General features: G+C 42.3%; 5 protein-coding genes across 7 annotated transcripts; 4 read left to right on the forward strand and 1 right to left on the reverse strand.

The window, feature by feature from the left end:
• Positions 1-4291: 4291 nt before the first annotated feature.
• dnai1.2 (dynein, axonemal, intermediate chain 1, paralog 2) lies at positions 4292-28151 on the reverse strand. Its single transcript, XM_030421063.1, has 20 exons — positions 27953-28151; positions 27696-27755; positions 27418-27516; positions 27111-27191; positions 26670-26796; positions 26407-26462; positions 26105-26260; positions 25862-25921; positions 25611-25739; positions 24865-24958; positions 24570-24687; positions 24339-24382; positions 23939-24186; positions 23586-23675; positions 23212-23299; positions 22940-23019; positions 17183-17331; positions 14332-14431; positions 9841-10026; positions 4292-5074 (listed from the first exon to the last, which is right to left on the reverse strand). The coding sequence occupies exons 1-20, from the start codon at positions 27992-27994 to the stop codon at positions 4973-4975; spliced, it is 2109 nt and encodes a 702-aa protein (XP_030276923.1). The 5' UTR covers positions 27995-28151; the 3' UTR covers positions 4292-4972.
• Positions 28152-28639: 488 nt separating this feature from the next.
• Positions 28640-42139, forward strand: fam219aa (family with sequence similarity 219 member Aa). 2 transcript variants are annotated; one of them, XM_030420727.1, is made up of 6 exons: positions 28640-28906; positions 34378-34474; positions 35391-35484; positions 36161-36241; positions 38203-38278; positions 38716-42139. In XM_030420727.1, the coding sequence occupies exons 1-6, from the start codon at positions 28847-28849 to the stop codon at positions 38872-38874; spliced, it is 567 nt and encodes a 188-aa protein (XP_030276587.1). In that variant the 5' UTR covers positions 28640-28846; the 3' UTR covers positions 38875-42139. The 2 variants fall into 2 exon arrangements, with proteins under 2 accessions (XP_030276587.1, XP_030276588.1); XM_030420728.1 differs by having other exon boundaries at positions 28641-28906; positions 38203-38257.
• Positions 42140-42763: 624 nt separating this feature from the next.
• On the forward strand, positions 42764-49392 carry LOC115582884 (nicalin-1). Its single transcript, XM_030419109.1, has 16 exons — positions 42764-43002; positions 43094-43279; positions 44702-44892; positions 45102-45246; positions 45340-45437; positions 45519-45596; positions 46326-46429; positions 46761-46849; positions 46933-47072; positions 47157-47335; positions 47914-48001; positions 48138-48176; positions 48481-48653; positions 48744-48797; positions 48879-48957; positions 49099-49392. Exons 2-16 carry the CDS (start codon positions 43132-43134, stop codon positions 49153-49155), a joined length of 1662 nt encoding a protein of 553 aa, XP_030274969.1. The 5' UTR covers positions 42764-43002; positions 43094-43131; the 3' UTR covers positions 49156-49392.
• A 1021-nt stretch (positions 49393-50413) lies between these two features.
• LOC115583855 (uncharacterized) lies at positions 50414-54393 on the forward strand. Its single transcript, XM_030421060.1, has 5 exons — positions 50414-50542; positions 52158-52471; positions 52552-52599; positions 52740-52850; positions 52941-54393. Exons 1-5 carry the CDS (start codon positions 50423-50425, stop codon positions 53029-53031), a joined length of 684 nt encoding a protein of 227 aa, XP_030276920.1. The 5' UTR covers positions 50414-50422; the 3' UTR covers positions 53032-54393.
• Positions 54394-55765: 1372 nt separating this feature from the next.
• Positions 55766-64292, forward strand: myorg (myogenesis regulating glycosidase). 2 transcript variants are annotated; one of them, XM_030421145.1, is made up of 3 exons: positions 55766-55860; positions 59129-59490; positions 59655-64292. In XM_030421145.1, the coding sequence occupies exons 2-3, from the start codon at positions 59228-59230 to the stop codon at positions 61444-61446; spliced, it is 2055 nt and encodes a 684-aa protein (XP_030277005.1). In that variant the 5' UTR covers positions 55766-55860; positions 59129-59227; the 3' UTR covers positions 61447-64292. The 2 variants fall into 2 exon arrangements, with proteins under 2 accessions (XP_030277005.1, XP_030277006.1); XM_030421146.1 differs by having other exon boundaries at positions 55774-55864.
• Positions 64293-144179: the final 79887 nt, after the last annotated feature.

Below are 144179 nucleotides of genomic sequence, written 5' to 3' on the forward strand. Positions count from 1 at the left end.
TTTCATTCTAGTTCCTGATATTGTGCTCCCTCATTAGCATGTGGGCCATCTGCAGATGTTAATTTGAGGGATTATGAAGAAAGACGAGCACGTGGAGGTTGTGCGTGGAGCCGTGCGAGGGCGCATGTGGAACAAAGGCAAGGCAGCACCTGATCTGAAACAGAGTTTGAGCTCATTTAGGTGAATCAAATCACACAGTGCACAGCACAGTTGCATTTTCTGGTGTGTAGTTGAAAGGCTTGCAGTGCGCCAGCAGTGCACGTTGGGACGGAATTAAGAGGAATCCATCACCGCACCTTATCAGTGGGTTCCTTACGAATTGGTTTGATCTCGTAACAATCACAGACGTTGATATCATCGCTCTAAAAGCAGTGCATACGGACAGCTGAGGTAGTGGAGTGGAGAGCCAAGATAGGCAACTTTAAAGAGGGATATGCATCCTTGTGTGTGTGTGGCGTGCAGAGTTGTACAGCCTTTGAGTACTGAGTGGCTATTTAACAGCAGCTTAATGTAAAATGTACTGAATCTAACCACATGGGATCTGGTGCCCGGTGTTATCCAGTTATTACTTTTTTTCTGGTGATTCTCTCCAAGCAAAATCTAAAGTGTACTAAGTAAGTGAAGTAAGTGATACCGAAGCGAGCTAATTGATTGCTGTGTCTCATTCCCAAAAGGTCAAGGCATCAGCGGTCTGTCTCAATTGTTTTGATGCTCGGTAAACACAGATAACACTGGGCCGGAATTTCTCCAGTGTTTGGGGACATTGAAATCTTCCAGGACACGTGGATGGGCGCCAATTCTTTCAAACCAAAAAAACTCTGTCTGCTGCACATAGTTGTGCTTTGAAAACAGACATCAGTTCAATCACAAGCGCGCATGTATGGCTGTATAGCCTACTGGAAGGGGAGGCCGTCACGTTGCCTGTAGTGGAATGATGCTTGATTTGTGTTTGCGTGTGGTAATTGTACTCGAGACAGCTTAATTGGGAATTTACAGCATTTGAGGACAATACGAACTTAAATAATGAAGCTTCTAAACCTAGACTGTGACAAGAAACGGCCGTCTGCGGTACTTGTTTCTAATTTCATGCCTGTCAACGTTCCCATCTTTCACTGGAGTCTCCATATTTAACTCTGGTAATTGGTAAGAAGACTGGTAATTCATCCTGTTAATCTCCTGATTTAATAGTGATACTATTTAAATAGGTGGCTCAGAAATGTGTGGGATATAAGTACCTGGCAACCCAAGCCAGAGGCCCTCCGCTCAGTTGGCCGCTGAAAATGGATAAAACGTGTCCCGAGAAGATTTTTCACAGCCTTATTTCCGCATGTATACTAATCCCTCACAAAACAAACTCATCTAATTTCCAAAACCAAATGAGACAAATACTTGAAAAACAGCTTCCGATCACCGGGTCACACCAGCCCAGATGCAGCCATGTGAAAAGTTCAACGATGCAGCTATCTGTCGGTGCACTGGATGAATGCTAATACGTTTACTGACTGACACAAAGCTTTTTCATCCGTTGCTCCACGCACTCTGTCTTCCTAATTGTCCTATCTGTTCTTCTCTTGCAGGCGCTGGCAGTCATTTCCTGGAACCGCAAGCTGTGTTTTGACCGTCTACCTTGATGACTGTGAAATCCGCATTTCCAGAAAATGCTGCGAGGCTCATCTGTCTGGCGGAGTGGTGGCCTGTCACCTGAAAGCAGCTAAAAAAGAAAAACAGAGCCTTGAGCAGCTGACATTCCTATCTGCAGCGAGAGGTGCAGACAGGCTTCCCTGTTCTCGTCTGACATAAATATTCAGCGAAACACAATGTGCGTCGCGCCAAGGAACACTCCCTTTTTTACAGTCACAACGCATACTGATATTTTTGCCTCACAGCACCTGAGACTATGTGATGGGAGTAAAGTAAATTACACCTGCAGGAATGAGTAATAATAATCCCAATCTTCAATCAAGACTCGGACGATGCTCAGTGTCAAACATTCCCTACTAATGAACGAAGGACGTCGGGGAACCAACTTAAATTCTCTGGACACTGCAGTCCAGTTTAATGATGGAATCTGAAGAGAGCATGACAGGACTGTCCACAGCTGCACTGGTGGCCATCGCCTGCAACACGTTCGTCGCCATCCTCCTGCTCCTCCTCTGTCTGATCCTCTACCGAGCCTGCATGGTCCCCTCCAGCCCGGAGAGGCTGCCGGTGCTGGCAGCTCCGAGTGGAGGAGAAACCCAGCAGACGAACGAGCACAAGTACCTGTTGACCTCGTGACTGCAGAAGGATGAGTCAAATGTAGCAACGAGCGACGGGCTCCTCCACGGGAGAGGGACCGACTGCCAACAATAATCAGGCTCGCCCCTTCATAGTTTTTAAAGTCGGCTGCCGATCTGATGGCACAAATGGCTTTGCCTCAAAAAGACGGCAAGGATAAATGGCGTCGGGCACACGGAACTACATTTAAGCAGACGCCAATTGTCGGATCTCGCTCTTGGTTTGACAAAGCGCATGGAGGGATGCAGACACACGCGCAGCATGATGAAAAAGGACCTCACGGATGGATTCAGGTTGCACAGAGACCGAAGAGAAAGAGAGAATGGAGCGTTCAGTACACAAAGAGCGGTTGCTCTTGTTGGAGGTTTCTAAATATATCCTCTTATTTCATACTCTCTCCTGAAAAAAAAAAAGAGAAAAAAAAACAGAGAGTCTATTGCTCAGAACGGGGACTTGAGCCTGTGTGGAGTGTGTGTGTCACTGTCACTCATAAATACCAGCGATCTGTGAGGCATAACGCCTTGCTGAGAGTGTTATATAAGGACGAGAGAGGCTTAGTTGAGATTTGTGTCCTCTTCAACACGGCCGCTCAGTATGACATCTGACATCTGCTTGTGTCCGTCCACGATGGCCCACTCACTTTGGACCGAATCACAGGACGCTTTGCATACAGAGGGATTTTGCCGTATGGAATTCTACAGGTCACCTTTCCCCTCAAATTAGTAAAGTATTTAACCTGTATCACTGGTGACTCAACAGGGCATGTTGTAGAGTCACAATATTTTATGATGTGTATTTAAAACGTCATGATGCATTCAAGGCTTTAGGCTGACAGATAGGAAGCACAATGAATTAATTTAAATTTTTTGTGTTTAAAAAAGAAGTTCCTAACTTGATGCAGAAAGCAAAGTTGGATGATTTAATATTCCACAGCTCTAACAAGATGTGTTGTGTTCAAACTCGTATACCTTTTCCCTTCTCTCAGAGCCCTCAGAACACGCTTGTCAAACGTGTGCTCCTAAACCGTGAAAAATATTCTCACAGGCGACGACATTTTTGGTTCTCTTGTCTACGCTGAGTGACTCTACCCAGGTGGGGCAGTTTGGCGTCATGACAATGACAACACCTTGCTGCGCTCTCCTCCTTCCTTCCATGTTTATTGTCAGAACTGCAAAACAACCTTAAAGATGCACATTGCCACCGACTGTTTTCAGAGTGTGCAGATGCTGCGCTTGCTAAGGCAGTGAAAGCACTGTGGCTTGGTATCATCGTCTCCATTCAACAGCTGTAATTTCATCATCAGCTGATAACGGTAAATATAAGTTTTGCAGTATCGGGCCAAAGATTTTTCCCTACACAGCACCAGTTTACATCCCCATCGGCTAATTTTTCTAGGGACAAAAACCTAGGCCATCAGGATAATTCAAAAAAAGTGCTGCAATCACAAAAATATTCTATGGGACAAGCGATGGCTTGAGAGACCGAGAACAGAGACCGAGAACATTAAGACAAACTGTTGAAAATGAATGCCAGGATCGATGAACAAGGGAAACCCATAGAAAAAGACACATAAACACCTATTCAATGCAGTCAGTGCAGCACTGAGCCTAAGAAAAAATTCCCTAAGGGGACAATAAAATATATTGTCTTGTATTGTATTTCTTCACGGGCAATATTACAGTTGTGTCCTTTGCCATGCCCCTAACCAGCCACCAAACCCTGAACCCATAAATGCTGCAACAGCAATCTGCAAAAATACAACACAAACAAATGTGAGAAACAGCAGAACAAACAGTTATTTGACCAACCCTGCAGTATGCTCCCCATTACCGCAGTAATGAACTAACTGTCGCAGCTGCATTCTCATTACCGCCCCGCGGCCACAATCATTTGTTACGCATTGTCTGTAAAAATGAGGTGATTGAGCGGCCCTCTCTCGCTAAACCTTGCGGAGATGAAGCAATGAATCACACTTAAGGCAGAGACCGCTGCATGTGTTTTTTTTCGCAGGAAGATGAGAAGAGAGAGAAAGGCAGAGAGCCTGGGACACCGAGGCAGCGTCTGAGTCCAGCTGAGCATCAGAGCACTGGGTGGTACTTCTCTGAAGGACAAGATCATTAAGACAGGGAGGGGCGGAGAGAAAGGAAAAGTAAGGATGGACACCGCTACGAGTTAAATCAAAGTTCTCCCCGTACACGGGATATTAACAGGCTCCTGTCTCATCCCTGGACGGGTGCCCAGGACGGCATGTGCCAGCCAAGATAAGTCATCTGGACGTGGTCCATAAATGTTCAATCTATTACGCTAATTTATCTCCCCGTTCACCGCAGAACCTCTCCCCTTCACTTTTCAGCTTAATCAACTTGTACAATACGTACAGAAAGGGTTGGATAAATCCCTGCAGAAGAGGTCACTTGAGTCAACGGAGTTCTAATGTTGCCTGTTTAATATGTATAAAGTACTGCAGTATTAAAACATGCATTATTGATTAAAAGTGAATAATTTATTAACAGCTTAAGAGGGATCTGAAGACAACATTTGTAATAAACATATACAAACGGTTTTCTTGTTATGTCGATGTCGTTTGCTGGTGCACGCAGTGAGCAAAAAAGTTTTTTCTTTTTTTCTTTTCCTGAATGAGAATCAAGGATTGTACCATGTTGGTGCGTTGGGGAGAGAAGCCACAGTGGCCGCCCTAAACTGTGCTTTGCTCGGGTTCCCTCAGCAGGCTGAGGAGCTTCTCCATCTTGGCTACTTCCACCTCTGGACCCTTGGGCAGCTCCTGTCCCTTCTTGGCCTATACACGCGCACGCACACACACACACACACACACACACACACACACACACACACACACACACACACACACACACACACACACACAAAGACGGAGAAAAAAGACTTAGACAGAAGAAGAATCAGACAGAAATTCAAAGAGACGTAGGGTCAATAGTTACAAAGTGGTTATAATACTAAATTATATAATAACTTCTTTCCACCCTGTTGTTGGATGTCCTTTGAAGACATGTAGCTGCTGCCTGTGGGTGCCACTGCAAAGGGCAAATTCAAAGATATCTTTCAAAGTTTGTGGTGTGTTGTAATTACTACTGGCACATTAAGTACTCCTGTGAGTAGAAAAGCACAGACACTTCAGAGCCACATATGGCTGAATGTTTGTCTTGTCTTGCTGCAGGAGCTCGTTACCTCTGTTAAAGGATATTTAACAGGCCTATCGTTTTCCAGGCTCATTTACCATTGCCACAGGTTTTCCTCAACTGAACTGGACTTTGATTAAAGGAGCTTGATAGAATCTTATAATTCAACAAAGCTTCACGTGATTTTTACAGAGGGTTTCAAGTGCTTAATGAGACGAAGAAATATTTACCCGTTAATACATTTAGTTTCAGCCCTTCAACCCACAGATTTTAACCATTTTAATCAGGAATTAACAATTTGGGGAATTTAAGTGGCAACATATTTAAAAGTTTGAATCACTGTAATAATGCAACTGTTAACATAAGGGGACTATAAGTTATTGAATATGCTAGATATGCTGATGGACTTTCAATTTCAGGTACAAATAGGTCATATGTATTTCTATGTGTAGTGCGTTTGATGAGAGGCCTGTTACTAATAAAAACAAGCATGATTGAAGTTTATCGGATTCTCAGGTTTAAGAAAAAGGTAGAGTGTCATGCAAAAGCCTAAATCAATCTGAGATTGCGTGAAATTCAGATAGCACCGTAGAAAAAACAAACAATTCTATTTATTTGAATATAATTGACTGTTCTGCTCTCATAAACATTCAACGAACTGACTCAAGAATGGAAAATGGAAGCAGTCTACAATTTACTTGTGCTTATAATACAGACCGCCGGAGAAATGTGTCGAAACGCTTCCTGTGTTGTCTTCGATTGTCACGCCAAGAAAAACACAGGTGTGACTTCTAACTTTAAAGAATGCTGTTACATTCAAGAGCAGTATGTTCACACTGGACACATGTCAACAAAAAGGATAAATACACCAGTTTGAGTGTGGTGTTAAAGGAGTCATCACCTGGTTTTTTACATATCCAGTCCCTCTTGGATCGCTTTGGATCAATTCTTAAAACTTATTAGAAAAAAATAAATAAAAAAAAAATCAAACATAGAGCTTGTTCTGACACTTTTTCATACCGCGACTTTCTCACACGAGATTATGCGCGAGGTTTTGACCGGTCCGGATGTGCATTGTATTAATATGTAATGAGGCGTGCGTTGATTGGCCGCAGGAAGGACAGAGCTGGAATGGGGGGCGAGCCTGCATGCACATAGACTCCAAAACATAGACAGCCCCCTGTCATGGCGCACACACTAAATGACGATGATTTTGTTCTGAAGGGAAAGGCAGAAATAAAGTGTCTCAGCAGTTTACTACCCAATCAAAATTGCTGAAATTGTAAACACTGCTTTGTCTGAATGAGGGATTTATCCTTTTTTCCGGGTTGTATGTGCCCCCTTACAAAAAAGCCGGCCCCAACCTGGCCCCCCTATTAAAACTGGTCTAGAAACGCCACTGGGTCACGATGTATGGCGTGAAAATGACAGAGAAATAGGCAGATTCGGCGTGCTCACTCAAAGTCTGGCTGAGGACGGCTGTGAGCTGATGCTTATGCAAGTAGCCTCCTGTGGTAACGTCACCAGGAGCTTTAGGAATGCGCACTATTGTGCGCTATCCCTGTTCGGAAAAAGAGCCAAAGCGAAAAAAATGAACCACTTTCAAACTCCAGCTTTTCAGGCAAGTTTCAACAGAGGTCCAACACCAATATGCATGATTTAACGAGAGAAATTGCGATTTCCGGGTGATGACTCCTTTAATGGATATGGTCATCATGTAATGCAACAAACAATGGAATACACAGCTAAAAAGTACATGGTGGTTGCTGCAATTTCTCTGGTACTAATATACACAAAGTGCAAAATTAGCACATAATGTACATTATGTTTTTTTCTTTTTATTGTACTCGTATGAAAACAATGAAGGAATGAGGGGTGGGTCTTGCTGACTCCTCCTTTGAGACTTGGAACATTTATATCTATATTTTGGTGTAGCTATTTTGAACTGTGAAATGGATACAGCGAGCGGGGCTGATCCAGACAGACAGCTGCGTTCCCTAAACATATGAGCATCAAAACTCTATGCAACATAATATCTCTGTCATGATGAATGGCCTGATAAAGCACATGCGAAAAAAGGCTGACTGGACACACAGTGGTGCTGAAAAATTAATCTTCTTAATACAATAAACATTCCTTATCTCTCAACATGTGTTCTCATATATTTCTAATTCCATTTTTCCTCACTGGTTTGCTGAAAGCAGCAGTAAACTCCCACTCTTGTTCTGCATACAGACACCTGCGTTGTATACTCCCCAGAATTTTGTTATTGGCACTCAGCATTAATACAAAAGCAAATGTCTTTATATATGTAATATTCTGGGATTAATAGACAATAACAAAATATTACATAAGGCTGCTTTTGTAACGCAACGGCCACTTGTGATTTGCGGGCAACACGGAATGAGGGCAGTGGAAAGAGAACATATGAGATGAACACATAGATGCTGCACACACAGCTGAACAGAACAGTGTGTTGAGCTGAACACAGACAGGGTTCATTTAATGTTAGTGGTTATCCAGAGATGATGAGCATTTGGAGTGTTACGTGCACTTTCAGACCAGATTCAACTAGCAACACAGACCCTACACGATATCATCACATACCCACAGGCCCGTACATTTCTGTGAGTACAGCATAACAGCACGCACACCTGACGTTACCTCATTAGTGTCTGTGGCCCTCGGGCTTACGGCTGGGAACTAACTGCTCACTTCAGCAAAATAAAGGCCCTTTTAGAACACCCTTTGGAAGGTAAATCCTAAATCAAATTTCTTTTATCTTTTTCTGATAATTAAAAAGTATTTAAGGGGAACACCACAGGAAGCGAGAGGTCAAGCGAACTGAACTAGTTTAGTGAGAGTCAACGAGCCAAGGAGTTCTCTCATGAGCTTTACCCAACGCTCTTCAAATAAGTGAGTACAGCACACCTCTATTGTTACAGTGCGCTGTGCCGCTGTGCCAGTGCTTTGGGTATATTCATGAGCCACCATGCCCATTGTAGTCTTCTTGGAGGGTTGCTGTGCCAATTTTCTAAGACATATTATTGAAAATATTTGCAGTGGGTCTTTGCGCCTGATGCTTATTTGCCACACTGGGTTTCCAAAATGCTCTGAGCGCTGTCAGTGGTGCTGAACTGTGCAATTATTTCCCAATTGTACACTTTAGGGCTACAGTCTGAGGTCGCTAATGAGGTAGCACTGAATGTGCGTGTACGTTTTGTTTTGCTGCACCCATCTAAACTGTATTTATGCGTGCGGTTGAAGGAAAACTATTGACTTGTGTAGCACCCAGATGTGGCAACGTATAATGCACAAAAACATGTCCTGAGAATAAACACGTATTAGTCGAGTTGTTAGCATGTCTTCTAGTTTACATGTATCAATTATTGTGAGGAACACAAAGGAGGCTGGAGAGGCTGCAGAGCTGACTGTAAATGGGCCCTGATTAAAGTGTTGTGACTCAGTGCGCCATTTGGTTTCCTCCTGTGTTTAGTAGGACCGCTGTGATTACTCCGCAGCTCATTAACTATTGTCATGAGTGGCAACAGAGCCTTCAGTGACTCATCAATTGTGAAAGGAGCTAAAGTCGGATACAACTAACATACTGCATTATTTTAGCCTTGCTTGAAGATTTTGGTCCCCATTTTGTCTTAACATTAACTGGCAGTTTGACAGTATGAGTGACAGGATGTTTACATAGAAACCGACAGGGTACCCGTGAGACCAGGGTGGTCACAGTTATGCGATTTTCAGCAAAAGTTCCGATACATAATTCAAATTCTGCTTCTCCTTTGAGTTATCTTTTGTAACAAGCTTATTCAATTACAAACAACACTGCTTCTCTGCGGCTAATTGCTAACTGGCCTAAATGAGCAAGGGAGAAAGAAATACAGGGCGATTAGTGATGCTGATAATGAGCTACTGGGGTGGGGTGGGGGGCTGTTTCTGGCCTCCATTCAATTGTAATTTGGTGAAATTAGCTTGAGGTCAGCACTCTGCGAAGAATGAATCATCTAATCTGCTTTCATTGATGTGGAACAAGTGGCAGTCGTAAATAATGCAAAAGGCTGTACATGTATCCAGACTGTTTACGGATAAGATGGTATATAAGGTGAAAGAACACAACAGGCCATTCAAGTGCAATGATAGCACTGCAGAACACACATTTGCTTGGTGCTGAAAGTGCTGTTGTGGAAGAGGTCCATTCGTATGTGACATTACAGCCTGATTATAAAGACAAAGCAGCAAGAGCAGAAACATTAAATGGTGAAGCTGCATTTGTAAAGGCAGCTTCTTTATCTTCTTGTCACCAGGCTCAACATGGGCATTAGCTTTGGACTAAATTAACTGAAACAAATTTAATGTAGTTGAACGTTGCCCTCTAGCAACTTGATAAGACTCTTACCTTAGGTTTCTTGCGGAGGTTAGGGGAGAGCTTGAGGCTGGTGACATATCCTCGGTCATCCCCCACTATGATGATCGGGTGGATGGGATTAAACTCAATGTGAGTCAGCTTGGTCTTCTTTTTGCCCACCGCTAGCTGCTGGCAGATGGCCTCATATTTGTTGATGTCGAGGTCAAAAACGTGAACCTGAAAAGGGTGAGTGATTTAAAAAGATTGAATGTTTTGTTTATGATGTGTTGTACAGCTCTGACTCTGTAATGGAACTGACAATTCACAACTCTGCTGAGGTTTTAAAGGTCCAATAATGTGGAAAGTGAGATTTTGCTTAATTGTAAAGCAGGCATAGATGCTATATCATTACCATGAAAGCGTCAAAACAGAAGTGCACACAGCTTTTGCTTCAAATATGCAGTAAGGACTTCTGTAAAGTTGTGATGTCACAACTGCACAATCCCCTCCCTCAGCCACGCCCCCAGCACAGCCATGGTTGCAAAACACAGACAATGCTGATTCTGAAACACAGTGGGTGGTGCATGCTCAGGCTTGTGAGAGCTGACCAGTCAGAGCAGACTGGGCTCTCTTGGAGGGGGGCCTTAAAGAGACAGGCCCTGAAATAGAGTGATGTTTTTTGAACATTGAAGCATGTAAACACTATAGTACACACCCAAAATAAAAGTTTTAACCTGAAAATGACCATAAATAGAAAAACTGATCCATCTTTTTGACCAACATACTTGCAGGATGTACATTTGAAGAGCGTGAGTAAGTAAAGACAATATCCATTGTCTTTTCATATCTCATGGTTGTGTCTTCTTTAATGTGAGCGGGAGAATAGTGGAGCACAAGCCTCTGCAGGGATGCAAGCCGGGCCATCTGCTGCAAGGAAGCGCATTCCCAGTATTTCAATGAGTGTGCACTTCTGTCCCTCTGTGCGAGAACGTGTGTGGTTGCGTGTGTTTGGCAGCCCCAATACAAAATCATGGACATCTTCATCCAGAGGGAACCAGATCACAGATATTCTTCTGTCAGCCTAAGTGCATTTGGACAATCTGTCGACAACAAATGAGCCCACTTCAAAGCACAGCCCACTCCTTTTACCAGAGATGACTGTGATCAGGTCGCCAGGGTTCACACTGTCTGTGTGTACCATCACCACACAAAGCATCGCAGTCATCACTTGCGACGAATCATCATATTCTACCAGGGTATGACTTTCTGTGACCTCCATCACGACAGGCATTACCTGTAGTGTTTTCGCTTTTGATATATAAGCACTAATGTAACATGAGTCATGACTGATTGCAGTACACACTGACAATTTGTAATTCATGCATGAACTTGAGCACGGAGACATATTACTGTGTTAAAATGATTGCCTATGATTTATCAAACTTCAAATGTATTACGTATTTTAATCAAATTTATTTATGTATATTTAACTGGAAATAGATAACTAAGACATGTTTTGCTTTCACTTGTCATTCTGGATTAAAAACTGATTGCAGTGTAATGGCTGTAGAAATTGACACCATCCACCTCCACAGATTGGTGCAACCAAATCAGGAAGCTGCACTGTTTTCCCTTGTCGCAACCCCCAAGTACCAGTGGAACAACTGCAATAACTGTGGAAACTCAACACTGCTCAAGATAAAGAACCCTGCTCAGGCGAAAAAGGTGAAGAAAGAGAGTTAACTAATGGGCATTCACTCAATGGAGAGCGCTCCGGTGTTGTTTCGAGGTCGGTCCCCCGGTGGATATGTGCTCCCTCTTGCCGGTCATCAACTCCGTAAGCGGACGGACGGACGCTCATCGCCGTCAACCGGGGGACGGACGGACGGACGCTCCTCACTGTCACGCGCGGAGTATAGCGGTGCTGACCTAGCGGTATAGCGGCGCAGCGCCGCTGTTCCACCGTCTGGGGAGAACCCTGCAGTCTATTAGCTAACTCTTTGTGTCAGGGGAATGCTAAGGGGCATGAATTTGAAAAGTTGCCTGTTAATGTTTTAAATAAGTTAAACTAGTCAGTTTTTATTGCTTCCGGTTCATGTCGTTAACGTTTCAGATGTAATAATCTAGCACTAGCTGATGCAGTTATACTACCTGCGATATGTGGCATCCATGTGCAGAAGGTTAAGGGAGCTGCGCGTGGGCAAATATGGATTTGGAGACAAGTCACGGGGGGATAAGCCTGGACTCATTATTTCATCCTGACACTTTATTTCTTCAACAGTCGGCTCAGATGGAGAGGCAAGGACAGAGAGAACCAAGAGATATTTGTTTGCAGTGGCACAGCTCAGTGTCATTCTTACACCTCAGCCGGCCAGGCAAGTCATTATCCTTATGAAAACGCGCACACATGCACGTACGCGTGTGCACACACACACACACACACACACACACACACACACACACACACACACACACACACACACACACACACACACACACACACACACACACGAACACACGTGAGCAATTGTGTCTATGACATTTTGCAGTCTGGCAGCAGCAGCAGCAGGCCAGGTTGTCATCAACAGTAAATACACGTCATGCAGCGCACAACTCATGCTGAGTCACTGAAGCTCTATCAGACACTTGTCAACAGAAAATGACAAATGTACTGCGAAGAATCTGTTATCCTGTGGGAAGATTATGGCGATTAATATCATGTACTGCGATAGAACCAGTGAATTCTGACAATATTCTGCCATTCTTCAATACAACCAAATGCCAAGGAGAGTGAAGCCTGGCCTTGGACTCAAGATAGTACGGTTTTTCAACGGACCCCGTCAATTCTGCACACAATTCTGACAGTCACCTACCTTAAATTTTGACAGAATAGAAAATTCTAGTATACCTATATATGATGACTAGCTCCCGTCAACAAAATCTAAGCTATTTTTGCCTCAGCGCCTCCTTTAAAACCTTACTGGGATGATGGTTCAATTTTGAGATCTGCAGACTGACAAAAAAAATGGACCAGGCACACTGACCTCGATCGACTTCAATTTAATATTCTTGTTGCTCCTGCCGCTTAGAAAGGAGAGGATTTAGTGCTTGTAAAATGTATGCCAACTGATGAGATTTTAATGAGTTTTTTAATAGCTTCTGAAAACTGCTTTTGATCCAGTTTGAGAGAATAAATTACCATCGTTTACAGAAAGGACTGAGACTTGATATGCTTTCTAACAAAGTCATTTAATTAAATGTTTTATTTCTGCAGATGATGTTTACAGTTGAACAAACCGCTGGTTCTATTCTGGGTTTAAACATCAGCGGTAAACATTGTAGGTTATTTATCTGCAATTTACGGTAAAAGAGACATTTGGTTTGTGAATTTCTGACGTCTGACTGATATGCTTGGTTGTGACATAATTTACATAACCTTGGATATGCTACAGTACTTATTGTGCCTGTGGTGACTGAATCCTGGCGTCGGAGAAGACGGGACACACTTGCACACACTATCACATAAGGTGTCTTTCAAATTGCTCAGCTCTCATTTCCTCTTTGTCACTCTCACTGGAATTCACTTGGCACACTGGACAGGAAATGTGTCAGACACAACACATTGGACTTTGGAGCGATGGCACAGACTGGTGCGAAGACAAACAGATGGGGACAGCTTGCAGCCATATTAAGAAAATATGTGGCGATAAGCAACAAGGCATCCACTGAAATTACTTCTGGCTGGAATCAATAACCACTGGCAGGGCAGGAAGCCACCTTTGTGATGAGAAACTGTGTTTGATCAAACTCTATTGCCCAAGGTTCCAGTGCACTAATCTGGGGATGGATCAATAGCAAGGGTTAAGTCAGCTGGGTTTGTAACTATGTTATAAGGATCATAATGAAGAGGATTGCAGGTGGTAGATGGCACAGCTGTTTGTGATTATTATCTTAGGCACACGGCAGATGTGAGGTGGAGGTAATCCTAGACAAAGCATCCTCGAGTATATGAAGTCACATAGGTATGAGACTAGTGGTATAGTTGGTTTATATAGCTTAGGAAAAAAAACGTTTAAGTTAATTATGTACACCTCGCTTAAACTAATGCAGTTTGATACAACAGCCCTGTAATAAATCCTACCATCATGAATGTTATATGGTTCAGTATTTGTTGAGAATGTCTCTGAGAGGTGTTGATTCAGCTGGATTGGCATTTTGGAGGCTGTACTTTGTTGCGTTATTGACTTGTGTTGAATTATATCCTCTGTGTTCTTTCTACTATTTTTCCCAACCCATTTATCTTAATTATATTGCCCAGCTCTACATTCTGTATCAGATGTAGTCAGCGCAAAATCTGCTTTCCTCAACTATAAATATAAAACACTTGAATGTACAATCAATAATGTGAGATTCTTAATTACACCAAGCATAAACCATGCACTGTAGATTGATCCGGAGTCTCTTAAAGACCAAAACAAGCAAAAAAAAACAAAAACATGATGAAGTTCACTTCAAGCTGTGGATTGCAAAATGTACACTTACTGTTCCATCTGTTGTGACAGCTGCAAATACAGTGGAGGAGTATGGAGACCAGGCAACGTCACCAACAGCTGCATTCAGGTCAAAGGTGAACATCGGAGTGCTGGAAAAACGCACATACAGCCAAGGTCAGACAGGAAATCTGCATTTTTCATTATATTGCATAAAACGCTATGTGCCTCTGCGATAGAGTCATCCAGAGTGAAAAGGAACCGCTACTCATCAGCTTAAGTTGGTGCTCTCTACAGAGTCTGGAGTCAGAGAAATTACTTCAGTATAACTATCATATTCTGCATTGTACATAAAAAACCAGCAGATTTTGTATCTATAGTCAAGGTACATCTGCGGTTTCCTCTGACAAGTTTCAAGCAGTAGAAAACCATCTTTAGACTGTCATCCAAGGTAATCAGTTACAATCTGTCCAGTCACTGATGCCTCATCAAAGCCTGGCAGAGGAAATGGGTGAAGATGAAACACAAGCCACCTGCACACTACTTCGATTGTTTACGTGGACTGGAGGCACAACGGGGAATGAAAAAGAGCTGAAACCAGGCACAAAAAGGTAATCCTCAAAAAAAAGAACAAAAATGACACAAAAATTTAGGACGATTTATGGGGACCTATTTGCAAAAATCAGAATGCAATATTCACAATTATGTTTCATTAGTGTACAGTGACCTGATACTAAGAATTTTCTTTGGTCCTCTTTCATGGAGTCAACTATGTTACACAGCCATGTGTCCACAATAGCCTGCAACAGACAAAACACTGCCTCTAGAGAGGCCCTTGTGTGTTTTTTACTTTTTTAGTGGCCATTATAGGAGTGGTGAAACAAGAGGTATTCAGTTGGTTGCAATGTGTAACCTGACCACTATAAGCCACTAAATCCAACACACACGTACATGAAAGCAATTTGCACTTGCACTCTCTGAGTAATAGTAAAGTGTTTGACTAACTAAGGGAGGAACTAATCAACACCCGAGGCCTTCTGGGCACATTCTGCAAGTGAATTAGAGCTCACAAGGTGGTAGAAGATGTTTACTACCAGCAAGCTCCAAAAAACTAATTAAAAAGTAATAATGTTGGAATGTGTTATCAAGAATGCATTAAAGAGATGTTGAGTATTTACTCTGCAAAACTGACCCTCACAATTTGCATGAACCTTAGTTAACAAATCAAAATGCACAATCATCCACACTTAACACTCCTCTCATTTTTTTGCAACGGCCTGACTTACTGATTTTGTGCAAGATGTTCCCTAGATGACAGACAAACAAATGTGCTGCCATGATGCTGTGCCTGTTTGATAGATAACATAGATTGATGCAGGCATAGAATATATCAGAAATTAGGTGCCAAAGGCAAATAAATCTGGCCCAGAGTCTTTAAGAGGGGGCTTTTTACAGCAGACTGACACTGCAAATACTGTAAATTTGAGAGTCTGAGCTATTAGGATTTATAAATTATGTCCAAGTTTATCACCAGGCTGAGGCGCAAATTTATAAAGCTAACTGACTGATTAATAGACTTGATGCAAGTCTTGACTTTAAAGCTACAAACCCTTCAGTTAATTCAGAAATGGCTAACATCATCCGATAGTTTTACAGAATATACTAGCCTCAGCTTAAAGTTTTTCAGTGTAAAGCTTTCACACACTTCTGAACAGTGTGACAAAGTGAAAAGTTGCTCGATCCAGTCATCAGCCTCTCCCCGAGACAATATGTCTTGTAATGGATCACTTTTGAAAACCCTGTCTCCCATAATGGGGGGATGATTACTATCATTATTCAGTCAAGCTGCCTGTGCTGACAAGAAGTGGGAGGCACTCCATGTTAGTCAAATCATTCCGGGTTCATGATGAGAATCAGACGGTAATAAATAATAAAGACAAACTGTAACACTAATGAAATATTACAGGAGTAATGATTATCTAGTCCCCTCTTCACTGAATGTACACATTTGATCACAGAACACAAATGATGTTACTACCTATGAAAATATAAATACAGTACATAATTGCAGTTGCTATTCTGTAGCTAAACAGAAATGCATTTATCTTTCATTTCCTTCAAACTCGAGAAAGGAGTGATGATATCAACACTAAAATATTAACTACACTTAACCATCAGCTGAATAAACCAATTTTGCAATCACAATTTTCCTATGTATTTGTCTTTACATTCATTATCCTTTTAATCCCATGGTCAGTTACATATGCACTGGAGTTCTTGTCACCTATTTACTCCCACTGCCTTCCAAGTGTCAACTCTAACACATGGAGTCATAAGCTCCTTTTCACTCAGCACTGAAGAGCTTCACAGGGAGACTGTGGCACTGAGTATTTCAAGCATTTCCCTAGAGATGTCACCCTCCTCTTCAGATGCACTCAAGCCAACCAGGAGGAGTCACTAGTGCAGCAACAAGCGAACAGTCCCGCAACAGCTTCACACCAGCCAACACTGCCAGTTGTGTTTGATGGGATGCCAGCAATGTCGAAGGTGGTACCCTAGTTGCTGTGACAGTAGGCAAGTGCTGACAATCAATAAAAATAATATCCCCATTACATCTAAATGCTACAATAGTTTCCCGACACGTACCAAAATAGTTAAATTAGGTCTACAACCTAATGTTAGTGAAAAAGTTGTTGCATCTTGAATGTATGCACTTTGCCTAACAACATGACAAAAGAAAATGTACTTATAGGTTTTAAGCTACAGGGTTTTTTCTGTTGTGAACTGCCATTGAGTTTTTTTCTGTAGACAAAATGGAATTAGAATTTTGATAGCTGTGATGCAATATACAGTACAGTGTCTAGAGTATTGTCATTATCTACAGTAGCTTCAAGTCGTCTTACTTGATGGTATGGTCCCAGATCTTGACGGTCCAGTCAGAACTGCAAGAGATGAAGACCTTCGGGTGGAAGTGGTTCCACTTAACAGCATCCACTGCCATGCTGTGGGCAACATAGGTCTCCAGAAACTGGCTTGAGTAGGTCTTGGAGCACTGGGGAGTAAAAGCAAAGTCTTGACTTGGACCAAAATGATGATCTCTAAACGCAGGATTTTCTCCAAAAGGTGCAATATGTAAGATATTTCAGTTAAAGCCATTAAACAAAAATGTAAATTCAATGACAAAAATCTGAAGTAACAATTTAGAAATTATGACATCTATGTAATGCTTTGCAGAGATATCTACTGCCGTTAGCATCATAACCAGCTAGCCCTGTTCTGTCCCAGTCTATAGCTCCTGTGCTAGCAGTGGAAACAAAAACACTTCCTTGGTGCCCAAAGCTCCAAGTGTATACCCCTAGTTCCAGCGGTTACTTTAGCGACTTAGTGTCCCCTAATTGTTTTGAGTATGACAGGTGGCCAATTCTTCCAAGGCAAATTTCTCTTAAGCAAACTTTTCACTAGAGGGCTTTAAAAACATCTCAAAAAGATTTCTAAAATATTAAGTGATAATTCAGCAGTCCAGGAGGTACACATTAAAGTGCCAATGGCAACAGCATTCCTGCTCAGCTAAATCAAATCTTGACTGTAATCCAAACTGTTATTGTTGTTGGTGAGTAGGTCTGGTTAGTAAGACTGCTGTGTCAAAATCAAACTAAAAACTAGCCCGAACTAAACTCACTATGACTTGACTTAATGTCTCTCTTGCACCTCAGAAGACATTCTTTTTTTTGTGTGTATATTTGTAAACACATTTTTTCATGCAAGTCTTAGCAGAACAAAAAATACAATATTTTCTTGAGAGTGCTTTATGTATCTGGGCACATTTCATTTTGCATTGGCAGCTGAAAGGGTCTTGTTGCGACATTGCTGATTACAGAGAGGCTAGAAGTCTAATATGTGCGACAGTTTCGGACCCAAAAAGAGTATTCTAATCCTCTGTAAATCAATGTTGAATAACCCTGTACATTTCCACTTTGTTTGCAATCGACAGAAGAGGCTTAAAAGTACCACCATAGCAGCAGAGTTAGATTTAAGTACTAAATTAACTGGACAAGCCAGGATAAAACAGCATGGCTTGTGGGGACAGCTGTTGCACTTCTAAGCACTGACAGTTTGATTGTTGCCCCTGCAGCTGAGTGAAAGATTCTTAATCTGTCCTCTCCTGGGGTTTCTGTGCTGCTAAACCTTGAGGTGACAGACAGAACGTATTTCACCTCACAGACTGGGTGGGTGTCTGCCTGCATGTCCGCAAGGAGGGTGATGTGTGTCCCTATACACCCAGCATTCATCTAAGACACAACCATCATAGGAAGCAGATTCAGTCTGCTGCTTCATTTGCGATCTCAATCGTGTTGCAAGGTAAAAAGCCAAAAAGATGCAATCAGCCGTGTTTCAGTAGTGTCTCCTCACGATCAACTCCAATGAGTAAGCTAATCAGGGATAAGCAAAGAGGTGCATTTCACAGTGAGGAATTGGAAGGTAGCAAACATGATTCTTGTCTGAAGTGAAGGGAAACTGTGACAGTGGTTTCACTGACAACACAACAAGACAAGTGAATCTAATGAGCATCTTGAATTGACTACTGAATTGATGCACCATATCAAAAAGTGCTTTTTCTCCATCTAGTGTCCTCTTTCGAATTAAATGGAACTAAATGGCTTGACTCGGCTTGTGTTGCTAAAAGCACCAAAATAAATAAATAAATAACTTTGAAAAAGTGAACAGCCATGTTTCTTTTCAGAAATCATGGCCTGGTTACTTGATTAAATCCACAGACTTGCAGTTTCATTTAGGAGCTATTGTCTTTCTGTATCACTGCACATTAGGAGGTGTGCATCTGGTCATGGAGGCTAGCTAACTAAGCTAACTAAGCTAGCTAACATTGCAGCTCATCCGAGGAGTACGCTATTAATTAGGGCTACCCAAATTTTCATTGTCATCGCAATATGAACATGTGCGATAAACACATCGCAAAAGACTGCCTGACGGGCGATGAATAAGAAAAATCATTTTGTTTACATGCGCAATGCATGCACCTTGAGCATGCCAACATCAGACAGAGCCCTGGATACAAGGGCCAATTACATGACGCCCCAGCTAGCCATTAGTTACCCTGACAAAATTAATTGGTATCAGTTTTGTGGTGATTGTCAGGTTATGATGGCTGAGGGAGGAGAGAAAAGCCATGAAAATGTGGTCGACGAAGACCTTGTGGTGAAAAGAAACAACACTTCTGCTATATGGACTTATTTTGGATTCAGGAGAGACGACGTGTTACAAACGAAGGTACTGTTAGAGGAAACACAACCAACCACTTGCGATACAACCATAAAGACCTACACAAACAATTCAAACCTAACGTTAGCATCATTAACTGTATAGTTAATAATATGCAAACTTCAATATTTGTTTATTTATGGCAAGTTATATTGACATTGCAATACTGAACAGTGTTATCGCACATCGCAGTTTTTCCTCATATCGTGCAGGCCTACTATTAATGTTAACATCCTGAAGAAGAACGAGGGCGAGCCTCTTATTCATGACTAGATGCATGCATGCTTACTTCTGAGCGGTAATGCAGTGTAGTTTGGCAGAAAAAGTTGATAAATGAAACTGTTCACAACAAGGTCTGTTGATTACCTTGACAAACTGGGTCATGATTTCTGGAAAATGACATTTCTGTTTAAGATTTCAAATGCATTTTTTGGCACTTTGAGCACCACAAGCTGAGTGCCATCTCATTCGAGGCATACATCTCTACGGCCAACATCTCCACAATGCGACAGCTCACACTAGAACAATCTAGATAGATAGCACTACAGCTAAAAGAGAAAAATATGTTTTTTAAAATTGTTTTTGGATGACAGTGAAGTTCTTAAGCACTGGAGTTCAGACTGTATTGGGACAATACCGGCTTGTGGTTTAAATCAGTTGAGATGTTGAGAATATTAAAAAGATAACATAAAGCAGCCTTGTCCTTTAACTTTACAATATCGTTGTCTCCTTAATCTCAACTCTCATCATCTCACTACCAAGCGCTACATTCTCTTTATGTTCACATAAGAAAGTCTTCCCTGAGGCAGTGGGTTTAATATTATAAACATATGCCGATTTAAATAAAGTGGGCATTTGTCAGTGAGCTGCACTTTTATTAAATCAATAGAATAACGGCTGGAAACTACAAATAAATGAGATGTTCATGAGTGTCTTCCTGCCTACGGTAACAAGAACATGAGGAGAAAAAGTGGGAGGCCAACCAAAAACTACCAGCTGTCTGATGTGGACAGAGAGAGCCTCTGCTTAAGAAGACTCATTAAACCCTTAACGTCAAGCCTGAAGGGCTCCCAATAGGCCAAACAGACACACACAAGTGCACACACACAAATCTACAACCGCACACATACACCAGCAAACACATGCACATACTATTAATGGAAGCTCTCTCGCTTCTGTACCCTTCAGAGTGCAAGCCCAGCAGGATATCTGAGTGCAGCACAAACAAAATGAGCTTACATTTTTCAGGGAGACAGTGTAAATCCCCAAGATGGTCCTAATGTCATTTAGAGGTGGTACAGAAAGAAAACACAATAATGGGATGGGGCTTCGCTGAACAGCAGCAGCAGAATTTTTGTGACAATTTTTTTCTTAAGCTGACGAACTTTGGAAAACCAGACATATCTGTGAAAAGCCTATGGTATCTGTGAGTCGTGAAAGCTTGTTAGTTTTGCCAGTTAGTGGTTTCTAGTTACTCTAACGTTCAGTCATCAAAAGTAAAGAAGTCAGGAGTTTGATATGAGAAGATGATAAGAAGAAGGGACTTTGAAAATGGACATTGAAGTGGATGCAGGAGCAACTTGTTCAGCACCGCCTGCAACAGGGATGTGGGGAATTAATTAAGAGAAAGGTACGACAGCTATTGAGTCAGCAACACAGCCACTAATAGATACTCCCTTGCTTTTGAGATGGAAGTAGCTGCGCAAGGGAGGAGAGACCCAGCTTGCAGCCTACCCTTTTAAGTATGCCTATATTTGGATTAAACTGTGCGTCGAGAGCTCTTTTGTTTTGCGCAAATGAAACATCCATTGTGTGTGTGCATTACGGCCATTCAGGCACTAAGTCCGAAACGAGTAAATCTAGCCGACCCAGGTATGCTGGTATTGGGGTTGGACAACACAACCATTCACATGAAGTTACAGAGCCAACAGCTGTATTGTAGCCTAAGCAGATACAATGTTTATATTAAAGCCGGGTCAAGCCGCAGCGTATCTGCTCTAGGATTTAAAGGCAGCTTAAAGGTACATTATGTCAGATCTAGGAAATGGTGTCGTCTGTCAGAGGGCCCAGTAGACTTATGATGTCACAGCTTGCTACCCACTGCCGGGCCTAATGATGGGTAAAAAATAATCATAATTCAACATAATCGCTGGGCTTTTGGCACATTTCACTGTGTATTGAATATGTTTACATTTCCAGACTTGCTTTCTCTGTCTGACTTTTTCCTAGCTCCGTTGTCAGTGCTCATTCATATGCCCGATGGGAAGCAACACTGTTGTGATGCATAGCTGAAATCAAGTACTGCATTTGATTTCACACTGGCTCAGTTTTGAACTGATTCCTATAGCATTGCCAAGCAGGACAAGTCAACAGAGAATATGGAATACCGAATTCCATCAAAAATGTATACAGTATATCGGCACTGAGGATACAAGCTATGAATGAGGACGACAGCAAGTGAGGATACCTTTGTTCATTTGCCTAAAAAAATATATTCACGTGATAGTATAGTGGACTGACAACATTAATACACGGTGTATGTACATAGTATGAAACTGGGACACATCTGGCTCATTATAGGATTACAAGTGTGAAGTCCACCTAAATGATATTATACCAATTGCTGCCTGTGTGTTTAAAGACCAATCTAAAAATTGATATAATAATGCTAATTATACACTATTTGCACTGAATGAAAGGGTCCGCTAAAGATTGTAAACGAGGTGAATAATACAGTGCCTTATTTACATAACCCAATAAAATACATTTAATAGGGTTATTTCTTAATCAGTTACACATACAATATATATATATATATGTATATATATATATATATATATATATATATATATATACACATAAACATATATATATATATATATATACACATATACATATATATATACACATATACATATATATATATATACACATATACATATATATATATATACACATATACATATATATATATATACACATATATATATATATATATATATATATATACATATACATATATATATACATATATATATATATTTTTTTTTATTATACTATTTTCAATCCTAAATTGGGAAATTATTTTTTCCACTCACATTACACACAGGTGCGCGCACACACACACACACACGCAATGTGGAGGAGATGAGCGAAGGGGCTGCCACACATGCCACGGCGCCCAACGAGCAGTGTTAGGGGTCGGTGCCTTGCTCAAGGGCACCTCTCCAATGAATGTATTACTCATGCCAGTGTGCAATAGCTTGATGTTATTGTATCACAAGTTATGCTGTGATTCGCTTCCCCGCCGGACATTTGGCTGCCTAAGTGCTGCTTAATTAATGTAACTGTAAAACTAGTGTAGTGGAATCATTGATACATACCTTGTGTATTTTCCCCTCCTCTGTGCCAACTAAGAAGAGATAGTCGATCTGTTTATGGAAGTCAAACGATGTTCCACTGGCTGTGGAAAGCAGGGATTGAACACATTAATTAGACACACACTGTTATGGACACTGACCTGATGTACTGGACTGAGGCAAATCTGATCTGATATCAGATGATATTCAAAGTGATAGGAGTTTAAAAATTAAAAACATACAGTACATTTTCATATACATGTGCACAATGGCATGCAGTGGAATGAAGCCCTTACCGATGCTGGGCTGCTGTGCATCCTCTGGCCCCTCAGAGACAGCACCATTCACTGACAGTCTGATAATGTCTGTAAAGACCAGCTCATTCTACAAGCAGGCAAACACAGTGATGAAGTCATAGATGCTACTAGATAAAAGACATGTAAATGAAAACAACCAAATAAATTGAAGATAATAAATGCACATGTGAAGAAACACACTAACAAACTTATCCAGAGGGAAAAAAAAGAGCAACTAATTAGTGTCTTCCAAGTTGCATCATATTTTCTTTTTGCTGAGAGAACATGAAAAGAGGAAAAACTGCCTCTAATTAGACCACATAAGAGTTACAGAGAAATAAATCGATGTAAATAAATAGTATTCTTTAGCTAACCTTGACGAGTGTCCAGGACACAACTCGGCCATCAGATGACACAGAATAGAAATTGTGGTTACTGTCCAAGTCATCGTTCTGCCAGCACACCTGAATGAAAAAAATACATTCATGTGACATTTCCTTTATTGTCGTATACATTTAATTCTCTGTTGGGTTAGGTGAGTAGCATAACTGGTGTTAAAGTTTATTAGCCCACTTCTATTCCTAATAAACTGATTTGGGATGGCTCCCATTGCAGAAGCCAGAAGAGCTTCCATGTAAATTAAGACAAAGTAACAGTGGAAGGATGTAGTGACAGGAACTAGAGGGCCTGAACTCCCACCACCTCTACCACTGTCCCCTACTCTCACCTGCCAGACGGGGTCAGTGTGCTTGCCAGTCTTGGCTGTGCTCTTATACACAGGCTCCAGTCCCTCCTCCTGCAAGTTGTAGACAGCCACACAGCCGTCATAGAAGCCGACCGCTACCAGGTAGGAATGCTGCTCATGTATGTCAAGGCACAAGACGCCAGAGGGGGTGGGGTAGGTGTACTCTGGGAAGGCAGACTTCTTCAGTGAGTAGAAGACAAGCATGCCACGCCCCTGTTTACTGAAGTCATCTGACAGGGAGGGAGAGAGAGAGAGAGAGAGAGGAGAGTGGACGATCAGGTCAAATACCATATATGCTTTATAGACAGCAGCAATTAAAAATTGGCTTAAATTGGATTAACATACAAATTTATGGATCCTCATTGTTATCAGGAGTACTTACAGGATCCCATTCCAACAGCAAATAGGTCCTGATATTTCTTATTCCTGTAGAGGTGAGGTGCATCAATCAGTCATTCCCAAAATAAACATTGAAAAACAAACACAGATAGTTGAAGCAAACAGTTGAAGATAGTATTTTTAAAACACTTGATAGAATGACAGTTGCATAGTTTTCCCCGGAATAAAAATATAATTTGAAAGGAATATCAGCAGACTTGATAATGAAACCTACCAGCAGAGGGCAGTGACAGATAGTCTTTTGGCTTTGTCATAATGGAACTTCCACAAAGGGAGAAGGGTGCCCTCCTTGTCCCTGAACTCATCAGACCCATCCTCAAAGTATTTGAAATCTTAAGAAGCATGAAAGGAGGGCAAGAAAGAGAGAGAGAAAAGAAGAGAAGAGAAGAGAAAAGAAGAGAAGAGAAGAGAGGAGAAGAGAAGAGAAGGGAAGAGAAAGTGTTGCAACTTTGACATCAAATGGGATTGTGGTTTATTATTGTGTCACTTAACATGTTACGGGAGCATACCTTGTGCTACGTCATCAAATGTATTCTGATTGACCATTCGTTCTAGGATCGTTGACTTCTTCGACAACTTGCCCATTTTGCTCATGTCATCCATCTATGACAAACATTGTTACAGACATAACAGAGAACTAGGAATGAGACAATATGAACATTTCATGTCAGAATTCTCCTGTCCAACAAAAATGTGATTGACGATATGACTAAACAAACTGGAATCACTTTAATAAATAAATTGTAACCGCAGCTCTCGGTCATTCTTTAGTTTGAATCTGTAGTATTTATAACCATCAAATTTAACTTTTTGGGAGGGATACAATGTGCAAGCTATGCCTTTAGCCATGATGACAGGTTTTGGCAATTCAATATAAATCAGAAACAATGATGTAGGACTGTATGGGCTAGACAGCTTTTCAAATCAACCATTTTGGATGGGTATTCAAGGTTATCTCGATTCACAATTATCCCCATAATGAAAATTCACCACAATTAACTTATTGTGAGCGTTTTATCATCCAATCCCTAATAACAACACGAGTATGATGATCAAGTATCACCATGTGTGCTGGGTAGCCGTATTGTTAACTTTAAAGATACTATGATTTAACAGCCATTAATAATGTATGTAGAGCAATGAATGTGTGGTTTGTATGGCAACAAGATTAATATGAGCTGTAACTGTGCTAAGATCACAGTAAATACATAGAAACATGTTGTATCTAGGCGGGATAGTTCAAGTCTCAATTTACCTGAGCCTCCGTCAGCATTGTCTTCTTCTTGCTTTTGTCACTATCTTTCTTTGATGGTGCGGCTTTCTGCTTCTCTTTATTCTTTTCTTGCTTCTGCAGCTCCTCCACGTACGCATCATAGATCTCCCACTGCAAAGAGAATTGAGTTATTCCAGTCAGCCCATGTGGGCATATATATTCACCGATGCTCAACTGTGTGAAAATAAGCCTTCCTTAAACATCTCTTTTAAACACATCAGGTAATCCAGTACCTGACTAGCGGTGGCAGAGAAGACGTTGCGTGGGGGAGGTTCAGTCTGGCAGCTTCTTTCCTACAGGAAAATAAACTCTTGAGGCTATGCATATTTTATTACACAAACAGCAATACTGTGTTTTTCATACCCTCCAATATTAAAACTTTGCCTATTTCTGAATGTAATTAACTCAGCTACTATGTCAGCTGTGATAACTACAGTTGTGTTGACAGGTGAAAGACTGGTTATCTTTCTTCCTACCCTTAGTGGGTTATTGAGAGTCTGGGAGGCCCTCTCACTGAAGTTGAACTGGTTAGTAATTTTTGGCTCCTTCTTGTCAGTTTTGGAGGCAGCACTGTCTGGTCTGTCCTCTTCTCCAGCTTCCTCCACTTCCCCTCCATCCTCTACAGGAGTTGCCTGTGGAAAACCAACAAGGGGAAGTGTTAACTTATTGACCTTGTGAGGACACAGGATCCTGTTCAGAATGGAATATACTGTCCATCACAAAGTATTGCTCTGATTTTAGTTCAACATATAAAATGTCATATAAAACATATTTTTACTGGGGTTTCTGGTTTCTCCTCATCAGGCTCTGCTCCAGCGTCGACTGTTGCAGTCTCTGAACACATGAGAAATATTACATCATGATTTGACTGTGTAGAAAATGAACTTGAATCTTGAATATGATGGTACATGTTGCAAGTGACACCCTGTGGCAACAAGTATGCACTACACCAGCAAACACTTCATGTAACAACAACACAATATGGAACACTATGAGCTTGTATGTATAGACACATAATATTACTGCAGTGTGTTTTAGTACCCTCAGAGAGACCCTCCTTTGCCCTCAGTCTACGAGCTTCATCGGAGTCTTGATGCAGGAGGCTGCCCTCCAACACAAAGTGAACAGCCATCTGATCCACGACACTTGTAGACTTGAAGGAACGTTCCTGGGAAACACAAAAAGCTATGATGTGAGGAACAGCGAGCAGAGAAACATATTTTGTTTAAAGTTATTAGTAAATTGCAAATGTATGTTAATCAACTAGCTACATGGTCTCAAACACATTTGACACAAAAAGGCACAAAAACATTGGCTTGGAATAGCGTATCCTCATCCTTTAAAAGTGAATACATATAAGGCAGGAAAGAATCTCTGCCTTTTTCATGAAAAAAATTTTCAGTACAAGGCGACTTCAGCACTGCACTGATGCCTGCATCTACAGTGAGTCATGTGAATGTATAAGCCTTGATATAACTTTACCTTGAAGCTGTAGCGCACAATATTTTGGGGGGCATGTGGGTTGTTTGCAGTCAGGATCCTGGTGATTTCCTCTTTCAGCTCCTAATGGCAACATTATAGATAAAGCAGAGATCATAACAGTACAGGTAAAGGCCTGTATAATTTTGCAGAGGTATTATTTGCAAAAACAATGACCAAAAGGAGGATAATGAACTTTTCTAGTTGGTAAAGAAGAATTATGCAACAGCAGCACAGTCTGAGCCAATTCCCTCGACAAGCCCATATGGATGTCTCAAACTTGAGCAATGAAGATCTGCCATCTGCTTACAGTTTCAGTGAGCTCCAGTTGATCTTGAGGCTTAATAAGTGCTTTCCCATGAGTCCAGTCATCCCATCCATCTCCCCCATCGACACCCTCTTCCTCATCCTGCAACGTTACATACAAAGAGAGATTTATATCTTGGTTCAATTAAAAAAAGTACATCAATTTGTAAAAGCACATGTGATTCTCTTAGCCCTTCCTACTGGAGCCAGGTGCCAAAATTCCGAACCGTGTCCCTGAATTTTTTAATTTCAAATAGGTTTGTGAGTTGGAGGTGCACCCACCTTTTTCTTGTTTGCAGCTTTGGTTGGCTTCGCACCAGGTGCCTTCTGAACAACCGAGCCCTGTGTGAAAACGATTGACAACCAACTTAATGGTAAATCCTGACATTAGCATGATGGAAACACTGCCAGTGAACTCAACGTCAACTGGTAGCTATTGTTTTTACTAAATGCAGTTGTTGTAGCTAGCCTTATGACTTTGCTAACGTAAGCCCGGTTAACGTTTAGGCTAACCTAGCTAAATTATGTTGACCCTTTACCTTTCTCCCAATTGCTGCAACGTTATTGTTAGGCGGTGGCATTGTGAAAATAGTTTGCCAACAATTTCGGTATTTAGTCCTGTCAAAAACAGCACAGCAACATTAAGTGACAAATAAACTTTTGAATCGTCAAACGCATAGAGGACTCGCTCCTCAGCAGCTGCCTGCTGCTGTATATGGGTTGCCAAGACAACCAGCCGTCTCTGTCGGTCACTGAAGAGAGCAAAGATCATAATCAAGTCAAGATAGTTCCCAACACACGGTGCTCACATAGGTTAGGCTCACGTCAGTTTATTCCAGTTTGTCATTACTATATATTAACAAATACACTATAATTGAATCATATCACGAGGACATTTTATATGTTTTGATAGCCACCGACATTGTTGTTAACTTTTGAACGGCAGCTTTCGTGCGGTTAAAATGGAAAGCTAGAAGGGAAAACGTTATGCTACATTGCATTGTTGAAAGCAGCAAGGGTGGCCATGTTTTTCCAGAAAGTATTAAGGCATAAACAAATGAGGGCGAACACGAATATATGGAATCTAGGGTGGGGAAAAAAATAACGTTAAAGTTTTTAAGTACATGCTTGGATAAATATGTCAATCAAATATGTAAATTCACCGTCACTAAATGAATGTGCTTCACTACGCATTTTAATATGATCTCCTCTGTGATTGGACGGACTTGTCATGAATATTTTATATACCCGGAAGTGGGGCGGTACTGCTGTTTTGCTGTCGAGTCACCTCTGTCAGGATGGAGGAAAACGAACTGCTATCATGCTGAAAAACGAAGGATCCCGACAATCGAGCATCATAAACCGGGACAGTTGAGCTCAAGTCATCGTTTAGTCTTCGCTCTGCTGCGTCGTTTCTGTAACGCTTCGCCAAAATGATGGAAGAGATCGACCGGTTCCAAGTACCTCCAGTCAACGGAGAGACACAGCCTTTGGTAAGAGAGGACAGACAAAAACACATATTATGCAAACGGTTCTGTTGAATGCAAACGACACCACCGTTTTATTTTGTTTTTTTCCTAACTCATGTGTGCGGGTTATCGCGACAGCTGTGTCACATAATCTGCGCGTGAGAGCTAGCCGATAGCAATCTACAGCTGCGGCACAGACCGGAGCTTTGGGATGGGGTGTAAATTGATTTTCTATAGATGAAAGGACAGGCAACCAGCAGTGGATTCTCCCTCTATAGAATGCTTCCATTAATAATACATATCATAAGTAAATAATTAAACGAGACTACACTTTCTCCCATCAGAGGAATACAAATACGCACTTGAATGGAATCACGATTTCTTTTTTTTCTTTTTTCGTTTTAAATCCACGTCTGTATACGCTTGTTTACATCGATAGCTGACACGGCCCACTGTTTTTACATCTCGTCATTGGGTGACGTGTTATCTGGGTCTGAATGGCTGCGTTAGCCTAAATGTGAATAGGGGCTCTGTCCCAACCGACACTGCAGACTGCAACCCTGATGAGGACTAGCCCGAGCAGGCCCATAGTAATAGTCTCTCCTCTTCCTCCTCCTCCTCCTCCTCCTCTTCCTCCCATGATTTATCACAGTTTCAGATCTGCTAGTGAAATTGGAAGACAGTAGCCCAATCATCATACTGTTTATGGCACACATCTCTCTGTGCTATAATGCCATTATAATACAGGCCCAACCTGCACATGGGAGGAGATCCAAAATGATAAGTCATGGCCACCAATAAGCAACTGATCGGCCGCTCCTGTTCCATACATTTCCTCTGGAGTTGGTTGACACAGCTCATGACTATTGGATCTGATTTGCCGGCTTTATTCCCTACACTTCAAACAAAGCAGTCTCAAACAGCTGTCCCTTTTTTTTAAAGTGCTTGCCTCTGGGGATTTTTTAGGCAAAAGCACAGCTCCAACTTCTTATGTTCATTATCACACCCGAGCTTCCCCGGGCCTGCTACCCCTGAGGCTAAACTCCAGCAGAAATCACAGAAAGAACATACTTTCTCTGGTACAGAAAGTCTGCTTTATTATGCAGGCAGCGAATGCCTCTCCCTATGAAGATTTGATGCTCTCGTTTTTCTTCCAGTGAGATTTTTTTTCATACTTCTGGATCAGAGATACTTGGGTTGTGGCTGCGGTGGTCAGCTTCGATTCTAAAATGGTATATTTTATTCTTTACCACCTTGTGTAATTATCATGGCCCTCCTATCGTTTGCAGTTCCGGCCTCCCTCGCTTTGTATTTATACCATACCTGATTGTGTCAGGATCACAGTCGCTGTGGCACACATGGCTGTGCATTTTAATGCTAATAACTTCATTGTGATTCATAAAACCGCATGAATGCATTCGGCACCTGCGTACTTGTCCAGAATGAATTTCACACAAATTAAGCAGCTTTATGTAGACGTGTTTGTCTCTTATCATGTTTCAGGCTCTTGTTGAAATATTACCATGTCAGTTCTTTCTAATTAACCTTCATATGAAGTTTGGGGGCTTTGAAGATGATTACTTTTATGATAGATTGCCTTACAACATATTTAAACTGCAGTCCAGCCCAGTTGCCATTGTCATAAGCATAGCATGCAACTGTTTTAATGGTCACCTGATGTATCAGTCCACACCGCTATTGGCCAGTGGGAGGCCATGATGTATAATCCCACCAATCGCTTGGTGTCTGTGCTGTGTCAGCAACCTTGAGGCTCTTCATCATCAGAGGCAGTAAAGGAGTCACTAACAGGAGGACAGGCTGATGAAACTAAGAGGTCATTTCATTTATATATGTTTGTGTGTGTGTGTGTGTGTGTGTGTGTGTGTGTGTGTGTGTGAGACCATGGGTGAGTGTAGGTGTATGTGAATGCATGTTGAAGGTCAGGGCCATTTGACATGTTTTACTTTAATACATCAAAATCAATGTGTCACCACCAAGTGTCACAGGTCAGGTCTAGTCGTTTGTTAGTCGCTGTCAGCACTTGTATGGTTTTACATGGATCTATAGGCCCACTTTAGAAAGCTGTTTTTAACTAATGACTGTTTTTATTATCAACTAATCTGCAGATTTTTTTTTTATGATTGATGAGTTAATCGTCTATGTGAAAAATGCTAGAGCGTTGTCCTCAGATTTGTACAACCAACAGTCCAAAACCCAAAGCTCTCATTTACTGTCATGCGTGACTAAGAAAATCAGCAGATACTTACGTTTCAAAGGTTGAAAAAGGATTTAAACGATTAATTATTAACGTAGTTGGCAATTTTAACGACTTAACAGCTAATGGACTGATTGTTGAAGCTCTAGTTGTGACTGACTAATAATCAAAGTAAGGGAATAATAATCTAGCAGGCCATATATAAATTTTTTTGTAATGTATTTAGGTTTGGGAAGTTTTGCCAGAATTTCTTGGGGCCAAACTTTACACTGATAATAAAATGTCCCATTCGTTATGAGGAGATTTAGCTTGTTTATTGCGGGCTCCCTGCTACTTGCCATCAGTGAATATGCTGTCTTATGTTTGAAAAGTGGCAGTGGATTCTGTCATAGACAGCTTAATACCAAATCCCTTTCATTATTCGCAGCCAGCGCTGCTGAAAAATGTTCAAAGGGATGTCTCTGACAGACAATATGTCCCTGCTTCATCAGAGTATCTTCCTGTAGCGGATGGGAAGTGTGAAAAACAAGAATGATAAAAAAGAAAAAAAATCCAACGGGTTAGCCTAGTGATCCAAGGGACGGGCCTGTCGCAGAACAGAAAGAGCTCATGTCTGCGTCTGTTACAGCGGGAATACCTCATCTGCACACTGTGCTGTCATTGCTCCTGCTAGTGTTCGTAATGAATTCACTGTTGCAGCTGTCATTAATTATTCCAGCTGAGTGAACAGTGCTTCATCACCAGATGAGGATGAGACTATTGGTTCCATTGAATGTGTGTTCTGCCATAATGGACCAAAGACATAAATGAAAAATTCCTGTTGAGGAGTGGCGAAATGGAAGGTGGTAACTTGTCTATCACAAGACAGAGTTAGCCTTGCATTCGGATGGAAATAATAAATCAGGGCTAGGCGATCGAAATAAACTTGAAATAGTATTGCATTATTTTTAGGCTGTATCACGATACACGATATACAGTATCTATATAAATGTATCCTGATATTTTAACATGTTGTCACAGTACGACTGGTTGACAAAATCCTATATCACAATGTTTTTGGCCAAATACCTCGATATCGCTATTGCGACATTACTGTAGGGTTGACTGATGATACTTTCACAAAATATTAATACAAGGAGATTTTTGATAGATGATCATCGGTCAAGTATGAAAACAAGTAGACCAGTCTATTAAGTTCAGAAAATCCCCTCACTGTACTGTAATTGACCCTATTCACACAGCAGCCATTTTCCTAGCAGCGGGAAGTTTGAATTCTAGGATAATGTTATGCTGCTGTGTTGCAGGTTGTTCCAACATATGAATCTGACAAAACTTTATGATTTCATCACTTACCGGTTGAGTAGAAACTAAAACATTATTGGACAATAAAAATCTGGAGGGAAAATGGGCCATATTTTATTTTACTACATATTTAATAACCCATTAGCTAACATTAGCATTTACCCCCCCACTTTCTAGCTAACGTCACCTTTGGATTACACCCAGTGTGTTTCACTTTCAGGTGTAAATGAATGTGTACAAGATATATGGGTTGATATATTAGAGCTAATTTATACATTTCCTATCATATAGTGTAACAGACAGTAATGTTAGCTTGGGAGTGGTTAAATGCTAACATTAGCTTTCGTCTAACAGAACCTGTTTAACATTGAATAATGTCCCGATGTCCCTCTGGATTTTCACTATCTATGGTCTTTTCAGTTGCTGATCAATCTGGAAGCAGTGAAATGATAAAGATCTGTCAGATTCTCTACGTTTATACGGCTTGCAGTCTGCAACATAGCAGTACTACGGTTGAACTTCCCACCTCGAGCGGGATGTCAAAAGAAAATGGCCGCTGGGTGAATACGGTTAATGGAGCCTTTAAAACCTAAATCTAAGACGGTGTTAAGGTATGTACATCGATAATGATATTATAATAATAATAATAATAATAATAATAATAATAATAATAATAATAATAATAATATATTGTGCAGCCCCAGGTCTTGCTTGTAACTAGACATGCATGTAAACATGTTGTGCCTCGCTCTGCTATTTTACCAAATAGTGTTGTTGGCAGCTTGTTTTTTTAAATGTGTGACATGAAAACGATATGCAAAATAAGCTCGGCACTGTCCCCGCTACATGCTCATGAATTTTTCATAAGCTCCTGTGAGATTGGATAAGCTCAATTGGTTTCCTGGAATTGGCCCAAATTCTTAAAGTATTTCACAATAATGCCATGAGAGTGGTCAATGAAAACAGATTCAGGCATTTCTGTGTCTAGACCAATTTATTTAGTCACCCCTTTACGCAGACTTTTATCATGTTTTTATGAAGTATAAACACGCCTAGGCCTGTTATGTCTCATAGATATTCCACACTTTGATTCTAGGCATAATTTCATGTTATTAAAAGATATTATTAAAGGTAGCATCCTGCATCTCAGTGAAAAAGCAGTGGCTTATTTGAATTTTCAGCCTTAGCTGTAATGCTCCATGTTTCAGCTCCAGTTATTTAACTCCTTGGAGGATCCATTTAAACGTAGCAGCCACTTCTCCAGAGAGAACACAGAGTTATTGGAAGCCAAACTCCTGGTGGTCTCCTTCGTCCACATGTGGCCCTGTGGAGTCCCTCAGAGTGCAACAAGGGGAGGCCTGTGGGATCAACATAATGTGGAGCTCTGTCAGCAGAAGCAGGCCAAGTGCGGGCCCAGCTCCCCGCTCTCAATCTGGGGGAAACCGTGGCTCCAACAGCAACCCCCTCTGTTCTCCCACGGCCTCCTCCCCATGCCGTCACCGCTCACGCATAAAAGAGACAGAGCCGGTGACATAGGCAGCCTATTGATGCTGCAAAACCAGGCAGCTATAGTCGCACATACAGGCTTGGGAAATCTCGCCAGGGTATTGGGACACAAGCAGGTTGTGAAAAGGAGCAGATTTTCCGGCCTGTGTTCGCCTGGTGATAGCTCAGTGGGTCACTCTTGGTGCTGAGTTGATTGTGCCCTCAGGACTGCTTTTTTTTTTTTTTTCAGGTTCCCAATTGCAGTATAGCACAAGTTAATTTGGAAGTGTATTACCAGAAAACAGCTTGGGTCCAAGTTTAATCCCTGTCAGCGAGTGAATTTGCAAACACTGCAGCAGTGACACAAAAAAGGATTATGAAGAGACAGAGATTGTACTATGAGATTGTACTAAAGTAATATTGCATGCTGTGAATGTTGATATACGGTAATGTCCAAGCTAAAACTCTCTACACTGTGGCATTGTTTTCCTAGGACCCAGCAGCTTCCTCCACCTCCGAGGCGGACCCTGACACCAAGGGGGAGACCGTGGCCATGAACTACAAGCCCTCACCCCTGCAAGTCCAAATAGGTATCGACAATCGACACACTGCAAATCAAAAAATGTGACATAACTTCACTTCACCTTCTATTATTAAGGTTTAACAGTAAGCTGAGGCAAATAATGGAAGGCCCCTATGCATTTAATGCATTTAGCACATGCAATAAACGTGTCACAGGCGACCACAGTGGGCAGTGTTTACTGAACTCTACCATACAAGGTCAAGATAAGCAGAGTCTGTTCAACATCAGTTCATATCCAGCACGGTATGATATTCACTAGGAGCGCTGTACGTCAGTGAAATAATATTCTCCAGCATCGCAATTTATCTCTCCTGTCAGAGGTGTCGGAACATTTTCCAAGCTGCCTCTGTTATTGTACCGCCACAGCACTGTGAAAGCCTTTGTCGCGCTCAGGATTCCTCCTTTTTATTTAGTCCCAACGGTTCCGTTTTAAAAAGCCTGCCGGAAAACTTTTGTTTCCTGAAACTCACCAGTCAACATATAAATAATGTTCAGTTTTTTTTTTAAAGAATTCCTTCCTCAAAAGCATATTTAGATAGAAACTGCGGACATAGTGTCGATTATATACACTGACTCTGCAGACAACAGCCAGATGTTAGCGGGTATTAATGGTTTTTTGTCCAGTGTGAAAGGGGTAAGAGATTAGCATTCAACTATATAATCCCTATTGTGGGAAAACACCATATTTTCATGGTTTTTATCCATACATATATGTGCTAAGAATTTCCAACCATCGCCACCACCATCAGACACTATGTTTAAGTCACTTTGACTTCTATGCTGGCTGTATACTGTAAAGCACTGTGATATAACGGAAAACTAAAAGTCCTTTTTCAAGAAACAAAAGCATATAAATCTACGATAAGCGGTCATAACGTTGACATTTATTGATGACCTCCTGTCCTGATCCTGTGTTTTCCCAGAGAAACAGAGGGACCTTGCCAGGAAGGGATCAGTGAAGAATGGCACCGTGGGAAGTCCTGTCAATCAACAACCCAAGAAGAATGCCAGGACAAGGTGACCGCTTCCACTGCCTGTTTGTTTCTCAGTTGTGATGTCCAGCACAAGCACAGATGTTAAACTCTCCATCGATTAGCATCTCGCGCAGTATGTCTCTGTAACCTCTACTCAACTTTCAATGTCGTCCTGCTACTGAATGCGTTCTCCGCTGCCAGCCTGCTCGGGACGCCATCAGACTTCCTAATGCTACAGCCACACAGACAACAAGGCTTTTTTTTTTTTTTTTAGGGAAGGGGGAATTGGATGTTTTTGTGAGTGCGAATGTTGATAAAAGAGTCAGCGTGTTAAAAACATAAACCCAACGCAACCCACAGTATTGACAACTGGCTCATCTGTCTAATCCCACTCCCCAGTGGATTAGTGGAAATGTAAGAAAGCCTGCCGACTGGTCCGGACCCCGAGTCTCTGAGGGGGGAAGATAATCTGGGAACGCCTGCAGTCTGACTGCTACAGATTAGCCCCAATTTTTGTTTTCTTTGTGGCCTGTAGGGAGAGTGTCACACCCGGGACAATTATCCTGTTTTGTGTGTGGCTGTCTTACATCTCATTATTTCACTTCCTCCATGACTTAAAATGTTCTGAATAATGTTTGTGGGTGCTGAACACTTTTTCTCGTTTTTGTCTCCCGTGTGTTTTCCTCGCGTTTCGTCTCGTTTTCTGCGCTCATCTTTAGGTTGGTGGTGCCAAACAAAGGCTACTCCTCTTTAGACCAGAGCCCAGATGAGAAGCCCCTTGTGGCACTGGACACTGACAGGTATGTACATTCTTGAGTTTCTTCATGTGAAGTTCTATAACACTAAAATACGACGCAGCCAGAGGAGCCAAACATGACAGGCTGACCTAAAAGGACTGAAAAAAAAAAAAAAAAAAAAATGCTAACTTTTAGTCTTGTAGGTCTCACTCTGTCATGATGGTACATTAATCCATAGAGTGACTTGAGAGAGTTCTTAACAGAAGGGATCCTAAAAAGGGGCAAAGCCTCTCCCAGGGCGCAGGATTAGAGGATGGGAGGGTGAGGATTTGGACAGGGAAAAGCGGCTCAGAGGGAGTACACGCTTCCACCCCGTACCAGCAGGTCTGTATGTGACACAGATGAGTCCCCAGCCTTTGTGCCCTCCGTACGCCGCTACATGGGGGGGGAAAAACACTCTCATATGAAATGAGCACACTGGAAGCCAGCCCGCGCTCATAAGCATGTATTGCATCATACACACCCTCTGACGAGCTTTCTGACTCAAGACTACACATGACAGTCTTTGTTCACTGTCCACATTTTAGATTCACGTGCGCAGCTTTCGGCACACTGTCGCTCTGTTCTGTCTGTGTACAGTGTGTGAATAAGGCAGATGACTCATTTGGAGGGGAAAAAAACCCTGTTAGCTTGCTAGCGTTAGCATGATATTACCACGCCTTGGGTCCAATTGTGTGTGGAGAAGGCTTTAAGCGTCCCGTTTGTTGTTTTATATGCGCCACAGTATGTCTGTTCATCCAGCCTCATCGTTGAAGGGCAGTCGCAGCAGATTGTCTCTGTGGGTTAGAATGTGAAATCAAATCCTCGGAAATGTCACCACTTCACACTGCTGGAAAACACAGCATAGACCAGCACCAAAACACAACCGCTGGTCTCGCTAGTGACTGGTCACCAAGAAGACCAGCATATGTTGTGTTTTGGTGCTGGTTTTGGTGCTAGTCTATGCTGGTTTTTCCAGCAGGGCATGTTTACTAATTCAAATAAGAGACACAACCTCTGATACTGGAACTTATACTAACTATGTAAGAACTGACTGCTGCTAACTGTATCTGCCATTAGCTTATAAACTCAGTCACCCATTCATCCTGTTGTCCCATTAGCTGACTCTGCTTGTACTGGGGGCTCAGGGAGAAGAACAGGAGAAGTCTAGATGTTGTTTGCTGTCGATAATCACCTCTGAAGGCAGCCTACAAAATTGCAAGGGGCTAGCCGGTTAGCATGCTAACTTCAGTAGCTTTCTCGGCAACACAGTACATATATGTATAGCATCAGAACTGTAATTTCTTCAACTTCTTTTTAATAATTTTACTTGATTGTTGAATGTGTTAAACTATATGTCCTTCATATTGCACCTTTACCTCGATACCTTTTGCACACTGGGACCGTAGAGATCAAAAGATGTGGGTGTTTAGCAGGCAGGGATCGTAGCGCCAAAAACATTAGATTTGCATTATGGGCAATGTAGGATCCAGCTTTTAATTAATTTATTTTTTTTTAACATTTTGACTGATTCTTGGTCTGAAAGTCAGGATATTTCAGTTTTTGAATGTGCGCGATTAGTACTTAGTTGGTTAAGCGTTTATAGCCTCGCCAGTCTGCACCTGAAATAGCAGTCAGTCAAACTTATTAGGATTATTATGTTGTCTTATACATTTGCATATTTAGATTACTTATTGACTCAACGAGCACTGAAATGTCATGTCCTCCTGATCAAACATTGCTTTATAAATGATGAGCATCCGTTGCCAACTACATGGTGCACCTTTAAACTTCTGTTTGAACATCTGGGATAAGGGTCGTTCGGAGCATTTCTACACAAACTCTGACTCTGCTGCTTCAGTTTTAACCATTTTTAAAAGTCTGCAGACGACAGCACATCGCTCGTCCACCATGTGTTACTTTTCACTTGGACCCTCCCCGTTTGAGTCTGCCGTGTCTAACTGCTGATGTCTTCTGTCTTTCAGTGACGACGACTTCGACATGTCCAGATACTCCTCATCAGGATACTCCTCAGCCGAGGTGAGATGTCTGAGGGACCAGGTATCTATACACACATTATACTGTTTCACAGCGTCATTTGGTGAATCCACAATCATCACCACCCGAACACCCAGTTCCATTGTCACACCACCCACACCAGGTATATGTGCACCCTGTCACAGTCACAGTCTTGTGTAAATATTTATCCATGATTCTCATCCAGACTCCTCCTCCTTTCTTCCTCTTAGAGTTTGTTTTTGCTTCTTACTTCACTCCACTTCCACCAGTAACCTGACTGTACTCCATTTTCCTGTTTTTTTGTTTCTGTAAAATTTGATTGATTTGGATCACCATGTTCTTGAAACACTCTCAATAATCTTTTTAGATCCAGCGTAGTGACTAGTTTAACTAACAAGGTCGTTTTTTAGCTTAAGAGTTTGTCAAGATTGCCCAGAAGCTCCTGCTGATGCTGCATCTCCTCTCTTTTGCTCCTACAGCAGATCAACCAGGACCTGAACATCCAGCTCCTAAAGGACGGGTACCGGCTCGATGAGATCCCGGATGACGAGGACCTGGATCTGATCCCCCCAAAAGCGGTCAACCCCACCTGCATGTGCTGCCAGGCTGCTCCCTCCACGGCCTGTCAAATCCAGTAGCACCATTTACCCCTCCCTCCCCCCCAAAAAATAAGATCTCCTGCCTGCCACCTGCACTGAGGCCAACCACCAACCAGAGTGGCAGCAGGGAGGAAGAACTATTGGCTGGCAATGGCACAAAGGGAAAAAAACAAGGGTTTCTAAATGCTAAAATAAGAAATGGAGATGGGTCAGGTCTTGAGAAAAGAGTCAATATGTACAGTATCCGTGCACGTTCCTCCTATGGTAGGGTCTGTGCATCTTACTTCTGCATTGTTGGTTTAGCGAAGGACTCGACTGATGGCAGAAACATTACCTCTGAGGAAAACACGTTACTTTTGCTTCTCCTTCATTTGACTTCCATCTCATGCTTGTGGATAATTTTGTGGCTTACAAGGACCGTTAAAGGATTGTGCGACATGGCGGAAGAGCAGAAACGGAACGATTCAACCAAAACACCGGAGATGGTGACAAGGGGACATTACCGTGACATCAGCGCATCATGCGTGGAATCTTCTTCTGCTGGTGTGTCGCTGATGGTCGATGGGCGAGAGGAGATTGAAAAGTTTTATAGCGGCCATTTGTTTTCTCTCTCTCATTCCTTACAGCTCGGCCTGCTTCATCTTCCTGTGTATACGTGTCAAACATGAATAAGACGTGTTTGTCTAATTATGTCCACGAGAGTAGTGCTAAACCACCCGGCTGCTGGTAAAACACTAATGCTTACACTAAGATCTCATGTCCAAGATTTTCTTTTATTTAAGGTTCGTCTCTTACACCAAGGTTGTACTGCTCGATTGTTTCACATTCAGTTAAAAGAAGCTGAAAACAAATTAGTTTTGCATGTTGCCTGTTAACACTGTGTCCAGATGACCAGCCTGTGCAGATAATTTCACAGTTTTTACTGACCCCTGACCAGATCCTTGTGCCGATGAGACATTATGTGAGGCGTGCTTTGAACAACATCAAGTTAGTCACATTTAGGTTCACCTGCTGTAGTATCAGTAGATATAGAGAAACAGTTCCTGAGTTGGCGTGTAATTCTTTTGTTTTTTGTCCCCGACATGAGTGGATGTTTAAGTGGATTTCTGAGGCGGTCACCACCAGTGAATGTGGCTGATGTGTAGAAGAATTCATAAACTGGAGGGAATACATGAATTGATCAATGGCGTAGAATATGTGCAGATACATAGAGAGTTGTGCACTTTTGGTTCTGAAGAATGTCTGTAAAGTGATTCCATATCGCCTGGATGGAAATGAAAGGGGATTTTTATTTATTTATTATTATTTTTTTTTTAATACAAACCAAGGAAGGTGTAAAATGCTCTCCCTCCTTTTAGGTTTAGTGTGTAGGTGTGTTTGTTTTGTATGGCTGTACATTTGTGCATATTCCCCTTGAGTTTCAATATAGCCAATCCGTCTGATCTGGGGACGAGGACTGTATATGTAGCACCGGACACAGCTGTGTATTGTCACTGCTTCATGCCAATGGATGTTTTTCCATGATGTTAGAAAGGAAATAGTGATTGCTGTAACTGAAAGAATACTGTTTATTTTTCATGTTTACGTCACTCCGAAGACATCTGTAGAGCTCTACAGACATCGGATCATAAAAGTCATCTACAAGTGCAACCCAGCCACCGGAATATATGTTGGCAGTGTACATCTCTGCAGACTATGGATACTATTAAAATACCTGCTTTTGTTCAACCCAAACAAAGCTGGAAATGATCCCAAGGTCCCCTATAAAAATACCCAGCAGTGTCACACTTAGAAATGTTGAAATGCAGCTTCAAGTGGCCGTTACTGGCTTTTGCCACCAACTCCACTGTCGATGCCTCCACCTCCCAATGTGAAGGTCGGTGAGCATGATGTGGTGTGGTACGCAGCTGATGACTTGTACAAATGCAAATCAGTGGCTTTGCAGAAACGTAACTGCCAGCGTTTTATCCTCGTGACTGGGCTGAAATGAGTCTGCTCCGTAACAAATGACAGTGGAAGACCAGGCCGAGTTTCCCGAAAACACGGTAACAACAAGAGTTTGTAAAATGTAAAATACTCCCTGATCGTGCATATTTTGACTGGTACGACACCTGAGAAGAATTCTTTATTCTTTAGAATATCTTTTAACTCGATCCCTCTCAGTGGTGGACTCTGGGAGAGGGGGGAGCAGACGGGGCAATCTCCATGCTCGAGAAAAAAAAAAAAAAATGCTTTGAAAGTACCCTCTGGGATTCCACGGTGGTAGATGAAATGTCTGCCCCTCAAACATCCCGAGTCCACCACTGATCCTGAAGCATGTGTGCATTTTACACTCTCATGGTAACATTCAGAATATTCTGTTGACTTTTGTACAGAGGATTTCAGATAAAGATGTGAAGCTACTTCTGAAATACTATGTGGATATATCGCAGTGTTTTGGGGGAAACTTTACATTCATCTTTTGTGACTGACGCGCTTCTTATTTTGTTGAGCTTTTTGCATTTTTTTAATGAAAATCCATACAGTGAAACAGCAAAAGCCATCTCTGAACGATGATACAGTGTGATATGTTTGACTTCAAATGACGGCGTCTCTTGAGAATGTTCGCATTCGGAGAGCGTGTGGTAAAGGACGTTCATGTTCGTGTCGTATGTGGAGAGTAAACGGAACTAAAAAACTACTGGGAAAGAGAAAACAAGATGTTATTTCTGACTATTAACTTCTCTCGTCACTGATATATCTGATATAGCCTCAATGTTTCTACAGCATTTGAGTCACAAAAGTAAGCGAGCTTAAAAACAACATTTCATTTGCAAATACGGTGCCATGTGTGTAGATAATTAAATGATTTGCATTAGGTAGAACGAAGAATGTCAGGTAATATGTCACTGATACCTGTAGCTGTGTTCTGTAAACATTAACACTGAGGGACTGACTGTGTGATTGACTGGTGCTGATTTCTTTTTTTCTCCTTTTTTTTTTCTTTTTTTTTTTTTTTTTTTCTATCATTAACATCCTAATAGATTCACACACAGGTCCTACTGGGTGCACTACTTCTGGCCAATGTCGTCTCACTTGGGGAGTCTAAAGTAATGCATTGTAACAGATAAGCTATTTATTTGCAGTTGTGTGCGTTTTTAATTTATTTTTCAAGAATGGGAAGCAATTCATATGCAGACGGATGCTTTTTATTTGTCAGGTGCTTATTATGATGATTGTGAAACTGGTTCCATTTAGATTTTAACAGTGTTCAAAGTTCCGTGTATAGTGCAACATATCAAAAAATAAATATTAGATATCTCAAGTCTGACTGTGCCATGTTTTTTATCTATCGTTTTTAAAAGGTGCAACGTGAAAGAATTTCAGATATTGATGTTGTGTCATACATGTCTACGTAATGTGTTGCAGATATACAGTATCTCCTGAAGTCAGCACGCTGGCCTGTAAGTTGCTTTCCCCCCCCCGCGGTCCAAAGCTCCTGTACTTAGCGTTGTACACCAACACTACCCTAGTAGCCTGGTTAGCTGCACGGCTAGCTGAGCTGACAAGCTAACTGTGGCTACAGTCAAGGATGTATAAACAGAGTACAGTTAGCAGCAGTTAGCAGTTACCCTGGTGATATGGGAGTATGAATTCCATTAATATTCTGCCAATTCTTATGCATTGCACCTTTAATCCTTTTACAGACGTTTCTCTAAAACAGTATGTTACATGTTCCAGTGACAGACAGAATGATTAGAGGCATGAAGGCTCTGTAAAGCCTCAGTCAGTTGTCAAGAGCTCCAATCCACCGGCTCGCCAAACTCTTCTCTGCAGGAGACGGAGCAAATAGCTGCTGTATGAAACAGTTTGCCTGCCTCCCACACAGAGTCTCTGCTGCCGATGTGCGATTACCTGCTGGAGTGCATGGGTGTTACACTGCAGCCAGGAAAGAGAGGATGGGGAGGAAGAGGGATAGCTATATAGATAGACAGATGAGTAGTGAGTGTGAGGGGTGGGGGGTTGGGTATTTGTGATTAGCCTCGAGTTGATCCCTTGGGAGCAGATGGTGAATGGTGGCTTACCTACGGGAGAAGCCTTAGTTTGTGTCCACACTGCAAGGAGTAGTAGTGAAGTTGAGGAAGACATAGTAAGAAGAGCTCATGAGACAGGATTCCTAGGAGAGAGGTGAGGAAAACCCTAACCCTACCCAAAATGATACTAGTAGATTGATTGAGGGATTGATTGCAGATATTGTAACATCAGTCCTCCCGCGTAGATCGAAACTATAGCCAAAGCGAGGCAGGACGTGACATCATGCCGCCGAGAGACGTGTGTGTAGCCGCCAGTCTGCTGCTGCTGCTCTGCGTCCAGTGTCTGCACGGCTCCGCTCTTCCTGCTGTATCCTCCTATGAGTTCACTGCCTACAGGATGCAGCAGTACAACCTGGTACAACAGAAGCATGGTAAGTTCAGAGATAACCAGTCGCCAGAATAAACGCTGGCAAAGTATAGCTCTGCATAACAACAGACAAGTTGAATATCTATATTTCTTTATGTTGCAACTTTTATGTTATAACAACACTCATCTGGTTAGGTTTAGGCACAAAAGCCACATGGTTAGGGTTAGAAAAACATCATGTTGTGGCTTAAAATAGGTGTGTTGTCACCACAAACACAGCTGGAATTTGTCCGAAAGGTCTTCATAAAAATTTCCAGTAGTGTGACGTTTACAAATATTGGAACGTTGTGGTCCCTTGTCAGATACATCCAGTGGTTTCAAACTTAAAAATGTTGAAACACAGACTCGAACTATGGTCACTGGCTTCACTGCCCCCTTTAACTCCTGACATGAATGTCAGCTAATGTGACTGTGATATGAGACATTTTTGTGGAAATGGTACATTGCCTATGACACATACAAATTTGAACGCATCTGTGGTTTGCAGAAATTTAAACTGGGCTGATTAACAGAGCTAATCATCAGTGGTATTGGGAAGTAAATACCAGTACTCAAGCTCTTTACTTGAGTACAGTTTTGTAGTAGTTTACTTGAATATTTCCATTTCATCCTACTTTATACTTATTATACGTACACCAGATATCAAACTAGTATACCACCTTTTTGGCTTGTGACCCCTTATTCAAAAGCAGTTTATAGTTGGGGTGTTTTACGTGTCAATGAGTAGTTAAAGAGAGATTTCCCCTTTGGGTGGTTACTTCTCTGGTGGTTTCCTTTAAATAACTGTGTAAGGCCCAAATAGATAAAATTATCCATTATTTCCCAAAATGCAAAGGTCAGAGGAAGGTCTGAAAAATTAATTAAAATTTGTGGCGCATAACTTTGCTAATGCAAATTCTTTAATGTCATTGATATCAGCCGAAAGCCCCTTTTTCTGCTGACCAACCATTTTTCCTTTCAAAACTTAAATTTAATTTTGCTGATAATGCTTCTATACTTTTACATAATTAGGACTCTGAATGCAAGACTTCTCATTGGTTATATTTGCACTGTCGTATTGGTACTTTCACTAAGGATCCCTGCTCATCTCACACATTATTTAGTGCTTTTGAGGTGTACATCTTCTAAAACTGTAGATGTCATTCATATCTTCAGGGACAGATCCATCAACATGAATGGCTGAGTCTAGCAAAGGATTGTGAGAGGATTTTAGTTCTGTTACATTTAGTGCATGACCGGTGCCTGATTCCACCCCACCCAAGAGGACAGCTCCAACCCCAATTGTTGTGCTGTTTTAGGGATCTTTAACATCTAGTGCTATTAAGAAGTAATCAGTGATTCAAGAAGACACAAATGAAAGGTTGAGAAAAATGTCAACAAGTTTCCAGTTTTAGTGTATTTTGGTGTCCTTTTCATGTCTGCTGAGGTTGCCGCGGAGCTATTGTGGTGGCGGAGGCGCGCTCAGCTGACGAGCCGGTGCTGACCCGCCGCTGTGTCATCATGAAGGTGCTGGACTTCACCACTCAGAAATACCTTGAGGCCCAGAGGCAAAACGCTGCCGCCGTACTGATCCTGCTGCCCAAAAATATCTCTGGCGTCCCCCATGACACCTTACAGGTAATAAGTCATCAGACGTTGTGCTCAAGGGCCTGCTTGCAAAGCAACGAGGAAATAAATGACATCAGACACAATTCAGAAAAGAGTTTCTGAATATAATCTTATCCAAGTGCACCAGGGTTTTATGTAACATAACAGCTTGTGTTATGAGAAAAAAATATATTAATGATTTGCGCCTTGTGACATGATATCCTCCTTCTCCCTCTCAGTCCTTCATGGTAGGTGAGAGTGAAGCCTTGCTGAAGGAGACACTCATGCCGGTGTACGTGGCGCCTGAGGATGAGCAGCTGCTTTATATGTATGAGGAGGTTAAGCAAGCTGCAGCCACCAGGACCTCATCTATATTCATCAGAGGTGAGAGGAGCGAGATGATGCATGGATGTACATTTGCATTAAAGACACGACAGAATGTTTACACTGAGGTTTGTGCGCTTTCACTGTTGGCAGTCCTTCGGAGCATGGTCACAGCTACGGCCTTTCAGATCCTAGTGAGCAACAATGTTCCCATTAAGGCCATCACTGACAACACCATAGTCGCACTGGAGGTGAGACTTTGTATTTCAGTCAAACCTGATTGCTTTGGCTCCTCAGTTCCTGCACTGTATAACCGACAATTTTTATTTCAGGGAGTGCTCCCTGGTGCAGGAGAGGATCTGCCAACCATCGTCATCACTGCCCACTATGATTCCTATGGGCTGGCACCGGTGAGCTACATAGCACTGAAGAAACACTTCTGGAAATGTGTGTTAGTCACAGGTTCCAAAGTTCTTCCACATGGAGAACTTAGTCCTCTGCACTCTGGCCTGGATCTTGGCACAGGCCTTCTAGGTACAGGTTAAGGGCCTCTTTGCCACTAGGGGGCCCAGAGAGAGGGGGAAGGAACGTCAACTGGCTACATTAAATAATGTTTCACAGATATTTCAAATATTTCATAAACATAAGATTCTGAAAAAAAAATAATAATAAAAAAAATCCCTGACATAAAACTTCATTCAATGTTTATGTATTTATTCACTTTTTAAAACATACACAACGTTGGCGTCGAGGTGCATGGAAATGCTGTTGAGGTCTTACCTTATTTGTCATTTATTTAACTATTATTTACAATTCATTCAATTGTATTTGAATATTTACATCTAAAAAGACATTAAAATGTAACATGCATATAAACTAAATATGTAATGTAGGGCTATACTTTTCTTAAAGAACGGTTACTTATCAATTGCATATGAATACAACATTATAAAGTGATATGCTGGTATAAGGCTAGTTAATTCTTTTAAGTAACACATTAAATAATTATTATTTTTTAGATATCGAAATGTGCGTATACAGTCTGCCCAGTGAGTTCTATCCATTTGATCCAGCCCTGCTTGTTTGAATTAAAAATTCTATATTTATGCATGTTTTTTGTGTGTGTGCGTGTTACACAGTGGTTGTCGTATGGAGCAGACTCTAATGGCAGTGGGGTTGCCATCCTGCTGGAGCTGGCACGTCTCTTCCACAAGCTTTTTAGCAGCCCAAGCACCAGACCACCGTGAGTTATAACTCCCACATAGAGGGACCTTCTAACATAACCAGACATATGCTATATGGTCATGTATCCAAAGCGGCCCGTAATGCTAAAATGTAAGCAATGATAACTATTACAACACGCAATTTTGTTATGAGTGAAGAAAATAATAGTCCCATTCTCAAGACGTCTGTAGACGATCATCAATTGTTTAGGGGGATACTGCCAGATAAACAAATGTGTGCTTATCTCGTTAACTTGAGACTGACTCGTGTTTTTTGGTGCAAATCATGTTATAGAATTGGGTTCATCATGAATAAAATGTTTGATGTCAGATTGCCTTTTGGTCTTTTAGATATCATTTAATGTTCTCCTTAACGGGAGGAGGGAAATACAATTTCCTTGGCACAAAGAGATGGATTGAAGAGAATCTGGACCATGCTGGTGAGTTTTTCTTCAAGTGTTTGGGATCTGGGGCCTGTCCTGTGCCAGACATTTCGCATTTCATCCAAACTTTTCCTCTCCAGAGTCCAGCCTTCTCCACGACAATGTGGCGTTTGTTCTGTGTTTGGACACACTGGCCAACAGTGATGAGCTGTACATGCACGTGTCCCGTCCCCCTAAACCTGACACTCCCATACATGCATTCATTCAACAGCTGGAGGAGGTAACAAGCTCTTCTGCCAGTTGCAAAATATGGAGTAGACTTATGTTAGTCCTTATGAGTTTAAATTTGTGCTCCCTCCTCCAGGTGGTTACCTCCAGATTTCCCTGGGTGAGGTTGGGACTGGTCCATAAGAAGATCAATCTTGTGGAGTCTACAGTAGCCTGGGAGCATGAGCGCTACAGCCTGCGCAGGATACCCAGTTTCACTCTGTCTCACCTGGAAGACCCCAAATCTGAGCTCCGTGGCTCCATCCTGGACACCATGTAGGCTCTAGATACTGTTCATTCTTTATTTGATCCAAATTAGCTTCCACAAAGGGATTGCTAGTCTTCCTGGGGTCCTAATTTGCAAAATAACCACAAAGATAGCTAGTTAAATTGCACAGTAACATTCATTGAAATAAATTGTACTATACTACATTTATTGTGTGATTGACCACATGACTGTGTCCTCAAATACTTTGTTAACTAGGTGATGATATGAGATGATAGTGGCAAAAAACTGATTGGCTGACTTGACAGGTTGACTACCATTCACAGGGTTGCCAGTTTGATCCCCAGAACAACTGTTGTGACCCAATCAGATAGAGCAGTTGTTCACCAATCGGAGGGTTGGTGGTTTGATCCCTGATCCCTGAAGTTGACATAGACTGGACCCCAAATCCTGGTGGCTTTTCCATTGTTGTATGACTAGTTATTGCTCCTGATGGTAGCCTCTGTCACCAGTGCTACAGCCATGGATGTGTGTGATTGCTAACTTGTGCTTTGAGTGGTTGGTAAGACTACAGAAGCTCTACATAAACACAGTCCATTTACCATCTGTTCTTTGTGTCTTCTCACAGGTCACAAGTGGACTTCAGGAAACTGAAGCGTAATGGCGTCGTCATAGCCGAAGCACTGGCACGTTACATGTACAATCTCTCTGACAAGGTAGATAAATGCATGGAAACAGAGTGCGTGTGCCCGAGTACTGAAACTGTGGTTTTCCATCATTTATTTATTTATTTATTTGTTTATTTGTCAAGCATTTTAATGTGTGTCTCATCTTTTCATAACCTTCTACAAGGGCACGCCAAAAGATGTGCAGGTCTTCAAGGGCCAGATGGTAAGTTCCCACGTATTTTGATAAATATGCAAAGATAAATGCTGACCTCTGGTGTTACCTTACAGGAATTGCAGAATGTGTTTGTGTCTTGAGGCCTGGGTCTGGGTGATAACCTTAGCTTTTTTAATTCATTTGAAATCATTTGTTTGAGTGTATCGGGACTGTAAAGGGTTTAAATTGAAGAAAATTTGTCTGGATTTCAGTGGTAAAAAGTTGGCACTCCTTGAGATAAATGACTTAAATCTCATCTCAGACGTTTCCTACATGCTCCTTTCCTTAAAACCACGTCTTCACCCTGACGCAGGACTTTCATGATGGCCGTATGTCCAGTCTGATGTCCTTCCTTACGTCGGTCCCTCGGGCCACCCAGCTGCTGGATAAGGAGCCCAGTCACGTCCTGCTGGTCAACTCGCTAGAGCACGAGTTCAAGCGTTACCTGCAGCAGGTTTACAGACACGCCTTCCGACAGGACAAGAGGTAACACGTGGTGGTAGAAGCCTCTCCTATGTCCTCAGTTGTACTGTGGGAAAATATACAACAGCTAATCATCTATATTTCTTCATACAGGGACCCTGATATTACCTTTTTTGATCAAATGAACCAACCAATAGTGATGTACAGGTAAATATCTGTGCTCTTATGCAGTTTGTGCATGTGGTCATTTCAATAAACACTTGGACAATGACAGTTTTTTATTCCCAGAGTGAAGCCTGCAGCCTTTGATCTGTTCCTTGGCGGCTGCATCGCTGGTTATCTTGGGATTGTTTACTATACTATTCAGGTTTGTTAAAGCACCTTTCATACCCCATTCATATTGTATTCCTGCACTACCTCGGGTTGTTGTTGAATACTTTGAAAGCACTGGCAGATTGATGTATCGGGATTTGTTTTCTTTACAGTATCTGTTTGCTCTGTCTTCCAGAATTTCGGCTATCTCTACACGAAGCTCAAAGCAGCAGTGAAATCCAAGCACCAGTAAATAAGGCTGTGCGCGCTGAGTGTGTGATGACAAGGGCTTTGAAGTCTGGCACTGCACATGATGGACTTCTGCTACACAGCCAGCGCAGAACATGAAAGCGGCGCAACAAGCACCTGCCCAGACTGCTCATATATGCACGTCCTATGAAGTGTGCACTTGCTGTGAAATGTATATTGTTTGAAAAGACTTTTGTGTCTTTCATTATTCATTAATCCGCTGTACTGTAAAGGAAACAAATAAAAAGAGACGTTTGGGTATTTTCCTCGCATCAAAGTGTGCCACAGGAAGGGAACACGGGCTAGAGATGGGATTTGATTTGAGTGGCCGTGAAGGACGTTCCTGCCACATCGTTGCTATGATTCCTCGTGTCCTCTGCTCTGCATCTGTTGACATGGATTTGACTGGGCTTAACATGGCTGTCAAACAAGGCCCAGCCACTGCAGCGAGATGAACAGCCAGTTCCTGTCACAGATAACTCAAAGGGAGCAGTGGAGACACAAAGGCACCCTACAGCGCTTGGTGAATTATTGATGCTCGTGTGGCATGCTGACAGTGAGTGGAGGTGACCCTGGGTGGTAGCGGTGGTGGTGGTGATGGTGGGAGATTCTTAGAACTCTCTCTTCTGGTTTGCTCCAGTCCTGCGTATCTGATAAGACTGATTCCGTTTTAACTGCAAGGCGGTTGAACAGCTGGGAGCTGAGCGTTAGTGTTTTGAGTTCAGTGCTGAATGGTTTGCGAGAGACCCTGTGAGGGGAAGTAGGTCATGGACAGTGACCCCAGGTATGTGTGTCTCTGCAGGGGGCCCGGGGCTTAGGAGGATTAGTGGCTGAGTGCTCAGGTAGCAACAAAGAGTTGTTCTGGTTCAGCAAGGATGCTCTTTACCTGTCTCTACCTCCAACATAGCAGATTCATCAGAAAAGCTATATGTTTTTACAACATTTATACCTTCTTTTGACTTGCTGAGTAGGATCCACACAGGATCTATATCCACTGATGCATATGCACAAGATGAATACCGTGTCGTGATGCATTAAACAGAGTTAAAATAATATATACAAGCGACACTGGTGGCAACATAGCAACAAATTCCAGCAGAATAAAACAAACACATAATTGGCTTTTGTGCAGACAGAAGTGGAAGTTAAACATACACACATGTATGAGGGGAAGGGAGGAGCCAGCAGGTGACAGGGGAGGAGAAGGATGTTCATGACTTTCAGACGGACTGGAGGAGAGCAGTGGGAAGTAGGTAAGACAATCAGTGAAGATGGCTCCCCAGCTCTACATCACCGCCTACAAAGAGCAGTTTGCGTCTCCCGGCAGGACCAAGCGAGAACCACTTCGACCCACCTCTGCCAACCGCAGGAACAACCCCCAGCCCCGGCCGGTAAGAGGCTTAAAAGGACGATGTATTCATTTATGATCATTAAAAAAAAATGTTGATAGGTGATATCATTTAGCAAATAATGTCTCCAAACTAATGAAACATAGCATTGCATTTCTGGCGGTGCATTTAAGGTCAAACGAAGACTAAACGGGTCACTTAATATTGGCACTCTCTTCATTGCTCTTTATGCAGCCAGAGTTAGGTGTCTTACACTAATTGGCGACTGGTTGTTTACATTTCCCTGTGCTCATTGAAAGCTTTATCCCATCTATTATTCAGCACCTCCTTCATGCCTATTTATTTATCCTGACACAGAGTAAACAGAGCTCGGAGGAGAGTAAAGTCACTCTACTGTAAAGAAAAGAACAACCCAATGGCTGCACGAGGGAAGCGACTATTATGTATAGAACATTTACATTTTGCACGTTAAGGTCTAATTTTGTTCACAGTTTTCAGTGTATTTTAATGATTACAGATAAGAAAGCCATGCAGGAGAAATATGAATGATTCATTTACTGAGGATAATGAAAAAATAGAAAATAAAATTGTATTTGTATTTCAAAACTGTACGCAGTGTTCTAAAACGTACCTAAAAGTCATACTCGAGTAAAAGTAAACATATCATGTAAAAATATTATTCTGGTAAAAGTGGAAGTCACCCATAATTATTTGTGCATTTCAGTATCTGATATTGAATGTACATGAGTACAGTGATGAATGCAACTAAGTGCATTTACTCAAGTTCTAAGGTACCTGTACTTTACTTGAGTATTCCTATTTCCTGTTTATACTTCCATTCCACTACATTTTGGAGGCAAATATTGTGATTTTTACTCACTACAGTCACATTTATGTGATCATTTTAGTAACGAGTTACTTTGCAGACTGAATGCATCAGAGCCGAAAGAGCTGAAATAAATAATAATAAGGCAGTCAGACTAAAAACTGAAAATTACTGATTATGTTAATGAGAAAAAATGCAAACAATTGGATCCGATATCGATCCAACCCTTTTACATAGGATGTAATTATGAATCATTTAATTTTACTTGTACTTTGAGTACATTTAATATCAGATACTTTAAGACTTTTACACAAGCACTATTCATATGGGTGACTTTCACTTTTACTAAAGCAATATTTCAACACAATATCTTGTACTCAATTATGACCTTTGGGTACATTTTACAACAGTGAGTTACAAGAGTAAAAGTAAAATTGAACACATATTTACAGGCATGTATAATGTTACTATGGATCCACCGATTATCAGCCTTGGGTGATTATCGGAGGAAATATTCAACATTTTTTCGGAATTTAGGAATCAGATTTGTATTTTTTTTAAATTCAGTTGCCGGTAAGGTGAATGAATTCAAATAAAGGCACTACTTTGGCTCTGATGCAGAACGCAGTCTGCAAAGTAAAATAAAATAAAATGTAGTGGAGTAAATTGCCTCTCAAATGTAGTGGAGCGGTAAAGTAGCAGAAATACTCAAGTAAAGTACATGTACCTCAAAATTACATCTAAGTACAGTACTTGAGTAAATATACTTAGTTGGGCTACATTACATTACTGCCTACACTGTACATGCCTGTCTTTCTCTCACCTCTCCAGGACTTTCTGTTCCCCCGGAGTCTCCAGCCCAACTACAGGTCATGCCGCACACTACCACCCCCCTCAGCCCCTGTGGACGCCGGCCGCCCTCTCTTCCCCCCTGTCAGACATTTGTCATTCCACAGTCCAGTTACAACTTATCCTGACAACCACCTGAACACAGTGGACACGGACAAACCAAACCACATGCCTCCTGTCAACCCATCCACGGCGCAGGCTCTGCCCTCTGCTGACGGCGTGCAGAAACTACAGCTGACTGAGCCGCCTGCGGGCCCTGGATTTACGCTCCACCCGGCTTTGAAGAACCCAGCAAGGTAGTAGGTGATCAGTTTAATCTTCGGTCCAAAGATAACACTAAATACTCATTGATTCTTATTGATTTTCTTTGCATCAGAGTGGATTATCAGAGGAATGTTTATCCTCTCTCAGCACAGCAACTCAGGTGAGAAGACGACCTCTGACCTCTTCCCATATCCTTTAAAACTCTGAAAACACCTGATAAATTGATGAACAGTATTTGGTGATATTTGAATCCTGTTACTGTGTGAAAAAAAAACTGAAACTGGACATTGTTTTTGACAGGCAACGTTCAGCCATTCAGCTTCGGACAAGACCCCAAACAGGCAACCCTCAACGCCCCTTTCCACGGACACAACACTGGAGGTCCAGTTCCAATAGCAGCCTAGATTATAGGTGCGTGTTTTATTTTAAATATTGAGTTGATGAAAAGATTTCTTAGTGCTATAAATAATCACCACTTTTGCTCTGACGATCTCTCAACAGTGGGTGCTACAGCTGCTTCCACGTGGTGAAGCCCTACCAGGCTGGCCACTACATCATACACCCGGAGTTTGTGTCTGAGTGCCTTCGTTAGGATTATTAGAGCACGGGCTTCCAGTGTGGGGGATTGGGGACCTGCAGAGGTCTTTGACGGGGCTCTGGAGGCTCCCCAGCAAAATGAGGGATCATTAACTTCACTATTGTTTAATTCTCTACAAATTAACCCAGTGAGACGAGGTGCAAGAATGAATAATGTGACTGCTGGCTGCACTCTCACCACTATTATCTCCCTACATGCAGCATGGACACTTACTATTCAGTTCTAAATCAGCAGCAAAGATCTTCTCCCCACAAGGGAGGTCCTGTCCTGTTTAAATCGAATGAGGCGCTGTGGGCCTAATGTGTGTCAGTCAATGACGCTAAAAGAACAGTTTACCCAGAAACAAAAATGTAGCGATAATCTTCTCACCCCCATTTCCGGTGAAGTTTTGTACATTTCTCTGGCTTTAAAGCAACACACAGCAGTGCGTCATTCTTCTAAACAACCTTAGTAGGTGGGGACTTGAAATGTAAAACATCAACTGGAAAAAACATTATAAATAAAAATAACGAGATAGGGATATTCCACAGAATGTAGGGATGATTCTTTCTTATTTGATTTTGTTTTATGATGTGAAGTAGTGTCATATCTCACATACTACATTCTCCTGTGCAGTAAGTTGCAGTATGCACCTTAAAAGTCAAATAAGTTAAACAGACAGAGAAGAAGAAGAACTGAAACAAACAAACAAACAAACAAACAAACAAACAACAAAACAACAACAACAACAACAAAACAAGACGGCTCCATGCAGCTCATCCTGTGTTATTAAAGTCTCTGCAAGCCCGGAGATCCTGAATTGATTTGAAAACATGTTATTTACACGCTTTTACACGAAAGCTGAAATTTTCACTGTAGCTGCTAAGCTAAAAGCATTCGCGTGTCTGAACAGGGTGCACAAACTCCACCTGAAGACAAGGTTGTAAGTCATGTCTTTTTAGACCAATTAGGGATCTCAGGGCTTCTGGAGGCTTTGATTACACTAGACAAGCTGTGCAGAGCCTTTTTAGTTGTTTAGTTTTAATGCTTTAAAACAAGTCCCCATCTACTTCAGCTGTTTTGTAGCCATGGCAATTCTGTAGTTGTGAAACTTCAGAAACATATGGACATCCAAAAACAGTACCTAATTTTTAATCAACATGGAGATAAGTAGATAATAAATGAATTATATTCTTCATTGCATGTTTGGAGCTTTGAATACAGAAATGGCATTGAGAAAAAATGAAACATCATCCACTGACTTATCATGTTGTCCAGACGATATCCAGATAGCAAAATTGTTGCAGATACCCTCATCCGACACACCCCACATACCGTGTGGAATGATGGCACTGTACGCCAGATCTGAGTCACAAGTAGGCCATAGCAAGGCCAGATGTCAGCCAAGAGCAGCAGTTCCAGTTTATCCTGTTCGCTTTTGGCTGACATCTGGCCTTGCTATGGCCTGCTTGTGAATCAGATCTGGTGTGGGCCAGATCTGGGCAGCACCAGTTTTGCTTTCTGGACACTGCCCTCCCAGCCATCCGTGAAGGGCTGGACATGCAACGTCTCAAAGGACCTGTAACCTCCTCTGAGACAGTGTCTGTAACTTTGGGCAAAAACTGCTCCTACAGTTTCCCTCATCCTCATATTACCCCACTCTCGATGAATAAATAAAAATAGAAAATAAAAAGAATAACAGTTGTATCCAAATCTTTATTTTTTCAGATATTATTGATTTTATCTACAGTGAATAATATATTTCCAACAACAAAATTTAACATAACAGACAGTGCTGGATAAAAGACGTATCTACAGTTGTTTTTGCAGTGGTTTGACATCTGTTGTTGTGGTTTGAAAATCTGAACCTTGTTTAAAAGATATATTTTTCTTTTAATAGCCATTACGTGGCATTTATCTTACTTTTGGGTCTAATAATGACCATTTGAACAACAATGGTAACATATTTCAAGTCATATTGTAAAACATTTTACTACAGTAAAACAAACATTTCTGTGGCCATTTATTAGAAATAAACTGTATGATAATCAAAATGGAAACTATGATTGTGTATGATTACTGACAACAGAATCATTTGAAATACATTAGCTGGATTTGAATTTTAGTGTTGGCACACAGGTTGCAGCTGGTTTGATTGATGACTAATAAATGAATGAGCTCATTTTACAAATGAAGATGGCTCGAGTGGCACCAAGACAACCTCTTCTCCCACAATCAAGTGAGCTGATTTCACGCAGCTACATTCGGATGCCTCTTTTCAAATCAGTATCTTCTAAACAAATTAAATCAAATCTTGTTCCACATCATCCCTGCAAAGCTCTGACAAGATTAACTGGCTGTCGTTCACTTTTCCTCAAACACTTCAGTTTAGTACCAGGCTGTAGCAACTTTGTCCTGTTCCATGCCCAGCGTGGCCATCTACATCACAAAAATTGTGATTTTTATAGGTGCTTAGTAGTGATAGCCTACCTACCATACATTAAACACAATAACCAGTGCTAATAAGATCATCATATTGCATAGAAATACCAATAGATTATTTCTAAAGGTGCGTTTTCTTTTTAATTGTTGTCCTGCTCCTTTAAAAAAATATTTTAGGCACATTTTCCGAAGTTTTTCAACCCATGTTATTTGCTCATATCGTGTAAAAAACAAAACTGTGGGCCAATTCTGCTGATGAGAAAATAAAGACCGACTGGACTACATTTCCCATGCTGCTATGGGCGTTGCCAAGACGGAAACGCAACAAGATACCGTGATGGTAATTTTCTGTGAACTGTGGAAAACAAGTTGAAGCTGGAGCCGCAGAGGAGGCTGCTGACGGTAGGTAAACACGACTTTTTTTTTTTTTTTTTTTTAAAACGGGCGGCTGAAAGTAAAACAGGACTAATGTAAAAAATAGTTAAACGCCATTTTAGTTGCATCCATTCCGTTACTTTCCCTTCGTTAACTTTCGAGCACAGCCCAGCGCGCCACGACGGAACTTTTCTGTATATGAGATGTGTGTAGAAGTTGCGGGTACATTAGCAGAAGAAGACATTTATCGTCAGTGTTAGGAGGCTCTGAGCTCTAAAGTGCTGTTCACATGCATTGTAGGTTTGCAGCTAATGGAAAAACAAAAATACGCACGTTAAAAGCTCAGCTCGTAATCAGTCAAACACAAATAGACACGTCCACAGTGAAGGTCGACACTTTACTGTTTTTATCCGCTTTAAAGTGCTGTGGAAACTTCTGCTAGGTAGCTACTTAAACATTCAAGCATCGAGTTACCACAACACAACTACCGGATGAATGCTTTAACACACTCGCACAGGCACATGCACATCTTTATTTGTTTATTTATTTATTTATTTTTAAGCTAGTGAGTGTTTCTCACACTTGTGTGACTGTATCAGCACTCCTGTGTTTGTTTTCCCCCGGTCTCATCAGATAGGGAATCGGCTGAACTGGCAGATATGAGCTCCCGTGATCACACCCAAAACAGAGAAATGCACCAGTCTGAGCATTTCTCTGCCTTCTCACACACTTTGAGTGAGAAAATCGTGTTGCTCAGAAAAGCCACTAGATGTGTGAAAAAAGCACACATTTATTTGGAGCTGAAATGAGTCAATCATCCGTTAAATGACAGAAATGTATCCTTATCATTTATATTATTTATTTTTTTCATTTGATAATTGATTGTCACTTGTATCAATTATTTCTTCCAAATGTGAACATTTGCTCTGGAGCTGCGATGATAAATGGAATAATACTGAGTACAGTCAGGAGGCGATTTGAGGAGGGGGTGAGGTGGAATAACGTAATGAATTGTTAACCTGCCACCCCCTCTCCATCCCCCAGTAGCAGAAAGGGTGCAGGGGCAGAAGGGTTGTGTGTTTGTTTGGCTAGTCTGCCTAAGGTATTGATCCTTTTCCTGAGGTTTGTACAAGTTAGAAATCTATGGCCCGAACTATTGCTCTGGAACCAAAAAAACCAACAAAAGATTGCGAGCCATGGGTGAATGAACTGAAACAGGTCGTCCCCCATGTTAAAAATTAATAAGGTGCCAACTGAGTATCCCACAGTGGAACTTATTGTCTGCATTTAACACATCATCCCTTTCATCCCATCTCAAGTTCTATGCCTGACAGGATTTAAGTTAATTAGATCCTGACCGCTAGGAATTAACCTAACATACATGTGTTGATAGTGGGGGAAGACAGAAGCCTCACAAGCACATGCAAACTTTCTCCCCTAGCAGGGAATCAAACACAGTACCTTCTTTTGAGGTGACAGTGCAAACCACTGAGACACTGTTTTAATCGAGTCCAGCAATAGGCAATCACTCGATACAATACCAAACACTCTCTGGTATCATTTTTTCAGATGTCAGGATTTGATGCTTTCTTTGTTATGTATGATAGTAAACTTGAAATGGTTGGGTTTTTTGCATATTGGTCGAATAAAACAAACTATATAAGTAGGTCACCTTGGGCTATGGAATATGGACATTTTTCACTGTTTTGATAGGTACTATGGACAAAAAGATTGAGTTAGAAAATTGAGTATATATTTATGAGTATATCTGACAGGGACAATACACGTAGGCATTGTGACATCTAATCAAAATGCAACCAATGCAATGCACATTGGGCTTTAGCTGTGGCTAATTTGCAGTCCTTGGTTAGGCTCTTGAGGCCAAACACAAATAATGCAACACTATAATACAGATATAAAAACCAACAATAAAGCAGACATGGACACGCAACCACAAAGTGTTTGTTTAGTGATTTACACATCTTTGCAATATTTCATAGACCCAACGATGAAAGGATGAATTGCAAAAATAATCATCACATTGATAAATGCTTAAAAGAATGTTAGTTGCAGCTTGATGTCATATGTGTAAAATCATAGATCATCAGAAATTCTTATGTCAAATTCACTTTTCTAATAATAATAAAAAAATCTGTATATGAAAGGACATACATTTAATAGAATGGGCCTAATATGTAGTTAGTCTTCCCATGACTTTCGGGGTCAGTTTTTCCCCAAGTCCAGCAGCCTGAGAGGATCTCCAAGGAACAAATGGTTAGTTCTCTGTTAATTAATGATGGGCTTATGTTATCACTCCTGTTGTTGGGGGAAATCTATACAAAGGGTGGTTGAACACAGAATAAGTCAATTAGATTGCTAATTAATAGCAAGCATGTTTTATTATCGACCCTTGCTGCCATGGCAGACCACAAGGGTCAATTGCAGTGAGAACCAGTCAGCGAATAGCGAATCTGCAGTAGACTGAACTCCCCTCGGTCAGCTGTGCACTTTAATGTAATCTATTCTGATTAGCTAAGCCACAATACCAAACATCAACTAGTTAATTACCCATAAGAGTTTTTGCTGTATCCATGCTGCAGTAGAAATTAACATCTGTCTTTCTGTTTTTGTTGGATATGTTGCCAGGATTGATGAAATGTACAATTTTTTGCAAGAACGAACCAGGTTACATCCAGGTTTAGTTAGACCAGCTTGATGGAGCACAAAGTTTATTATTCTTTCCTCTCCTTCCCAGCACTGGCAGAGCTTTAAGGCCAAAATCCCCTTTTTCTGCTTCTCTACTTCCTTACATACTAATGAGTTTTCTTTCAATCGAACTCATATGTTAGAATTACTGCTGGGAACATCCACTTTATCCTCTTATGGGTAATTGGCAGCAGATTTGTTTTGTTAAATCTCAGACACATCTTTAAAGTTTACTTCCTGACAGCGTAATACCTCTAAGTGCTGTGAAATCACATTGTGCAGCAATGCAGATCATGTAAGACAATTCTAGAAATGTAATGGAGGCTTTGAACTGACAGGGAAACAAGATAGACTGAGAAACAGGTTGACATCTCATCTGCTGGTCTGACTAGGACTGTTTCTTTCAAGGCCTCTGATAGTTAAGTGGTTTTAAAGCTGATATTTCTTGGCTGACCAGAACTAGTGACCAATATTAGGTGAAAGTACTACACTAAAATCAATGATTATACGAGAAGGGCAAAGATTGCATACAAGACCTCTGCATTGACTTTTTAATGTTGATTATCTCTCTCTCTCTCTCTCAATACAGGTAAGTCGAACTGACATAAAGACACAGGTTTCCCTGGAAAACATTTCAATGACCTGTAGAACAGCAACTCTCAGATTTGCCCACTGAACAGTACAAGTCATGTACCAAGTTGTACCAGGAGGAGCGGGAGGGACAATCACAGATGTTATCCCCAAGCAGAAACACAGCAAGGACACTCGACCCTTAGTCGGAGCTGGAGTGATTGGCCTGGTACTGGTGATTGCTGCAGTGACTGCATGGTGTTATTACATAGCCTCCCTGCGCAAAGCTGAGCTGCTTAAGACTCAGTTGCTGGATCTGAATAAAGATGGCTACATTATCCGCAACCAGGGAGGGTCTATTGTTTTCAGAATGGATTTCAGGTTGGTATTTACAATGGTCTTTGAAATTTTCTGTTCTGTAATGAAAACGATTTTAGAAAAGTTAAATGTAAATACACACATATAATTTCAGTTATTTCACTGTTACAAAAAATCTGAGGTGAGAGGGATTGCTTGAAAATATAATTATATTTAAATCTTGGCAGGTCAGGTACACTGGATTTGGATTCATGCTCCAAAGAGGGAGAGATGCTAAGCTGTGAAAGCACCACAGACAGAAAACTGAACTTCTTCATCGAGACAGTACGACCCAAGGACACGGTACAATGCTACCGCGTGCGCTGGGAGGAACTAGTTCCTGACATTCCTGTTGAGCATGCCATGACATACAAGTTTGCACACTGGTATGGTGGTGCAGTGTCAGCAATTCAGCACTGGCCTATTTCTATTTCTGGCCAACAGGCACCCAAACCTTTTGTTACTAGTGACATCTACTCAAACCGCAATGAATTTGGTGGAATTTTGGAGAGTTACTGGCTTTCATCCAACGCTACGGCAATCAAGATCAACAATTCTGTGCCCTTCCACCTGGGCTGGAATGACACAGAGAAGACCATGTCCTTCCAGGCACGTTACAACGACAGTCCCTTCAAGCCAAACCCAGGAGAGATACCATGTGCTGAACTTAGCTACAGAGTATGTGTAGGCTTGGATGTTACATCCATGCATAAGTACATGGTCCGCAGATACTTCAACAAACCAAACAAAGTGCCCGCCAAAGTCATGTTTCGCCATCCTATATGGTCAACTTGGGCGCTACATAAGACTGACATTGACCAAGAGAAACTATTGACGTATGCTGCCAACATACACAGATACAACTTTAACTGTAGCCACCTGGAACTAGACGATCGCTACACCAGCCGCTACGGAGAATTTGAGTTTGACCAGACAAAGTTCCCCAATGCCTCGGACATGTTCCAAAAGCTGAAATCAGATGGGTTTCTGGTGTCATTATGGATACACCCTTTTGTTAACTACGACTCGAAAAACTTCCATACTTGTGTAGAGAGGGGGCTGTTTGTGCGGGAACCAACTGGCCGGCTGCCAGCCTTGGTGCGCTGGTGGAATGGTATTGGCGGCATTTTGGACTTTACAAATCCAGAAGCCCGTGATTGGTTTTCTTATGAGCTACGTTCACTGCGATCCAGGTATGGGGTGTCATCTTTTAAATTTGATGCAGGGGAGACTAACTACTTACCATGGAAATTTAGTACCAGAACTCCCATTCGGGACCCAAGTTTCTTCACAAGACGTTACACAGAAATGGCTATACCTTATAATGACAGAGCCGAGCTGCGCAGCGGCTACCAGTCCCAGAACATATCCTGCTTCTTCAGACCAATTGACAGAGACTCTGTGTGGGGATATGAGTTGGGTCTCAAGTCTCTTATCCCCACAGTGCTCACCATTAGCATTCTTGGCTATCAATTTATTCTACCAGACATGATCGGAGGGAATGCCTATCTGAACCGCACAGATGGGAATCGTGTATTACCCGATCGAGAGCTCTATATCCGCTGGCTGGAGCTGTCAGCCTTCATGCCCTCCATGCAGTTTTCTATTCCGCCTTGGGAATACGACAACGAGGTGGTTGAAATTGCTCGGAAATACACAGCCCTCCATGAGAGTATTGTGGCGCCACGGGTCCTGGAGCTAGCTGGTGAGGTGCTGGACACCGGGGATCCAATCATACGGCCCCTGTGGTGGATTGCCACAGGTGATGAGACAGCCTATAAAATCGACTCCCAGTTCCTGATTGGGGATGACCTCATGGTAGCCCCAGTTTTAGAGCCTGGAAAGCAAGAGCGTGACATCTACCTCCCCGCCGGCCGTTGGAAAAGTTACAAGGGGGAAAGATTTGATATCAAGGAGCCACTACACCTCACAGACTATCCTGTGGATCTGGATGAGATTGCTTACTTTGTTTGGGTGTAGCAAGAAAAGAATGTTGAGCCGAACAGACTTGATTAGCCTATGATCCAATTTGCTTGTAAGACAAGCTTAGGAAATTTAGCTTTTATGGTTGACAGGAGGGATATTGTATGAAATTGGAAAAACATTTCTGCAACATTTGTTTTAACACTACGTGACATCCTCAAAACTTCATCTGAATGTTTTATTTCATTTTAACTAATTAATGCTTTTACGTCGTTTGTGGTTTAAGTGGTCTTCACAATGTAACTGTTGCTCCCTGGCAGCTACTCTAGCCATACGTGATAATTGTGAATTAACAAAATGGTAAAATATGATATGACAGTAGAACAAGAACAGAAAAGTCATAAAGTCAACAAACTGACTTAATAGTGTGAGCTAATCAATCGCTTAAAGTTTGCTAAAATTAGTTAGTATTCACCACCATAAGCTACCAAGTAAGGCTTTGCGAAACCCCAGCATGTAATAAAGTGAGTGAGGATGTGTTTTTAGTGAATTCAGATTTTCATTTATACAAGGAAAGATGTGTTACTCAATCTTTCAAAAATTAGTCTTACATTTTTGTCATTTATCATAAAGGGATTGTGCAAACTGTGAATTGAGTAAGGCATAATTGCCATTGTGTGCCATAAAGTTGTTATGATCACTGAGTGTCAGTGCACTTTTAACTTAAATTAAAGCCAAACAGATTGTGTTATGGGAGGACAACTGAAGGGGTGTCATTTTTGTCATAAAGCAGGGAGTAGGCCACATAACATTTTCTTCACTGATGAAAAAACATCCCAGTTTGACTGAGATATCCTACGTTCCTTTGACACTAATGACTCCTCTTCTCGTTTGCCACCAGATACTTTTCAGGAAGTCAGGTTTTATGCTTCACTTAACAGGATGAATGCTTGAAGCTTAATCATTACAAATGGCATGTGCTCTCATTTGTGTAACAGTGTCATGTAACTACTCTTAGCCCAGTAGAAGATGCCTTTTATTAGGCACTAAATATTTTATGCTCCACCTCAGGTAACGGCTTTTTGTGGCTGTAGTGTTTTTTTTTTTTTTTAAGTGTCTGGTAATTGCCTTTATTGTGCTTTGCTGACCTCTGAATGCAGCTAAACAGCTATTGCTATAATGTATAATACATTGACTTCCACGTCCAAAATAATAAGTCTGTTTGGAAGATTTTCTGATGTTTGTAATTCTGAAACAATATTACTTAATACCTTCCTGGTATGTAGTGTTGAAGTTTATAGATGCAATTAATTTTAAAGCATTTAATGATCAAATGAACTGACTACAGGGTTCTTTGTCACCTTGAGTTTTGTTAATGTGAATATTTTGAAACTACAGTGATATCTCCTAGTGCCATATGTTAAAAATTACTGCCACGTACTTTGTGTGGTATGCTGTTATGCTATATTCATTATTGTTACACTGTTGCATATTGTACATTTATTATGCAATATTATTGTTTATTTCTCCCTTAATGGGGTAAGTTAACCTTTATGTGCAATGACATTGTCAACAGAACTAAAGTCTTTTGGTAGCTCCTTAAGGTTCAAAATAGTTTTCCATAATTCTGGGTCAAAGTATACTCAATAACACATTGGGTTAGAAACTGTTATTGATATATTGATTGTCACATTAAACTGTTGTTAAGGCAGCAAGTGTATTCTTTTAAAGGGTAAATCCACCATTTCTTCTCCTTAAAGGGGCAATATGTTGTTGGCAGTATGTCAATTTTGACATTATGATGTTTTCGTATGGTGTTGCATAGATCACTACAGAAGTTAGCATGCTAACAAGTAAGCCCCGTCCTGTCCCGGTCCATAGCTCCTGTGCTAGCAGTGTAAAGACTAACACTTCCCTCCCAGCTTGACCTGGTAGCTACATGGCTTACTAAGCTAACTAGCTAAGAGTAGCTAGAGTTAGCAGCAATTAGCAGTTAATCCACTGATCTACTTCCTTTACCATATTTGTCTCGAGTTTGAATTTAACAGGTGGTCAGTTCTTACACATATGCACCTTTTTTAAAGCTTGCATGTTTTGGGGAGTACTAATGCATATATGGGAAAAAGTAGTAAATGTAAAACCAGTAGAGTAGTACACATTTTTGTGGCTCCAGAGGAAGCTGCTTGTAGTCTGATAAATTGCCTCCACTGATGTCACTCATTGGCAAAGTTGCATTGTTGGTTATGTAGGCACCAGGTTTTGAAAAGCTGTCCACTGGTTTAGCATTGCTCTCCTATGACAGTTTGACTCACTAAAGATTTTATACTACTGTATCACATACACACTAGTACGCATCAAGACCTGAAAACAAACTTTAATGTGTTACATTGGTGGACTTGCCCTTTAAGTAACTTCCCACAAAGGAACACCAATACAGAATAATATTGGTAACATGGTTCAGCAAATTCTTATGGTGCAGTTTTCTCATTTGGAGGTAATTAAATGGTGCCTGCCTCTTAGCCATGATGTGGGCCTGTGCTGACTTTCACTTGTGGCTCACAAGTTGACCTCAGTGGTTTTTGTTTGTGCCTTTTGACATAGTTTCATCGTAACATCACTGCCTATTTATAGCAGTTCTCACTCAGCATCTGGGCCAACCCAACCTCTGAGGCTATTTCAGTCCCCGCCAGTCTCGCCTTATGACAACACTGAGACGCTGTGTCTCGGACTGAATGTTTCTTTGCTTTTTGGCTCTTTTGACCCACTGTGTGCTATTATTTGCTTCAAGTTATTGTAACGGAACATTGGCAACATTTGCATGTTACTTAAGGGCAGAACTAATTTCCGTAAGAGTGCATAATTGATGTAATCTTTTGTGAATGTATAAAAAGATACAAGTTTGACTTTTGCTGTTTGCTCACATTTTGTTGTGTGCTTAACTTGCATAGAGTACACATGAATCTTTTTCTCAAGAGATCACATTTTACATTGTGCTGCCATGACTACCAATACCAGATGACTCCCAGAGTGGTCGATATATGCCTGACTACTTTTTACACATGGACGTGACATTCAGGTCAGTAAGCTGACTGCGCAACCAGCAAGCCAATAACAACTTGTAACCTCTTATGAGTCTGCAACACACGAAAACTGATATGCCTATCAATTCACTATTGAAGGAGACACCCTTGAGGGACTTTACCAACTTTTGGCGGCCACCTCATCATGGGGCAATAATGACAAGGTGATGAAACAATTGTGCAGGTTATTTGGAGGCGGCGTTCGGATCAATAAATCATCTGGTGGTTCATGATGTGAGGCCAGGGAGCAAGTGATATAAGAATGTACAACCAGACAAGAATGAAAAAAGATAAAACAGCAGCTGAACAGTATTTAGTTAAAATACAACATTAAGTATGATTGTTGTTTTTGAGTTCAAACTGCCTGGCTGGACCACTTCTTGCAGCTCTGGTCGATCCTTCACGTGTTTGGGGAATTTATTCCATTTCACAACAGCGGGATATGCTTCAGAACTACTTTGCTTTATTTGCCAATGCCTCATCTTTCTACAACATTGATCTAGACTCGCAGCCTGTGCGGGGAGGACATACATTCATTGATTAGCTGTCTGTGTGTTGCAGCGATCAATATTATTTGTCAGTTTGCTTTCTGCAATCACATTGTTTGGTTCTGCCCATGTTTTCATAGACTGGACGATTCATTTATGCAGAAGCTTTACGGGGAACTTGGAGATTTCTATAGGAAGGGTTGAAAAAGAGAAGATAAGGAAAAAAAGGACCATCTTATGTTAAAACAGTTTGGCCTTTGGTAATTATAGTGGTGCCTGGCTCTGTGTGGAGGCTCATGCATCACCTTTCTCACTATTTTATGTATTTGTTCAATTGAATAGGAAGAAAAAATCCAGATTTACCTGTTGTTGATGGCAGGTAACAGTATGATACAAAGCATTTAGAATAAAGATAGAGAAGAGAATTTAGATATTGAAATCCAAGCAGTGACATCAAATCTGTGGCTGTTTTGACAGTGTGGTGCTGCAGACGTCCAGAAGGGTGCAGTGTAGCTTCATTGATAAATCCTTTGTCTGACATGTCAGTGGACCATGGTCCAGATGTTACTGTATGCAGACAAACACACACACGTGCACACACACCAAGCAGGACACAAAACTGGCAGAGCAATCCCCCCCCTTCCTTCCCCACCTGTGAGCCCACCTGTGTGTCCATCTGCAGAGGAGAGGCGCCAGTTGTTCTGGTTAGGAGCCAGTGTGTCTCAAGTACCGTCCCATATCCTCCTTCTATGAGCCTGTCTGCTGTCTGTCCTCCCCAGTAAGGCAAATATATATATTACACAAAGAGAGAGAAGTGGTGCTCAGGACCATAACCATAAAAACACTGCTGACTCAGAGAGAATATGTTAAAATAAATACATATTTTGCACTGGCTTACTTAATGGGCATGCTTAAAAATTAGTGTGAAAAAATAAGTATTTACGAGCTGTATTGTAGTGTATGTTTCTGTGGGTTACAGCACCATTACATCAGTGTAAGTTGTAATTTGTGCAGCTAAACTCAGTTGGACTTGAATTAACAGTCACTATGAGCTAATTAATTAAAAATATATTGCACTTTTATTCTCACATAAAAAAATCAATCACTAAATAATTCTAGATGAACATTACAACTACTGAATCCATCATCGAAATTGCTGTTTGATCACAATTATAGGCCCGAAATGAACAAGAGACAAACAATGACGAATAAGCTTCAGTTTTATTAAAAAAGCTTTCCGGCTCCTCGGAGTTAAGTGTGGAATGAGCGTTTATTGTAGGGGACCACAGGGGAAATAAAACCCCATGGCCGTCTCTTGTGTGAAGTGAGAATCTTTGTCCTTAACCCAAGATTTTCACTCCGTAACTAGAATGACCTCGCATCTGGTGCTGCCACGGCTTGTCTGACAGGAATATGTCTGTCCTCGCTAGGTAACAAATGAACCCAACACCCCAGAGACTGGTCTCGCATCTGTTTATCTTTTTCACCTGTCGGTTCGCTGCACTGCATCAGGCTTACACTCCTCTGCAGCCTTTGTGGGTTTCAGAGCATGCCTCTGGCATTAGAAGGGACAGAGATAGTCAGTGTTGGCTGGTGGCACTGTTTGTTAACTTTATGACTGGGCATGACAGCATCATGGGTCCAATTAGATATTTGTTTTCTTATTATGTTTTTGTCCACCGATTATAAAACTTTCATTAGGTAATCAGCAGATTGACAGAAACATATTTTCACATTTGGTTAAAAGTGTACTATATAACGCATTGAGAGTATCCTAAACACAAATAGATGGCAGTATATCAGCCATCAACTGCCGCTAACTGTTGGTGCCATTACCTATTTAGCTCAAGTAGCCGTTGCACCTTTAATGTTTTTCAAAAGAGTGCTGAAGATTCTCATGTTCGCTTAAATGTGGGGATTTGCTGCTTTCTCTTTTCCTTTTCCAAGCTGAACAACTTTGTGTTTTAGACTTTTTGATGACTGACAAAAGAAGCAAAACTGATGACCAACACCTCGAGCTTTAGGTAATTATCATAAAGATTTTTCACTGTTTACTGAATGAACAAACGATGAATCAAGAAAATAATTGGCAAATGATAATGATAATGATAATGAAAATCGTCATATTAGCCATTGTTAGTTGTAGCCCTCATCCTTTTTGGGCATGAACAATAAACCCTGTTAGATCTTGAGTCCATGCAGATAATAGATGTAGTATAGAGCTACAGCAAATGGTGACAGATATGCATACAAAAAAATTAAGGACTTAGGTGAGGACAACAGGCAGGGCACTTCCTCTGTGCCTTGGTGGGTGAAAGGTTGAAATGTCAGGCGCTGAGGAGCAGATGCATAATTGAAACATTGCGTTGCCGCTGCAGCCGTGCACAAGGTTGTTTGATTGATACCGTTTTAGAACACTCCTGTCCCCTCGTGCTCATGGGGTTTACCTGGGTAGAAACCAGGGGAGGGGGAAAGGTGCTTAGGTGGCTCATCTGGGTTTTGGAGGAAAATTGGTGCCATCCATCAAACACTACATTTAACAAACGCTAACGCAGGCCTGGCCAACAAAGGATTCGTATATAAGGCAGCGAACCGGGAAACATGTGAGGTGCAGGGACTGCTGAGGGTCTATCAATCAACCAGTCAGCTCCTTTATTTAACAAGTGAGGGCCACAGACCCCGAGGGCCACACTCCATATTCTGGCTGGTTGGGCTCGCAGTCTTCTCCTGTAAAAGGAAGAAAAGGAGGAAGAGAGGGATGAAGGGAGGAAGGAAAAGAGGGGCATGAAGGGATTGGGGTTGGGGGCTGATGGAGGTGCAGAAGGGTTTGGCCCGTGTCCCCTGGCGAGCCGGTGCGCTTCATCTTCTCAGTGCAAGGGCCTGGAACTGCCGCTTGATGGGATTTTCAGCCCTGTGGCCTCCGCTGTCCCAGCATCCATCTGGAGGGCTGCCGTGTGCACAGTGGAGAGCCAGCCACTCAGCGACACAGCCATAAAGAACAACCCGTGGGCCAGCCAATGCCACTGATCTGAGGCTCGCAGCTCTGTTCAGTGGACAGGCCAACACTCAGTGGCACACATTCCTGTCAGGGACACAGGCTGATCCCTAAGCTACTGTGTGCTCAGTGGAACAGAAGACACGCTCTGTGAGGCAGCCTGCATCCAACCACTGACTCCTTCAAAGCTTAGAAAATTGGAATGGAACAAGGACTTCACTATTCAGCATCCTTAATGGTGTGGAGAGGACTATCTCCCCTCTCTCATTTGCTCTGTCTCTGTCTGTCGCAGCAAAGGAATATACACTTAGACTTATATTTGTGTTGTGTGACAACATTTTACAGCGCGATCATTATCTGATCCAGGTTAGACGCAGACGTTATGATGGCACCTTTGGGACGATGCAAATTTTCGTGCAGTGGTCACACGGATTCATTATTGGAATAAAGCCTGTTGGATGGGACCTTGCCTGAAACCGCAGCCTCCTTTGCATGCTCAAGAAGAGTCCATTTTTTACAGAGAAGTTCAATTTAATACCACAACGCACAGCATCCAGAACAATAATATCAGGGATATATAATTGAAAATCAAGACCAAATATGCAAAGACAATCATTACTGCCTCTCATTATTGGATCCAATTTATGTATGCCCCAGGGGACAGAGTAGCAAATAATGGATTTGTACTGTGGAGAGCCAAATACTGTATGCGCCGTGCTGGTGGCGAACGTGCACGAGATCCGGTCCGATATAACTGACACGGGTGTGGAAAGTTTGGATTGAAAATGTTTTTGTTTCTCCTCAGGGCTACGCTGCCTCATTAGCATATTTCCCCCCCACACCTCCTGACGACTGTAAATTCAGTGAATGTAGCCCTGTGGTGGGTAAGGTGGGCAGACGGCAGACTGTATAAATAAACAGAGTCTGTCTGAGGGCAGCACTGTGGCCCCCACCTGCCCACCATCAATCAATATTACAGCGGCCACTGGCAGCCCAATCGCCCTTTTATAGGCCTGTGAAATGATCAAACATCTGCTCATAACCATGCTTCATATATAGATGGATCATACATACACAATATCAAATTCTGCATGATATCAGGCTGCACAACAGAACATAACCATGACCATACAGTGCATTTATCCAAAGGTGTGCACAGCCATAGATTGGGCTGTAAGAGGCCTTGAGGTTGACTCCATCAGCAGCAGAGTCACTTTTGAAGGCTTTGGGTCAATAAAGCCAAAATGTAAGTTGCATAAAGCTGTCCGTCTTGGTTTTTCCGTGCCCAAAAGACTTGGCTGAGGAATCACAACTCTGCCTCTAACTATCTCCTTGTTTACCGTTTAAAAGTCAGCCACGTTGATGGAAGCTCAGTGAACATGATAAAAGTTGAGGCCAGTAACTAGTTTGGCAGCTGTAGTAGACAAAGGTTGCGGGGGCCTGGTCCATGGAGAGGGGGAATGAATCCAACTGGTCCAAGGTTAATGGTGGCTCAGAACAAAATGGATTCAGTGCCAGGGGCGTGCTGACAGGTGATTTGACATGAGTGAAGGTGGGCCATCAATCTCACGTTGGCCCCTATGACCCTCCCCTGCCCAGCTGTAGCAGCTAGGGGGCGCCAGGTGTCATGGTGCCCTGACCTGTACAGGTCTCCAGATAGCCCACCTGCTGTCTGCCTAAAGCTCCCCCACGGCTAGAAGAGACTCCCATCACTTCACGCTCGGCTGGCATAATGAAACTGTGATTGGAAGATAGTGAACTGTGACAAGCGGTAGTGGACTCAAAGTCTTCAAGCCAAATTCAGAACCACTCGCTCCAGGTTTCCTTTCACAGCTCGCTCTCCTCTTGAACCGGTCGGACAATTTAATGGTGCAAAAATGATAATCTGCCAGCCTGTCTTTAATATGCTTTCATGCCCTGTGTGGCTATTGTCTCGTGTACCGCGGCATAAAGGGATTCTGTAACTCATCCAACCTGATGGATAAAGTATGCTGAGGCAAAAAACTACTTTGTGTGGTGTCATTATGTGCATGTGTGTACGCACCCTGCACCCCCCCCCCCGGGGGAGGCTCAGCATCACGTTTAAACCTGACATAAATTCCCTGTCACAAATCCCCGGGGCAGCCAGGCTTGTAGGCAGAAAAGCAAATATTTCCGTTCCTGATCATGGCCAATCCCTTTTAACATCCCCACCCACTGACCACCCTCCTCCTCCTCCTCATCATCCTCCTCCTCCCCCCACCATCCTCTGAACCTACCCTAGCACCGCAAGCCAGCCATTTGTCACAAAGTAATTATAGAATTATCGATTGGCAAGCAATTAACACCTTTCTTCTCTTTTTCCACCCTCCTCCTTGCCCCACCCAACATCCAGCCCCCCCCCCCCCCCCCCCATCCTTTAATTTGAACTCGGAGAGAGAAAGAATAAGTAAGGGGGGGGGGGAGTGAGGGAAAAAAAAGCCGTGGGAGCAACACATTTAATCCTGCTGGCATTTCCTAGTTCTCCTCAAATTAATAGGGCGACAGGGACAAAACGGCTTTTCTCCTTCCTCCTCTGTTTCCTCCATTATTTCTCTCCTTGTCTCGCCCGCTGATCTATCTTTAACAGACAGGGAGCTGCTGTTTAGAGCACAGCCAAACACTCCATTCGAGCTGGGATGAATGAATGCGCCATTAAAGCTCATTTCAAAAAGAACACCTTGCACGCTTCATAACATCTGATAGCCGAAACAATGTTGTTGAACTCGCGAAGAGAAAAAGATCTCACCAGAGCAGACTATTCTTTATTTTATTTTCATATTTTCTTTTATCTTTTTTTGTTTAACTTTTGCCTCCTCCTTCCTGTCCTGCTTTTTCCAGCTGCCAGTGGTAGTAGTGGTCCAGATGGACGTGCAGGGGAACAGTGCGAGAACCTCCGGCTGGCAGGTGTCTGCGTCAGGATGGATGTCATGGAACATCACCGTAGCAACATATGGAGAGGAACAGGGGAGTTGATTCCCCTTCTGGCAAGTTCGATAACACATCTTCTCTGCCTCTCTGTGTCTCTCACTCACCACACTTTCATATTCCGCTTGTCGTGTCCACTAAATGGGATTTGATGTCATTGAGATCCTTCTTTGCAGTTTATTTCTCGTTTATAACGCGGGGGGTTATTTTGTCGCATCTGAAACGGAGCATAATGTGTATTCGTAAACGATGGATCAGACCCCGAAGTGGGTCACGGCTCTACTTTTAGTGTCGTCCCACAAAGTAAAAGTACCAATAAATATTAATGAGCCTGTATCCTAGGATGAGGGAAGGAGAGACGAAAAATTTCTAATTTGGGTTCTGCACTGAAAAAGAACGCCTCAGTTACAGGATTTAATTTTCCTCTGCTTTCTCAAGTCAGGGGGGGCGAAGCTACTCCTAAATTGCAATTCATGTCATCACACCGGCATGGTATTGTTTTTTTTTCTTCTTTTTTTTCCCTGTGGAGAGAAGATGAGATAGAGCTGCTGTTGCTGTTGTCATTGATCGCATCAATAGTGGCAAAATCGGTTACGTTGATCAAGAAACAGAGCAGATTTTCTCACCAACATGGCATTAATACGAGCTGCTTAACGAGGATTGTATTTTATTTTGGTAGGGAGCTAGATTATGCGTGTATGATCAGGGGGTGACTCGGTTTATATTTATAGGGAGCCTATAATGAATGCAAGATCACAGTCACAGAAATCATTTGCTTTAAAATCTGAATATTGCGACGCACATCAAAACAAAAAACTAATATTGTTCCCAAATGCAACACACACTCGATTTCACCCAAGGCGCTCTTCCTCCCCCCCGAATGCAGCTAACCTAATGTGAGTGGCATTCATTTGACAGCAATTTAGGAACAATTTGAAGCCATTGAGGGACCTTTCTCTTTCATGCTGTAGTGTTGATCAATAATTCCCCTCAGGATGTTATTCAAACACACATACAGCAATATTCCTTCCTGAAAAACACTGTGATATTGACCCGTTTTCTCCTGCCCCGCAGCCCTTCTTATTTTCTCAAAGAAGGGCTAACCCAGGAGACAGACATTGTTGTGGCCCTCTGTTCTTGTGCAGGTTTTCCGGCTTTAATGGCCCAAACGCCGAGGCTCTCTGTCGCAGTTTCTCCGTCACACTTCTGCAATAAAAGCCGTGCGGTTGACGTTTAGGAGAGTTTTAAAGGAAAAAAGTACAATCTATTAATAGGTGCTTTTATCTGAGCTTCTTAGTCCACCTGTGTTTGTTTGTAAGTGACTTATCGGTGTTGCTGCATTCTGAGTTTCACTGCCTAGAGTAACAAAACTTTAACTCCAGCATCTCATCCATGGTGACGAATGGTACAATCTGCACTGGTGTGAAAGCTTTGATGCGTCACGACTCAATATTTTATGGAAATGAAATAAATTGGTAAAAAGAGCTGCCAGAACCAACAAACAGTTATCGCAGCTGCTCTCAGAGGCATGAAGCTTTTTAGCATTTTAGCTGATTATTTTGGTTTTATGGCACTAGGCTTTAATGTTATGATTCAGTCTCACCGCTGCCATCAACCTCATTTACAGCTGCAGTGGACAGTATATTTGAATTATGAAAACCCCAATTGTCCAGCACCAAACATCCCACAGTCACAGTTAATGACTAGCTGGTGAACACAGTGGAGCACTGAGCGGCACAAGAGCTGGAGAGCAGAACCGAACTGAAAGGAGAATACTGGATATTGGATTTGCATTCAACACTTTGCCTGAAACATGATTCCAAATAACTGCTCATTCTAGATAAAAGGTATTCAAGGACATTTAAATCTACAGTCAAAATAACTCAAAAAATTGGTGTTATCATCTCCAAAGCAATATATAACAGGCTCTGTGCCACTTCAATTTTTTTTTTTATGCAGGACCAAATAACCTCTACATGTGACAGAGCTACATCAATACTACACTGAATCAAAGTTTTGAAACTGACAGATTTTTCGTTCTTGTTATTAATTTGATCATTGTACCCAGTCAGCAACAACTATTTAAATGAATACAGGTTCTCAAGTTTCATCAGGGTCTCTTGGATATTCAGGACAAATTTTGACACAATCCAGTGAAATATAAACAGTTTTTTGCGAGGCTTACAGTAACTTGGAGGCCGGAGGTGAGTTTGTATGAAATTACCCAATTATGACCACTACAGAGACAATAAAAACTCCCACCATGACGGAGGGAAAACAGGTCTTTTGACTGATTATAACAGCTGAAACAAATTCAAATCAAACACATTAATTCTGATTCTGTTCCGTTCAACTGTAAGGGCATGGTTCACCACAACTTAATGCCGCCATCATTTATGTTTATCACACCTGTGCTTATGTCATGTCGTTTGTCAGCACCTGTTGACTGTGCAGTAAGCATTATCTTCACTCACCCTTTAGCTCTGGTCTGGTTCATCAGCTCCAGGACAAATATTTAGAGACCACCAGGCTTTACTCATTAGCTTTTTTTAAAATCAAAAGTCTGTTTGGGTACTAACAGCCAGCAGCAAAAATCCATAGCATTCACAAGTAAGAAAAAGAGAGAACTAAAACACTCGCATTTAGAAAAATCTAGAGTGTTTTTAAGTGCTCGTCCCAGCTATTTTTAAATGTTCTCCTTTCTTCAGCCGTCTGTTTACTTTGGCTCCTGCCCATTCAAGATGGACAGGGAGTGTACAAATGGCTTGTGAGAGCTTGCAGGTATTAGTGATGAACAGATCAATACCAAAAGTATTGATCGTGTAATACCGGTGTCATTTAGAAAACTATTGATTTTTCAAAAAGGGTGGGATCGATATGAGAAGTATACAAAAAATGTCCCTCCTCTTTTTTTTTTTTCCCACAAAAGTACTGATCCTATTTCTAGTTCCACTTACTGCTAAATTGTTACCAAATCACATAATTACCTCTGGTCAAAGAAAAAAAATAGCTGTTGTCTTGCATTGTATAACTACCCACCATGCCCTTCTTTACCAAATTGCCTTCCGCTAAATGAATCGATACGGTCCCCACAGCCCTCAGTGATAGTCCTAATGCAAAAATGTTGTTTGAAATATATCAGAATAAATCTGGAGTTTGAGCATACTTGCAAGACATTGAGGCCTCATTGATCCGAACCCATTTCACACGGATGCTTCGTCCGAGCGTTTAGAAAAACCTCTGTGCTTCATTCCCACCCTGGTGTCACATGGGAGTTGCTGAGGCTACATGATAATTGTTTCTCACATGGCGCCCGTGTCCGATGTGGTAGTCATTCTGTTTCTGCTTGATGGTGCAGGCTTTGAGTTACTAATTTATCATGTGGATGGTGGGAATCACACACACACACACACACACACACACACACACGCTTTCTTCAGGGAGACAACATAGCCTAGAAATACCTGTTTGTTTTTTGACATGCCCTCTGTTGTAAGATTGATGTTATCATTCTCTGAGTTGATGTGTTTTGTGGAAGCCACTATCTTGCAGCTTCTTTCCTTTCACTCACGTATCAGACACATATCTGAACCGGTGGCTTGAAAGAAATCATAGGATTTTTTTTTGGGGGGGGGGGGATCTTATTGGCAGAAATGGAATGTAATACTGGTAATTATGATTTGTGATCAGTAGTGTTAAAGGAGTAGTGTTTTTGTAACCTTCGAATGAGCCTATTTTATCTACAGAGGAAGCAGGTCATCCTCCACAGGGTTTACCATGTTTCTACAGTAACTCAGAAAGGACAAACCAAACACTGGCTCCAGAGAGGGCCTTTCAGGTTTTTTGCTTTTTCTTGAGCCTCTAGGGGAGGGTTAGGCAAGGGTTATTTTGTTGGTTGCAATCTGTGACATTCACCTCTAAATGTCACCAAACCTTTAAATAATGAGTATTGACAAGACCTATGCTGGTGATATTTGTTTTTGGATCAAAACCACGTATAAGCCGCGTTGTCCGTCAGCATTTCTAGGCTGACAGCAATCACCCACTGATGAATGAGCTTTGTAGTTCTAAATGTACCGAAAGCACACTTGGAATAGTCTGGCATTGATTCACAGTGGTAACTGCGGAACTAGCAGCTCTTTGGCATCACAAGGAGTCCAAATGAAGTTAATGTTGAACAATATTTCTCCATCCGACTGCGATGTACTGTTTTATGTCTTATGTAACATGTCTTGTGCTGATTTTCTTCAAAGTCAGACTAAGTACCTTATGACACAGAAAACAACGAATCGACTTCTGTTAAAACCACTGAGTGTAAGCGCCCAGATGCACCACACAGACTCAGACTGATTAATTAGAACGGGTTTTATTGTTAAGGCAAATCAAGATCAGCAGGCAGGCAGACTGGATGACAAGTGTGAGTGAGTGCAGAAAGATATGCAGATACTGAGAATAATAAAACATGATAAAACAACAGACAAACCAACAAAACCTGAGCAAAAAACAGACAAAAAAAAACAAAAAACACAAGGAGGCCTGAACATCTGTACCACACAGGCAGACTGAACAGTCTGGTAGCAAGCGAGAAACCAGGTTTTAAATGCAGGCTGATGAGGAACAGGTGAGCTGACTGCAGCAGGCTGGAGGGGTGCCACACCCAGAGACACTCAACTTATCACAGCTAAAAGAGGCACAAATACTGGAACACTAAATAAATATATATATAAATATATATATCTAATTATTACTTGTGGATGCTGTCCAGTGAAAGTTACCTAGTCTAGCTTTAACACTGCTGACCTCTCTATGAGACAGTGACAAAGCTCAAACCGACAACAGCCCAGTAGCAATTAGCTGCATTGTGAGGGTTAAGTATTGGCCTGTCGTTGTGACTGTGTGGGCTCTGTGTAATGACTTGTTGATTTGTTTTACATAATGAACAAATGGAAAAACACCGGATTGACCAGACAGGTTGGTTAAAATATCATTCATCCTCTTATCTTCAGTGTCACGACTTAATGAGTGAGCGTCTTATGAATGTGTTTAACGAGGAAACGATAAGGTTGGTGGAGCCACAGGTCGGCCTTCAGAAAATAGAGTTGTGGCTCCGTCGGGTGGAAAGGGGGCGAGCTGGCAGACGGGATGGAGGATCGTAGCACTGGTCTTGTTCCCAGTCGGGCCAGGACCTGCGAGCACAAGGTGGACACCCCTCATCAGCCCCCATTCCCCACCCCTACACTCGCCTTCCAGGCTCTCATTTTCCACATGATTAGCTTGCCACCTGTCCTCCGGCTGGCCCTTGCCCTCCGGGCTGCGCACGTCACGGCACCATTTAGCACTGGCAGGATTTTTAGCGAGACATGCTTCATCACTGTGGGCCTGATGGAGAGAAGGTCTTGAAAATTACGCAGGAATTTATGAAATCTATGCTTCGTTAAAAGTAATGTCCAAAGTTACGTTGGAAAAGTCAAAACTCTTAAATCAAATGATTGATTTTGTTTCAGTCACTGACTTTGTTTATTCACACATTATCTCTACAGGTCCCACAGGTTTATAGATTTACAAGTCAAACATCGACGTCTGCCAAAATCAAAAGACTGAAGAAAGGACTCCGCAGCACACTGATGATCTCAGTAACACCTTCACATGACGTCCCTCCTGTTTCAAATGACAGTCATGTCAGTGTAGTTCTTTTAAGAATCAGTGGAAGGCACTGTTTACTACAGAATACCTGCTCCACAGCTTCACAGCTGAGCTGACTGCTGAAACAGTCATAGCTCACAACGCTTCCACTCGGATGACAAATGTGGATGGATTCATTGGCTTTTGGTAAAAATCACGAGATCACAAGATAAACACATAAAGATGTAAACATTTGAAGATTTCATTGATCCCCTTTCTGTAAAAGAACTCCGACCCAGTGACAGCCTTCAAAATGGTTTAATTGTTTCTGACATCAAATCAACAATTCTCATTATCTGGGACATGAAATCAATCTACGTCTTAATCTTAAAACCGCCGCTCAGAGCTCGCCTCGCGGCGCGTCACACACTCGAATCCAGATTACGTTAAAGGTGTGTTTCTCGTGCAACCTGACAGAGCCTGATTTTATTCCTCTCCTCTGAATACATTTTCTACCTGTTTGAACCTGTTGTGTGATGCACAGTGGCACGGCGCGACACACCGTGTTATCCCCTGGTAATTCAGCCCGCTGGTAATGCATTTATGCTCCGTCAGAGCAAAGGATTGGCCCTGACCCATGCTGGCCTCGCCTCTGATGTTGGTGGCTTTCAGAGAGAGGGTTACTAAAGAGAGATGGAGGTCAACGGTGTGAGAAGAGAAACCTCCTCCACTTAAAATTATGACAAGCCAGTGCATTAATAAATCGCGGAGCTCCGCGCGCGTTATCAAATACAACCGAGTGTAATTTCAACCAGCTACAGTTTGAGTTAAGCGTGATCTCCATGAATATTTCAAGAGGATATTTGTAGCATCCTTCTTCTGAAAAAAAGTGTCACGATTTTAAATTATTCACATTCATAATATAAGATTTAACGAATCCAGAACTCTTTGAGGAAGGAAGGTGACATCTGTACAGCGTGAGAGGAAGCATCATAATGCATTTATGTACCCTCTCAACTGATGGTGAGGCCGGATGTGACGGCAGGAGAACGACGCAAGTCACACAAGTTTTTGTTTCGAGGACTTTAAGGTCATACCACTGAGCCCGCAGTTCTCATGTACTTTGCCAATTAGAGTCTCCACGGTTGGAGACACGACACGAATTCTCACATCAGACCATTCGATGCAGATCCAGGCTTAATTGAACACAGGTGAGAGTTTAGCAGCGGGGAGAACAAGAACGAGGGAGAGGGAGAGAGAGAGAGAAGGGAGGTGGAGGAGAGGAGGAGGAGGAGGAGGAGGGCGTCAGACAGAGTAAAGTTTTTCAAGTCTTTGTCCCTCCTCAATTTGCATGCCTAATGAAGCTGAGCAGGAGTTAATAGCGGGTGTAATGACTTCTGACTGGCTGGGCTGCGGGCTGCCGGGACAGAAGAGGCTCCGAATGGCTAACTGTAGAGCAAGGTGGGCGCAGGCAGGTAGGGAAACACTCTGTGGCTGACAGAGCAGACGGAGGAAGCCGGACTCAGTACTTAAGGAACTTTACTCAGCATTTCACGCGCGTGTTGACGCACATATGTTCCCGTCAGAGATCGGAATAGCCCTATTGTCTCAGGAGCAGGAGTGGCAGATTGTTACGGGGCAGACAGTAAATAAAGTTTATGTAGCGACGTTCGAGATCAGATGTCATTAAGCGTTTCATGGTGCAGTAAAGGACAAAAGCACCAGATGTAAAATAGACACAACAGGACAGCTCTTTGCCACAGGAGTCGCGGGAGAGACAAACTAATCTTCTAAGCGTATGGAGCGTGATCGAGAAAAAAACAGGATTAATAATGCACAAATGAGTGAAGAGGTCGGCCTGCCGGGTGTGTTGCTGGTTTTCTTAAATATTTTGTTGAAAGACATAGGCACCATGACTCTTGTACACAGCTAGCATGCTACCAAGGTAAGCAAAATCGGCCGTATTAGCCTACATTCATCAAACGGTCAGCTAATTACTTGATCACCCGCCCGGAACATGTTGAACATATTTCTTCGTTGCTCACTAACTGGGACACAATAATCAAATCTCCAACATGATTTGTTATCATAATCCGCCTATGCTGAATCACCCGACTGTTGTAGCAGCTGCTGCGCCATCGGCTAGCCTTAGCTAAAGTTTTTCCCCTCGTACACAGCCGCTTGCATTATCTTTAACATGAACGCCGGCAGAAAAAGCAATAACGCACACTGACAGGATTGACCTGGTCAGTCTGTCCTGGGCCCCGGGTCAGGAGAGGGCCCGACAGAACCCTCTAACCCTTAGAATCATGTGCTGGGGGATTATCTTGCTCTGGGCAACGACCAAGACTGTCTATGGCCCTGTGTTTTTGTGTATTTTCTCTCCGTTGCTTGTAATATACAACATTTATAACATTAGAACAATGCTACCCTGCATTTTAATTCATGCATTGACCATCATTTATTATCTTTGACCTCCCTTTAATGTTAATGTATGTATTTTTCCTACCTTTATTTTGTTTTACTATAGTATGGATTTTTATTATGTATGCATATAAACACTACGTACTTATTTCAAAATGTCTATAGAGAATCTTTAGCATTTCAAAAAACAGCTCTTCTTATGCAAATCTCATATCATCTGCTCCGCCCGGCATGGACACCACGCCGTAATGTGGAACCTGTTGTACGACAGTTGTCTGATGATGAAACATAAAAACATTCCCAGCACGCTCGAAAGCTTGTGCAGCCTGATGTTTCTCTCTCCATCGCCTAAGTTTCAACCAAAGATGACATGAAAAATGAAATGAACCAGACACGTTTAGTGAGATTACAGCAGTAGTTAAAGAAGTCGTCGTGGCAAGAGTTCAGATGCTTTGTGTGAAGTATGAAGAGCTTGTTCGTCTCCTATTCAGACAAGAACATAATAGGGTTTCTTATGAAAAAGCCCAGAAAATCTTACATTTACAAACGCTCCTCGGAGGCAAAATATTTGGAAAATAAAATAAAATAGTCCCAAATCTGCCAGTTCAGACAGCGAACGTTTCCACAGCTGCCTCTATCTTTTTCTTTCTTCTTCTTCTTCTTCTTCTTCTTCTTCTTTCGCATCTTCAAGCTGATGTGTTTTCCTGCTTTTTTGGCGCCTCTCACAGAGAATTCAGGTTGGCACCGTCACCCGCACCGGCCACGGTGTGCCAACACTTGTGCTGGCCGTAGGACACACACACACACACGCACACACACACACAGACACATGCGCACCCTATACGCACACTCAGCCCTGATGGCCACAGATGTAGCAGTGACCAGCCCATCTCCACCAGGTGTTGCTTTATAGCTGTGTCACTTTGAGCCTGACTCCATCTGCCACACTCAGCAGGCGAAAAAGACACAGCGTGCGCACACACACACACACACACACACAGATACAGATACATACAGACAGTGACACACACACACAAAGATACATAAAGACGTTGATGTGCTCACAGCAGATTATGCGCATTCTAAGGTTTGGTATCATCTTTTTTATCTTATCACATCACATGTGTTTACACATTCAGATTTTCATTCTAGATTCATCTGTTTTTTATGTTCACGGCGGTTCCTCTGTTGCCTTTCACGGTCTCTCCGGTTCAATTTATTTTCTTTTAAAGGTTCTTTACGCAACGTTATAGCTCAAAAAAGGATCCTCAGCCCTTTGAAGACACATCGGTCTTTGTTGTGTGATCGGTGGCTGATCTATTTTGACCATAAACCCTCCTTGGCAAAGCAGCCACCAATCCATCTGTCACTTTTATTCAGCTTCAGCACTGATCTCACATGAATTGTTAGGTCACATAACTCTACAATTGACAGATTTCATTAAAAACATGCCAGCTCTCAGACACTTTCTTCTTTCTTAAAAAAAAAAAAAAAAAGAATAATAATAATAATTTAAAGATTGAAGATACAAGTTCTCCGTTGCACATCGTCTGTTTTATAATCATAATTGTGTAATCATAATTAATCGCGCTCTCTGGTATCACAATAATGTTGTTTACTTCCAAAACCGAACCCTCGGATCTGAGTCACATGCATCCCATCCTAATAGCATTGTTTGGGCTCAGCGATCCGTCATCCCACCAACAGGTAATACGATAGTGGAGGAAACAGGCAGCACAATTAGATTTGTGTTGAACAGTGGGGCGTGTTTTTCTCTCCACCGCATGCTTGAATTTTTAATAACGCTTCTATTTTGGCAAACACCTGCCAGCGTTCCAGAGTCTGCAAAAGAGCAAAAGGTCGACCCCGAAAAGTGATCAAGAGATGGAGATGCTCATCACTGGCTCATGCATATTTATACTTTATTTAATTATATGTAATGAGAGAGGGTGTATTTGATCTGCACTGTGCTCTTAATCAAGAGCCGGGGATGATTTTCTAGTCTACCAAAGGCAGACGTCTTCCAAGCGCTTATGGTAATTTGATATTTGAGATGTAGGCTCGGGGCTTATGTGGGACTAACTGCACAGATTCCTTACAAATAACCTTATAAATATAATGAAGCTCCAGCGACTTGCTGGTTTTTCGCCATACGTTCTGTTACTGTATGTGTGCGAGAGTTATCTTTAATTGTCTTTTGCACAGAAAAAAGATTTGGTGAATGAAATTGTCTACAATCATGGTTTGTGATCTTTTAATTAATTCTAAGTAACGCAAACTTAATGTCTAAAAAGTATATATATTATTGTTTGAATTGTATTTACAGCAGTGAGATGAAATAGGAAAGCGGACACAAAAGTGCCATAAACCAGCTGCAGGAACTGGAATAAAGCAAATGATAAAAAATTAAATCTAGTCGAACAGTTTCCATTTATTCTGTGAAGCAGCTCGACGTCTGCACTGTAAAATCTGACAGAGTGACTTCAATTTTCAAAATTCGAGGGAACCCGATTACCTCAAAATAATATAATTTGAGTTAAAGTTGTTAAAACTTTTTACTGTGGCTTGTAAACTTGGATTTTAGTAGTCTACTTTACTCTGCAATTCTGAGGGAATCTGTTTCCTGGCTTTTTGATACTAAAATGGACTTTTAAAATTTGCAATGCACGAAGTCCGCTGCGTATGATTCCAGACGATGAAACCTACAGACTCTTCATCTAGCTTCATATCAGGTCAAAACTGGCTTCTACCCAACACTAAATTCCTGACATTTATGTCAGTTTCAATTGCATTCTGTCTTTAGTGCTAGTGGGTTCATTTTAGCGTGTTAACAGGCCAAATCAAGATGGAAACCTGGTGAATACAACCAGCCAAACCAGCATGACAGCATTGCCGTTAGTTAGCATTTAGCTAAAAGCAAAGATGTGTCTGATTTCAGAGATTCTTGCTGAAAGGCAGTTACTATAGAAAACCTGATCATCCTGCAGAGACTGTTGAACAGACGGTTAAGTTCAGTATCATGCCATCATCAACCACACTTGTTGATCTATCACTACATATGTGTTTCCTCTTCGTGCGTCACACATGTTGAAACTGTGGTATTACCATGTTCTCCAGTCACATGTGGGTAAAGCCTGACATGTGACTCCACTTTTGACACTTGAAACCCTCCCAGACCTCAGAGACCAAAAACTGAGATCCTTCATGACTGTGTTCTCAGTAGCAATCACAGTGTTAGTGTTTACCACTGTTTTCCACCAAAAGCATGTTTCCAATACGATGTAACTGAACTCAAGCTGACTACAGCTGCTGTGCTCCGGAGAAGGAAACTTTTAAGTTTAACCAGCCGTCTCTGCAGCCCACAGAGGGCAAGTCCTTGATTCTTAAAGGATAGACTGTCCTGTTGAGTGGAGCGTTGCTGAGCATCCGAGATTTGTGCCGACATCGACAGGATGAGATGAGGCATATTGTGACTCAGTATAACAGAAAGCAGGACTCTAAACAGTCGGTCAGACACAGTCATCATATTCAACCGTCCATTTAATTCACCTGCGATCATTGCTAATGTTTTGATACTTATGTGCGTTTTTTTCTTCTTCTTAAATCAATCAGGCCTAAATTGACTGAAGATGCATCAAGATAATTGCTTTCCTCTGTTTGAGTTTCTGTCGTTAACAGCTTTTTGTTTTATATTTTTTCTGATCACTGGATATTCTAACCCCTGTTCCTATCCCTGTTCTAACACCTCCATTATGTTCGCGTGGCATCGTTTCCATTGAGGTTGGCCTCCACTCACATATTTATTTTTCTCCTTGTTCCCACAGCTGAATGTTTGAGTTTCGTTGTGCACAGCGCCACAATGTAACTTTGTACATTTATATTATTTTAGGGTACTGGACTTAAGTAGAATTGTTTAGGGAGTTGTACTTAACTTGAATATTTACATTTTATGCTACTTTATACTTAGTTTGTTGTACTTTTTAATCCACCATGTTGTGGTTACATGTTACTTTTCAGATTACATAAATTACAAAAACAAAACAAAAAAAAACCCCCATTCTGATGATGAGAAAAATGCTAAATATCAGATTTGATCTTCGGTCAATATAGTTTTCAATAACTTCATAACTTAATAAAGTAAAAATATTTGTAATTCTTACTTTTACTTCTACTTTATAGTCTTAGGTAACTTTTTTGCCAGAAAATGTTTAATACTTCAGTACATTTAATATCTGACACTTTCACTAAGTATTGTACTTATGGGTGACTTTCACATTACCAAAGTAATATTTGAAAACAATTTCTTTACTTTTACTCGAGTATGATTGTGGATATTTCATACGCTGGTTGTGTGGAATGAAGGCTCTGTTCATATGCCTCGAGCATGATATGTGACACTGAGCACTTCACAGCGAAGAAGAAGGCAAAAAGTACAAGCTGAGTAATAAAACACCTTGGATTGTTTTTTAATGAGGGAGAAGAAGTACAGATCTCATCTCAAAGATTTTAACAGGATAGTTAAACTTTTTGTGGACACAAATATGTCTGACACAAGTTATTTGTCAGAGAAGAGTATTTCACGTACATCTCAAAACATCTCTTGGGGGGATCTTTAACTCCGAAAATCATCGCTGATTTTTCTCATTCCATGAAAAGTTGACATCATGGAGAAAAGTTCTGAACCTGACAGCAGCATCATATTTATTCCAGACAAGCTGCCGTTGCTCTTTCTGTAAACAGAAACCGCATCACCCCCTGCGCCTCGGAGGGTTGTTCTGAGAAACGTCCTTGTGGGTACCAGGTGTTTAGAAACAGCAAGTACAAAAGCTTTCATTAGCCGGGTAAAGGCAGGATGCCTATTATTTTAACCAAAGATAGAAAAATCTATATGAAAACATGCTGATTATTGGTTTACTTGATGGCTCATCTGGCATTTGAGCTGTTTGGCACATCAGAAAAAAGAGAGGGGGGGGGGGGGGGCATGTGCCCGTCCCATCTGTGGCAGCCACTTCCTCTCTCCTCCACTCTTTTATCTCCTACCTGCTCCCACTGTTAGAAGTGTTCCTTAATCTAGCCTTGCTTGCAACCTGTCTCTGTCTCTTTCTTCCCCAGCATCTGTCCACGTGTCTGTCTGCCAGCCCCTATACCTCCCGCTCTCACCCTACCCCCCCGCCCTCCGTCACGAGGAGATGAATGGTGCTCTGTCACTCGCCAGGCTCTTCAGAGGGCCGGTGCTCCGTATGAGGAAAGTGCCAGTCATTAACAGGAGGGGGAGGAGGGAGCGAGGCAGGATGAAAAATGAGTTCATTTACGGGCAAGTCCTGTGAGCCGCGTAACGTCAGCAGCAGCAGCAAGCCCCCCTGCACCTTCTCTTCCCTTCTTCCTCCCATCACTTTCTGTAGGTGCCCAGTGGGTGTGTTTTTGTGTGTGTGTGTGTGTGTGTGTGTGTGTGTGTGTGGGGGGGGGGGGGGGGGTGTTTAGGAGGAAGGAAGGGGTGGAGGAGGGGGAGAGGGGGTGAAGTTACTCAGCAGTTTTTTTTTTTCCCCCAGCCCTGTTAAAAAAGGTGGCCTCTGCCTGTGAGAAGAAGCAGACACAAGATTAAGGACGGTAAGTTGGAGTGGGAAGAGTCCAAGCGCGGAGGAAACGAGGGGAGGCATTAGTAGGTGGGGGGGGGATTAGAAGCAGGCTCATTATTCAGACTGGAAGGGCCAGGATGAATTTTAGCCAAAGATTAACGCCTCTGGTCACAGCTAAGCACTGCATAAAAATCTAAAACGCTAGGTCAAACTGTCTTTAAGTGGAGGTTCAGTTACTTGCACCTGCTGGAAGAGAAAGTTATGTATGGGGCAAAGCAATATAATCAGTTATCACGTCATGTTTCAAAATGTACATTAAGTGATGCAACAGGTGTTTCGGGAGGCTAGTCTTCACAACAAAACTGAGCTGGTTGTGGTAATGAATTGTAACCTGGAAGTCTGAAACCGCTTATCCAAAGCTTTTAGTGTTCAGTGACAGCGATTCACCCTTGGATATTATTAGCGTTTTGTTAACCAGTGTCCCTAAAAATAATTTCCCAAATCTAAACGAATCGGACAAAATTACCCACTGCCCAGACTTGAGACAAAATATACTTATCATTCAATGAATTATTGTACTATTTGCCCTCCCCCCTTGCTATACATTTATCACCACTTTCTGTGCACCGGTGAAACCCCTTCCCCCCAACCCCTATTTTGCCCTTTTTTACGTCCCTCAAACACCCTGAGTCCGCCACTGCGTCAAAATGAATGCGCTTGAGTTTTAATCAGTGCAGCTGTCTACACCTACACTTGACACTTTATGTACATAATTGTGTCAAGAAGCTTTTTTTTTCTGGCAACTCTTTCAAAGTCTATTTTTCACGGTGTACTGTTGCTGTACAGATTTCACGGTGGGACGTGGGTTTTATCCGAACGTCTGTGATCCGATGCAGAAGAAGAAAAAGAGACTGACCGGCCGCAGCTGTGATGTCGTGCTTTATTTGCTATGCAGTGATGCAGGAAAGGGTCTATTTAACAGTTCTTAAGCAAATTTATAATGGGGATTTTATTTTTTCACCAACTTTGTTTCTCTATGATAAGCGTATGTATCAACAATTTGAAAGTGGTGAAAGTTCAGCCTGCTATCTTACTATGAAGTGAATGAAGTGGGCCTTTAGCCTTGTTAGTATGTCCCAATAATGGCAGAATTTAAGAGACTTGCGCAGATCTCATAAATGTCATATCTACACACCTCTCATATACCTACTCTACCTAATTGTAGCCTCAGACTGAGTTATAAAACATAGTCCTTGGTATCTGAACTGTTTCCACCAGGCCACACACAGATACCCACCTCACATTTTAGAGTGTTTGACATAAATGTGTGATTTCGAGCGTGGATAAAACCAATATTTTGCCTCATATTTACCCCATAACTTGTAATTTTGTTATTTCCACCAGGCAACTGAAGGCAGCATGTGTTAATTTGTTGGGGTGACTCTCTGACGATTTACGCCAGGCAGAGGCAGTCTGTCACTGTCAGCCCAGCATATGAAAGGCAGGGCGTGCCTTCATGGGCTCATCGTAAACTCGCAACTTGTGGAGTCATAATTATGACTGGCCGCGCATCCGAGTGCCTAAGGCCGACATAAAACAAGGAAGATGGACGCAGGTGTTGTGTTGTTGTGGAGATGGGCACTGGAACTTTTTTTTGTGCTTCGGCGACCGACAGAGGAATAGTGACATTAATGTGTACAGCTGCAAGGCCACATTAGCGTAATTTCTCTCTTTTGCTGTGTAAAATCACTAAGAAGGAGGGCAGCTTTATGGAAATAAATGCCATGACGACTTTACAACGGAGGGCAGTGTAACAGCCTGTGGTTTTATGATCGCCAGCTCTGCAACCCAGGTAGCATGAAAAATGTCATGGACGTAATTACTAGCAATGCTATTACTGATGTGATCGCGTGCATAACTCTTATGAATCTCTTTACTGCACGCTGCAAACGCATAAAGAACGCAGTAAAGTGAAGTTGGCAGGGCAGAAAGATAAACTCTTTACATGTACGGGATTAAAACAGGGTGAAGAAGCCACAGCCATGCTAGCTGCTCTGTGACTCCAGTATGAACAGCGCTGTTCTCTGCTATATATGCTACTGTCAGAATGCTAACACGCTCACAGTGACAAGCTATGATGCTGTTTTTGCCATGCTTCATATACCAATGAGGCTGATTCTTTTTCAGTCCTACGGAAGCTGCTCAGTGGCTCATGAAGCCAAAAATTGTGACTTCCTGGGTCTAAATAACCAGGATCTGCCTCATAACGTGCACATCGTCCAGCCCATGGAGTGTACACATCAAGTCCCCGGGTTAGGAGCAGGGCCAGAATTTGAAGACAACTTTTATAGTGGCCAAACCCGTGTAAATGAAATGTCACATGATTCATTTGGGCCCAAAATTACTTTCATTTTTGATGTTTTCATTTTTCATCGCAAGTAAGCTGATACTTCTTTCAGCTTACATTCTGAGAGAAGCCGTTATAAAATGTCGGATAAAGATTTTTTGGAAAGTCTAGATAGAAAGTCTAGTTAGCCGGGCGCCAAACAGGAAGTTAGCGGGCTCGGTCGGTGGAAGTCTCTAGTGCACGCGATCTATGGGCCCAACAACGCGGATGATCTGGGTCATTTTGTAGCCTGGAAGTCAACCTTTTTTTGCATCATGCGCCAATGAATACTGAACGGCAATACTGTGTCGGCAATCAATAGTTGTTGAGATATTTTCAGTCTGGACCAAAAGAGTGGACCGCCGACTGACATTGCCATTCTTTTAGCCGTACAGCTAGCCGCTAGCTACCTTAACATAAGATTTATAGACACTCAAGCCTGCGTACTTTCACCTTGCAAACTGTGCTTATGGCCGACATACTGTACAGCACAACAAAACAAATGAACTACCCGCTGGGTATTTGCCTGCTGTAGTGGCACTGAACTGTAGCTGACCCTATGCTTTGAAGCACCCAGTAGGAGAGAGCATAAAGAGAATTTCTCAACTGGGATCCCTAAAGTGTCACATCATTATTTCTTGTAGAAGTTCTAGTCTTTACTGTGTGTTCCCTCACTGACCTTTGCTCCACTGGACACTGGCATGAGTAGTTTGTTACAGTAAATTCAAATCAAATTCTCTTCCCTTTGGTTTGAACCTAAAGGTAGAATCATAGAATTTTGTGGCATTTTAAGGTCTGCCTGGGCAGCTTTTGAACATAAGGAGCACTTCTGTGTCATTTCGACACAATAATTTAACATCTCGTGGGTTTTGATGTCGTCCAAATTTATGTTGTGCAGAAACAAGCAAAAAGAGATAAATGGAGAGAGACTTATTACACTCAGAGAAATGAAGGGCCTTTTCAGTGAAGCCGCCGAGATGAGAACACATCGCAGGTGTGTTGTGCTTTATGTGTGGTGGTGTTCCTCCGTAATTTAATTTCATACATCATAAATGCCACTTTGACACTTAGTCAGGCGTGTGGCGACATGAAAGCGGAGGCCATAAATTAAATCAAAGCTATTTCCTCTTTTCTCTCCGTCCAACTTCTTCCTGATTTACTTTGCTTGGCTGGAGAAGGCCGAGGTGTTGGGAGCGCTGATTAATGTTTCCCTTTGAGTGCTGAGCACCGTCATGCTACTCTGTATTAGCTGGAGCTCGCACATGTGTCTGCCTGTGTGGTTAGACGGACTGACAGACGAGGACAGAGACCGTCTGAAGCCGGGGAAACAAAGAAGATCAAATCATACCTCTGGCTTAAAACTGCATTTACAAAAAGCCCCTCTGTGTCAACCTAGCCCTGTACAAAGCCTGAATAATGCACTTCCCTCACAAAATTCTCTTTCATTCCCATGTCTCTCTGCATCAAATGTAAATGCAATACAAAGTTTGGGCGCACTGGGACTTGTGGATACTGAGAATACTCTATCTCTGCATCTCCTTTCATCAGCGTCATGCTGCTGCGATACACAAGCCATTGCACTTCAATGGGCTACACTACTGTGAATGATTGTGAATGCTTCATGTTGCTTGACTAATAGCACTAAGCTTTTTGACAATGGTCCTAAGTGCATCATAGATCTTCAGTTTATCACCCCTGTGTTCAGAACAAATTTTTGCCACTCACAAGCCAATACTCCTCTTCTGCAGGAACAGTGAACCTGTGTTTATGCGTGAATTTCCCCCCAGGGCTCTGCCATTAGGTGCTGCTGATTTCCTCCAGCACTGTTTAATTTCAGGCTCCAATTGGAAGTACACATTAAAAGTTAATGGGTAAGGTGGCTATTGATTTTAGGATAAATAACACACATAACAATACAGGCCAGCTTTTTGATTTTCATTTACCTTTTCATTACTTTGTGCCCCTCTCTCCTCATTCATGGCAGCCTTTTTCATCAGATAGCTCGTCTCCTTGCAAATGCTCTCTTTCTTTCTTTCTTTCTTTCTTTTTTTTTTGTTGTCACACTGATCACACCTCGCCCCGTATCTGCACAATTGTCTAGTTTCTCTCTCTGCTTATTTCACTGGTGTATCAGCAAGATAGACCCACTGTGAAGAAAATCTGCCCCTGAGCATTGAGGCCACATGTGCGTCGCGGACTCTGCAGCTGCGTCTCGGCTCGTGCTGCTGGCTGCTCCCTGCCTGTACCCAGTGGTCTGTCAGGCGGCGAAGCAGGGGAAACGGTGGGATAAATGATTATTTATGATCTGCCACCTCCCATCCTCTCAGCTATCCCCAGGCCCCATTTATTACAGCTGCAGGCTGCCACTGTGCGGCAGGAAACATGCACACACACACAAATGCCAGATACTGTAACGTGTGTGCACACATGCACTGTGAGCAAGCAAACAAACACACACATATCTCATTCTCTCCAGTTAAAAGCAACATATCTCATGCACAGTTTGCTATCATGTCGAAGTGGGAATCAACCAAACTTCACCCCGTCTCTGAGAAGCAAAGACATCATCCCTTTTTTGCCGCTTTAAAAAAAATGTGATGTTACACTTCTCCTGTTCCCCGCTTTGCAATAAGTGGCACATGGCTGACGAGTCTCTGTGGTATTTGTCTCCCTCTCTCCATGCATCATGTTTTTCATTGTGCCAAACTTCCAGCAGCTGGACCTAATAAATCCTGGGAAAACCCAGAGAGCTCAAGGTAGCTTAAATAATTGATCAGACTGAGCATGCAGCCTGGCAGCCAGCTTGCCTAATATACAAGGAAATCACAATAAGATAGAGAACACTATACGTCTGTGTTTGCTTGTGTGTTTGTGCACGAGCTCGTGCTCACTCTTTGTGAGGCCTCACCGCAAAATCAATAACGTAGGTGGATTTTTGTAATACAAATTTTAAAGCAACATGTACGCATGAAAGCACACCCAAACACATACAAAGTAGAGCAACCGTGCTCTTTGTTTTCTCTGCCTTAGAACTCACACACAACCGAGGCATGCAAACACACACGTACACACACACACGCACGCACACACACAATTGCTTCTCTCTACAATGATTTTCCCTCCTCTCTTTTATGGAAAAACGAGCGAGTGAAAGCGAGGCAGTCCCTGAGAGGAGCTTTGACGTGTCAGGGTATCGGACTGTGAGACCACCAGAACATAGGCTATTTCATGTTTTAAAAGCTCCGCGTGACATCTTGTCTATAAAGAAGAGAGTTAGGGCGTGCTTTAAATGGCATATACATCACATACATCAAGAACTTGTTAAGAGAATGTATATACGTTTAAGTCCCAGGGCTAAAGTGATATGTTACAGCGAGTCCATTTAGCTGAAAATACATTGTTGCACATTGGACACTGTAATTGTCCACTGGGCATTGGAGACCGTAGTCTGTTGAGCCTATAGGTGGAACCTCACCATGATAACTCACATTAACTGTCCACAGCAGGCCATTTAACAGGAGCAGGGAGAGAGGAGACTCGGAGCGTGCTGTGTACGGATGATGAATCAATATATTGGATGATAATATATGAAGGGGAGGAGATGTGCACAAAAATGACGCTCCATTAGGGGGCCATCAGCAGAGTCTTACTCTGGAGGAGAAATTGGGAAGCGTTCGTCGAAGTCTGTAGATTGATGTGCGCTCTATATACAAGCCCCCTGACTCACCTACTGCCTCCTTATTGCTCCTTGGAGTGAACCTCCTCAGGTGCTCAACAAAGTTAATCTTGGAGGTTTGATCAAAAGACAGAGAGGAGCCGTCTCTTTAAAATACTTATCATTGACACAGAGGAATGGTGTTATCATTAACGTGCGGTGGTGACAACTAGTGTTTGAATCACATACGCATTTGATTATTTTGTTTCTTGCTATTTACATCCAATTACAATTTTGGAAGCTAGTCATTGAATGTACTAGCTAGAATGACACTTACTGGAGTGAATACCTCCACTGAGGCCCATCACATCAATACACTCCTCCCTGATAAAATTAATGAAAAAAATGTTGAAATACGCTCCATCTTGCAAAGTCCTGGACCCGTCCCTTTTTCCAGATCTGCACCAAAAGTCAGTGGGGTCTATTCTGGGCAGAGACTCGTCCTCCATACAAGTTTCATGGAAATCCTTTCAGTAGCTTTTGTGTAATCTTGGTGACAAACCAACAGACCAACCAACAAATGGATACGGATGAACACAACATCCGTAACATCCTTTGCTTTCTGATCTGAAAATGGTGCCTGTGAAGAAGTGCCTTAAACTTGCATTCTGTCAAACGACCATGACCAGGGGGCAACTCCAGTGGTTGCAAAAACTATTTTGATTGTATTTAAGCTTATGAGAAAATGACCCCACATCTTACTTGATTATTACTGAAAATAAACAGTTTCCTAATGATTCTGTGATCTCAAATCTTTAGTTTTAAGTTTTCCTCAATCCAGCATGATGTTTATTTAGTAAATTACAAGATAGCTAATGATGTAATGCCAAATTCAGTGCATCACAATGGTTGCACACACGCTGAGCCTTCACTGACTGCCAGTGAATGAAGTAGTGTGCCCTAGAAATGTTAAATGTTTTAATCGACAGCATTCAAGAATGAACAAATTACACACAAATGTGAGGAAAATTACTGTTTTGATGTCATGATGTCTGTGTTTTGTTGCAGAGATATCTGCTGTAGATAACATGCTAAATCAGCTAGCCCCCATCATGGTCCAAAGCTAACTAACTAAGCTAACTACCTAATGACAGTCATAGTTCACAGCAGTCAGCGGTCACTCCGTGATACTTGATACTTGATGAACTGGACAGGTGGCCAATTCTTACACGATGCACTTTTAACGTTTTGATTTATTTCAAACCCACAGTTTGACATTCTGAGGAATAATCTCATTAGTTTTAATGCCAAAAGACAAAAAACAGGCGACAACAGCCAGCAGGATTTTGTTTCCATCGGACAGAGTCATTCCCATCTCCAGAATGTTTACTGGCTACTCCCTGTCTCCAAGAATTAGTTTTATATTTTTTTAAAGGAAACATAATGCTGTCCAAATTACTTTTTTTCTTTTAACCTAATAAATTAATATTAATCTGTGTACCTGGGAAGTCACAAAAATGAAAAAAATACATTTCACGGAACATCACTGATAACATATTTCCTTTGTTTTCCACCAGCATACAGTATCTGCTTGTAGGGACTTCAGCATTATTAAACCTGTTTATGGTTGTGTTTGGACACTGGGAACACATGTTGTGGTAAGGGGAAGATCATGTTCCGCCACAATCCTTACCTAACCTTAACCAGAGTGCTACTGTGGACCAATAGCCTTGTGGAAACTAATTAGTAGTATATACATTTCTAGTAGACACAGGGTTGCTCGGTTGCTAACCGGATGATGACAGTTAATTCGGGGGAACATACTTGTCCCATCCGCTCTGTGTCATGGCTGGCTGGAGATCACAGTGCCTCTCCTCAGTGGAGTGGTTTATAATCCAGCAGAGCGGGATCATATAAAATTGGATGGTGTGACACACTGATGATGAGTTTCCTCCACTTTGGGCTCCCCATGTCACATTTTCCTCAAAGGTTAGCGCTGCTGAGACGGCTCGCACCTGGTCAACGACGTGAATTTGTGTGTCAGGATTGAACTATACGTGACCGCTCCTCACGAATGCCCTCCTTAAACGGATCCACTTCCACTGATTTTCTGGTATTCTGTCGCAAACGCCGGTGTGACCGGGCTCCCGGAACAGTTGTGCGGCGGATCGTTCCTCAATCAAAGTGACGCTTGTAAGAAAAGCTGACCTAATTGCCCATTTATGATATGCCTGCGAATTAAACCACACGTCCTCCCTCCTGTTGAGAACACCTGGCAGTGAGCGATACAGTAGAGCAATAGGCTGCAGGAGAAAAGCCTCATTGTCACCTTTTTCTTGTTTATATCCTCTTTCCCACCAGGACGACCCATCAATAATTACACGCAAACTCCCTCTGGCTTAAAATCTTTTCTCGCCCTCTCCCTCCTCCCTCACTCTCCGTCTCTCCTTTGATTTTCTCTCCTCTGCATGTCAACACAGTCAGGTCCCTTGGCACCGACAGAGCTATCCGCTGTCGCATCCTCCCTCCCTCTGCCCTGTCCCATTACAATGACAATAACAGATAAGAATATTTATTATGTTGGCTCACCACTCCCCGTTCCTCCAAACATCTCTCAGGGGAGCGGCTCCTCACTATCACCCTCAAAAGCCTCATTCAGTTAACAGAAAAAAACACATCCACTCCTGGCCTTGATGCTTTCCTTTATCAGTCCAATGAAAGGAGAGCCGGAGCATGAAGGCGTCTCATCTCCTCCGCTCCTTTTCTTCTCTCTCAACTCTCCCTCCCCACTTTTAATTTTCATCTCTCTTTTCCTACTCATTTCAAAAAAAAAAAGGGGGGGGGGGGGGGAGAGAGGAAGGGGAGGGAGGGGTAGGGGGAGGGTGAGCAAATGAGAGTGGGACGCTGGCTTGTGATAACTGCCATGCAGAATGGACATCTCCCTTGTTTATTGGCTTTTGAAATTCAATCCATTGTCTGGGACGGGAAGTGATAAAGGGAGTGGAAATACAGACGCTCTTATCATGCCAGCTCAGTGAAAGGAACTTTTTTCCCTCCTCCAGATGCCTCCGTTTGTTGTGGGGTACGTTTGTTGTGCGCGCATCGCCACATCCGAATAATGGTTTCTGAAAAATGCATTCATTCAGCTGATTATTTGGACCCGGCTATGCCACTTACTATTGTGCCGCGGCGTTGTGTGTAGTCATCACATTTGGAGGAGGCACACAACCCAGAGTGGTCACACTTGTCTCATAGGCTTTTCCCTGGACGTGTCATATTTAAAGGTTGAAAATGCTCTTGTTCCAAAGATACAGGCTATGTTAGAACAGTCCGTGAGTATTGTGGTCACTGTGTTGACCACGCTGACCTTTCAGCGCTTTTCATTATAAACTTGGACTAAATATCTGCTCTCATCCACATGCAAATTGTCGCTTCCGAAGCACAATGGGAAATTAGCAATATCATCTCGTGTGAAATATGACAAATCTGTGTAATAACACTCATTCAGAGGTGAGAAGTCACAACAAAGCCCCGCTAAGGCTGCAGTGATTTGCCAGTTCCCACCACCAGGATTAATGTGTTACTAAGACACGGCTGCTGCCTGAACGTGACAAAGCCCGCCGTTCTGTATATTGTTGCAGTGATGTCATTTGTTTCGTCGGCTGCCGAGTTCAAAGCGGGTCTTTGTCTGCGTTGCCAGCCTGGCGAGGGTTAATGACACAAGCCTGTTAGCGCCGGTTACCTCTAAGTAAACAAGCCTCTTTGTGCTCATCTGCTGTACGTTTGCTGTGAGGAATGTGAGAGAATGCAACTGAAAACAGGTTTTAGACTGTTATTTACTTTATTGTCGTGTCATATTTTGTGTGGCAATATGTAAAAATGGTGACCCACTCCTCGAGGAAGATTTCACAACCATTTCAAATATACCTTTTGACGTTTGGAAAATCACTATGTCACATTACATGAAGTTACCAAACTGAATTAAGCTGCAATTTTTACACACAAGAAAAATAAAGTCACATCTGAACCAGAAGTGAGTCTGTTTTTCCATGTATGAATGCAAATTTCCGCATGTTGAATTTACATTTTCACGCGTGGGTTAGAATTCGAAGAAGAAACTAAACGGCGCACAAGAAAGCAAGTGAAATTTGCGCAACTAAAATTTTAACATGTGAAAATAAAACCGTCACAGGTGAATTTTCAGCACTGGCTTTTCTCACATATGAATGAAATAGTCTGTATGTTAAATGTACAGTTTCACATGTTATTAACGTACATTAAATCTCATGGTGAGATTTGCTCTGTCACTTGCGAGCTCCACATTCTCATACATTTCCACACGTGATCGGCTTTTTTCACGTGTAAATTAAACGTTTATCATGTGGAAGTAAAATGTCACGTGTGCATTGGACTTTCCACTTGTGGATGGGGTAGCCAAGCTAGCTTAGTGCTAGCTAGTCTGCTAGCATGTTTACTGCTGGGAAACCATTGGATGCCTGAGCCACTATCACAATGTTATGTAAAAGAGAACATGTTTCATTCATTTTCATTAAGTAATATAAGAATGGGATCGTTACAGCAGGTGTTTAATAAAAAAATAATAAGTTTTGATGTCTATGACAATGGAAATTGATTTTGCACACAGACATCCTGTACTGAGTTGGTGGATGTCTTGCTGACCCAAACATTAAATATCTGAGGGAAAATGTTGTCATAATACAGCTGTAAAACCGTGACAGGGTCCTTGAAAGTGGTTTTCAGACATATAGTTGTTGTATTGTCATATTTCGCAACAACTTTGTTTCTCTCATGATCATTGCCTTTACATTTGTCATTTTTTGCATGGTTTCAATGACTCTGTCGAAAGTATAAAGAGGTGAGAAGAGAAACACTGCATTTGACTACCAATCTTATCTGTGTTTTTTTCCTTCCCTGCAGAAAATTAAGAAATGTTCCAAGAACAATTATGTATGTGTACATAAGTAGACAAGCTGGTCCACATGTTGCAGATCTTAGCAGTCTGTCTTAGTCATGGAGGCGAAAACATTAGCAGTGAACATGAACTGTTTGAGAGATACATTTAAGTTGACTGATATGAACTTCCCTTTTTCCAACAGTGACACTACATTCATCAAAATGTGGATACCACTCTACTCTCTTATATAGCAATTGGTTCATTTCTTATGTGATTGACTGAGAAATCCCTCCGTGTACCCAGAGACATAAATTCAGTCGATGAGACATGGAACTTTTGATGCATTATACAATTAAATCATATGATATTACGTCATATGCATATCGCTTTCAACCGTTTTAAATCAAACTGTGCTGAGTCCGAAAAATAAAAGGTATAGTGAACCTTCCCAACATCCTGAAACATATCTGCAATAGTTTGACATGGTACAGTTGCTGTGCACTGATGAATATTTAACCAATCACCTGCGGGGATTAGTTACAAAAGAACAATACACAATACAATATTCATAAATACTTTTAAATAGACACTGTGTATGTGTGTTATGTGAGCGAGAGCAGTCGGTTTGTGCAGCACTGAAGGAAGCGAGAAGTGTAAAACTGCCAAAAAGACAGTCATGAAGAGAGCTCCCAACAGTTTAAATCAAACGGGATTTAAAGAATTACTAAAGGCTTAGGTTTATTACCCAGCAGCCTCCTTGGGTTCTTTTAGGAGACATTAGTGAAATAATGTTTTTCCCCTTCCCAGTGGCTTTTATTTCCTTCAACGAGAGGTTTGTAAATGTTTAGCTCTGGTTCATAATTTAGCATTTAGCAGTGGTGTGTTGGGCCCAGCCGGCACTGTCTGTCTTCTACATGATCATTAAATTAATTCTAGGTGAAAAATCATTTACCTGGTGGACTGTAAGTCCACTAGTCTTTAGACAAAAGGACAAAAAGAAAACAGGAAACATGACTTCTCGGGCCACACTGGATCAAGTGATGTGACAAAACAAAAAATGTATCATCTTCTTTAAGCCTCTCTCAATCGCCTGGTTACCTGCTATTCCTCCCATGTCTGCTGTGGGGCTCTGTCGCACAGGAAATCACACCACGCTCTCTCTCTCTCCCTCTCCGCCTCTCACCTTCCCTCCCTCGTACTCTCCCTCTCTATTTTTCCACTCCCCATTTCCTCTGTCATCCATCCCTCTGATCCCTTCTCGGGCCAACAGGGACACTTTTAGCTTCTACTTCTTCACGCGAGTCCTTGACATGTCACACTTTGTGTTGCTCAAAGATCAGACTGACTGGACATCAGACTATGAAATATGATATGTGATGGTGTTAATGTGAGACATTTTCTAGCTTTAAATCATCTTAAACAGTGTTTTCTTTAACACTTTCATGGCTGAAAATGTATTTTTCTGTTATTATTTAAAAAAACAAAACAATCTAACATTAATTATAATAATAAACTTGATTGGTACAGCACTTATCTGCACATTTAGCTGCCACACCAAACAGCAAAACACAGTATATAAGAGTGCTGATGGATTTTTTAATTGGATGATTAAGAGGAGATTTGTACCAAAATCCCTGGACAACCTTCGTGGGCACAAGGTGTAGCGTCACGCTACCACAGAGAACAGTGTTAAGAAGACTTAAGTATTAATTACCCTATTAACTACATAGGATTCACTGTCTATATTGGGTCAGCCTCTTGTGTTGAAGCAGGCTGTGGAATTAACAGAGGGCTGCATTAATCCCCTCTTATTTTCCACATCAGCACTGGCGCATCTGAAAAACATGGTCCATTCAGACGTTAATTACATAAAGTTCAGTGATGTGTGTGTGCGTACACGTGTGCGTCTGTGTGTGTCTGTGTGTGTGTGTGTGTGTGTGTGTGTGTGTGTGTGTGCGGGGGAGGCCATTTGTTTTCGAGACGACATCAGCGGTGAAACACATTAATCAATTAGTCCTAGGTGATAAACACACAAAGTGCGCCATCACGTTTCACATGGGATTCCTGGGTTTCAAGGTTGCTGCAGTCCACTGACAAGCTCGGGCTCCGTACACACACAAACACGGGCTGTAGTGTACATCAAGACACACACTCCCACACCCACACCCACAGATCTAATTAAAACCATTGTTGTGAATAGATCTGATTCCATTTCAGTGTGGTTAACAGTCCTTCATGGATAAGTAATGAGCTGCTGCCGACGGAGGGAGAGCACTTCAACCCTTTAACTCCTCAGCTCTGCTGCCGGACTGCAGCAAGTTACTCTGGTGATTGGTACTGTACCGCTCTGTGGCAGCAGGAGTGAGTGTGACGGTAATGAATTGAAATATGGTATACAGTCGGGTGGGGGCATGACACTCGTGCGTGCCAAAGTACAATTTAAAGTCTTTACTTTGATTATCATCCATATACATCCACCGGCCCACACACCCAGGTGAAATGTAGGCAGTTAAGGTTCCTACAGCGTGTCACATCAGGTTCGCAGTTCATGTCCTCACTTTCATATTGGCAGGTGGAGAGGATGGTGGTAGAGATAAGCAAGAAGGCTGCCGAACTACTGACCAAAGTTCAAGACTGCATTCTAAAATTTTAAAGGCAACCTCGGGACATGTCCAGCCGTGTTTGTAGGTATTTTAAGCTAAAACATGATCTTTTTCTCACCCTCACCAACCTTTACCTTTACCTTCACCTTTGTCACTAAATAAAATACAAAAATGGACCTAAAGAAACCTAAAAGGACTGTTAAGTTTCGGCATATCTGTAGTTAGCAGAAACCAACATTCATTCTGGTGATTGAGATGCATATACAGGCTGGAGTGGAACTTTACACTTCTATTAGAAAAATCATCCTCTCAGTTGACAAGATGGTAGAAAGTGGATTTTCTCTGTTCCTACTGACATTTAACAAGCCAAAGACTGACTCCAAAGCCAACAGGGCCATTATTGACCAGCTCATCCCAATTCTGAAGGATAGCGTGGATGCAACTGCCAATGTTGGGTGTAACAAAAAACTAATATAGTGAGAACTTCAGCAAACTTTGCAGAAATTATAATCGTAATGAGAAACAAAAAATAATTGTAACTTTAGCGGCATAGATGCATTCCAGGTATCTCATAGGAATGAATACAACGTGGAGCAAAAAATACATGATAAGAATCAGTCCAATGATTGACCGTAACACTATAAACCATAAAGCTGACATATGATGGCGAGGTTATAAAAGGACAATGACTCGGATGATGTGGTGTCAAAGGTCTTTTGTGGTCCAACTCTTCGCTGTGAAGCTTTTAAAGACTGTCTAGGTAGCTCAATATTCAAGATAATTGCAGTAATCTAAGCAATTTATAGTTAAACATATCTCAGCATTTTAACATCATACTGATTTAGAAATCATCTGATGAACTTTGCTCATGTTCTTCAGACTGCAGCGTCTGTCTTCCTACTGTCAAGGCAAAGAATCAGAGTAATGTAATGAGTCACTATTATGCAGGGTTGTAGAAAGTACCTAAGAGTGTTACAATAAAAGTCTCCCATATGAACTGTACCTGAGTAAAATTCTTTATGTGTCTGATATATAATGTAATTAAGTATTAAAAGTAATTTTCTGGCAAAACATGCACTTAAGAATCAACAGTACAAGTACAAGTAAGTAATACTTTTACATACATTTTACATGTATGATACTGTAAACTATGGCCGATCACCCACCTGGACGATTACTAAATTCGATATTTTTTATTTTTTCTAATAATCAGAACAAGTTTCCTTTTTTTTTTTTTTCTGTCAATAAATCTATGTAACCTGCAAAGTAACTAGTAACTAAAGTAATAATCAAATAGTAAAAGTGAAGAGTAAAAAGCCAAATATGTGTACAAAGCACAATTGCAGTGGAGTGGAAGTATAAAGTAGCAGAAAAATGAAATGCTTGAGTACGAATACCTCAAAATTGTACTTGAGCAGAGTACTTTAGTAAAATTACTTAGCTGCATTCCATCAATGCTATTATGTATCACTGAAAAGTAATGCTGTGTTTTTCAAACCTGGTCCAGGGGCCGTCTTCCCTGCATGGTTTAGTTACATCACTGCTGCTAAACACCTGACTCAAATGATGATGAGCTGATCATTTGAATCAGGTGTCGGAGCAGGGAACTGACTAAAACATGCAGGGAAGACGGCCCCTTGGACAGGTACTTTAACCGTCATTAATGTCATTAGTAACACCCGTGCTTTTCCTGCTGTAACACGTCAACATGTGTGCTGTGAAAAAGGCCTGTGATGATGTGAGACGTCCCTCAGATGAAACAAAACCAACGCAAGGTTGAGAGAGATGTCAGTCGGGCACAGTTCGTAGACGCCCACACTGCCCCGAGTAAAGGTTTGGAGAGGTAACATGAGCGAAAACACCTGTGTGGCTGGACCATGTGGGTGGAGGCGCAGCAGAGGGGTCAAGTGTGTAATGTGTGGCCCCTTTCGACCATGACACAGGTGTAAAAACTGATAAGTTGTTGGCTGAGATTCTGTAGCCTCTTTTCTTTTTTAAATCGCTCTGCATGAGTTGAGGAATGACAGGACTGTAAAATAAGACAATAAGAAAGAAAACGGAGGGAGAGCGAGTGACTGAGTGGGCCCCATTAGGGAAGAAGAGCATCTTCTTATTGGTCTCAGCAACCCTGGGGACGGACCCTGCACGGGCTGATTGGAGTGAATTTTCTGCCGAGCTATCGACAGCAGAGCGGTCGGAAAATAGGAAAATAAAGCAGGACAATCTCCCCCTGTCTATCTGTCCGTCTGTTGGTGGAGATAAAAAAAAAGTGTGTGACTCTGGATGTGTGTGTGTGTGTGTGTGTGTGTGTGAGTGAGAGAGCAGTGCCTCTTCCTTTAACATATTTTCCTCTCTGTGCCTGTCGGAGCAGCGGGGCCACTTTGATCAGAGTGTTATCTGCACCGCTGCGGCCTAATCCGTGTATTTGCTCCGAGTCTTAGCTGGATCACCGCGCTCAAATCAAAGCACTACAGAGTCAGACCAGGAGAGAACGGAGACATGCGGGAACACACACTTTCAAACACTCACAGTCATACTGTATGCACACACACCCCTCAAACACACTTTAAAAAAGAATCAAGAGGGCCGCAAGCTGCCTCGCGTGGTCGTCAGACCCGGACACAAACACGTCTAAACACGGCAAAAATCATGATTAAAAGTCACTCTTTTTGAAAATGAAAGCTCACTTCAAGCTTTAAGTGCATAACTGATTTCACTGCAGCGTCTCCGAAGCTGTTGTTTACCACACCGGGCCGTATCGGGAGACTGTTTTGTCTCCCTCAGATTACAAACTTCTGCTAATTACAACACAACAGCCTACGCTACATTATAAGACAATCAAAAGGTGATTTTCTGTGGCTCCTCACACTCAACAGATCCCGGCAATTTTTACTCTTTGCATCCTAATGGCACTTGAAAGTCATTAAACCACCTCCCACTTAACTTATCCTGCGGATTATTTAGCTATGAAATAATAAAGAAGCTAAATATCTGGTGCCCTGCGAGGATTTAATGAGCATTATTTTGAACGCTCAAGTTGTGTTTTTGACCATTTTCATACTCATATCCATCTGACTGTTGACTACTTCACAGCCTGGTGTTCTTTTCTTTCCTTTAGTTGGCGTCAGCCTGCTCTGCAACCTTGAATTAATCTCAAATTTAGCCATCAGCCTTGTGATAATCGTCTACATACAGGCGAAAGAAAGGGAAACAAAAAAGGGTACAGTGTTCCTGCGTGATGAATTAAAGAGTGACGACTAAAAACAAACTCATTTGGCAAATGGTCTCTAAATGGTGTCGACGTGTGGCAGCTGAGATTATTATATCAAAACAAATAAGCAAAATCATTTTCTGGAATGCCCTCCATTTGGTAGATAATCCCCGTACCCTTCTATGTGACCTCCCAAAGGAAGCAATACACACGGGGAGATAGAAAAACAAAGCAGAGAGGGAGAAGGCAGAGCTGGTGAGATAATGAAATAACTTATGGAGATGTGCTTCCCTCTCGGGGAGAGACAGAGAGTGAGAGAGGTAATTGCTCCGGGCTCACACTACCTTGATTTCAGGTCGGACTGAGGGCAAGGGGAGGTTTTAAAGGACCTCCTCCTGTTGGACACAGGTTAGCGAAATTATAGACAAGATGGAGGCCATTACTCCCAGGATGCAAGTGTGAAGTCAGGGATTTTCTGCTCCAGTTAGATATTCAATTTGCGTCTGCTTCTTCCGTCTAATTACAAGCTAAATCTTACGTGGTTGAGGGATCCGACCAGGCCCACTCGAACTTCTCGGAGGAAAAAAGCCAGCGAAATTGACAATTAACTGCAAAGTTCTCGAACGCCACAATGTCAGATCGAAAGCGCCGACTGCGAAAGGGCCAAAAAACCCTGCACGTTGTCGATTACTTTACTTGCAATGATTCAGCGCTCAGGCGTTTTATGGCCCAGTGAGGGTCTGAGGTGCAAAATGTCAATAAAATAGGAACCAGGAATCAACAGCATGCAGATGTTTTGAGTTGTTTCAGAATCACACAGGTCAAAACAAATGCTCCTTTTGTTAATGCGATTTTTATGTTGCATGGTTGGAATGGGCAGAAAGGTACACCAGCTCCCTAAACTGCCTGTAGTTTAAAGCCTTCACTCGTACTAGAAATGCAAATTTAAAGGAATTTCTCTAATTGATAGTCTGCTGGCTTTACAATCAATAATGTATGAAACATTAATGAAATACAGTAGGTAATATGTTGAAAGTTATTCCTTGTTTTAACTGCTGTCTTGATTTACTATAGGTCAGATTTGTAATAGTGAGGTATAGTGAGGTTATTATATTTAAATTGGGGTAAATTTGTAATGGCAATAAATTGATGAATGAATTATCATTAAAATCCATAATTTTCCATAATAAAAAAAGCTCAGTAATCTCCCAAAAAGGCTGAGGTGTTACTCAAACATATTGAATACAACGTAAGTTTGTTGGGGACTACTTTCAGTGGCAGATGAATACATTTCATACATTTAGTGCTCTGGTTGTTTTTTTTTATGCCAGTAGCATGGTACAGTATACGTGAGATTGAGTCAAAATAAACTACAAGTCAGCCATAGCAATGGCTGGACAACAATGAAGCTATATGGCTTCACAGAACTTTTTATAAGGTTCAATTCATTGTTGGTATTGGTCTTTTGGTGTATTTTTTGTTGGCCTTTTTCATGGCTTTATTAACAGGACAGCTTGAGAGATGACAGGAAATGGGGTGAGAGACGGGGAGGACATGCAGCAATGGCCCACAGTGCAGATTCGAACCCTGGGCCGCCCCAGCGAGGACAGGGGCTCTGTGCACGGGTCACACCCTCTACCAACTGAGCCACTGGGGCGTCCCTTTTGGTCTTTCAGTGAGATTTGTTGATATTAAGAAAAACAGGGAATAACACCAGAGCTGTACCTGTTTAGAATCAGCTACAGAAAACTACTTGGTCAAGGTTAGTTAAAGATTAGGGGCATGGTTAAAAGAAATAATGCAAAATGTTGTTAGGAAACATCATGCATCCTGTGCTGTCAAAGTCACATGCTGTGTTTGAACATCCATCCAACATTGTTGTGCTATTTTTTGTTATGTTCTTGACAGAAAAGAATCAAACTTCACAAGGTGACAGGAGGCTCTTTTCAGAAAAATGTAAACACACTCCGTGTGAACATTTGTCAGCCAATTCACTCCAAATTAATACAGTGATTGAATCCTCATAGTCATTCCGGTCACACCTGTTGGTGGAAATCCCAAGTGCTTCCTGGTGATGATGAGAGCAACGCCGAGGCAAACTTTGATGCTGAGCTTTCTGATCCCCGTGAGACTTCCATGTTAATAAATGAGATCTCCTGCAAAGCAATACTGCTTTAACCCTATGTATTATGTATGAGGCAGAGGAGAAGAGCACTAAAAAGGAAGAATCATCTAGGCACACATAAGTGCCAGAATCCAATCTCAGCTCCATTAGTGCAGGACAAATCCTATACAGTGAGAAGGGGTCTCCATATGTTTCCATGAGGGAGCTCAGGAAGCCATTATGGAAATGAAAGAGGACAAATCACACGATACAGATCACTGGGTAAAGCAGGAACAAAATCATGGAGCAGTATCCTTTGGATGGGTAGGCTCGACAAAAGAGGGCTGAAACCTGCACGGTCCCCTCTGCAGACTTTTAATAAACTCTCACAGCGAGGACGACAGTCGGAGAATTCCATTAGTTCACATTTGTGTCATCTCGTATCTACAAATTATGCTGTTGTGTTGTTCTGCAGATCAGAGATTACAGCTCCGTACTTACTTTTTCATCGCGCTGGCTTCTTCCCCATGACATACTAAGGTGTAGCGGCACGGCGTCCTATTTGATCACGTGTCAACACATTATCACCATCTCGCCATCTTGGCAAAAACACAAAACTTATTCGAAGTATGCTCTGAGTCACAACTACTGCGGAAGGTTATGGTGGAAGACAATTTGTCTGTGTTTTCCAGTGAGTTAGCATCCCCTCCGAGCGTATGCTCCATCACTGTAGATACAGATCCTTACAAACAATCTCCCAAATGCTAATTGAGGTAATTAAAGCCGCAGCATCCAGAGGAAACAGGTGCAGGTGGTAGGCATTATTCATGTCCCCCTTGCCCTTGGAGGTAACCCTCTCAATCTACCGAGGTAAACAAGACAGACAAGGGTGCAGTTTTCACTGTTTTCTTTGTTAAGGTGAGCACACAGGCAGCTATATTTCCCACTGGTGTTAGAGTGTCATTGTTACCGTGTATGACAACAACAGATAAGTAATCTTCCCACCTCAATGCCAATATCTTTTCAAACGCACACATTTTCCTGCAGCTCTATCTGTAACTTCATCAACACTGATGTTCTGAGGGGAATGTACTTTCCGCGGTCGCTCCACTGTCGCCATGACGAGCCTCTAAATACGAACAGTGGCAGCGGGCACATTCAGTTCCCAAGGAAACGCAATTATATAATTGAGTAAATGACAAGTTGCTCCTTTAAGACTCAGATACTTTCTTTGAAAAGAAACGGGAGAGCTAATTTTCATGGTCATCATTAATATTCCCCCCCCCCCCCCCCCCCCCCCCCCCCCACCCCCACCACCACCCACCCGCCTCAAGAACGTCCTTCTATTTGTCTTTTGCCTTTTCATTTTTTTTTATTTTTTACAAAATGCAAATGCCCTCGTCCTAAATGTCAGCGTTAGGTAGTGACGGCGGTGGGGGTCTGACATCATTACAGAGGCCTTGTTTATATCAGACAGTGATTAGATTAATACTCATTAGAGAATATTTGTGTCTGCACCCTTCCTGTCCCCCCCCACCCCCCCACCCCCCTCAGGCAACCAGGCAGCAGGAACCATGGCAATTAAAAAATGGGAAGCTGTCATCCTCCATCAGCCGGCCGGTGTGGTGGCCCTTGAAGAAAACACGCACACGCACAAACACCGTCACACACACTATGCTTGGCAATAGACACATGAGGGGAATAGAAACTGATCAAACAGATATTAGATTAAACACAGAGTCGCCAGGTTCTTCTCTCACCACTGTCTGTTTCTTAACACCATTTTGCAAAGACGATATTGCGTTACATTATCAGAAATTGCTACAAGACCTTGCTACAGGAGTCTAGACTCCTGAATAATTGTAATAATCATGCTTGTTACAGTTTCATCAGCCTGCTGTTGTAGGCAGTGATAGAGAATTCATAAAGCATTTATTTCCTTTCTGTGCCAGTTTTTCTCCATGCAGAGATTTGTTTCCTTGGCATGAAGAGGCCTTTCATTTCCTGCGTTCACACCCTTTTCCCCAAATCCATATCGCTCTAATTTCAACTAAGATACAAAAATGGAAGCTAATTTAAATTTTGTCACAGTTCCCTTTTTGCTTTTGGGGGTGTTATTTATTTATTATTTTCTCTCCCTGTTAGATCTTCATGGTGAAATGCCAAGCAAATAAATGAGACGCACGGTTTTGAAACAAACAATCCCGCTCAGATGTAATCTCTGTGTTGATGTGTCTCCTAATCTCTGAGTGCCGCCGCATATCAAGTTTACTAGGCGCCTTCAAAAGTGCCTCGAGTATATGTAAATGGATCAAGAAGCTATGCGTGCTCTATATGTGCATTTGATCCTCATTATGTCCTGTTTTCCATCTCCTGAGATGCTCGCCAAAAAATAATGATCTTGATGACCGCAGCATAATTAGGGCTCGGAAAGTCACTATTGCCTCCGCGACACCATTGCTAACTCTATCATTATAATTGAATATATTCAAGCCACTTTTTGAGTCATTTTAGCCGGCGTTTGGTGCTCCATTAGCTATGGGTTATGATCATTACGATAAAAGGAGGTTACTTTAACATGGCCGCGTTCTGAGTGTTTGGCCTAAAGGGACGAACTTCAGAGAAATTGTCGCTCACTCAGAGGACTAAGGAAAACTTTGCGCTCGGTCTGAGGTGACTTTAATTATGCCCGTCGTAAAGCCCCCACTTCCCTTTGCTGCGGAGGAGATGAAGCTCTGATCTCATCTGTCTGGGAAAAAAAAAAGGTCCCTCAGATGTTTGTCATGAGATGGCTGGTGGCTGCAACCACCGCCGCTTTCTGCGAGCTGGTGAATCAGCTGGTCGCTGTCTGTCTCTCGTTTTGTCTGTCAGTCTCCCCGCGCCGCCTAATTATCCAAGGTGTCGGCGTCTCTGTTGTGCATCCCCCCTCCGTTTTCTGCTTCCCGCTCCCTCTCTTCACTGCCCACCTCCTCTGCGAAACTTCTGAAACATCCGGGCTGAGGAAAGACTGTGTGAGGTGCCGCAGTGAGAAGAAGAAAATAATGGCAGAAGGAAATGGGCATGTTAATGTTGCAGGTGTTCAAATATGGGGTGCATTTTTAATTTCAACAAAAAGGACCGAATTGGAGCAGTTTCCTTCACGTTATATCCAAAGTGACATTTGAAAAAAACTCACAGTGACAGTTTCGCTTGATGATACAGTTATGTGTTGATATGGCCTAATGTAAATCAAGCTTCACAATCTTTAAAGCCATTTTAAAAAAGGCACGAACAGCATAATTTTCTTGAGTCGTTGCATGTAATGAGAGAAATGACTTTTTGGCTTTCATCAGAGGTGATTGTGCAGCCATTCGGTGTAACAGCTTAGTTTATAAGTGTGCCGAAGTTTTTATTGTTGTTGTACGGCAAAGTGCTGCCATTAGTGCCTCTCGGATCAATATGCTCTTAACACAATGTCCATATTTACCTGAGTGCGGGGGACTTTAAGAGAGGTGTTATTAAAGCAATAATGGTCAAAAAGACACTTGTGACCAGTCGCATGTCTCTTTTGAAACTACGATCAAATCATCCATAAAATTGGCTCGGTCACAACGATGTGTCATTGTGACCTCTAACCAGGCAATTTCAGACACATGAATAATTAAAGGGGAATTAAGCTCAACATGAGGAGGGATCTCTACTCTGATCATTATATAAATACACTGCAGACTGACAGCCATGTTCAAACGTTGAGTTGAGGCTGTTTTTATCAAACCTTTGTTTCTCCCACTTCATTTGTGGCCGGCAGTCTTAAGGCAGTGATTCCCTCGTTCCAAGAGTGAATTAGGTTGAAAGTCCAAGAGGCTCAGGTTGTTGTCAATAGTCATTAGAGCTGGCCGCTGGCCCTGGGTTAAGACCTGTCCCACTTTGCTGTCAGGGTCAATACCGCGTGGACGCATGTTTCCACATCACTTTCTTCAGCAGCTCAAAATTGCCATAGCTTCTGGTAAAAAAAAATCTTCCTCAGTGACCAGGCTTATGGTCGAAGCAGCTAACAATAATGCGGGCAGCTTTGTTGTTACATTGTTTACTATGTGACATTTATGAAGAGCTATCTGCTGGCACAGGCAATGTCAGTAAAAGCTTGGAGTGTTGGGGTATTATTGTTGAGGCACACAGTGTGGAAAAGTAGTAACTAAATGGCTGAATGACAAAAAATAGACACTTTTGGGCATGCCAGCAGCATAGTGTGGCAATGTCAGCCTGCTGGTTGGTTGATTTGTAGGGCAAAGCGGTGGATGTCAGAAACTATTGGGTGGACTTGCCATGAAGTTTAGCAAAGACATCCATGTTCCCCTCAGGCTGCACTGTATCAATCTGGTTGCAGATTGCAACCAACTAAATCCACGTCATCTAACCTTCCAATACAGGTGATACAAAATGTGAAAGCCTCTCTAGATTTAGTGTTTGGTTTGTCCATCCTGGGCTACTGTAGAACCATGGCGTTCCAACATGGTGGACCCACTCCCTCTACAGATATAAAAGTCTCTATCTAAAGGGGGGTACACACTACAGGATAATCGGGCCGATTTTTGTCCCGATTTCCCCCTTACGATCAAAGCCAGAAAAGGCCCGATTATCTGATGTGTGCAAAGGACATCGTGTCTGATTGTCCTGTGGTGTGGGGTGTGTTAAGAGTGATTTTGTCCGGTCGGATCCTCTCAGAAGGTGTCGGAAGGAGAGATCGTAAATAATGAACATGTTTAATATTTGCGACTAGAAATCCTGTAGTGTGTGGGGTGTTCCGAGCGGAGCCGATCACGCACAGCGTGTGATGTCACGTGTACCGGACCAACAGCCAATCAAGACGCGAGCTGAGTCAGCTGTGTTTCTCCGTCAGCCTTTTGTTTACCTGTTGCCATGGTTACCCGCAGTACCGGGGGCCAGAGTGCACAGCGCTGCTCTTGAAGCTATCTGTAATACTTCTGACAATTTTTACTCACCTCCAACTCGCGCTGTAATGCATACAGCCCACACTCTCGCCGTCTCCATGACTTTTTCCAAAGCCGATTTGTTTTTGTTTTTGTTTTTTCAGTTCGTCCGCCATGTTTGTTTACACTGAAGTCACGTTTGACCACGCGAGATTTGTAATATTTAGCATGAAGAACCTGATACTCTGCTGAAGAATCGGTTAGTGTGTGGTGTGCACTACGGAGAACACCACACACTATAAGATCAGCAGAGAGAGATCTTGTGCGATCTGTCTTTTGTTATCATCAAGTGTGTGGTCTCCTAATCTGTGAAGGTTTGAAAAATCCTGTAGTGTGTACCCGCCATAAGGCTTTTTACATTAATGAAAACATAATAATGAATGTTGCATTCATATCTGCTTTTTCAATTATTTGGTAGAGGCCTTTTTCCACAACTCTCAGAAACCTTTTCATTTTACATTGATCATGTGTGAAGTCCAGATTCCAAGACCCTGCAGATATGTTGGCCATTCGTTTGTTTGTTATTCACATGATTTAAAGATACGATGTAAGATCTATAGTCCTCACCAGCAATATCATTTAAAGCAACACTCTGTCAGTCAGTCAGTCAGTCATTATCTACCCATAGCCATGCTGATGTAAAGTCTGGTGAAGTTTCGTAGTCCACAAAACTTTTCTGGAGCTCAACAGCAAAAAAGTGTTGCAGCATTCTTTATGTTAATAACTACCAAAATATAATATATATAATACAGATAAAATGGCTTCATACAGCTCATCCAGCAAAATAAAATTCTCCAGAAGCCCCAAACTTAATGTGCAAAGACATGGATTGGATCTGGAGACTTGGATTACGCTGGACAAACAATTTTTTCCTACTTACTTGTTTGTTGTTGACTGCAAAACTTCACTTTCCATTGGCAGGAGGGTAGTGGAGTAGATAATGGCTGAATTTGCATTGGGTGAACGGTTCCTTTAAGTCCCTGATAAAGTTGCTGCAGTGTAGAAGGGAAAGTTTAGAGGGCAAATGTGAACTGGACTCGTCTTATCAGACCTGCAGACATAAGGCAGTGATAGGGATCTTGGTGCTCTGAGGTGGGTCTACTGGGCATAACAAGACCTTCCTCCTGCTTCAGCAGATATAATTAGCTTTGGGTTGAGGAAGAACTGGCAAACTGTGTTCTTTAAAGGTTCTATTTCTTTCCATGTCCTTCCCTCTTCTCTTCCTGCTGCCCCCTTTCTCCTCCACTTTTTCCCCTGAATTGCTGCCAAGCTCTGTTTGCCTCTGTAATTAGGAGCCAGAGCGTGCCTTCACAACTCCATTATGAAAACAGCAAACGGTCCAGTGGTTTATTGATAAAGCATTACACTCTCGCTGCAATACTGTATGGAGATGTACAGGGAGCCCACAGCGTTTTCAGGTGGACCACACGGCACAGGCTGCCCCGCTGCCAGATGAAATATCATAATGATATAATGGCGCTATCACACATCCCATATAATACAAGACTGAAATGTTGGAATACAGCACGCCGGCTGCATTAGTGAAATTTAATGCTAAAAAACAACAGCAACAACAACAACAACGCGGGCCGTGCCGTGCTCCGTCAAATGGAGAAAATGACCGGAGAGGAAAAAAATAAAAATACAGCCAATCTAATCTGCAGCAGAAAGAGACAGTTGAAGAGGTAATTTCGCTCGGCAATATGCGCGGACAGCTATTTAAATGTGTTGTTGGCGCTCCAATCAGGCTTCCCAGGGTGCCGTGATATTTAAAAGTGACACGGGTGACCCTCCACATTTGCGAGGTGTCATCATGCATCAATCGGCAAGGTGTATATCAAAGCTGCCCGTAATGGTGTGTGCATTGGGATTTATATTTCCAATTAAATCTGCAAATTATATGATTATCCGCTGCACCGTGCCGAGGCCATTTTGGAAACGGATTGTGCTGTTCATTTTGTTTTTCTACAAAGATAATAGTGCCAGTGGCGAACCTGCTTGTGCGGGAGAATATTAATGTCCGTGGCCTTGTCACGCGGCTAAACGTGTGTTTTTTTGCGGGCGGCTCGCGTACACGAGAATGTACACACCAGCCGTCAGACTCCTGTGGAAACACGGAGATGACTTGACAGCTTTTTATTTTTTTTCTCTTTTTCTGTCAATTAACCTTGTACAGACTATGTAAGTCCTTATTAGTTGAGTTCCAGCACCTGCTGCCGACTTTAATTGCCTGTGAAAATGATATCAGAGCGAGGATCTGCCTGATAAACCAACATGTCGATCTGTCAGCAGACGCACAGAGCACCGAGGCCTCCCTGACGGGCCAGTACCGGTCTCAGAAACAATCACATGTGCATTTAGACACACACACACACACACACACACACACACACACACACATACACACACACACACACACACACACGCACACACACACACACACACACACACACACACAGATACAAACGAAACACCAACACTCATTGGATGTGAATTATTGATTTGAACATGTCAGCTAAGAGACAGCGCAGGCCGCCACTGTGGGAAAAGGAAGGATATTTTGCTATTGCTTTGCTATGCTTGACTGCCGAGACCTTGTTCACCAGAAAGTTTCAACTTTCCGAATGTTTACAGAGCGATGCCTAACAATGCCCAAAGACGGAGAGAGGAACCGCAAGAGTTTAAGGGATGCTTGGAGAGTTGTGCAGTCATGACGGAGGAAGGATATTGAAAGACACAGGAGGCTGCGAGAGTTGGAAAAGAAAGAGCGAGAGAGAAGCAGAGTCTAGAGAGGGAAAGAGTGAAAAACTTTCCCTCACAGGCTATTTGTATATGCATCTCTGGGGTCCCATTTTAGCTTCCAATATGTTATCCTGAGTAAAATGCAGTGGGAGTATTAACTGAGTTGCCATTGCCTTCTCTTCTTTTATTACTTTCCAGCATTGCATCATAAGAGAAGAAAAGGTTCTGGCTATAATTTAGTAAGGCTGAGAAATGTTCTAAAAGGAAAATTTAGCACAAACCTTTTAAGACACGAGTTCCATTTGACTATTTCATTCCAAAATGCAATATTCACTATCTGTGAAACATGGGGAAACATATTAAGTGAATGCTGGCCGGAGTTAACCTCGTTGTGGCCAACAATTCTGGATACAAGGATATGAGACCTTTTATGGTGAAATGGACTTGTTTTGGAAGATAGACTTATCAGTGTTTTTTTTTTAAATAATGGCAGCTGAATTCTCGCTGCAGAAATTTGGAAATATGCAGAGAATCATTTTGGAATAAATCAATTCATTTGTTGTCTGAAACTGAGGCAAAAACAATAAAGTCTCTGAAAATCGCAGACTTCATGGTAATGTGGCTGGTTAGCATATGTACAATCTAGCCTGTGGTGCCAATGGAAATCATTTAAATTAATGTTTCTTCAAACTAGCAGAAATTGAGTTTTAGCTACTGGCAGGCAGCTGAAACTCAACATCAACATAACATACCTTTTATTTAAAGATACACTGTGTAGGACATATTGGCTAAACTTGAATATAATGTACTTAGATATGTTTTCACAAGTATATAATCACCTGTAAAAAAAAAAAAATCATGTTATTTGTTATCTTAGATCGAGCCTTTTATATCTACAGAGGGAGTTGGTCCTCTTCCACAAAGTCTGACATGTTTCTACAGTAGCCCAAAAATGGCACGCCAAATACTGTCTTAACAGAGGGCCAATCGCATTGTTGCTGTGGCAGTATTGTAGATGTTATAAAAATGTATTGAAAATTAATCATGAACAATTTATTTATTTAAAATCTATTAATTTTGTTATAAAATGTAATTTCCTGGGAATTAAATACAGTGTAACTTTTGATATAAGACAGTCACTCATCAATTAAATATATTTAATATATTTAACAGCTAGTTGCTGACTTTGTCTGCTGTTTGGTGCTGGGCAGGATACATTTGTCAAACCAAAAACCAAAATAGTAAAGTTGAGGTACAGAAAACCAAAACAATGAGCTGAAAGACACTTAAACTATCCATATTCACGGAGGAGAGGGGGAACTGCAGAGTTGGGGGACAATTTTCTGTGGCTTCATCACTTATAGCAACACCTTTTTATATTACACAGTCTTTTGACCCATTATTAATATAAAATATTGATATGAGCAGATTTAATCCGACCAGCCACATGCTGTTACTTTATCTCTACACTGTTAGTGTATTTGATTGAACTTGAGTAAAAGTTTGTTTACTGCTGCCCACTGTATATTTTATGGAGTTGAATCTCTTCATCAGTAAAGGCATGGATGCACACAGAATCCAAAGAACTGTGTTGAAGCCTCGCTGATGAGACGCTGAAGCGAAAGAGCCTCGTTCAGAACTTCTTTTTTGGAGAGCATTTCAACACACCTCTTGTTTATGCAACAGAAGTGATTTATCAAGTAGAAGATTTGAATGCGCAAGTGACTAAATGAGAGAATGGAGGGGAGAAACAGCTTGCCATCCTTCATGATGATAATCTCCTCCGTGCTAATGCACATCTCAATATCCCAGGCAACACAAGTCAGATTGTAGTTTCTGACAAGTATGGATTGCGTAACAGCATCTGGCTAATCCTCAGCCTACAGGCGCATGAGCATATCCCCTCCTCTAATTAGATTTATTTGCTGCTTTCATGGGACTCGTCTTTACCATTACCATTAGGTTCTCTGGTGGAAGATGTCATTAAAATTCTCTACCAAGTTTAGCGGATTTCTGCTGATTTCTATGTACACGAGAGAAGGATGGTTGAGAGGAAGACGATGCGGTTTATCGTTGATATGCTCCTTTGCTAAACACGGCCCTTCATTTAAGTGACCTGTGTTGCTGTGATACACCTATAAGTAGATGGTACAATACGTTGCTATTCTTGGATCAGTATAATGGCAGGATGAGGCAGGGTACAGTACATTGTGTAGATGTAGGCGTGGGGACATGTTTTTTCATTGCTTTGGCTTTACTCCAACGACCGGATTTGAAATGAAACAATGACTTTAAGGTTAAAGTGCTGACTTTCAGCTTTAAAGGTGTTCGAGGGTGTCCACATCTATATTTGCAGTGCAGCCCTTTTCGCCCTTTGGGGAATATGTATAAAAAGGGCCACCATTTCTATATGATTCATCAGATGTGGATGTAAACACCACTGAATTAAAGCTGATGCTCAGCACTTTAACCCCACAGTCATTGTTTCATTTTAAATCCGATGTGCTGGAGTTCACAGCCGAAACAATACTGGTCTGACCCTCACAGGCTGCACTGTGTATTATCGTGACTTGATCCTAACTAAATTGGAGTATATGGTACAGCAGTTTATCGGCACTTTGGGATAGAAAGTCACTTTCCGAGGTCAGCGTCGTTAGAGTGAAAATTACAAGGCACACAGCACACGCTGCACAGAAGGAGATCAATTATTCCTACAAACTCTGCAATTAGAGATGAGGTCCGTTACTGTAGCTTACTGTCCATGTTGTACAGGGATTTTAAACTCACACCCACAGCATCAGCCGACACAGTTAGCTGTTTATTTTCTTTTACCCAAACTATAGTGAATAGTGAACTATTTGTTCCCTTCTATTTAAAGAACTTCTTTCCAATTACTAAATCATGATCATGACATCTTGTCTCTCCAAACATTAGCTTTAGTCACTTTAGCAGCTGGAGCCAAAGTTGAAACACAAAAAATAAAAATAAATTGTTTGACATTTTGGTAAATTTGTTTATGCTGAGAGTTAGAGAAGATCGATACAAGTCTACAAAAAACAAAGTGGTATCCATCTTCTCATCTAGTTCTTGGCAAGAAACTGTGTTTCTAAAAATGTCAAACACGTCCTTTAAACTTTGTTGCGGCCATGTTAGTCAGTTAGGGTAAGAGCATCCGATGTTAGCTGCAGGCTAACAGCGGAGATGACTAAATGAATTCCCTCGAATGGTGTAGAAGTTCAGTTACCTCCTGCCATTTCGTTTTTCTGTTTTCTGTTTTCTGTTGACAGGTTCAGGACTTCTTGTGTCACATTTATGAAGTTGAAGTATATTCTAAAAGTAAAACACTCTGTTCCCTTATTCCACACTATACTCTGAATATTATAAAGAAAGATTTGTTCCATGTTTCTGGAGCTCTCTCGCCAAAGCCCACATTTAGTTTCATCGCTAGTTTCACATCAGTCTTCAAAAAGTCATCAGGTGCCTGTACATGAATAGAAACAGGTCTTGATTTCTATCATCCCGTAACACTGCCCGTTAAGAGATCACTTTATAATGCAAGCGATGGGGGACAAAATTAACTTTGGAATATATCCTTCATTTGATTAACTCAAACTGCTAAAGTATTATTATTACTAAAATATGAGCTTCAGCCATGATTTTATCTCAGCTATAGCTGTGAGTCACAAAATCACTTTTATTGCGTTCGCCCCTGCCGGTCCTACCGTCTAAATCACACCTGTAGCTCTCGTAGTTCCTCGGGATCCTGACGGGTTGCATCGCTGTGTGTCCGGCCACAAGCGCATTAACTCGAAATATCTCCACATATGAATACCAGAACTCGGTTTTTCGTGATGCAGAATGTTCATACACATCCACACTCAAAGGTGCAGTCTTATTTATTTATGGATGTTTTTGGGTGTTCAACCTTTGTGGCGGCGCGCAAGCCTTGCAGCACCCACGTGATGGACGCACATGCTCCTCGCAGATATGGCAAGCACTTTCCGAGCTTGTTCACTTTTGAGCCCAGAGTGAGCTCGCCGTGTTCAGGAAGCCGAGGTGATGTCAGGTACGCGAAGTCGAAACGATTTTACTTCAGCGCTGAGAGCAGAGAGTCCATACTATTCAAAGGAATTCAAATACCTTTCTCGCAAAAGGGAAACATCTTTGAAAAGTGTTTTGCAGAAATATAGTGCAGTGGACCTCGCAATTAGAGCCAGCCCTGGCAAGTTGTGCTCAGCCCTGCTGTGAGTGAAAGGCAGGTTTAGCCTTGTACTGACCTTCTAGTCTTGAATAGGGATTAGTCTGTATGGAGTCTGGCTGGATGTGCGCTCGATCTGTCAAGGTAGAGCATATCTGGCTTATGTCTCATGCAGCGCATGTCCTCCCAATGCATTAAACAGTCCTCACTTGTTTTGAATGTGTAGAATTGGAAAGTAAACTAGAAATATCTGAGGTCATTTTAGGCAAAGCCAGAGTAATTTTTTTCTTTATCTGAATCTCTCTCGTAGATAATCTTAACTGTCCCAACTCACGGCTGAACAGGAGGGCTCAGATTGTGCAAATTGATAAAACTCAAGGGAGGAGAGGTTCGGCGTGAGAAATGTAGGGGGCAGTGGGTGCGCTGGAGACTTGATAAATTCAATTTTATGGCTAAGAGGAATTTGAAAATTCATCACATATGGGGTAGAGATCACGACAGACCTGCCTTCCGCACCTTTCTCTCTTCTGATTCCAAGTAGAAAAAAAAAAAGAAGAGAAACAGGCACGACCCCACCCGTCTCGGAAAAGCCTGTAGTTACAGGAGAAATAAGCACATTTACGGCAACACATTTCACACGTTTGGTTGTGGCGTTAAAGGATTAGGATCCGTAGGTGAACTAACTGACTGGATTAGTGCTCTTGCTGCCGGTGCTTGCTTTTTGACTTCTAATCTGGAGGCATTGTGAAAAAAGGGAGCAGAATGGTACACAAAAACAGGGCAAAGCAGCCGTGCCTCAGATCCCATCACTGTGCTGTGATACGAAACAAGACTTTGTATGATTAGGCAGTCGTGGAGCATGCTGTCGTATCTCTCCTACATTCTGCCGGCAATAAATAAACCACCCGGGCTATATGTATTACCAACAAAGCATGTAATGTAGCATGTGAAGTGGGCGCGGGGCCCATACGTATGGCAAAGGCCAGCCACTACGATATGATTCTGTGCTCTACGTGTCTGTGTGAGGATGATTGTTTACTGAAGGGTAAACACCATTTCAGCAAGAAGAAGCTGATGAGAATGTCATCCAACGATCCTCCGCCTGACTATATTTCACTCCATCTCCATCTCAACCTGTTGGCGAGGCTCCTCTCCCCTTGCCCACGTAGCCATGGAGACGTGGTGTGTGTAATTAAAAATATCCTCCCTCCTCTGGCTATTCACTTACTGCTGTCAATTAGCAGCTGTTGGATCTGGCTGGATTGATGTTGGGTGTTGCACGCCGCAACCTGGTGCTTCACGTGTTTGCTTTCGTGTGTGTTTTTGCACAGCGCCTGAAGAAGGGTGTGAGCAGCTCGGAGGCAGTGCTGTTGCTGTGTGCTATTTGTAGGTTTATGTCCTTATACATGTGCAATTAAATCACCTGACCTTGCAGAGTAAGCTGTTTTGTTTGATTGTTTGTAGTCTTTTAACTTTTGCATTGAGCCTATTTATTCTCCACTTGCGCAGTGCGGTGTGGCGTGCATCTGCTTTACAAACTGCACGTCCTTTCGTGCCAACGCTACAGTGTACATTCACAATTATCTCAGTGCTTTCTCACCCGCGTCTTTTCAGTTTGTATATATTGATAATAGTTTACCATTTGATTTATTGTACAGCGTTTGTACCATTTTTGATCATGAATCCCTGTTTCTCACTAGCGCAATTAGCCTGTCAGCTAGCCCAGCTGCCATCCTGAAAAGCTCTGCTTATACACAGAATAAAACCGTCCACCCTTCTCTCTGATTTGTGATTTAAACCCCTTATCCGTCAATGAGGTCGGAGCTCTCTTGTTCGCTTTATCAAGATGCTGTACATCAGTCACTTTCATTTTCTGGCGTCTCTTCCAAGCATAGAGCGTAAAAACCAGCCATTTCAATGTATCGTTAGCTTATGGCGAACTAACGTCGCTAACGGTTACCTATCTATCTAAAGGATCAAACATGATATATGCACTACATGCAGAAACAATCTGTAAATAATTAAGACATAAAAATCAAACTGTAAAAAATTTAATACTTGAAGGTATGGATTACATAGCACTGGGATAACTCTTGATGTACACTGTAGATGTCAGCAAGCCACATGCTAACGTTAGGCTGCTGTGGCTTGTTCTTACACTCTCTGCCTGGAAGAGCTGCCAAAAATTTAAGTTAGATTTAAATCACAAATCAGAAAAAGGGTGAATGGTTCTACTATTATTGCTGAGCTTTTCAGGAAGCCAGCTAAGCTAGCTGACAGGCTAACCTTGCTAGTTAAAAACACCTAGGAAATGATTGTAAACGCTGAAAAACCTTTTTTAGCATCTTTCATCATTTCGTAGGCGTTTGACTTTCACTTTCAGCTGCTCCTCCAAGTATCGAATATAAAAATGAGCCATAGTGACCTAACATTAGCGCGTGGTTAGCTAATGTCGGATGAAAAATGTTTAAAACACTATATACAAAAACAAATGTCAAACTATTCACAGTATATACAAAGCGACCTGTGAAAAGTTAAGTAATTTAATGAAGTTTGGGATGAAAAAGAACTGAGATAACTAGATAATAGATGTATGCTGTAGGGTTAGCACTGTTGGCAAACGGCCTGCAGTTTGTAAAGCGGATTTACTGTAAGTCACACTACACTGTGCCAGTGGAGTATTCATCAGTCCAAATTGTCCTGTTTTCCGTCCATGGGCTGTGCAGCGTGCTTCTCCTGCTTCGTTAAGGCGATGTAAATGAGCAAGCACTTGCTCAGATTGCTCCCCGGTGTATTCTCCCATCCCTTGTGATGAAGAATGAATCAGTCCATCGCAGGAACTTTGCCTGCATTTATTATACATTATCACCTGGATCAGGGATATTATTTTTCACTGTCACAGCTCTCCTCTCTTTATGTTTAACAGTTCTCTTTCTCTTTAAACAACCTCCCCTCTCTGATTGACACAGCGGCTTGTTCTCCAAGTCAGCTTGGATTTCACATTCCCTGTATGTATGTTTTAGTCCTGTCTGTAAATCTCTCAAAACTGCTTTCTGTGATAGTCAGTGAGGTGCACTCGGGGACAGAAAAGCCTGTCAGAGTCAAAACGCTTTGGTGTGTGCTAATCGCCGTGGGAGTTCCGTACGTCAATCGCAGCACCCCTGACGCTATTGTCGGTGTGTCTAATTAACACTCCTGTGTGGTGCTGATGCTCCACACTACCTGTGCTGAGACACCTGTCCTGTGACAAACCCAGCGTACAGGAGCGGCTGATTGTCAACAACGTTTTTTAGACAGGACAGCGTTTTAAAAAAAACAAACACTAACGCTCGACACTTGTTTTGCTCATGTGCGGATAAGAGGCAGCAGGTGTTTTCGGGGAGCCTCAGCAGGTATGACACAGTCGTGCCCAGGGGGTGCCGCCGGTGTTGATGGGTCCACATGCATAATACTACGCAGAGACAGATGGATGAGAGTATGATTAAGCCCGGCGGATGACAGGAATGAAATTGGTAATGTCTTGCGATTGAATGTATTTTCTTTTCAGAAATGTTGCTCCCCTTCTGCCAAGAGAACATAATGACGCTTTTCTTGCCAAGAGGTTTGTCAGGGAAGATGCTCGTGAATTTGCATTTATATTTTACAGCGAGACTTATCATAATCATCACGCTGCTGAACAAGATTAACCAGAGGAGCACAATGAAGGGAGGAGGGCAGAGGTGTTCTGCATGTGTGCTCATGTAAATAGCCGGGAATGTTATCGGTTCCACACTGTCTTTAATCGTGCTTTTTAATCGTACTTTGTGTGTGTGTGTGTGTGTGTGTGTGTGTGTGGATGTGTGTGTCTGTGATTGTGCATGCTTGTGTGCTCTCACCAGTCATGCCAGCTTGCTCTGACCCCGGTGACCCAGTGTCCCTGGCTCAGTTCCAGGTAGCCCGCAGTCCCGTCCTCTCTGCCTGCATATATAGTCTCACACACTCACAAACACCACGAGTCAATGCTCCTGTCATTTTGCAGCTCTCGCTCTGTCTCAAATGTTTTTTCTTTAAAAAAAATAAAATAAGAGGAGTTTACAACTTTGAGTTTGCCCCCACGCTGCTTTTTCCGTCTGCCGATGCGTGGATGCCTTAGTGTTATTTCATGATATCTGATCTGTCTGCCATCTTTAATTTATCTGGATGCCGTTTTGTCCTCGCCACATGTGGTGCCTTTGCATTTGTTTTCTGTCATACCTGTGAACATGCAACCTCCAGGATCCCCCCCCCCCACCTCCCCTACTTGTTTGCATCGGCGTGATAATGTATCAAAAGTCGGCTCCTCGTGAGGATTCGAAAGGCGCTGACTGACGGAGGTTTTTAAAGTCATGCCCAGCGATTAGAGTTCAAAGATATCCAGCCGGGCTGCAGATGGCACATTTACAGATATGTTGATTGAGTGCACGGCTTTGAATTCTGATGTTATTCTATATTTTTCTGATTGTCTAGAAGCCTTGTGACGAGATCAAAAGCAACCGAGTGCCGGTCTGTCTCTCATCGCGTTGTCACTCCCCCAGCCTGTCTGTGGCTCTCAGCTCCAAGCTCATTGTTCCTCCTGAAAACATGCCATGAATGCATCCTTTTTATCTTTAAATAGTTATATAATTTTCTAAAACAGCTGGGAGCTGTTTGTCTGTGTAAACATAACTTAAACAGGAGACTATTTTCATCTTTGACCCAGCGCAAGTGAATATTTTTGGCACCTGAATGTGCATGGGATGTACTGGATATAATGTTAGAAGTAAATGTTCCTGCAAACCACAGATATGTCCAAGATTGACATTTGTGGTAAACGTGGCATATCACATGACATTAGATGCTTATTAGCTGTATTTCACATCAGGATGGGATTGTGGTAGTGTTATTACAGCCAACAAGGCTGGCAAACGCAGTTTCAGTCACACCAGTGGATATTTATTAGCATATCTGGGGCATCTCCAACCGTTTTTATGGTGTCAAAAGCAGGTGTTTTTTTTTCAGTAGACTATTGCCGATTTAATAGAGACCAAAACTAGCTATTTTCCATGGGAGGTCAGACCATGTCCATCCAAACAGGTATTTTAGGCTAAAATACCTTGTAAACCATCAGGTGCACTGTTATCTAAATTTGGTACAGACATTAGCATTGCCAACCCACTCGCCAGAATACATTTTGGCGATGTATGTAAGTCCTGATGTCTCGTCAAATATATCCAGTGGGTTCGCTCACTCTTACAAATGCCATCTTAAACAGTCGTCTCTCACTTGGCAGCCATGTCTTCGCTGTCATGCCACCAAAATCCCCTCCACATCCGGATTTGAAAGTCATCCAACGTAACCTGAATGTGACATGACACAAATTGTAGAAATGTTGATCGATACCTGTGACACGTACACATTTAAAGTGTCCATGTTTTGTTGAAAGATGTTATATAAACATGACATTCTTGCGCCCGGGCTGCACATTGTTCAGTACTTTGGTTTATGACAAAGCATCCTCCAAAACTAATGAGAACTTTGGGTTTAGTGCCAGTTAGCCCTCTAAGATGGTGAACATGATAAACAACATAACTGCTGAACATAAGCATGTTATCACTGTCCAATGGCGGGCTCAGGATGTTTGAGGAGCAGGGGTGAAATTTTTTTTAAAAGAGCAATACTGCATGTGGTGGGGGTGGGGGGGCACCAGCACACAGGAGGTTGATATTTATAGTGAAGAGAGGGGGCTTCTCCATGTTTAGTCCACTGGATCCGCCACAGGGGCGTCTGGGAGGGCACTTTAGCTGCTGATACTCCTTGTTTCTTTGAACATGCTCCCCTCCCCTGCAACACAGGAAATTCTTCTTAGCAGGTTGAGTTAATCTTTTAACAAGGTTAAATAAGAGAAACAAGGAGTATCAACAGCCTCTTCATTGAAAAAATTCTATGTTAGAGTAGCTGGGAAAGAAAGACCTTTAAATATAAAAGCGTGCTCCACTATTTGCCACCTTTTAAACCCTGCCGACCGTCCTAACGCTCGGATCATGAGTGACGGCGTGGCAGAGCGTGGCAAAGTTCTCTCATGTGGTGACAGCCCAAGATGAATCATTTAAAGTGCTCGTGTGCGGCCTCACAGAGCAGTGTTTTCTGGACTATTAGCTGCACAAGCAGCATTAGGCAGATGAGGCAGACTCTCCTCATATCTCAGCACACGCCTGAGGCAACAGACAGAGCGAGAGACTTCAAAGTCCTCAGATAAGGAGATAGACACCTCACGCTGAACTTGAGGAACCTTGACAGACAGAGCGAAGGGTCCTGTGCCTGGTTACTGACGGACAATATGCCTCTGGCTTGATTGGTCAACAATTTATTGATTACGATTAAGTAGATAGCTAAATGTGTGCCGATGTTTTTTTTTTTTTTTTGGACAAAACCTGTCTTGTCAAAATGTCAACATAATCTATATGTATTTTGCAGTCTCCTTGGAGGATTTCGCAGTCTCCCCTATTAACATACTTTGCCCTTTCTCCTGAGATCTGAGCCGTGTTTGTGTGTTTTGAGGGGAAGATGCTGTGCTGCTAAACACGGACTGTGAAGTTGTGTGTGGGGATGGCACGGTGGAGGGGGAAGGGTGAGGGGGTTAGTCTGTTTATGTGAGTGCATGTGTGTGTGTGTGCGTGTGCTTGGGTGGTTGTTGCTGGGGGGTTGGTTGCCTGTGGGACCTGCCTCTCAGTGTAATTGAAAAATGTGACCTGGAAAATGTTTGCCCAGCGGAGCATGAAAGTTACCTCCACAGCGACGGTGGCGTGCTCAGAGGCGGCTCACCTGGCCCCTGACAGGGAGAGCCCCGTATTGGGTGGGAGCTCACGTTAAGAGCCACTTTATCCCTTCACCACATGCAGAAAAATGAATTATTTAATAGCATTAAAGAATCCCAGATTGACCAAAATAAAAATGCAAAAAAATTCCTCCAAAATCCGCGCCTGTGAGCTGTGAAAAAGACCGACCTCGGCAAGGGCACCTGCTGTGCTCAACTGAAAGTGCGAGTTCATGTAATTCAAGGTAAATAAAATAAAAAACCTCAGAAATATTTGCATTGGAAAAACTTGACCTCACCATCCCCTGAATTGAAAGGATTAGGGAAGAAGGCAGGAGAGAACATTCCCGTGTCTCAGCACATCTGACAGTTATGAAGGCGGTGATGAAATGCAATCAAAAACTCAACCTCCATCCTGCACACTCAGGGTCCTCCGAGTCATATTCATTAACCCACGTCCATTATTTCCAATATTGCATGCATCTTCATACCTCGACAGGTATGAAGACACATGAGCGTGGTCACGGTATTTCAGCAGGTGTGGTGATCAGCACCGCCGAGTATAAGAGGCGATCCGGGGACTGAAAAAAAAGAACGACGGCAGAGGTAAACAAGGAGATCGTGGGGGAGAGATCCAGCATGTCTTGGTAGATGAGCGCTCGCCCCAGTCACACAACAGCTTGTGGGGAAACATACCAAGCAGAAGGCGGCAAAGCAGATGTAAAAAGTGGGACAATCAACGGGATTCAAAGGCGTGCAAATAGCCAATAATGATAGCCTATAATAGGAAGCTTGTTGTTTAGAACCACAATGAAAAACCATCTGTTTGCATTTTCTGTCTGAGGGTGTTGCAGGGGTGTTTGTTTGATCCAAAATGTGAGTACAGTTCTGCAACTGAAGCACAAATTTGGGATGATGTTAGTACTTTGAAACACCCCGGGGACAGTTTTACCTAGTTGTTGTCGGCCTGCTGTAAAAAAAAAAAAAGAAAAAAAAATATGAAATAAAGTAATATGAATGTGAATGTATTATTTACCCGAGTGAAAAAAGTGTGATAGTTGACAATAAACATTTGCCGAACCTGATCCGCCTTCTTTTTAACAGCAGCGAGATGGAGGGCGCATTCGTAAACACAATGTAATGCTCTACAAAGGACGGATGAAAGAAAAACTATTGATGTGTGCTGTAATACGAAATGTAGCGCCTATTGTGCCAGAGGAGCGGGAGCTAGGATGATAATGTAAAAGATGATTAGACAGCTACTGCAACAACATGCCAATGAAAATAGCTTTTTTGTTTGGTTGATACTGATAGATCAGTTAAGGTCTTGCCGATAAAAAGTCCTGAGATGTTTTAAAATGAAAGCCTAATTTTAAAGGATGTATTCGTGCAATGCGGTCTTAATTCCTTGGCGACAGCTAGAAGAGAAGGTTGATACCGCTCTCATGTCAGTGCTCATGTATGAACAGTCAGTCAGCAGTTGGTTAGCCTATCTTAGCATAAACACGGTACCAGATGAAGAGTGCTTTAGTAGTGACTCCTAATAACAGTTTTTTTTAATTGGGTTGTCTGTGAAATGTCTGAAATAAGGTCTGTAGTTACCACAAGCTAAAGATATTTACATGTTTTGTTACATTAATTGTCCTACAATTTAATGATGAGGCACTTACATGTCTTAAAAAACACTGGCTGCTATCACGGCCATCAAACATCATCATGCCATCATGACTCATCTACTCTCTAGTCCGTCTTTACAGGCGGACCTTAGTTGCAAGCTATTTTAACTCTGACTTTACAACTTGTAGAATGATCAATCTATAGAAACCGTGTATAGTATAATGTAGTATGATGACAAGTGGTGGTAACGTTTAAGTCGAGCGACCACAGTGTTGTCTGTTTATAGCCTAACATCAGCTGTTTACTCCTCTCGATTAAATTAACGCTTCAAAAATCAAGTGCTGTTCATCTGTGAAGATTATCTTGCTGAACCACAGACACTTTGTTTTTGCCACAGAGATTATTTTGGGCTGTAATCCAAATTAGCCAACAAAAACACCTCATCCCTATGTATCTTGTGATAGTGGTCGGTGGATTTTTATAGTTGCTTCCACCTGCTTACAGTCTGTGTGTTTAGCTAACGCTATCGCCTCAGAGCATAGTTATCGTAAAAAAAATTATCTAGCTAGTACGCAGTAAACAAGCATATTTCCCAAAATGTCCATCTATGATACCAAGATAGAGCAGATCTACATAGATATGTAGATAGATAACTTTATTAATCCCGGAAGGCAAATTAATTCGTCATAGCAGCGGGTACATTCAAGTACAAATACAATCAAAATTCAAATATAGAAACAATGAAATACTTTATACAATACAATGTTTAATTATCTGTGGTGGTTATCATCCAATCAGCACCAATCCACAGGAGCTCAGTGTCACAAACATTAAAAGATAACTGTGGTAGAAATGAATGAGATGCCCGTCAGGCAGGGTAGAGGAAGTCTGCTTTTTTGTATGAACTTTCCAAAGCAGATTAATTGTTAATGGTTTTTCCCCCCTTTTGTCAAATATTCACTTTCTCTTGTTATCTGGGATAAAACATGCTTTAACACAGGTAGTGTGGTGATAATGTCTGTAACTAATTAAAAATGAGACATTAAGACTATAAAAATTAAAATAGAATTAATTGTAAAAAAATAAAAAACAAAAACAGAATAGGAGAAAACTGTTTCCACCCGCTTCAAACACCAGTCTCCCCATTACATCTTTTGTAACACACACCTTAAATTGCCATAGAGTATCTGTGGAAGTATAACTGCCCAACTTCGCAGCATTTATAATATTACACTGCGCACTGAGACAGAGGCTAACTGAGCTTGTTGGCCTCAGACAGTATTATAGTAAATGCTTCAGGGCCAGTGAGGGGAACAAGCTAATTATGGATAGACTCTGTGTAAGAGGGACTCATGCTTCCGTCTTTAATGAGGAAATTTGCATCTTCCATTAAATTGATGTATGTGTGCATACATCACATTATAGAATGTATCATGCGAACTGGAGGAGTGAATTTGTGAAGTTCTACCTCCCACACAAAGCCACAGCTCAGAAAGATCAATTGGCCTGCCTTCTGCCGTCTCTGGCTTTTCCTCTTTCGGAGCATTTAGATTGTTAAGAATTACTCGGCTTGTGCAGAAGCTATCACTCAGTTGGTTAGCCGGTATGTAAAACGGAAGTTGTTTTTTGAAAAAGTTCTGTTAGACCATATCGGAGTAAACGCTGCATGAGCGTCGCCTCTTTGGCGTCTCTACATCACCGCCAACGCCACAATCATCATCTACACTACAGCCCCCTATGTGAGATAAAGAAAAGCTATATCAGGTAATGTATAAATGAGAGTACAAACAAGACGGTAAACAGTGTGAATCTAATTAAAAGATAATGTCAGCCATTTTGTCACAAATGTTTCTGCCCGCTATGGGCCTATCTTCTCGCCCTAGGGCTCTCTATCTGTTGAGGGCTATTGCTCTCCACTTGCAGGCTGTATCTTTAGTTACGCTGCTATCTCCACTTCCTCACCCTGGACTGTATCTTCCTGGCTTGGTGGTATTTGTGCCGGACGTCATGCTTGACTGTGCTGACCCAGTATTTTCTCTCTCTCTCTCGAAGATCAAATATCCCGTTTAGTGTCTGGTGGCGCATAAGGTGGAGAATATTCTATGAAAGGGCAAATAGGAACTACAATCAGAAAACAGATACAGGCTGTGGTTTAAATATGACCGTATGCTGTGGCTCTGCTTTTCCCATTGTGCTCAAAATTTATTACATTTATTTTTTTTTCAAAGTCTTCCCCCAATATGAAAACCAGCAACAGAAATACAGTACATTAGAATTCTGTGTCTGGAAACCCTGTGTTTTGCACCCCACTGACTACGCCTCCAGACTCCCATTCTCTTTGAGGACGGCCAGACTTTACGCAAACATGTCTTGCTAGGAGGAAGATATTTCTGACAGGGGGATTGACCAGCCCTATCTCCAGAGCAGCAACTGCACATTCAGAATGAACATCACCCCACAAACTGGCCGCTGGAGGGGAACTTGAAAGAACAGGAGGGAGAGCACTGACGCACCTCTGAAGATGGTTCAGCATCGACCACTGACAGCCGACTTCAAAGGTCCAGTTATGAACATGACAGGCAGCCAGCGCAACAGCCTTTGAATCCAGTGCACATTTTTATCAAGACTTTATGGTCTATTTAGAAGTGATTTTTTTTTTTACCTTTTTTTTTTTTTTTGCAGCACCGGGAATTTGATTTGACTGTACATCTCAACGCTGACACGGTAACTCTCGCAGGTCTCTTCTTGATGTTGATATATATTAGACTTGCATTTTCATGAGTGCCTGATGTTATTCCACATGGCAGCCGTTGATATTAGCGCCTTTGATTCCGGAAGAGTTCTGAAGAAATGCTGCACAGAAAAGCCCCCCAAGGCACAAGTTGTTTATTTGCCCAGATATATATTAATCCAATCAATTTGCCTCAACTCACACCTTGTGGAGAATTGTAATAGAGCAGATGGGTGCAGAATAATCACAACAAAAAAAAAAAAAAATAAATAAATAAAATCTAATGCCCCAAGACAGAATCCTGGCAAGTTTAATGTGCTGGCATAATTTGGTATTTATGCATTCATAGCACCTGCAGTTTCATGGGGTGGCGCTCATTTGTTTTGCAGTATTGCTAATGAGGAAATTTAGTGATAATGATAATTTTAGTGAAAGTCTATTACATTAAAATTTCAACTGTATTCAAATGACACCAATTCATACCAAAGGGTATTTCAAACAAAAGAGAAAAAATTCAGTCACTGTCTACATGCAGACGGAAAGTCAGGTGAGATTTTGTAGTCGACAATACAGCCAACAAAACAAAAACAAAACAAAACAAAAAAAAAGAAGCAGAAACTTGTCTGGTGTAATTCTAGTCCCTCTTAAGCTGAAATCTTAATGTAGCTGCAAAGCTAAGAGCGTTAGCACGCGCCCTGTCAGAAGTGATGTAAATGACATCCTTTCAAATCAGTTCGGGATCTTGAGGCTTCCGGAGACTAGCATTATGCCAGACGTACAGAACGGGTGTTTTTCTTTATTTTCAAACAAATCCCCATCTGCTTCAGTTGTTTAGCAGAATGTCGCAGCGCTGTTTGGCTGTGAAGCTCTGGAAATGTTTTGTGAACTGCAAACTTTCCATCAGCGTGAGTGTGTAGTAGATATAGACTGAATTTTTGTGTTTGGGTGAACTGTTCCTTTAAAATATATGTTTAAAATGTATAATTCTGAGTTTCCGCTGATAACCTTTTCGTATTTAACTTTGTGAATGAGAATATTTATATAATAGGATGAAAAAGGCACGAGGTGTAAAAAATATGTGCCTTTAATACATATTGAATTTTTCTCCATATCTCGACTGCCTTTTTTATTTTTCCTGATGGTCGATTAAGCAAAAATACAAAAAACAATGAAAACAAACAGGGAGAGAATATTGTGTAACCTTTTCAATCTTGTTTCCATTTAATATGTATTGCCCTTCTCTTAAACTAAAGTCACTCTCAAGATCACTGGCGGTGTATCCAATTCTTTCACTCCATAAAATATCAACCCCCAAGACATGGTCACACAGCCTTGTTTGTATGAGAGGGCGGTGATACGTCTGTGTGAGTGTGAGGCCACGTGTGAGTGTGTGTGCGCTCGAGCATGTGTACTTGTGTGTGCTGCAGTGTCATCCCACCCTGGAAAATGACTTATTAAAATGAAATTACGCAGTGCCCTGACCCATGGCAAACGGCATGAGCCGCAATTTGTCTAGCAGTTGAGCTGTGAATAAAATCTGATTGGCAATAATTTGGATTTTGCTGTTGATGTAGCATCCCATCCTCCACATCTTTTCTTCTATCTCCCCCCCGTCTGTCTTACCGCTGATGTGTTGATCTAAGGGTGAAATATTACTGATATAGTGATCTGGGGTCAGCGAGTACAGCACTGTGATGATGGTAAGTGGGTGGTTGTGAGGTTAAAGAAGGGTTTTATGAAGCAGGGAGAGTTGATGGTAATGTTAAATGCCAAAACCGACTACTGATCTCCAGTAAAAAGGTGACTGGCTAAGTGTGGGAGTGTGAAGCTGCAGGCTGACCGGAGTGCCAGATGTGGCTATTTAAGCAGTCGACTTCTACCTTATTTTAGTGTATCCCACATATATGTGTGTGTGTGTGTGTGTGTGTGTGTGTGTGTGTGTATTTGTATGTGTGTGTGTGTGCACATACCTCTATATATGTGCTGTTATGAAGACTGGCTCATTTGTTTTAAATAGGCCATTTGCTGTGGTCATCTCTTTTGAAAACAATTACAAGCAGCACATTCACATTCATCTCATTTGTCCAGCTTAATAAATGTCTTTTTCCTCCAGATGAAAATACACAAACACACACCGAGAGGGGGGGAAAAAAAAACTAGGCATATATGATAGAGAGAATGATAGAGGTGGGTAATGGAGGAATGGTGTTAAAGACCCCGATGCAGTGGTGGCCTTGGACAGGTTGATGTAGTTCCAGCAATGAGCAGCTCATAAAAAGTGCTATCCGTAGGCCTTAGGAAGATATTCTATCTCTCGGCTGCTAACGGCACAGCCTAAAATCACCTGCTCCATCAAAGTCAGGCCCCCCTCTATTACATAAAATGCACTGGGAAAACAGCAGAGGAAACAATAGGACTGTGTATGTGTACGAGTGTGCGCTTGTGCTGTACTATATGTGGGGAAGACATTAGCTTTATTTTGCAGGGAATTGGGAGGCTCAATGCCAAGCAGGTGGTCGTTGAAGTGGAGGATTTTAAAGTTTGTGACCGAAAACTTGAGTTTCGCTTGACTGAGCTCTCTCTTTCACTTTATGATGTTCGCGCAGATGTGTTGTTTTACATGATAAAGGTGCAATGTGAAAGAATTTGAGTTAAAAAAAACTTCCAAACAATAACTAAAAATATTAATCGAATGTAAAGAAATGACAATTTGATGTCATGTCATCGATGTGTTGTGTTGGGGTAATATCCACAGAAGTTAGCATGCTAATCAGCTATCTACATAATTAAAACTGTTGAAGCAACAAGCTTTCCCTTAGCCACAAACTCGGCTGGCAGATTTTATAGTAAAATATTGAAATTACCATAAATTATATTTTTTATTTTCATTTTACAGCAAATAAATAAATAAAAAAATCTTTTGTGGGTTTTTTACGATATCTGTCATGGGCTTTTCAGAACATTTATTGTGTTTTATTCACATTTTTGCTCAAGTAGAATGCAGAAAGGTCTGACTCCCTGTTCCCTGTTGGAAAATTCCAATAACAGATATCCTGATAGATAGATAGATAGAGGGGTGCTGCTGCATAAAAACTACTGTCAACACCAATCACAGATATGGAGCAGATTAAAATCTACTGTTTCTAAAGCTGTCTCCAGGACAGTTAACAAAAGTAATACATCGCTTTTCTCTCGCAGACTCCTGAAACATGGCTTCAGTCATGATCATACTTAGGATTTCAAAAGGGTTTTTCATGAAGGTCTGAGGTTTATATCCAGAACCATTCACTTCTTTTTTAAAAAAGGGGCTCTCCTATGGGGTCAAGTCAACGAACCCTATCTGGTTCTATTATGCACTTTTATTTCTAGTGTAGGCAATTTTCATGAAAGTAGGAAAGTCATGCAGTATCAAAGTGATAAATAATGTTAAGTTTGTTTTTTGAGCTTTGAAAGAGGGTTAGAGGGTCTCCAGAACCCCAGACATAACAAATGAAAAACCAGCGATATAAAGTAAGTACGGAAAAAATAGGTGTAACAACAGTAAGGCCCAACTCGAGTGCTATGGAACCATACAGTTGTGCACCGAGGTACACAAATCCACAGAGTCTCTGTTTACGTCGGCTCCTGGGAACACAGTGCTGTCAAACTAATGGTAGCACATGGGCTGAAGTCCTACAGTACCAATTAAGAAAGAAAAAAAACATTAAAAAGAAAAAACATTAAAAATAATAATACATCTAAAACCAGTGAGGCAGGAAGTGCAGCTACATACATAAAAAAAAAAAATACATGAATAAATGGACATATGTGCCTGCATATACATATATGCACACACATACGTACACACACTTACACAAAACATGCATATTTAAATAAAAAAAAACATTGGCCACTGTATGAACGTACAGACACTGCATCTATGAGGAAATCAGCATAAATATGTACATATACAAATAAAAATCACCTAAATTAAGATCAAGGCATTCATATTCTAATCATCCTTTAACAAAGTCAATTTTACACAGTTATTATCAGGCTTCAAACAACATTCTTAGTCATGCAACATTCACAAGGTTCGTTTTCTGCTCCTTTTTTTAAGTCAAGACGTTTTATCTTTTTCTGAAATGCCTTTGGGCGACGCAGCGGGGAGAAGAGGAAGGAGATGCATGCGGTTTACACCATCAACAACAGAGAGTTCTCCAAAAATAACACTTCTCCCCAACCGTTGTACCCGTTATTGTAAGAAAAGTGATGCACAGGCAGTGATTGTGAACTTTAATTTGACATTTTTTATTTTCTAAATGCGTCTTGGTGGTAAATGTTCCTCCCACGTCGTGACAAAACGTCCTTTATCATAATTCAGCACACCGGACAGTTTGGAAGAACTCAACCCACGTAATGATTCCTTTGATCGAGCCTCCTGAGGAGGGATGAGAAATCATTTTGACCTGTGTGGTTCATTCATGTGTCTGGGTATATTAGGGTGTTTGGAGAGTATCATAACAGTAACAGCTGCAGAATGTCAATCAGAAAAGTCTTTGAGAAAGTGTTGAGCTGTGAAACTATGAGCTGTAAAAGCAACGGAATAATTGCCGCCATTAATGTTACCATCACTGTTATCGCCGTGCCCACTGTCAGGTGTCACGAGCGCCTAGGAATAAAAACTCCCCCATCGACAGCTGATATCTATATTGACCTACGTGCACAAATTGCTTGGTTTAACGCTCCGCGAGCTCGTCGCCTTAAATTAGGGCTTCATGCTCTTAAATGTCTTCCACCTACTTTAAACCATTTCCACTGACAGTAACTATTTAGTGGTGGACCTCGTGACTCGTTTTAAGGTCGCGATGTTGTCATTTGTCACATGACAACGGGGGTACTTTGCGTCTCCACTCGAGTCTTCCTCCAGAGACAGAGAACTTAAATTTCCTCTCCGAGCTAATAGAAATTTAACTCTGCCCATAACTCCGCTGAGTCCTCGAGGCTCGACACTAGGCAGGGCCCTGGAGGAAATAGCTTCAGATGTCATTTACTTTACTGTTCTCTTCTTATCTTTTTCATTTCTTCCCCCTTCCCTGCTCCCATATCTTTTCATGATGTTTGCTGTCATTGGCAGTGGCTTGAGTGGCCACGTCGTGGAAATATTGATTTCTTTCCTCCCTTCTTTTTTTTTTTTCCTCCTGCCTCCTCTTCTACAATCCCTGCTCTTCCCCCTTCCCCATCCCCGTGTTGCATCTGAGGCTCGGGGGTTGACGCATGACCACTTCACTGGCAGCTCATCCCGCTTTAGTCTTTCGCTGCTTCTTCCTCTTTTTTTGTGCTGTCTCCTGATTTATTTTTTTTCTCCCTGAGACTCGGCTCCGACGTCACATTGTGGCTTTTGCTGTCTTTGAAAGCGTTCCCTGCTATGTCGGAGCTGAGAGTAGAAGTAGGGGGTGTCACAGGGTGGGGGGGTTTCTCTCCGCCATCACTTCACTGTATTCTCCCCTACATCCATCAAAGCAGCACAGGCCCGTGTACAGGCACTTGGCTCACTCTCGACCTCAGCCGCTGACGACTCATTCCCCCTGACAACACACAAATAACTGTAAACTTTTGCCATTAGTGAGGTCGCCACAAAGTGAAATGTCGTTTTAGAAGAGGGTTGACACAGATCTTCTCCCCTACAAGAGAGAACAGTCACACAGTCTTTGTTTCCGAGTAAAAAGCAAAGGGGGGATGTTCACATCATTTTCAGCTATCACAGCACAACCGCGATTCCAAAAAAGAATGGCGTGCTGTGTAAGAATGGAAATAAAAACAGAATGCAGTCATTAACAAATGGACTTGGTTTGCAGACAACGGTTTTACAAAGTGTTCCTTAGCGAGGCCGTGCAGTAATATCTGTGTTTCACAAAGGGGTTGAACCTCGCCCCATCCTTGCATGTGAGTCTTTCACAGATGCCCCTGTCATACTGAGGAGGTTAAACATTAAATATAGCATCGCAAAAATTCAGATCACATTCCGCTTCATTTGTTTAACAGAGCTTCCCTGTTTGATTGGAATCGGGGCTTTACATGAGAAGTGACTGTGCAGTGGCATCTCTGTATATCTGGATCACTCTGAAATTTCCAGAAAGAGCCAGACAAAACTGACATTTTCAGTGTCTAGATTGCCCGCTCACATGTTGTTCTTGTCATTTCCTGTTGCAACAATATGCAGATAGTGAATGTGAGAAGTAACGCTGGCAGCAAATAGTTGCCCAGTGGCAGCCATTATACCAGCCGTCAACACATCCAGTCAGTCAGAATACACTTTGTCCAACAATAAGCATTTTGTGGGCAAAACTAACTTGTTTGCATCCTCCTTGGAGTTGAAAGGGCAGATAAGAGGAATTCAGTCATCCCTCTTCAACTGTGACAAAACTACCAGGACTCTGGGGAATATGTTGTTCATCAAATCTGCCCAACTATGGTGGCAGAACAAGAATCGAAACACCGGCAAATCTGCTCTTTTCCACAGAGATGACAGAGATCAGAATAGCTAACATTACAATTATTCTGGAGGTGAGTTGGATTGAATATGTGTCTATCACCACCAAAACTATGGAGAACCAACAACTTTTTGCCATCCCCTGGCATCTCCTGTCCTTTCTTGGACAGTCAGCCTAAGGTCCAGTAGGCTTGGACCTGCACCAGAGGTGCATACTGGTGAGCTAGGGAGCTTAGCAATCATTTGATTCATTGGTGACGACTTTTGTGTAACACTTTATGAAGTGCCCTGAGAGTTGTAGCTATCGGTGCTTCCTAAAAATGACTGATGCAACAGAAATGGCCAGTCTGTCTTTGTCCTTTGTCCCCCCTCTTGCGTCTGATGTTCAAAGTGCGGCCACCTTTTCAATAGGCTGATGTCCAAAATAAATGCAACGACAAAGTCAGACATTTTATAAACCAATCCAACATTTTAGCCAGTTTTTTTTTTTAACCACTTTGTTTGGAGGCAAAACTGGATGTGAGTTCTTTGAAAATGTCTGTGATGATCCCTCGTTGCTCGGGAAAGCTGTGTACGCACAACCACGAGCAGCAAAACAGGCCAACGTTTAGCCGGTCGATAAAGTGTGATGGATGTTTACACTGAACAGTATGGCTAATGATTTAAACATTTGCCATTGTTCTCTCTTTTAAATACAATAGCTAACTGGAGGAACATCGCAATTTCATGCAAATTCACTCCATAACCCTTCACATCAGGCGACCCTGAGCAGACCGCTGACAATTGAGCGGAAGCAGCTCAACTGTTCCGTCCTTAAAAAATGCCCACACATACATAACACATCAGTGGGGGCGACTGCTTTGTTTGATCGCTCATATGTATTGACAATTATGACTCCCCACCAAGCAGATGCCCAGAGTCTGCTGCTGAAGAGGACATTAGCATTGTTGCTTTACTAGCTCCCATTAGCAGTAAACAAATGCACCTGTCTCTGTTTACCATCTCTGCTATATTGCCTCTGACAACACACCGACGCCAAGTCATAAACACAGAGGAGGAGCAATTCATCTTTATTGCATGTAATCATTCTAAACATCCACACGGGCTATCTGTCCCTCCAAGACAGGTAGAGGGAGGTAGCCAAATAATATCCCCTCTGTGGCGGGTGGTTCATCATTTCGCCTGAGTGATCCCATTGGTCCAGAGTCAGGAAGTCTGTCAAGTTTACTACGAGGGGTTTATCGTGGGCGTCTTTTCTTCCTTCCTGTCGCCTATGTGGCGTTCAGAGTTTAAGCAGCAGGTGCTGTGCTACACGGGTTACAATAGTTGTGTGATATAATGGCTTTTATTAGTGAGCATGATTAAAGGCAGCCAGGAGGGGGAGCGGGCAGGTGCTGGGCTGATGAGCAGAGTGACAGTGTTAATAGACTGAGGCTCCAGGGAGGTGCCCCCCGTTTGCAGCACCGATCCGTCTTGATTTCTGCACATTGCCTTCTTCAATTACACTAAGTGTTCAGCTCGAGTCACCGGCAACCTGGGCACAGACCGTCGCTGGGGACACAGGAGCGTACCGTACATTATGCGCAGTACATTATGCATGAAAATATGAAATACAAGTCAGTTGGGCCATCACTCTGAAAATGTTCTCAAGTCACTCTCAAACTTTTCCGCCCCCCCTCTGAATTTGTTAGTAGCAGTGACAGCCGTTGCCTGATTGGATATGAAGTGCAGTTCTGTAATCTGTAGTTGCTGCTGCACTATCTCTCTAAGATGTGTCCAGGCTCTTCGCTCAGCGAGAAGAGAGAGATGATTCAGAGATAAGACATTGAGGGATACTCTCTTCACAGGGGCACAGAGGGAATTAAAGGTGTCCTCTCCCATCTGGAAAAAAAAGGGTTATTATCTCCATCCCCCTAGCCCCCTGCACCTGACACCACGCAGCACCTTTACTCAAGATAAGACCTAATCTGGACTCTTGCTTATGTCTTTATTTACTTGTGTCAAGGTTATGAGCTACAGCACACAAGAACACAGTGTCCCTATTCAATCAAACCTGTCAACATGGAGTTGGACAAAAAGAAAAAACATATTGAAGCTTTTTCTGTGTATTATGTAAGTATATAATAAGGACGCTGTTCAGAAAAGGAAAAAAAAAAAAAGGCAACACCAACACGCTGTTGGGTTTCAAAAAGCCTCTTGAATTCAGGTTATCGACTTTTGCAAAGTGAAAGCAAGGGGAACGCAACTGCACATTAATTAGGACACGCTGTAGGAGCCAAATTCTCCAGTGAAAGTAATGTAAATGAAGCTTATGTTCGCCGCGGCGCCGGAATGAGAAAGACATCAGCAAAGAGCCTTTTGATGATTCTTTGTTCAGGCCACAGAATGATCTTCCCGTGTACGTCTTGACACAATAAACAACCATCAAGAGAACAGCTGTCAACAGAAATGTACATTCCACCAGGTAACAATACACATTAAACATAATGGCCCGAGCAGAGCGTCGTCTTCTGTCTGAGAGCAAATGTGGACTCAGGAGAGAGAGAGGGAGGCTTGTTACGCGGGATGCTGATGACAGGCAGTGAATCTAAATTCCTATAGATTGTTTCTATAACCTTTCTCAACTGAGGAATAACAGAGACGTGATCCCGGCACCACTGCTCTTTAGATTGCTCCCTCGCTGTCACTTGACACAAATAAGACAGTGACGCCTGGGATGTGGCACTGCTTACCTCTGCATCGAGCGGGGGGAACGTGCCATCTTTTGACCCCCTGATGCATTTCAGAAAAGGTCAAGCTGACAGTCGTCATCTCGTCAATCCGCCGCTGCGACTCTGTCAATCTTCCCTGGGACCCCTCCGGTGGGTGGAGAGCGTTGGAGAACAAATTTACCCATCCTGATTCTCCACCACCCACCCTTCGTTTGCCTTAGAGAGACGGGGCGGGAGTTGGGGGGGGGGGGGGTACGGGGGTGACCTTCGTGACCACCTTATCTTGTGGAAAGGTCACAGCAAGGCCTCTTGAAAACCAGAGGGGTGGGGAGGATCGATCTGGAGGCTTTCTTTTATTTATCTCGGTAGACATGCTGCTCCTGGTGTTCTTCCAGGCCAATGGTGAGGGGGAGAGATAACGATCTATTAGTGTTGCAGATATCCTCCTCCTTACCTCTCCCTCTCCCTGCAGCCCCCCACTCTGTCCCTCGCTTTCCCTGTCAGACACCCTAACTCTATAGAGGGCCCTGGCCCCGAGCCAGAGGCATTTGGTGGAAGGAAACTTGGAGGTCATCAGAATGAGATGGCTGACATCCGAGGGGTCAACGCGATCAAGCCATGTCATTGCTTAATACACTGTATGGAAGGGTGAGAAATCAGGCCGCCGTGCTAGAAGCTGCAGAGCTATTAGAAGCGCAGGAGCAAAGGGGGGAGAGGAGAACATCACATACACTTTTCTGTCCCGTCCCCTTTGACTTTTGCAGTGCAGTGTATTAATGGCCCGCTCTTATCACCATTCATCATTTGAACAGTGCAATATATAGGAAGGGGGTTGCATCAGGAGAGGGAAAACAAAGGCAGGATAGAGATGCTACACGGCGAGATGAGTGTGTCGCTGAGAGCCTGGATGATTTAATTAAAGAGTTTTCCTTCCCGCTGTTCTCAGGTCTGTCTTCTGTTTGGAGACGGAAAACGAAACAAATGACTCATTGACATTGCCGCTGACTCACACATAGCTCAAGATGTCTCTAAGCCCCTAACGCTGATGATATTCACGCAGTAATCCCGTCGCGCGACGCACACACAAATGCCGCCGCACAATCGCACAATCATAAGTCTAATTTTATTTACTGAAACGCCACTTTTGTCTACACATAACACTTTGGCACGTAGTAAAAAATCTCCACGCCCAAACATGCTCGGAATATTTCTCCATTACGCCGCCATCATGGTCAATTAGGCCCCACTTTCTCCACCTTTTATCTCCTTAACCAGGGTCCTCATCTGCTGCTTGAGTCACGGAGGCCCACAGATAAATAATTCAGCGGGGGGGGGGGATTTACGGCACCCGTCTCACCCAGTCAGGGCCGTAAATTCTGAATGAGGGGAAACAGGAGAATATAGTAGGGGAGAGGAGAAAAAGGGAGAAGGGGAAGGGAGATGAGGGAGGAGAAGGGCTGTGGGGAAGTGGTCCCCCGGGGGCCATAGTCTCACACAGGCAACATCATAAAGTCACCATTAGAATGCTGTATTTATAACAGTGGGTTTGCCCCGGGCTGCGGCTGTGATACCCACCTCCAAACGCATGCACACACACACACGCACACACACTCTTACTGTTTCTCTCTATGGAACACCCTAATCACACACCCACACAAACACGCACACACATGCACACACTCCCCAGCGCCCATATCCACATGATAATGTCATTTTCCTCTGTATTAGTAGGGTCTCTCCATAAAACACACACTGTGTCCTTCTCCTGTTACTGCTGTCCCTATATATGGTGTTCAGCAGGGCGCCGGCATCACAGAATATCAATGGCTTAATGAGGCGAGGGCTCTTTCTGATGTGCCGCAACATTGACTCTTTGGGGGGAACACGGAGAGTGAAACGACTCTGTGAAGAGATAACAACGCCCCCCGATGGACTGCTGGCCAGCTCGGAGCATGCTCAGTAGTGCCTGACATAATGGCTGCCTGTAATGATACAAAACATCTCAGTGCACTGGAATCCCTTTCTCCTTTTTCCTTGACGCTGTATTGTAAGATTTTGAAAGGCTACTGAGCAGTCCTGCTTCAGGGTTATTCTTGCTCAAGATCTAATAAATCTGACTGATTTTATTAAAAGGAAATAGCCAGTGTTTGTACTTCTAGGATCATTAATTGCATATATTTTTTGCTATCCTTGGGCAATTTGCTGCTCTGTCACTGCAATTTGAATCAGATCCATTAAATTGACGTTGTTAAGGACATATGATCCACGGCCACATCCACTCATGAATGAATGCAAAATGGCAAAATGATGGCTAATTTAAAAGTATTCGATATATACACGGCTATAATATCGTAACATTGCATCAAGTGTCTGGAGTTTTAATTATAATGCCGCCGGTTGTTACTTGGTCCCTCAACTTCTTTACTGTTTGTTTACTGTTCTTCCAATGAAGCCGTTTCTGAGTTAGGGTGGATTCTTCTCATTCTAGTAAGGAATTGCACCCTTAAAGGAGCTGTATGTAATTTCTTTTAGGTATTTACAAGTATCAATCACTTAATTATTGGTCATATGCGAACAGATGGTAACCTGAGGTGAAAAAACAGACCTTCCTCACGTCTCTCGGTTGCCTATCCAAGCCTGTGGACCATTTTGTTTTAGTTGTTTTAATGTTGCTGGACTGAGAATTATTGTGAAGTGAAGGACTTTTTGATTTTCTGCGAAACTGCAAAGGATGTGACTCTATGCTGTCATGACTCTGGATTCATGTTCTTTGTGTCGTGTTCTTGTGTCCGGTTTTGTCTTGTGTCTTATGTTTTGATTTTCCATGCCCTCATGTGTCCTTTAAGTTCCCGTGTATTTCCCTTGTTTAATTTCCATGCCCTCTTGTGTCTCTTGTCTCCCTCTGTCTGTCAGTGTTCTCATCCATGCCTTCCCCTCGTTATCTCACCTGTTGGCCAACCTCACCTGTTCCTCGTCTTGTCGTTAGTGTCTGTGTATTTAGTCTGTGTCTTCCCTGCGCTCCTTGTCCGTTCATTGCCTCTGTCTGCGTTTGTTCCTGTTCATGCTCCTGTCCATGTGATGCCCCTCGTCAAAGCTTCCTGCCTTGCCTCCTTTCGTGTCTCTTGGTATGTGTTAGATTTTGCGTTTCACATTACTTGATTTGAACTTTGCCTTTTTTCTTTGTACTTTGTCAAACTGTTTTATTTTGCTACTTTGTCTTGCTGTTGTTTTGCTACTTTGTTTTTTGGACTCTTGACTCATTTCTTTTTTTCCCCTTGGTTTTTGTGACATTAAGCTTTGGTTGACAAAGCTCGCCTTTTGTTTCTCCCATTCCCTGCCTCTTTTACTCTGAGTACTGCATTTGGGTCCACCTCCCCTTTCCATAGTCTTCCCCTTTAAACCCCGACCTGACATATGCATGTTCTGAAGTGCTTTATCTCAGTGCCTCTCTCTGCTCCCCTAACAGAGAGCAACAGTAGGGAACATTTAGATAATCAAGACTGTTATCATAAACCAATGACACAACACAGAGGCTCCAGAGTCCCTTTTAATATAACAAGTAGAGCTGCATCAGTTAGTCCATTAAAGGTGCAGTATGCACAAATTGGCCACCAATAGGGGGCAGCATATCACCAGTGCAACTGCAACCAAGATGCTCTTAGCTAGTTAGCTTAGTTTGCGGAGCAGCTAGGCCCTGAATGGGAGGTTTGGACCACCGGGAGGAGCAGATTTTAAGGCCCAGGATGTCGGGGAATCCAATGGGGAATGCTGGCGGAAAGCAACACATAACAAAACTGTTATTTCTTTGCATGCTGTTATGCATCTTTGCATATTGTTCTGTTGATAATTCCAGTTAATTTTAGAAATGTTTGAAAACTACAATCTTTACATATTGCACCTTTTTAATTGCTCAGTCAATCAAAAGAAAATTATTTGCCAACTATTTTGACTATTTGATTAATCGAATCAGTCATTTCCGAAAAACAAAAGTGTCAAACATTTGCTGCTTTAGCTTCTTAAATGTAAGGATCAGCTGCTTTTCTCTGTCGCTTCTGATGGGGTTTGGACTGTTGGCATTTGAAGACATCATTAGGGCTCTGGGAAATTGTTATGAGCAATTTTCACAACTTTTTGTCATTATGTAGACTAAACAATTAATTGCGAGAAACATTAGATGCAGCCCTATTGACAAGAATGTCTCCCTATAGAGTATCTTACTTAACAAGCTCCTATGAGCAAGTGAGGACAGTAATGCTTTGAATTACAGATCTATGACAGGCCAGCCATTAAACAACATATGGTTGAGTCAGATGAAGCAGAGGAAAGCCAAAGGTGAGCAAAAATATGCAGTAAGAACCAGTAAACAAAGCACAGTAAGCAGCACACCAAATCCCCTGTGCCTTTTCATACACTCTGTTGAAAAGCAATAAGAGGAGGTACAGTACCTTTTGTTTATCTGTCCCACTCATGCGTTTATTGTCAAACCTTGTTTAGGAATATAATTTCCCTTTAACTGGCCTTTTGCTTTCCCGGCACTCTTCAGGCGCTTTCATGTTGGCGGTCTACAGTGGGGCCGCTGCCTTGGAATAAACTCCTTTTATTTAAAGCTAGCCAGAGGGGTCAGAGAAACTGATCTGTCATTGGCAGTGTAATAAACAGAGAAAGAGAGTTCCACATAAACACCTCCAACCAATATGAACAGCCCACTACAGGAAATGAAAATGTGGCCACAAGAAGTTAACCCTTTGCGGCTCAGGAGGGTGAGGGAGAGGGGAGGAGACGCAGCGCTGCAATCCGGTGCTTAAGCTGAATGCCTCCGAATCCTTTGTCTGGGTTATTGTAGGGGGCATTTCCTGAAGGTGTCTGAACATGCATTAATTGGTTGTCATGGAGAGATACGGCTAAATGCGAACGGGGTGGCAGTGTCGAATCCCATTTAATGAGAGAATAAAACAGTCTCCCATTGAAGGCAGATAGGGAGAACCGTATTGACCCGCGGTGGTGCTCGTGAATAACCAGTTGTCTCCCTCAATCGATCACAGCACAATGAGAGACAACACGGAAGGAACGGTGGCATGATTTGTGAATGACACACAAGGTCAAACACACATGTTCAATATAGTGATTGCTCCTTTGCCATATCTCTGTAATTTTCCCTGTGATCTCACACACAGGCACTTGACTCTCCGGTTGTCTTCTCTGTGACAGCGTGCTCTCCGCGGTGCTGCTCCGGCCTCCGCCGTTCATCCATGCATGGTCATTAAGCCCAACGCTGTGCGATTCTCAATGAGGCAGCACCAGCAACCGAGTTGACCCTTCGAGGGCACCACTCTGACTTGTTCCTCTTTCTCCTTCGTCTTCTTCTGTTCTCACTCGTCTTATTCCCCACAGTCTGCCTGTCAAAGGGCCAAAGCCTTGGCTGCTTGTTGCGCATGCTAACATCGCAGGCTGAAAGATGGGACAGAGAGCAGAAGAGAGAGAGGAGGAGACAGACCGAGGCCGAGACTGTTATAGCTATGGCCGCCAACCACCGACAGACTTTGAGAGTTGAGTGAATAAATGCCCTGTCTACTTGGGACAGGGTGCACTCACTCTCGCAACCCGGCACGCATGCATAAAACCCTAGGGGTCGGGGGCCGGGGAGGGGAGAGGTTCTCTGCAGAGAGATTGATAACGCCCCCCGCTTCAAACAGCGGACAATCCAAGCAAGCCCAATGTGACTTTTAAAAACCCCGATGAATAGTGCATGGAGACGGGTCAAGGGCAAGATGGGTGGAGGGAGGGCTAAGGAGTTTTTCTTATCAATCAGGGAGTCATGGGGGGAATGTGAGAAGACAAGCACCAAGCTGGGCTTGTTGGGGGGTGGAGGGGCTGGCAGGGGGGGCGGCGGGATAAAGCTCCTTTGATAGCTGTGAAATGGAGAAACAGATGCAGAGAGGTGGAAAAAGCATTATGGCTGGTGATGGTAAATACTCTGAGGTATTGAGCCTTTTAGGTTTATGTCACCGGTGTCATGTTGAGCTAGCCTGACTGAAGTTAATCTGGGAGTTTTCAGAGGTGAGGATAAAGCAGAACTATCTGAACAGAAACGTATCACGCCTGAGGCCATTTATCAAAATTCTGACTAATGTGTGTAGCCTGTTTTTTACTATCTGTGTGATTTTGGTTGGTAACAGAACGTAGGCCCCCAGCTGGGGTCATTCCACAAATAAATATATATTTTTTGTTTCATTTTCTAGTATTTTTTTACTACAATCACTGTATCTTTGTGACCAGACAGAGGAAGAACGAACTCCCGAGCCGCCGACTTTCATCAACTTGATTGAAAATGATGCCTTCTATTCAAAGCATCGCAGAGAAGAATAACAGGTGGGAAGGGCTTTCATAATGGTAAATCAATATAGAGAATCTACAGCACAGTTCAGCCTAAATGCCACCCCGCCCTTTGGCCTTTTATCAGCACCCAATCACAGGCAATCAAGCTCCTTTAAAGGCTGATTTAACCCTGATGAGCCCTAAGCTGGATGAACCTCACACACAGACAGCACCAGTCACTCTGCCCCACACACACACACACACACAAAACACTGTCTGCAATATTGCGGCAGAGATTAAAGCCACATGAAAGGGGTAGAGACAAAGGTGACGTCTCCTCTTTTCAAATGGCAAGAGCGTGGCTTGACATGCAGCGAGTGGGTGAGTGCCTGGGTGAACAAAAGGCTGGCGCCATGTGAGAAAAGGGCAGAGGCGGGAGCAGGGCAGCAGTGGTGGGGGGGCAGGCCTTTAATTAAAAGGATTATATTGAGGTGCACAGTGCTGCAGAGGAGCTGTCCACTGGGCCTAGATTGACTACAGTAATGAAACCTATCCCTGTCGGAGGAGAGGGAGGGAGAGAGCGAGGAGAGGTGGAGGGGAGGTGGGGATGTGGGGATGTGGTGCTGACAGGGGTGTCCAGAAATTACGGAAAGAATGGCTTTAGAAAAAGTAAACATTAAGAACAAACGCAGGTAATGAGGGATCGTCAACCTAGAATTGGAAGACGGGAGTTTAAAGTGATAAATATACAAGGTCATAAAGAATAATAACAATGAATGAACTATGGTATTAAATTAGAAGTTCTCGTAGATTAAAGTCATTACAGATATGCTTCCGGCCAAGTGAGAGTTTCCCTCTTTAATGTAAATGAATGCTAAGTTTGGCATATCCATCCAGTGCCTCTGCTTCTCATTAATTTTTATCTCTGCAGATATAATGAAGTCATAATAGCGGGGAGTCTGATGAGTTGTCAATTAGAAACTTGAATGATCCCTGTCCTGAAATAAAAAAAGACCCAGAGAGAAGGTTATTGATTCTACTGCTCTCTTTAACTCAGTGGTAGGCACCACCTATCAGCTTTCATTCTTTCTTACCTGCGTTTGTCCTTCATTCACACCATGAAGTTGTTTTTATTATACGCAATCAAGATCAAATATTAAAGGACACCTGACATCAAGCACATGTGCCTGTTGGCTCTATTCAGCGTTTGACTATAAAACGCAATGAAATCAACATATAGCTCACGAATTGTGCTGTCACACATGGCCACTTGCAAACTTTCCAGCGTGGAGATAAGTCCCCTGTGTCTGCCGCTGACTATATTTGTGCTATCACTCCAATCTGTTGTGTTGTGTGGAACTGCATGGTTTCCCACCGCTGCTGACCAAGATTAACATTATCTCTGACCACCCTGCCAGAAAACCAGACTCTGCAGTAAATGAATTAGATAAAGGCAAGACAGAAAAAGTACAACTTTTGGCACCTACTGTCTGTTACATTCCCAGGTTTGCCATTTCCATTATGTTAGTATCTTACATGCTATGAACAGTCCGCCTGACCAAGCCAGTAAACAAAGTTCATCCCTGAAACTGTCAAACAGCGCGTGTGGAAGTCATAAAAAAAGAACCATGCCAGTGTTTTTATTATAATTCTTGCTGTTTATTACAGCTCATGCACACCATACATTACTGTTGACCTTCTGCAAGGCTATTAGTGTCCCTCATTTCTCAGATGATTCATACATGTCTAGATGCAAGGTGCATGATACCCTAAGGAAACAATGCAGATACATTTGTAATGTGTCACTGCAATTAAAAGCTGATTCATTTCAAGTATGTTTAGTTAATTAGGATTTTATATACACACTTTTTAAGAATAAAACTGTGACTTCATCAGCCGTCTGAACTCAGCATTTTCAATCAGTAAGTCATTGCACAGCACATAGCTTCTGTAAAGGAGATGGGGCAGTTAAAAGTAGCATGAGCTGCTAATGTTAGCATTTCTTGTCTTGTACTGACGGCTTGAAATTGCTGCTACATGACAAGAGAAAGCAGAGAAGTAGGGTAGTGGTATGTCCTTTAGCTCAAAAGATAAAAGGCCTCCAACAACCAAAATGCACTGCACCGCACTGTACCAACAGACACTCCCACTCTGTGACGTACAACTAGTTGATCGGTGTGTGGATCTCGCTCGTCGTCCGCTTTGAAACAGGAAACAG

The sequence above is a fragment of the Sparus aurata genome, chromosome 6, assembly GCF_900880675.1.
Source record: "Sparus aurata chromosome 6, fSpaAur1.1, whole genome shotgun sequence".
Lineage (NCBI taxonomy): Eukaryota > Metazoa > Chordata > Actinopteri > Spariformes > Sparidae > Sparus > Sparus aurata.

What these genes read in the sequence shown, in the direction of transcription:
- LOC115583855 (XM_030421060.1), top strand. Translation starts at nt 50,423, where the DNA reads ATGGCTCCCCAGCTCTACATCACCGCCTACAAAGAGCAGTTTGCGTCT. An exon ending in ACAACCCCCAGCCCCGGCCG is followed by an intron (nt 50,543 to 52,157) that starts GTAAGAGGCTTA and finishes TCACCTCTCCAG; the next exon opens with GACTTTCTGTTCCCCCGGAG. An exon ending in CTCTCAGCACAGCAACTCAG is followed by an intron (nt 52,600 to 52,739) that starts GTGAGAAGACGA and finishes TGTTTTTGACAG; the next exon opens with GCAACGTTCAGCCATTCAGC.
- dnai1.2 (XM_030421063.1), bottom strand. Translation starts at nt 27,994, where the DNA reads ATGCCACCGCCTAACAATAACGTTGCAGCAATTGGGAGAAAG. An exon ending in AACTGGAGCTCACTGAAACT is followed by an intron (nt 27,192 to 27,417) that starts GTAAGCAGATGG and finishes TGTTGCCATTAG; the next exon opens with GAGCTGAAAGAGGAAATCAC. An exon ending in TGCTGTTGGAATGGGATCCT is followed by an intron (nt 24,187 to 24,338) that starts GTAAGTACTCCT and finishes CCTCCCTGTCAG; the next exon opens with ATGACTTCAGTAAACAGGGG.
- LOC115582884 (XM_030419109.1), top strand. Translation starts at nt 43,132, where the DNA reads ATGCCGCCGAGAGACGTGTGTGTAGCCGCCAGTCTGCTGCTGCTGCTC. An exon ending in CAACCAATAGTGATGTACAG is followed by an intron (nt 48,798 to 48,878) that starts GTAAATATCTGT and finishes TTTTATTCCCAG; the next exon opens with AGTGAAGCCTGCAGCCTTTG. An exon ending in TTGTTTACTATACTATTCAG is followed by an intron (nt 48,958 to 49,098) that starts GTTTGTTAAAGC and finishes TCTGTCTTCCAG; the next exon opens with AATTTCGGCTATCTCTACAC.
- fam219aa (XM_030420727.1), top strand. Translation starts at nt 28,847, where the DNA reads ATGATGGAAGAGATCGACCGGTTCCAAGTACCTCCAGTCAACGGAGAG. An exon ending in ACCCCTGCAAGTCCAAATAG is followed by an intron (nt 34,475 to 35,390) that starts GTATCGACAATC and finishes GTGTTTTCCCAG; the next exon opens with AGAAACAGAGGGACCTTGCC. An exon ending in AAGAAGAATGCCAGGACAAG is followed by an intron (nt 35,485 to 36,160) that starts GTGACCGCTTCC and finishes GCTCATCTTTAG; the next exon opens with GTTGGTGGTGCCAAACAAAG.
- myorg (XM_030421145.1), top strand. Translation starts at nt 59,228, where the DNA reads ATGTACCAAGTTGTACCAGGAGGAGCGGGAGGGACAATCACAGATGTT. An exon ending in GTTTTCAGAATGGATTTCAG is followed by an intron (nt 59,491 to 59,654) that starts GTTGGTATTTAC and finishes AAATCTTGGCAG; the next exon opens with GTCAGGTACACTGGATTTGG.